Source organism: Haliotis cracherodii, unplaced genomic scaffold, assembly GCF_022045235.1.
Source record: "Haliotis cracherodii isolate W230 unplaced genomic scaffold, xgHalCrac1.p SCAF_8, whole genome shotgun sequence".
Lineage (NCBI taxonomy): Eukaryota > Metazoa > Mollusca > Gastropoda > Lepetellida > Haliotidae > Haliotis > Haliotis cracherodii.
In genome coordinates, this window is record NW_027266341.1 from 10432646 (window position 1) to 10567324 (window position 134679).

The window sequence follows — 134679 nt, forward strand, 5'->3', positions numbered from 1 at the left end:
TTTCTCAGTAACATCACTTCTTCCTGTGGAGCAGTCTGTCTACTATCATGCCGTCACAACTGTCAGTCCTCAATCTCATTAAAATCAGATCTTAGTTCTAGCTACCGCAACACAAACATCTGAGGACATTCCATGCAGGTTACATCAGAATGGCCGTTTGCGAACTTTGAACAAGTCAATATTAGCCAATCAGAAAGCAGCTTTCTCAAGCTTTACGGCACTAGTTTCAAACTTGCGACTTCCATTCCAGACTATGCTTTGAAAAATATTTTGAAGTTCTCGATTGCAAGTTTTAAAACTGAACAACAGAACATTTTGAGATGACGATTAGATACTTCCCAAGGGCTGTGGGAAGTCTCTTCCGTTTCAAATGTTTATCTCATAGAAGCGACAGATGGACGATGATTTTTTAATAAGTCATAGGACCCGTTACCATCATTAGGAATCAGTAACCACAAGACACACTTTCCAACTGCCATTTTTCTGATCTGGTAAGAGATGTTGTGTTTGATCGGATGAAAGGTCCTCCTGACGTGACCTGTAATGGGATGTCCTCAGAACCTTGTATAGGGGAAGCAAGAGGTGAGGTGAAATGGGGTGTAACTTCGCGTCCAAGATTATTGCACTTATATAGCGACGTGCATGTACGTGTGTGTGTGTGTGGCTGCTTGAACTAGTCCGGACTGATGCCGATTTATAGTGCTAGCCCACCGAGATACCATGCCGCAGTTTAACATGAATACCCCACTGAGACACAGTATACTGACTCCGAGCCGACCTGTCCTTGTTTTAGCCCCTGAATGTCGATCGCCAGACAGGGTAACAACAAGTACCATCTTTTAACGTCTTTTGATATGACGCGGTCGGGGATCGAACCCCGGACCTTCCGCTCTCCGGGCGGACGTTCTTCCACTAGACCACGGAGGTGGTCAGGGGAAGTAAGAACCCAGATCTGACATAAATGTGATTGGTCAGTTCTATGCAAGTAGGAGATTATTAATATGTTTGTTGTTTTACGCCGCACTCAGCAATATTCCAGCCATATGACAGCGGTCTGTAAATAAGTCTGGACCAGACAATCCAGTGATTGACATGATGAGCATCGATCCACGCAATTGGGATATGATGACATGCATCAACCAAGTCTGCGAGCCTGACCACACAATCCTGTTAGTTGCCTCTTAAGACAAACATAGTTGCCTTTTACGGCAAGCATGGGTTGCAGAAGACCTATTCTAAACCGGATCTACATGGGTCGGGATTATTAATAAGTACCTACCCATCCTTGGATGAATTGCTATTGTCTGTCTAGTGTCCTTGAACAAAGTTATCTATTGTCCTTGAACAATGTTGTCTATTGTTCTATTGCCTTTGATGTAATTTAGTTCTATTGGTAGCCCTTCTTTTGTTCCACAAAGACGTTGACACTATTGTTAATGTATCATGGTCCGACAACCTGTTAGTACCCTGTATATATACATTGTATTCAAATGTAACAAATGTTATATTTGGGATAACACTTTCTTTGTAAAGTACAGATTCTCGTACTTTTTGGGGTTGAGTCCCATTCAGACAACCCCAAAAATAGATCTACTAGATATACTAGAATCTGTGCTTCACAAAGGAAGTGTTATCCCAAACTTAACATTTGCTACATTTTACCACTTTCTAAAAGGCATTGTGTGTTCCTATATTCAAATTATTTTCAACAACTATCAAAGTTTGGACTTTACGAATTCAGGGAACGAAAACACTTACGTATGTGATTTGAAGGGTGCAATAGTTTTGAAAAGTGCATGTACTTGTCTATAAGACACCATCACAGAGAGGACTGTGAAAAGACCAGCTGGATGAAAGGATTAAGACCATGCGTCCACTCTGAAGTTCTTCCAGATGTAACACAGTCATCTGGTCAAGGCATTTTTTATAAAGAACATCTCTGTGATGGGTTGTCAATGGTCTTGATCCTTGAACACCTTTGTGTCCATCTTCAGGAGGCAAGGGAGTTAACTGACTATGAAAATCCAGTTTCCACCCTTGCCGAACTTGAGTGAAATTTCTGGGCTGGATCGTAGCACCATCAGTGGTTATTACAAGTTGTGTCCCTTCTATGCCTCTCCTATTGGCCAATCAGATTCCACATCTTGTATCACTTGCATTTGCTTCAAACAAAATGGCGGCGCCTAGTCAAGACGATCTGATGAATAATCAAGATCTATATTGTGACAGGTCTTACATTGCAAAGTGCATCAAATCACGTGAGTACCGTGATTAAAAATGTGAAAACATTTGGAAAATATCTGCTAATTCCAAGTTGGCGGTAAACATCCTTTGCAAATCTTGCAATTGACCGAAATCTGCACGACAGTTTACAAACCGGATTTTGATTTCGTTACGCGATTTTGATCGGACTATGCATAGACTCGTTAGTCCAGCCAAAATATAACTCTACCATATAATAATACCAGCCTAGTTTGGCAATGGTGGAAACTGGACTTTTAAAGCCAGTTAACTCACTTGCCTCGTTTAAATGCTTTGTGTCTTGAACAATAAAGGACATAATAGTCCAATGTTCCCGATGTGAAGGTATACACATCCCACTGGAGATGATACAAGGACTTCACCAACTACAAGAGAGACACATGGAAACTTCTCAATGCTGAGATTACTGCCACCCGTAAGCGAGAACGAAAACTATCTTGTATTCAAATAACACCAAACAGAACTGTTAGGAATCTATCAAGAGTAGACAAGCTTGAATGTCTCTGTCCAATGAAATGTCTCTGAAGATGGAGTTTCAAGATCCGAATGCACCTTGACGATTGGAAAAGAAATAGGGAAACGATACTCCATCGTGTTTTACAACGTGGTAACAGTGTCAGTAGCAGAGTTGAAGGACGCGTGTAGAAAACAGCAGTTTGAAACATTCAAGGTAATTCAAGTGTCTGTATCTCAACTGCCATTGGAAAAAAAAGAAGTCAAGATGAGAGAGAAATTGCACTGTGGCGAATTACCATCAAAGTTGACGATGATAAAACTAAAGCTCCACTAGCCTTAATATGTCCTGAAAGATGGGAATGTGATGCGCAAATGTGATTTTCTGTGGTCAGAAAAAAATCTCTAAAAGGGAGATAATATTATGAACTGTTATGGTTCATCTGTATCCCTTCATCTGAAGATGTTGTTGCGAATGAAGATGGAGGTGCTGATGGCGGTGTGATCTTTAAAGGTACCGATTTTCTGAATGCAGAAGAAGATGCCAGGAAGAAGTAAAAAGTCATCGGGAAGAGACAGGCGAATTCAAAGACATTGAGAAGAGAAGAAATACTCATGTGAAGAGGTCATGTTATCAACTAGGAAATGAAAAGATTTACATTCTGCTATGTAAGCAGTATATCCTCCTGTGTCTAGATTGTGAAACAGGACCAATCATTTTAAAATGATATTTCTAACAATGATATCACAATGTTGTCTGTCCAATCACATTACTTTACCTATTTCAACAAACAATGAATCAAAACATTATTTGTAGTTATCGTTTATCTTTCCATTCAACTGCTGACCAACAATCAGACTGGTGGGGAACGATTGTATATGTGTGAACTTCTTATCATCATGACCACAAAGATTACGGATAGGTTCGTACTGTTTTATCCAAGTTCTCTCCATTCAATAATCGCTACCATAATGTTAATTTCATAATATTGATAAAACATGTAATTATTCAGGTTGTTGAAACATCATTATTTAATCCGGATATTATATTCATTAAGTGAAGGGAACACTACTTTATTAATGAAAATATCAATGGAACGTGTATCTGAACATTATGTTTCTATTGAACTGCAAGTCTGATGGAAGAGCTGCGTTCTTCACATGGAAAAATGTGTTACGCGCAGCGGACTATTTGAATGAAACAGTCGTCGCACATTGTTGTCTCACTTGTTTCAAGACAAAGACCAGTGTGTGAACGATACCAGGATCAGAGTATAGGATAATGCTAAGGCGACAAAACAAGTGATAGTCAAGAATATTCGTCTGCAGAAAGAACTCGTGGACGAAGAAGAAGCTGTTCATATGATTCAATATATTGAATCCTTGCTGACATTGTTACTCTCTTGAACTATGTACAATCATCAGACGTCTCACTGTAGACTTCTGTTTCCGTTGCATGTTCAAATCAGAACAACTTCACACTTGTCAGAATTTGTCAGAGCGAGAGAAATACAAATAATTTTGCGCAATGGCTTTGTCCACGATAAGTGATGATCACGTGATTGAAAACCAGATTCAACTGATTCACGACAACCCAGCTGTGAATAATGTATCTTCCTTCACATTATATCAATATCATTGCAAAGACTACCACACCCTTGAAGATCTGAGAAAGGACAGGTCTTCAGCAACCCATGCTTGCCGTAAATGGCAACTAAGCTTGTCCTAGGAGTGACTAACAGAATCGGGTGGTCAGACTTGCTGGTGTGGATCAAAGCTCATGATGTCAATCACTGGATTATCTGGACTTGATTATTTACAGACCGCCATCATACAGCTGGAATATTGCTGAGAGTGGGGTTAAACAACAAACAATACAAAGCTAAGACTATCTGGATACACGTTTCTAAACCCCGCTGTGGGTCACAGAGTTAAGGAAATGTTGTGAAGATGCTACAATTAGAACGGGTGTTTCAATAAAATTCTAATATAGAATAGAATTCAATGTGTTTTCTTTTGTATATTTGCTCATGATTTAATTTATTTCTTCAATTATAAGAAAGATCAGCAGGTTTGGATAGTTTCAGTGTCGGGAAGGGAAACATTTTGGAACACTAATATTTCAAATCTTGTGCTTCAGGGGCATTTTATGGACCCGAGAAATTTCAAAATGCTCTCAATAAAAAGTCAGTCCTATTCTTTGAAGAAAGTGAAAGAATTCCTCTCAAAACACGATGCTTACAGCCTTCAAAAACTCACACGACACAAGTTTTCCAGACTGTGTGTACACATAAACAGCCATTATGAAATATAGGACATGGGCTTGGCCGATGTGAGTCGGTACGGAAAGGCTCACGATCGTGTACGATATTTGCTTATCGCTATCGACATAATATCTTACACCAAAGGCAATAGATCAATAGACAACAATGTTCAAGGACAATAGGTAGCTTTGTTGAAGGACAATCGACACAATAGCAATCCATCCATGGGTGTCAAGGTGCTTATTCATAATCTCCTACTTATGCACATAAATTACTACAGCATATCACAGATTCAGAAAAAAGATATAATATTTTGACTAGTGACAAAAAGTTAGCATATATCATCAGTGGCAGACAAAACCTTTGGGACTAGACATGTCTGATATAATGCTGAGTATATCAAGAACTAATTACGTTAATGTATAGAAAATTTTCACTGTTCATCTTTTGAAAATCCTATCCTAAAACACCCATTGAATCACATCATTTACTCCTAAGTGATATCTCTCTGCATGAAGATCTGACAAAACCTTGTCAGGGGAATGCTCAACGAACTCTAACCACTATATCTAGGTGAAGGATGCGTTGGTTCTTGAGCAAAACAAATGTCAGTTGATCAAAACAGTTTGGTTTCAATTTTTAACACCTCAATTTTGAAATCCACCAGACAAGAAATATTCCCTTGATAATTGGAACATATCCAGATAATATATAGCACAACTTTCATCCTTTGTATTCAGAACTGCCCATTTATGCTCATTTTCAAGTTACAGAAAACAGACATGTGACTGGGAGTGTTTGGCTCACTCATTGAAAATTTAGATGTCGTTGATTGGCTGATAAGAAAGTTCACCCATCATGACCTCCTACAAAAAGTTTGTCAGCTCTTCCCGAAGAGAGGCAGGGGCGGATCCAGGATCCACTTCGGCCATTTGCAATTTCAGGGGGAGTGAGAGTCCACCCCAAAGCCTACCAAAAAATCACAAACACTATATGTAAACCATTATTCATTTTGCTTTAGCAGCCAAATCAACATGTTATCATGGTAGGCAATGTGCATACAAAATGTAATCACAAGTGAAAAAAAATGGGGTGGCCGCACCCCAGAACCCCTCTGGATCCGCCACTGAGAGGTACTATATCACAGTAAAACATTCTATTTTGAAGAGATTCCCCATTAAACAAACACAGTTTCATGATGAAAAAGGAGAACAAAGTCATCCTCACCTAACTCGTTGAACAAAAAGCAAGAAAATACCAACATGAAATGTGACATGTAAACACAGTGAGACAGATGGTACAACAGACCGCGATGCAATATACAAAATAATATGCAATATCATACATTTATACACTGCCTCACTCTCCTTCACATTTATACAATATCTAGAATCTGTAACCATGGCATCAGCACATCAATAAATCAAGTGGTCCCTGATAACGTGAGATCTGAAATTAACACCACATAACATCATAAAACATCAATCAGGGTTTCTTGAAACGTAACCATGTGGGGATTCTGCGATAGACTTGGTCCCTAGCAACTTATGCTTGTGTTATGTGGTGACTAAATGTTTGTTTGTTTGTTGCTTAACGCCACACTCAACAATATTCCAGCTATATGACGGCGGTCTGTAAATAATCAGGTCTGGACCAGACAATCCAGTGATTGACATCACGAGCATCGATCCATGCAATTGGGAAACAATGACATGCACCAACCAAGTCAGCGAGCCTGAACACCCGATCCCATTAGTCACCTTTTACGACAAGCATAGTCACCTTTTATGGCAAGCATGGGTTGCTGAAGACCTATTCTACCCCAGATCTTCACGGGTTGGTGCCTAATGGCTGACTCAGGAGGGCAGGCTCTGCAACTTGGTATATTGCATGTCATCGTTCCCTAAATAGCCCGGATTGTTGCTCATGATATCACTCACTGTTTGTCTGGTGCAGACTTATTTATTCACATCGACCATCAGAGTTGGAATATCGCAGAGTGCAGCGTTAAACTAAAGACAAATCCTAATACAAAACAGTAAACAGGCAAGAAAAATGCCAACCACTTAAAATCTGCATGCCAAAATATTTAGTCTAATATCACATTATCAAGCAGATTTTAGTGTCAACATGCAGACTTTATTAATAAGCTAGTCATTTTCAAACCTTATAAGTCTGGACAAGATGACCTTGTCCACAGACACAGCTGGGAAGGCAACACAGAAGTCAAGATGTCCCCCATCCAAATTGACAACGGGCGATTTGCAAGTTTCGCTACTAAGGCAGGTAGTTGCGGAGGAGGGCATATTAGCATATTAGCATTCATGGACATACTAATGATGCTACTGCCATAAACTGCCTCTTACAATGAAGCAGTGAGGCTGATGCAGAGAATTTCAGATTGAAACACAAATTGTGATTGGACCCAGATGATATTATCATAAACTGTAACATTCTCTCTCATTGGCTGCTTTGACAACTTCCTTTTCCTTATTAATGGTGGACATCAGAAGTAATACCGTGTCCTTGGAGATTGTTTCAATGACCATCGGTCCACACATCTGAAAACGTGTGTCAGCTCATGTTTTTGTGAATAATCCCTTGTAAAAATTATACTGATAATGCATCAATCCAACACCTTATGTCACGTGTTACAACGTATATGTATTTACTAGAAACACTTCAAATGATTTATCAAAGTGGAAATCTGTTCATCAGGATGATTTCCAATCTCATTAAAATCAGATCTTAGTTCTCGCTATCGCTAAACAAAGATCTGAGGACATCCCATTACGGGTCTCGTCCGAACAACCTTTCGCGAATTTTGACCGACCAATGAAATGACTGACAAGAAATCAACATTGGCCAATCAGAAGGCAGCTTTCGAGCTTTATGATTATATCCATACAATCTAGGCCATCTATGAGCCATTCCAGAATGTTCTTCTAATCAGTTTTAAATTTTTAAATAAAAAAAATATGTCAAAATATGTTTCGGAGCGTAGTCGCCAGTTGGATACTAGTGTCGTAAAGCTCGAGAAAGCTGCCTTCTGATTGGCCAATGTTGATTTCTTGTCAGTCATTTCATTGGTCGGTCAAAATTCGCGAAAGGTGGTTCTGACGTGACCTGTAATGGGATGTCCTCAGATCTTTGTTTATCGGTAGCGAGAACTAAGATCTGATTTTAATGAGATTGGATGATTTCAGGTGGTACATCTGGGATTGCACTGTGATCTGCGAACTGATTGGTCGTTGATAATGAAATGCAGTTATAGGCGATGTATAAGGAGTTCTGGATTTATCAAATATCACACGGCTCAAGGATATCCTTCACGAATATTCCTGATATTACACACTACAAGCGATTGGTGGAGAACTTGTTTGTTGGCAGCTGGTTCAGAACTCCGACCAATCGGGATGAATGGAAGGTGGGCAGCACATTCAGGTTGTTGGGATGTCGGAGCTGGTTCCGGGACGAGGCCCCCTCCTCGAAGTCTTCGGGGTTGATGTTGGGAGCGATGTAGGGTTTATTTTCATACTTATCTTGAGCTAGTTTTTTGAGACGATGCATCTCAAACATGCCAAGTTCATCAGTAAATTTATAGAACCTGCTGTTTTTATTTTGTAGAAGAATATGAGGCGATTCCACCTCTTGTATTCTACCTTCAGAAATCACCTGTGGAAGAAAATACACCTTTGTTACATATTATCCAAACACTGTTGCCCTGGCAAAGTAAATGTTTCTAAATTAAAATCATGCACTGTTTTACACACTGGCAGGTTGTCACATAAGGATGGTACGCATCAAACTGCTTACAGCAAAGCTTTAATTTATCTGTATCAAGGTTCGTATCAGGCAGGGGAGCCATATGTATCAGCCAGGTGAGCTATAACTATCAGTGAGCTATATCAGGTGAGCTATATGTATGAGGCAGGTGATCTATATCAGGTGAGCTATATCTATCAGGCAGGTGAGCTATATCAGGTGAGCTATATGTATGTGGCAGTAAGCTATATACATAAGGTAGTAAGCAATATGTATCAGGCAGTAAGCAATGTATCAGGCAGTAAGCAATGTATCAGGCAGGTGAGCTATATCAGGTGAGCTATATGTATGAAGTAGGTGATCTATATCAGGTGAGCTATATCTATCAGGCAGGTGAGCTATATCAGGTAAGCTATATGTATGAAGCTGTAAGCAATATATCAGGCAGTAAGCAATGTATCAGGCAGGTGAGCTATATGTATAAGGCAGGTGATCTATATCAGGTGATCTATGTGTATCAGCATGGTGAGCTATATGTATCAGACAGGTGAGCTGTATGTATGAGGCAGGTGATCTATATCAGGTGGGCTATATGTATCAGGATGACTATATGTATTAAGGTACTCACCATGACCCTATCTGTATCTATTATTGTATCAGGCAGGTGAGCTATGTGTATCAAGGTACAACGCTCAAATTTAGTTCTCAGCAGCTTTTGTATAATTGTATTGCACCTGAAAAGGAACAAAATAATATTATTTTCATATCAGTTGGATATTCATAATGAAGAAAACACAGCTGCTAATTTCATTCTTAAAATATATTTTCAATTACCTTCAAACCAAAATGTTCTTTACTTAATGGTTCATTTAGAAAACAGAATTTAGCGCAATATTTCTCTATCTGTTCCATGCAATTATTTCAACCATAGCAAAAGACCTTTTTTGGTTTCTAACTGTGTCTTTATATCATTTGATTTCCTGGATTCAGACAAATAATAAGGGATTATTATATGTCAGTTTTCATATCATACCCCATATCAACCTGAGACCTCCATATCAACCCAAGAGGTATGATACGGAAACTGCCATATAAATAACCTTTTTATCATATACCATGACATAAAATTGACTTCAAAACCTTTTCACCTTGTTGGAAGTCATTGTGATAGGAAAGCTAGCTGATCAGATGACATCAAGCTCCTTCCCAGCACTTGACACCTTCGTTACACCCTCGGTAACATTGCTGCCACCAGTGTGGGCGCGGCCATTACAAGAATCTTGAAATTTGCCCTCTAACCCCATATGTAGTAATGTTTATACTTTTGTTAATGTCTTTGGGAATGCCATCATATTTCAATTTGAAAAGGTTTACGACTGACCATGTTTTCCAGATAGATTTACTTTGTTGTTTTGATAATCAAATTGGTTCGAGATTGCAGACTAACAGAAAATAAACCAACTTCTCCCTTACATTCTTACTATATCAATAATAGTTTTAATGAAACAGAAATTCAAACTGACAAACGAAGAAAGTAATTTAGCAGCGATAAGTGTATTCGGCGTCACGACAGCCGTCACTTGTTTTGTAAACATAACGGTCATTTGTTTGCGAGTTCAACTCCAAGCATGGTTGTGGCCACCTATTCACAGTGGGGAGTTTTGACTGGTGGCAGCGATAGTATAGAGAGCTCCGGGAACGTACTATCACTGTGAGGAGCTTGCAGATGACATATACTAAGGTAATTTCTTACCACCCGGGCTGATATCAATTGCCCTTTCAAAATGCATTGACAAGCAATATCAGCCCAGCAGGGCCTGTGATACGGGTCTGGTTATTACACCCCATGTGATATGTTGGCACTATTTTATCACCAATAGGTAAATGATAGCATGAATTCTTCACATGGTCATTCTAACCAACTCACTTGTAATCCAGACTGGTGGTAGGTTCTTCATACACGACAATCTTGGACTGGCGAAGCATAGCACGGGCCAGTCGCAGTAGTTGTCGATGTCCGGTGGAGAAGCTGTCGATGACGGTGCTGATGTCAGCGTATAGTCGCTGTGGCAGCGTTTCCACGAAGGAAGACAGATTCACCTGGCGGATGTGAAGGTAGATGTGGGTGTCTTGGTATGATGGGTCTCTCATGACTTGCTAGCATGGCACATATATTTGATCTTTGAATAATTTAAATCTAAAACAATAGCTTGTCTACATTGTGGTAATATGCAGATTTGCACAGTGTGAACATAATTGTTTACGGTGATACTTCGATAAATGTAAACAAATATTGAAATCAATTCATAATTAAACAGCGACCTCCTACCTCCTCCAGGACCCTCCACACCTGGGCATCCGTGTACCTCGAGATCGGGTCCAGATTCTGGCGCAGCGACCCCGTGAACAGAGTAGGATTCTGGGAAATACACAGATGACAACATAGGAACTCAAAGACACTTATACTGAAACATGACAAACAATGTTTCACAAACGTAAACAACTGATACATTATAATCTGACTGTTGAATTTTCAACACCATACTTCAGGATGTTTCCAAAGGTAAGGGGGCACGGGTGGCCCAGTCGTCTAAGGCGCCGCGATTCGCTGTGCAGAGTCGCCTCCCTTGGGCACGCCAGAAACCTATTATTGTGGGTTCAAATCCCGGTTCGCCTCGATTATGTTTCTAGGTTTGTCAGCACCATACCCATGCTCATGGGTTTCACCTAAGTGGTAAACGTCTGAGACCAGCATCACTTCGGGCTTTCCTCCCATATTAAGCTGACACGCCGCGATATAACTGGAATACTGTTAAAAGCGGCATTAAACCCAACTCACTCACTCACTCACTCCAAAGGAAAACTTCAATTATCTCCCCTTTCTTCTGCTCCATTAAGTTGACTACATACATTTGTGCATGGGTAGAATGACTCTCATATCAGGCCATTCATTTTCTGATGCTTATACAGATCAATTTTTTTTAAATTTAAATAAAATGTTACCACATGATCTCTTATTAGTATTGTGTTAGGTGGAATAAAGTAAACTTCCAAATGAAACAAGTCAGGGGTTACCTCCCTTACCCTATTCACAAACTTTCTTTTGAAATACTTGGTAAACAAATTTGGGTGAGACGGGAGAAGGGAGGGACAAACTGGTGGGATAGTGAAAGAATGATTGGGTTGGCCTAGTAATTGATTTTTTACTATAAAATCCCAGCACACCCCTCCTTTTAGCTGTTGCCTCTACCTGTTGTATAACAGCAATCTTGTCCCGGAGACGCTGCAGACTGACGTTGACAATGTCTATGCCGTCAATACGGACCACGCCTATGTAGTCATGGAGACGGAATAGAACAGACATGAAGGCTTTCTGCTCAGCTGCCGTCTTAAACATTATGCCCATCTGGAAGCAACAAAACATTATTATATAAATCAATCTTAAACACAATATGCATATTTGTTATATCCCTGTGTAATGGGTTTTCGGACGCTTAGAAACATTCATAGTTTTCCCTCTAATAACATGAACAACACTAGAACATCTTATTCACTTATAAAAGACAACTTTCTCGTAAAAACAAGCCATCATCTGAGTATTTACAATGTCTGTGGGATGCTTAACCCCCTGTTAGCGCGAGCAATTGCGATAAACTAGGATGTTCAAAAATGTATCATGTCCGTAAACCTATGTTCTGACAATAAGTCAAATATTTTCCAATATTCTATGTTAAACTTGTTCTCTTTTGAACACACCCAATCTTGTGACAAGCAAGTGTCACTGAGCACCTATTCAGACATGTTTTCCCCACAGGGGCATGGATTAAAATGTCAAACTGACCAGGAAATTCTGGCATGAATTATAGACATGAATCACTTTCCACAATTTGCTATGGAAAACACAGCAGGGTTCGAATTTAACATGTCTACCAGTCTGTGACAGTACTTCCTTGGCAGGACTATAGTGATCTCTCCATGTGGACTACTACCACCTTTACCATTAAGATCGTTCTTGCAGACTAGTGAACATAAATGGTCAGTATGTGATTGTCTGCTGTTAACGCCTCACTCCATATTCCAGCTATATGACGACGGTCTATAAATAATCGAGTCTAGACCAGACAATCTTGATCAACATCATGAGCATCGATCCACGCAATTGGGATACGATGACATGCATCAACCAAGTCAGCGACCTTGACCACCCGATCCTGTTAGTTGCCTCTTATGACAAGAGTAGTTGCCTCTTATGGCAAGCATGGGTTGCTGATGGTTGGTTGGTTGGTTGTTTAATGCCGCACTCAGCAATATTCCAGCTATATGACGGCGGTCTGTAAGTAATCAAGTCTGGACCCGACAATCCAGTGACTGACATCATGAGCATCGATCCAAGCAATTGGGATCGATGACATGCATCAACCAAGTCAGCGAGCCTGACCACCCGATCCTGTTAGTTGCCTCTTATGACAAGTGTAGTCGCTTCTTATGGCAAGCATGGGTTGCTGAAGACCAATTCTAATCAGGATCTTACAGGTGAGTGATCATTAACATGACCAGGGTATTACTATGAATGAACATCAGGTATGTACACTGAAGAATCTCTACCCACTTCTATTGTTAATACTGTTACACATCTCACCTTTTCCTCGGCCCGGATGCAGCACCACACCCCCTTGAGGGGTGACGGCCCTTTCCCTGGGTGTGACACGGACACACCCTCCAGGGTGATGATCCCGTACTGGGGCCACATCAGGGACGGCTTCACCTCCGTATCCACGGCAACGTCCAGCTCGGGAGACATCTGGTAATACTGAAGTAACCGCTCGGCCGACTTCATCTGAAACACGGACATTATGAAAGGGAGTGTTGTCAGTGGCTTTGTTGTCATGCTGGTAGGCCTTAATAGAGTCATTAAGAGATTTTAGGCAAAATATCATCAAAAAACATAAATTTCCTTCTTTTTTAAATGTCAGCATTTTCATTGAGTCCACATTTTGGAAGTCAAGTGATCAAAATTTAATCCCCATGTTTATTGTATACATATTTTGCCACAGATAACATTGAGTTGATGAATGCTCCCAAATACAACAGTCTCAGACAAACAAACCTTTAGCTGGCAACATGAGCAACACCCTCCACATCTACGGGGTATGATGACACATTATCAGTAAGGTGAGACATAGTCACCTTCTCATCCCTTTTTTGGTGAGTTTATGTTAAGATAAATATTGCATATCAGAGGATTATTCTGTCCTGCATATCCCAGGAGAGGGAGACAAGCATGGGGTACTGGGGAACTATTCTGCCCTGGAATCCCTACAGGGAGACAAGCATGGGGTACTGGGGAACTATTCTGACCTGAAATCCTCACAGGGAGACAAGCATTGGGTACTGAGGACCTATTCTGCCCTGGAATCTCCACAGGGAGACAAGCATGGGGTACTGAGGACCTACTCTGCCCTGGAATCCCCACAGGGAGACAAGCATGGGGTACTGAGGACCTATTCTGCCCTGGAATCTCCACAGAGAGACAAGCATGGGGTACTGGGGAACTATTCTGACCTGGTATCCTCACAGGGAGACAAGCATTGGGTACTGAGGACCTACTCTGCCCTGGAATCTCCACAGGGAGACAAGCATGGGGTACTGGGGAACTATTCTGACCTGGAATCTGTACAGGGAGACAAGCATTGGGTACTGATGACCTACTCTGCCCTGGAATCTCCACAGGGAGACAAGCATGGGGTACTGGGGAACTATTCTGACCTGGAATCCTCACAGGGAGACAAGCATTGGGTACTGAGGACCTACTCTGCCCTGGAATCTCCACAGGGAGACAAGCATGGGGTACTGGGGAACTATTCTGACCTGGAATCCTCACAGGGAGACAAGCATGGGGTACTGGGGAACTATTCTGACCTGGAATCCTCACACGGAGACAAGCATTGGGTACTGGGGACCTATTCTGACCTGGAATCTGTACAGGGAGACAAGCATGGGGTACTGGGGAACTATTCTGCCCTGGAATCTCCACAGGGAGACAAGTATGGGATACTGGGGAACTATTCTGACCTGGAATCCTCACAGGGAAACAAGCATGGGGTTCTGGGGACCTATTCTTCCCTGGAATCTGTACAGGGAGACAAGCATGGGGTACTGAGGACCTATTCTGCCCTGGAATCCCTACAGGGAGACAAGCATGGGGTACTGGGGACCTATTCTGCCCTGGAATCCCTACAGGGAGACAAGCATGGGGTACTGGGGAACTATTCTGACCTGGAATCCTCACAGGGAGACAAGCATTGGGTACTGAGGACCTATTCTGCCCTGGAATCTCCACAGGGAGACAAGCATGGGGTACTGAGGACCTACTCTGCCCTGGAATCCCCACAGGGAGACAAGCATGGGGTACTGAGGACCTATTCTGCCCTGGAATCTCCACAGAGAGACAAGCATGGGGTACTGGGGAACTATTCTGACCTGGTATCCTCACAGGGAGACAAGCATTGGGTACTGAGGACCTACTCTGCCCTGGAATCTCCACAGGGAGACAAGCATGGGGTACTGGGGAACTATTCTGACCTGGAATCCTAACAGGGAGACAAGCATTGGGTACTGATGACCTACTCTGCCCTGGAATCTCCACAGGGAGACAAGCATGGGGTACTGGGGAACTATTCTGACCTGGAATCCTCACAGGGAGACAAGCATTGGGTACTGAGGACCTACTCTGCCCTGGAATCTCCACAGGGAGACAAGCATGGGGTAGTGGGGAACTATTCTGACCTGGAATCCTCACAGGGAGACAAGCATGGGGTACTGGGGAACTATTCTGACCTGGAATCCTCACACAGAGACAAACATTGGGTACTGGGGACCTATTCTGACCTGGAATCTGTACAGGGAGACAAGCATGGGGTACTGGGGAACTATTCTGACCTGGAATCTCCACAGGGAGACAAGTATGGGATACTGGGGAACTATTCTGACCTGGAATCCTCACAGGGAAACAAGCATGGGGTTCTGGGGACCTATTCTTCCCTGGAATCCGTACAGGGAGACAAGCATGGGGTACTGGGGACCTATTCTGCCCTGGAATCCGTACAGGGAGACAAGCATGGGGTACTGGGGAACTGTTCTGCCCTGGAATCCTCACAGGAAGACAAGCATGGGGTACTGGGGACCTATTCTGCCCTGGAATCCGTACAGGGAGACAAGCATGGGGTACTGGGGACCTATTCTGAACTGGAATCCGTACAGGGAGACAAGCATGGGGTACTGGGGACCTATTCTGCCCTGGAATCCCCACAGGGTGACAAGAATGTGATACTGGGGACCTACTCTGCCCTGGAATCCACACAGGGTGACAAACATGGGATACTGGGGACCTATTCTGTCTTGGAATCCACACAGGGAGCAAACATGGGGCACTGGGGACTTATACTGCCCTGGAATCCCCACAGGGAGACAAGCATGGAGTACTGGGGGCCTATTCTGTCCTGGAATCAACACAGGGAGACAAACATGGGGTACTGGGGACCTATTCAGCCCTGGAATCCCCATGGTGTTTAGTCAACAGACTCACCTCAACCAGAGCAAGTTGCACACATGCAGGAGACGCTTCTCACCTTGAAGTGCACGGCTGCCGACTTCCTCATGGCAGGGTGCTGCACGTTGAGCAGGTTGAGGGCGTAGAAGAGAGACAGCCCCACCAGGCTACTTGGCATCCACACATCTGGGGAACAGACAGAATTGGTTCATCAAACTATCTATTGCTACTCTCCATGGCATAAGGACAAAAGGAAACATCAGTGAGGCCTCTCTTTCATAACTTAACTGTTTCTTAATGACAAATCATAAGGTAACTTAACTTTCAATAACAAATTTAACAGTTGTTGCAGGAAGAAAACATTTACACAAAATTTTAATATTACTACACAGCTAAAAAATTATAATGCACTATCAATGATTCAAAATTAATATCTACTAAAAATACTGCACTATCAAGAATTCAAAGTGGATACATACTGAAAATCATTAGCCTCACCATTTTTTTTTTATCCAAAACACATTCATAACTTTATGTCAGACTATAAGTAGTTGTACCACCGAAGCACTGACATTTGCTAAACACTTACCTTGATACTGAACAACCAATATGGCGCCAATGGTCACACTGACCACAACAAGGAAGGCGATGATGTCGACTCTCATCCCGAACCATCGATTGGCTGCAAGGTGAAGGTAACATGCTGCTGTACTACGGTCCTGGCTTACGTCGAAGTTGTGCAGGAAGCGCTGCTCCACACCGAAGGCCCGCAACGTCTGGATACCCTCCATACTGCTGATGATGTGGCCGCCCACTGCACTCTTGGCTGAAGGTCACAGAAATAGATATAACAGAGAGAAATGGCGTTTAATATCACATTCAAGATCATTGCACTTTCATTGCGACGTGCATGCACATGTTTGTGTGTGCCTGCTAGTACTAGTCTGGTGTAATGCCAGTTTTGTAGTGCCAGCCCACTGTGATACCATGTTGTAGTTTAACATGAATACCCCACTCATCCTCCTAGCTCGGCACTCAACAATATTCCAGCCATATGACAGTGGTCTGTAAATAAATGAGTCTGGACCAAACAATCCAGTTATTGACATCATGAGCATCAATTTAGGCAACTGAGATATGAGCCTGACCACCCAATCCTGTTAGTCACCTCTTACAATAGATTCCTGAAGATCAATTTCTAATTCCGGATCTTTAAGGGGTGTATTGAATACTTATTTGTGAAAAAGATACCCAGGTACTTTACACATGCAATATTCTCAGACAATAGGATCGGAAAAAATACTGGCGCAGTAGTCCTGACAATGAACCAAACTACACAATTAAGATTCAAGATTCCCAATTCAGCCTTTTTCCCAAATATTAGACTATTTTTCATGACAGATTATTGTATATCGTCCTATGCATCTTACATTTGTTTACAGCTGTTTCAGGTTCTTCTGGGGATGTCATAAAATGATTATAAAATGAAGTGAGTGAGTGAGTGAGTTGTGTTTAACGCCGCTTTGAACAGTATTCCAGTAATATTGCGGAGTGTCAGCTTAATGTGGGAGGAAAGCCTGAAGTGATGCAGGTCACAGACGTTTACCACTTTGGTGAAACCCACGAGCACGGGTATGGTGCTGACAAACCTAGAAACATAATCGGGGCGAACCGGGATTTGAACCCACAATAATAGGTTTCTGGCATGCCAAAGGGATGCAACTCTGCACTGCAAATTGTGGCGCCTTAGATGACTGGGCCACCCGCACCACCTCATAAAATGGACTCTGCATTAAGCAGACATTCCTTATGATTATCAATAGGGTTTTGTTGTTAAAATTTACACAAGAATATTCCTTACAATCTGCTCAGCCAACATTCCAGTATTCACAGAGTACTTACATGCCAGTTCGATCTTCTCCACGTCCTGTGTTGACTGGTGGAAGTAGTGTCGGGCCACGATGAAGGCAACGGTCAGCGGTGTGACCACCAGCAGCAGCCAGTAGTTAGTGGCCCCCACCACGACCACAGTGGCTATCAGCACACTGAACGACTGCAGCACAACATACAGGGATCAGGTGAAATGTGGTTTAATGTCACATCGAGGATTATTGCACTGAAGGCATGAGCAGTAATACACGTCATACGAGACGTAACAACACACCAACAGCCAACACTAGGAAGTCGACTGCCAGAGAAATCCAAGAAATACACATTGTAACTACAGCCAAATAACGAAGTCAGACATTGTAATACTTGTATCCCATGGTGAAGGTGAAATTGGGTTTAACGTCGCGTCCAAGATTATTGCACTTATATAGCGACGTGCATGCATGTGTGTGTGTGTGTGTGTGTGTGTGTGTGTGTGTGTGGCTGCTTGTACTAGTCTTGACTGATGCTGATTTATAGTGCAGGCCCACTGAGATACCATGCCGCAGTTTAACATGAATGCCCCACTCAGACACAGTATACTGTATACTGACCAGTCCTTGTTTTAGCCCCTTAATGCTGAGCGCCAGACAGGGTCACAACAAGTACCATCTTTTAACGTCTTTAGGTATGACGCGGCCGGGTATCGAACCCTGGACCTTCCGCTCTCCGGGCGGACGCTCTACCACTAGACCACGGAGGCGGTCTTGTATTCCATGGAGTATTACAACAGATACTGTACATGATCAGTATATGCCCAGTGCTAGTTGTGGTGGGTTAATCCCTCAAGAGTCCTAGCCAATCAGGTATCATATTTCCAGGCTAACCTAAATGTAGATATCTTTGAATTTTATGAGAGGAAAGGCCTATCAATAAACATAGAAGTGTAGGTTTGAAATTATTCTGTGTCAGAACTGAATACTTATTGCTGTCTATAGTACATATCTCACATTTTTATCAAATTATCAACGTTTAATTATATATGAAACATTAACTTAATCAACCCAAGGCGACACTTTTTTTATTTCTTGGTTTACGGATTTCAAACTCATTTCAAAAGTGAGGCAGGCCAATTAATAAAAAAAAAAAAAAAAGCCTCTCACATTTTTTTTACCTGAATTTTGTCCTAAAAAGTTAGGTAGGTATGAAAAAAAATATCCTGGCGTAATAAAAGTAAAATAACTCAATTTTTCAAGAACATTTTATTATATCCCTTGCACTCAGCTTGTGCAGGGATGACAACATAACAATATTCATGTCATGGGTGGAAATGCATGAAAGACGCTGCTATTTTGGCAGCAAATGCATGGGCAACGTTTAACTCTTTCAACACCAGCCAACCAGAAGATTACTGCTGTGACACCAAGTTCCCAGAGACTGTTGTGTGATAAATGAAACCAACATTTATCAATGAATTATCTGCTGAAATTAACATCTTTGCTACTACATGTTTGGCCATACACTATTTGAAAGGTCTAATTAATCCTATTGTTTATAAATATGAAAGTTATGTGTATTTCATTATTTAAATAATTCATGAACAACTAAATAAAGTTCGTTTTAAATATATAATAATGTAAGCTAAAACATTTATAACGTCCAAATTTAGCGCAAACCTAACGATTTTTTCGGCAAATATAAGAATTCATAAAATCCACTTCCCTATTTCTTTTTAATTTTCATTTGTTTACGTTGAACATTATTTGAAAAAGAATTACAAATAATATCTGTCATCACCCATTTCCCGATGATAGTGGCTGTCCGCTCACTAACATGAGGAAATACCTCGGTTTTCAAAGCTTTGTATGAATAACACATACGTCCTGCCATGTCAGTATACATTAAAAAAACTTATATTGTTTCACCGACAAAATCTGCTACAAGGTTCGTGATTAGTCAAATTTAAGCACGTGACCTAAGGCAGCTAATCAAATTACAGCAAAGATAATTTTCAGACTTTGGCGAAAGGATTGTGTTAAATCATGTTATTCTGAACGTTTTAGCATGAAATCGCGATCTATATTAAAAATATGGAACTTTATGGATGTATAGTGCTAGGTTACGAGCTGTGATATAGATTTCTTATGCATATATTTTGGCATTAAGACATCGTGTCCGAGCCGAGAAATCCAGGCGACGAAAGCCGAGATGTCATTTGACTTACGATATGCGATCGCATGAAAAGTTGGAAATAATAACTAAGATGTCAGTTTGGCAACTTTTATAGATACATTTTTGATGATTTTATTACTTTATAAATAAAGACGTTTCAGCCCGTGAGGACCCGTTGTCGAAGTGTGTCCGAGAATTTTATTTTCAATAACATTGTGGGAAATAGTGTCAAGTGAATATATTTTTAATCTATAGATAAAAAAATGATAAAATCAAATGGAATAGGTATTTCAGACATTGTGAAATGTGATAGATTTAATAAATGAATGATATGACAAGTAGGTTAATATAATTATAAACCATTTTGACGTGGCTTGGACGGTTTACCGTGCGGTGTGACTTGTGTCTTTGAACGGCCAACAGTGTTGAAATAGTTAAACTGGTCACCACTGCGCTTTGCGTTGACAAGCTTTGATGGTATAAAGAAGGATCCCAGCAAGAAATATCAGAGTGACTTCCCTTTGCTTTACGCTCGACGAGGAAAAGAAATCTTTTTTTGTTTGAACTTTTTGTCGAAAAGATCGGCGGTAATAAAAAAAAGGGTAATTTTCATTTTTATTTTTTTTTAACATTTGGACTTTGAAAGAGCGGCGCATCCGTAAACCAACAAATAAAAAAAATGTCGCCCAAAGAAGCTTATGTCAAATTTAATATACACTATCCATAGATACTTAAATTATTTGTAATATTATTCCTACCAACCCAAGTTTAAAAAGCATTTGTGAAAATAACACAAATATGTGAAAAGTGATTTTCGAACATACCTGTATACAGTCCAACAGTATTGGTGGCATCGTGTCCACAATTCCTACATCCCTCAGAAAGCGGCTGAGGACACCACCTGAATCCAGGAAAGACATGGTGGTGAGGTTAAATGGGGTTTAAATGGCACTTATATTGTGACGTGCATGCATGTGTGTGTGGCTGTTTGTACTAGTCCGGACTGATGCCGATTAATAGTGCTAGCTCACTGAGATACCAATACGCAGTTTAACATGAATACCCCACTCAGACACAGTATACAGACTCCGAACTGACCAGTCCTTGTTTTAGCCCCTTTATGCTGAGCGCCAAACAGGGTAACCACAATTACCACCTTTTAACTTTCCTTGGTAGGACGCGGCCCCGGACATCAAACCCCAGACCTTCTGCTCTCCGGGCAGACGCTCTACCACTAGACCACGGAGGCAGTCGGAAAGACATGGTACATCCAGAAATGACCCAATATGCACATCCACCATTTCCAAGTATGCAAAACATTGATGTGGGGACATTACCTAGACTGTTGATTGACAGAAGGCCATGGGGGTCTCTAGGACGGAGGTGAGGGGGAAGGGGGATGTGGGGGACATTACCTGGACTGTTGATGTCAAAGAAGGCCAGGGGGGCCTCCAGGACGGAGGTGAGGGGGGAGGGGATGTGGGGGACATTACCTGGACTGTTGATGTCAAAGAAGGCCATGGGGGCCTCCAGGACGGAGGTGAGGGCCAGGTTGTGGAGCACCTCAGCAGCTCGGTTGGCCAACCAGAAGAAGAATCCCGCCTGCACGAAGCTGAGGAGGACTGTGAAGAAGACGAGGCCCAGGTAGATATACACCTTCTCATCCAGTATCCAGATGGCCGGACCAAACATTGTCACGTTGATCACACTGCTCTCATTGTGGCTCTGGAAGTTCTCAGACCTACAGAGAGAAGTATCTGTTTAGTACTTTCAGTAAAAATCATGTGTGGATGGATGCAGAATAACATCAAACAGGTTCAGAATAACATGAGTGAGTGTATGAGAGAGTCTTGCCTTATGCCGCAATATTCCAGCAACTCACGGTGGGCACACCAGAAATGGGCTTCAGACATTGTAACCATGTGAGGAATTGACCTGGGTCTTCGGTGTGATGAGCAAACACTTTAACCACTAGGCTACCCAACCATCTCCAGAATAACATGAAACAGGCTCAGAATAATATGATGTTTGTTTGTTGTTTATCACTGCACTCAACAATATTCCAGCTATATGACGGTAGTGTATAGCAATGGAATCTGGACCAGACAACCAAATGATTGATATTGTGAGCAACAATCCAGATTTTGAGGAAAACAGAAAGATCTAAAGAATGTGAATATGTCCTTACCAGTAGGCTAGCCACCACTCACACAGGACAAATCCTCCCTGTAACAATCATGATACACACATTAACACTGCCACATCAAATACAGGCAATCAGCAATGACGATGTATTATTGTCTCAGAGAAACTAAGGGCTAATTTGATTGTTGTTATATTCCAGCTATATATTCTTTAAATAAACAAGTCTGAACCAGAAAATCCAGTGATTGACATCATGTGCATCAATCTACGCCATTGGGATACAATGACATGCATCAACCAAGTCAGCGAGTATGACCAGCCGATCCCTTTAGTTGCTTCTTGCGTCAAGCAGAGACAACTCTTGTGACAAGTATGGGTTGCTGAAGACCAATTCTAACCAGGTGAGGTGAGGTGAAATGGGGTTTAACGTCGTGTCCAAGATTATTGCACTTATATTGTGACTTGCATGTACGTGTGAGTGTGTTTGTGTGGCTGCTTGTACTAGTCCCGACTGATGCCGATATATAGTGTTTGCCCACTGAGATACCATGCCTCAGTTGAACATGAATACCCCACTCAGACACAGTATACTGACTCCGAGCTGACCATTCCTTGTTTTAGGCCCTTAATGCCGAGCGCCAGACAGGGTAACAACAAGTACCATCTTTTACCGTCTTTTGATATGACGCGACTGGGGATCGAACCCTGGACTTTCCGCTCTCCGGGAGGACGCTCTACCACTAGACCACGGAGGTGGTCAATTCTAACCAGGATCTTCATAGGACATAAACTGAGAGTATTTATATGTATTCAGGACAACAAAATTATGTTTAATTGTGGAGGAACAGGTTTCACTTGTTATTGTTTGAGTTCTCTTTTGATATTGAAGAACAAACCATTTCTGAAAAATATAAATTCGATTTTGAAAAGAATTGAGACAAAATATATGTCAACAATTATGATAGAATACCTATCAACACAATCCTACCTTCAGAAACAATGAGATATGTATCCCGACAAGAAGGGCCATTTAAATGTAATACCTGTTCAAAGATACACAGGACGAAGAAGGCGATGACTCCGAATATCCCGCCTCCCAGCAGGAAGTACCACTTGTAAGCACTACCCGTGGAGGAGATGCTGCGGAAGCTGGTGTCGCTGTCCCCGGTGATCAGAGTGTCCCCCGGGTCCTGCACAACGACACAGTGAGTGAGTGAGGGAGTTAGGTTGGACATACTGAAATATTTCAGGTATTTTTTGTATCACACATTTCCAGCTGAATGTTTGAGGAACACCTAAAGTGACACGGATTGAAGATGTTTAACATTTTGTTGAGACTAGAGCTGGGACAGGTAACTCTGGTACTCGGGTCGGGAGGGTACTGAGTAGGACCTGGTACCCACAGGACTACCCGGACCCATGGTTAGTCACCAAATATATTGTTTAATGACAAAAGCTATCTGAAACTCTATGTTTACACAACAAGTCACTAATATTCACGTTTCTTTCTGACTATGCACTCATTCCTTCTTATTCACATTTTTTGAGTAAAGATAACCTTTAGTTTGTTTAGATTGTATTATACATGTATGTACATACATTTGGCCAGGGCTAACATCAAACTTTTCCCAATTGGACAGTTTGTACCTATATCTTGAGACCTACAGCAGGTACTTGGGTAGTGTCGGAGGATATGAGGGTGGGTACGTGGTTGGGATTGAGTGATAGGTGGGTGGGTACCCGGGTAGGGTTGGGTGATAGGAGGGTAAGGGTACTCAGGTAGGGTTGGGTGATAGGCCGGTGGGTACCCGGGTAGGGTCGGGTGATAGGAGGGTGGGTACCGGGGTAGGGTCAGGTGACAGGTGGGTGGGTACCCGGTAGGGTCGGGTGACAGGTGGGTGGGTACCCGGTAGGGTCGGGTGACAGGTGGGTGGGTACCTGGGTAGGGTCGGGTGACAGGTGGGTGGGTACCCGGTAGGGTCGGGTGACAGGTGGGTGGGTACCCGGTAGGGTCGGGTGACAGTTGGGTGGGTACCCGGTAGGGTCGGGTGACAGTTGGGTGGGTACCCGGTAGGGTCGGGTGACAGGTGGGTGGGTACCCGGTAGGGTCGGGTGACAGGTGGGTGGGTACCTGGTAGGGTCGGGTGACAGGTGGGTGGGTACCCGGTAGGGTCAGGTGATAGGTGGGTGGGTACCCGGTAGTACATTTGGACTCATCCAGCACTAGTTGATCCTCACATGATGGGTACCCGGTAGGATCAGGTGACAGGTGGGATGGTACCCGGTAGTACATTTGGACTCATCCAGCACTAGTTGATCCTCACATGGTGGGTATGTAGGTTACAATACAAAGATTGTAATATGTCCTTGATTATCCCCACAATATCAAGCAACAGGTGGGATAACAAGAACCATCTGTTAACGTCATTAGTATGACGCAGTCAGCGAACTGAACCACCAACCCCTGAACACCAGATAGACACTATCCACTTCATCATGGAGATGAGAACACTCCGATATATTTAAAGCATTGAATTTCTGGCACGGTCAATTGTAGATATAAGCTATAACAGTCTCAGATGTTGATTCAAGTGGAGAGCAACTACAGACAGTAAGGAAGTGAACAGGTGTTCCTGACTTTGTATGGACTTCTACACAAGACATTCACAATGGTGTCAAGAGGGACACCCACAAGATTTCACTGCAATGTATTGGAACCTAGGACCCCCCAAATGTCTCCTTTCTAACATCTGGGTCATGAAAAGGATCCCTTGCTATCATGGTTCATTTAGAGGCATTGGTGGCACTCCAATTTGGTGTGAGAGTTGCATCCCTTAGTTGTTGCAGGATCCTGTGATTGTGGGTTTGAATTCTAGATTCACACTGACTGCCATTCTTGGTTTGTCCACATACATGCTTGTGGATTTCACCATGGTAGTGATGGGATAAGAACTGCATTAATTCAGCCTGTACTCACACATGACTTGAAACAACTCACACAACTTTATTTCAATGATGGAGATTATATTGACCTTATAGTCGTGTTGAAGCATCTCAAAGGAGCCCGTGACGCTGTCCTTGACGCTGTCTGGGGAGGAAGGGGGCAGCAGGGTGGATGACAGGTCCTGTATCAGGGGGGACGAGATGTCGGCCATCTTGTCCACGTCCATTTCTGGGTGTGTCCGGCTTGTCAGGAAGTGGCTGACTGTGATGCCCCAGCGGTGGATGTCGTCATATCGGCCGGAGAAGTGGACAGTGCCCTGGGTCGGACAAGATCAGTAACATTATTCATCAAGTCGTACCCATACACACCCAACATATTACATTGAGAAGGAATAGTCATTTCCCAAAACACTAATCCAACCCAGAAAATACCCGAGCAAAAACATCTGGCTCCAATTTTGTATGTAATAAATAAATTGCCACATGTGAGGCATTTTTGATGACCATCGTTGTTAAAATGATCGCGAATAACACAAATCATGAAATATATCGAAAATAATTCCGTGACCCTGAAAATTCTGACTTACAGTTTTCAACTCTACAATTACAGCACCACACAGCACTGATGAACACACTATTAAAAAACTGTATCGCACTGTCTCACTAATATCAGATCTGAAATTTCTGATGACGTAATGCCTTTTGGGGTGTAGATGCCATGGCACTCAGAAATGATGCAGCTTTTATCATTTACATTAAGAACTCACCATTTAACTTCATTTTCAAGATACAGAGATCTGAATGCTTTGCACAGAAGTAAAACAAAAATCTACTGAAAATCCTAAGAAGCCTCAAGGCTGATTGGTAGATTAGAAAGGCGCGACCTCGAATGGAGGGGCTGTCAGATCTTCATGCATGAGGCTTTCCACATGTTATCAGAGGAAAAGACTTGATCTTACTGAGAATACCCTGACTACCTGTATATAATCGTATCATACCTGTGACACCATGATGACGTTGTTAGCGACCTGGGTGTGCTGTGCATTATCCGTCACAAACAGTCGAGTCTTATTCTGAAGGAGCCCGCAGATGCATCTGAAATGACAAGCATGAAATACTCATATCCTTGCCAACTATGTTCTACTCAGTGCAAGACTGGAACTTGTTCTAAATGACACTGATTCATATTATATTATATATTGTACATTATATGCTGCAAGCTGACTTGTATCTCAGTAGGATGTACACTAGTACTTACCATCTTGGTAGGAAAAAAATATAAAATATAAAAATTGCAAAAACTCTTGATTGATTAGTGAGGAAATACAAATGGCTCATCAATGTTTCAATGATTGGAATTTGTTGCAGTGGAAACTGGAATTAATCAACAACAAAAAATCCTGAAAAACAAAGGCACATGTATCTTCATGGCTAGACTCAGATATCTGGTCAAATTTTCATCAACAAATATTTAACGGACATTAAGTTGTCAGTGTATTTATTCTGAAGTATACACTATCAAAGTAATGTGGAAAGACAGACTTTGTATAACTAACAAAAATAATAAATCTTCGCTTACATAACGCTCCCCACACTTTGCAGTCAACAACGTGTTATACATCATACTCGATAGTTCATTAATAGCTGTTGATTAAATAAATGCTTGGAAGAAGATGTATAAAATATTAATGTATTTTTCACAAATTATCATGAAACACGTATTTGTTTGCGAAAATTATAATGAAGTAATTACTTATGGTGAAAGCTGGGATTTATTTTTTAACAAAAGTAGTTGTGAGGAAATATGTACTAACTTCTTGAAGATGTGCATGGACGACTTGCCATCCATTCCTGACAGGATGTCGTCTATCAAGTAAATATCAGCATTCTGGTACACAGCCCTGTGGACAACAAGTCATTCTTACAGGTAAAACAGTTATGTACAGAGTGAACATTCTCTTACTTCATTCCAAACCTCGTTATTACTAAATGTATTATGCTAGACATAAGGCCTCTTTCATCACATTTAGCTCACCTGGCCAGGGTAATCTTAGCCTGTACACTGTTGTCTATGGTGACACCCCGTCTCCTACCAATGTCAGATCACATTTAGCTCACCTGGCCAAGGTAATCTTAGCCTGTACACTGTTGTCTATGGTGACACCTTGTCTCCTATCAATGTCAGATCACCTTTAGCTCACCTGGCCAGTGTAATCTTGGCCTGTACACTGTAGTCTATGGTGACAACCCTGTCTCCTACCAATGTCAGATCACATTTAGCTCACCTGCCCAGTGTAATCTGGGCCTGCACCCCTGCCTCCTACCAATGTCAGATCACATTTAGCTCATCTGGCCAGGGTAATTTTGGCCTGCACACTGTAGTCTATGGTGACACCCCTGTCTCCTGCCAAAGTCAGATCACATTTAGCTTAGTGGCCAGGGTAATCTGGGCTTGCACCCCTGTCTCCTACCAGTGTCAGATCACATTTAGCTCACCTTGCCAGGGTTATCTTGGCCTGTACACCGTTGTCTATGGTGACACCCCTGTCTCCTACCAATGTCAGATCACATTTAGCTCACCTTGCCAGGGTAATCTTGGCCTGTACACTGTTGTCTATGGTGACACCCCTGTCTCCTACCACGGTCAGATCCCCCTGTGGGAAGGCATCCAGCATCTGACGGGACAATAAAGACATGTACATATCAGCAACAATGGCCAATGCAACATGGGTGAGTGAGTGAGTTTTTGTTTTTTACGCCGCTTTTAGCAATATTCCAGCAATATCATGGCAGGGGACACCAGAAATGGGCTTCAAACATTGTACCCATGTTGGGATTCGAACCCGGGTCTTCGGCATGACGAGCGAACGCTTTTACCACTAGGCTACCCGACCGCCCCCAATGCAACATGGTGCCATTAGATGGCTAGTATTAGAACAAGCAAATGGATAATCGGAAATAAAACTGAATTCTGAAAAAAAATTCATCTGATTACATTTGCAGGTTTTATATAAATCTAAAAATGATACGTCTCTGAATAAAATCTTGGTCGATGACTATGTCTGAAGCAAAAGAAGACCTTGTCAGATAGCACATCAGTCTTGTGTTCAATATGAATGTCTATCATTATCTGCATCTTACTTATTCACTATGGACAGACCATATGGGCACAGATTCACAAATACATATTTTTTTAAATTTAGAAGTGACTAAATGCTGTTTAGTCATGGCAAAAGAGTGTTTGTGGAAGGCCCTTAGTAACACAGATAAAACCCATATTAACAGTTGGTGCCTATAGACCATAGATCAGAACTGAAGATATCTGGGATTCAATCCCTATCAAATGATGCTGGAAAAGCCAATCGACAGGACACTGTGCTGGGTTTACCTACTTTGTAAAGTACTTCAGTTATATCATGGCATGTCATTTGGATGTGGGAGGAAAGACTGAAAAGATGCAAGTCAACATTCACAACTTTGGTGAAACTTATGAGCACAGGTATGGCACTGACAAACCAAGGAAAATAATAAGAGAAGACTGGGATTCCAACCAATGATCATTATAGGTTTCTGGTGTGATCTACAACAAACACTATTTCTACAACACTAATATTAATAATAGTAACCAAGTCCTGTGAGTTTACCTGTGACAGGGCACATGACTGGAGCACCTGGTTGTACCGATGTCTCACGAACTCCGAGCCGAACACAACGTTCTCCCTGATGGTCCCTGGGAACAACCACGGCTGTCTCGGAATGTACGCCAGGCGGCCATGATGGAACAGCTGACCTTTGTGTCTCTCAAGTTCACCAATAACAGCCAGGAGCAGACAACTCTGTCAGGAAATGAGCAAACAATAATATAATATTGTGAAAGTAAAATACAGATATATAGAGTTAAGTGACAAACTAAAGATGCCCTGAGACACACCATGCTTGATGCAAAGTGTGCTGGTCATTTAAATAGGTGATAAATATAAGTTAGCACCCTCTCAAGGGTAATATGGACTTTATACACTACAGGCATCAGCCGAGAGTGTTCAAGTCCATAATACCTGCAGATGGTGTGGCGGATGCTAACCAACTAATGCCATGTGGGCCATGAAAGGCAATGAGCATTTCAAAACCATGAACCAAGGGTTCATCTCCATCAAATCATCCAACCTCATCACACTAAACACATGGTTTGTTTGTTGTTTAACACCACACTCAGCAATATTCCAGCTATATGACGGCGGTCTGTATAATTATTGAGTCTGGACCAGACAATCCAGTGATTGACATCATGAGCATCGATCACTTCCACTTTCTTAGTGGCTACATCAAGAGATGACTAGATTACAAGACATTAACCTCAACATTTCATATGTAATTGTAGACAAAAACCAGGAAAATTGTGAATGCAAATTAAAACTGTAAGAGGCTATTAACGCAAGCAATGCCTTATATTCAAAGACTGTTCTATGGACTCAGGAGAGGAGAGGAAAGAGTCTGAAATGACTATGGTTGTGGTATGACCTGTGACAACTCAGAATCTATATTGACTCTTATACTGCCATTTGTTGTGTTATACCATACCTTGCCTCCATCTGGTGGGCCAATCACAGCATACAGCTTACTCTAATGAAAAGATAAAAATACCATGTAACAAGATTTATCAGAAGAGCGAGACAACATGCCGAATCAATGGACAAAACACACCCCGAAGACACAGAAACAAACACCCCCTGAAGACACAGAAACAAACATACCCTGAAGACACAGAAACAAACACACCCTGAAGACACAGAAACAAACATACCCTGAAGACACAGAAACAAACACACCCTAGAGACACAGAAACAAACATACCCTGAAGACACAGAAACAAACACACCCTGAAGCCACAGAAACACCAGTCAGTTATGTTACAGCTATATCATTGAGGTCGTAAATAACTGGGTCTGCACCAAACAAACCAGAGGCTGACAGCATGAGCAGCGATCCACACTGATGGATTATGATGGCACACAATCAGCCAGGTCACACACTGGGTAACACAAGGGCACCTATTCTGCCCAAGTCGCTTGACCCATCCAGATCATGACTCAGCAAATGTTGTTTAAATGACTGATTCAAAATAACTGGGAGTGAATGTTTTCTTCTTTAAGTAAACAACATGATGAATCCTACCTTTTCTATGTCCAGTTCAATGTTCACCAATGCCATGGCAGCATCCAGGCTCTGTAACAAACAGAGGAATCGTGCAATCAATTCAAAAAGTTGGGAATTAGCAGAAATATATGACAATGTCTGATGCTGTAACTCGAGTTCAACAAGCTGTGTATAAGGCGAGTTTTTCGTACCTAGAATTAAGGGGCTTTGAAGGGGGGTCGTCTTATACACAGGGTTGAAGAGCCTTGAAGAGACATTACTGTGAGCATGTAACACCGGAAACACCATGTCAACAAATCTGTACTGGGTACTCCCATGGGTCCAGTCCACTGGGTATTTTTACACCAATAAGGTAGACAATATTTTCATAATTATTTTATATGCTGTTTGAGTGACCTCTGATTTCTATTCATTGAGTCATGCCCCAAGTGTGTAACATGTTGCATAAACTCACAACAGCCATACACATACCAAAATAACAATAAGAGTGAGTGAGTGTGGTTTTACGCCATTTTTAGCAATATTCCAGCAATATTCACCAGAAATGGGCTTCACACATTTGTCCATGTCGGGAATCGAACCCGGGTCTTTGGCGTGACGAGTGAACGCTTTAACAACTAGGCTACCCGACCGCCCCTTAACCATAAGAAGATGGTAGGAGTTCACGTAAAGGTATCACCTGCAGTCGATCAGTAAATAAAGATTTGTAAAGAAATATAGGTACGTAAGTTAAAAAAGATACATTGGTTAATTACTCAGTGTTGTACTAATGGTAAAGCAACTTTTCATGTGGATTTGTACGCAAACAACTCCAAATTAATTGTGTAATGGTGATTTATGTTGCATAGTTTACCAGTATGTAAATACACAGCCTAACTGAGGCTCAGTCTAGTAGTGTATAAGGCAATTCAACTCAGTAAATCCTGTAACCTGCCAGTGCAACATGGAAGATATATAACTTACCTTCTCCCGGCTGCCGAAGTAGTTGCTGAAGCGGATGACGACGTCGTTGTTGAGCATCTGGAAGCTGCCGCGACTCATGGACAACGTCCCCTTCTCTTCCATCATCAGGAAATGCTGCAACAAGAGATGTGACTACATAAGGCTTCGGGTTACCATCAACTCTACAGCACTGATATATACTCAATTCCAACAGAAACGCACATCCTACAGTGTGGACTATGCCGCCTGAGATTAGTGAGTGAGTGAGTGAGTATGGTTTTACGCCGCTTTTAGCAATATTCCAGCAATATCATGGCGGGGGGACACCAGAAATGGGCTTCACACATTGTACCCATGTCGGGAATCGAACCCAGGTCTTCGGCGTGACAGGCGAACGCTTTAACCACTAGGCTACCCGACCGCCCCCCCACCTGAGATTATGTTACAACATGAGAAGTAAGTTTCTTTTGAAACTTAGTATACATAAATCACTCTTTGGGTTTGAAATATTGCAAATACCAGTCTCCAGCAGTGTTCTAAAAACCGTTTCATTCCTACCTCACTTTGAAAGTAAATAACGCAATTGGGATACGATGACATGGTGATCCCGTTTGTCGCCTCTTATGACAAGCTTAACTGCCTTTTACGCCATGCATGGGTTGCTGAAGTTCTGGTCTAAACTTGATCTTCACATGTTTCCAGTGCAAGTAAGGGAATAGGCACCACACTAGCAGAGTAGTCCCCCTTTAAGTTTAAACCTCAAGAGCCTCACTGTTCAATAGGCTTCAATTGTGTCTCCTATAGTACTGGTTGTTGTACCGAGGGGCGAGTGAATGGGAATAGGCACCACACTAGCAGAGTAGTCCCCCTTTAAGTTTCCTATAGTAATGGTTGTTGTACCGAGGGGTGAGAGAATGAATGTTGTTTTATGTCAATTTGCAATATTCTAGCTCCATCATGGTGCGGGCCAGCAAAACATAGCATAAGCAACAATTCCTGCACCCCGACTACACACAATCAGTCTCCATACACTGTCGACACCTGATCCTCAATCATCAGCTCTATAAGCAGGAGGACCGGGAATATTCTGACCCATAGTCCCCATTGAGACTTTTTATGTAAGGCCATTAATATTTTCCTTGTTGGTTAACGGATATGCCAACTTCCCAAATGAAAATAACAGTATAATAAAAAAAAATATAGATTTTTTGCTGACTCTAATGGTATTTTAAATAACTTAAAAAATAAGTCATTCAAATTAGCTTGGGTTGATAAGAGGATTCATTGAAAAATACAGCTTTGTTTACCGCAAAGTTTGAAACGATGAAGACCGATAACAGTTACAGCCCTTTTTTGACATATCCAGTTGCACAGTTATTAGACAGAAAAATGGCTCCATTCATGTGGCTCAAGAGTGCAGTTGAGGAAATTCTGACATGTTCAATTGAAGATAATTTCATGTTTCCTTTTTTTGACATCCAACATTTTCGAAGAAAACAGAATTCCGTAAACCAACTGAAAACAATGTATGGACAACAATTCAAACTCTCTACATACCTGTATTTTCTTGAGAGTTTTCAGTGTGTCGTTGAGGAAGAGTATCCCAGCAGGCAGCAGGATACTCAGACTGATGCGCAGCGTCTCAAACAGCGCCATCGCCGTGAAGATCTGCATTGCGGTGATCGTCCTTCCAGTCACCAGCACCAACATGAACGTCACAAACATCACCAGCTTCCCCGCCGTCAACGTCAACGCACTGTTGAAACTAAGCAGCCGTGACAACTTCCTCATATGGACCAGTTCCTCGCTGAAACATCAACATAATGTTTGTTTGATTTGTCAGCTTCCTGACTGGGTTAAGCTCTTTGGTCATGTGGACAAGGCGTCCAACCTCAGATCAGAAGGTCTGTGGTTCCCATCCTGGGATTCGCGAATGTTTTGGCCACCACACAAGCCACAGGTTAGCATTGTTCTTCAAATTGTCTCAAGCATTCTGTATTCGGTAACCACTGCCGACAACAGATACCTAATTCTAGCTTGAGTGAGGACCTTCTCACGTGTCATCCTTCAGTGCACTCACTCTCTGCTAGTGACGACCTTCTCACACTATCATGACAGAACATCCTTCACTCATTATATACATTTTGAAACAACTTGTAATAGGTGAGGTGAGGTGAAATTGGGTTTAACGTCGCGTCCAAGATAATAGCACTTGTATAACGACATGCATGCACGTGTATGTGTGTGTGTGTGTGTGTGTGTGTGTGTGTGTGTGTGGCAGCTTGTACTAATCCGGACTGATGCTGATTTATAGTGCTAGCTCACTAAGATACCATGCTGCAGTTTAACATGAATACCCCACTCAGACACAGTATACTGACTCCGAGCCAACCATTCCTTGTTTTAGCTCCTTAATGCCGAACGCCAGACAGGGTAACAACAAGTACCATATTTTAACGTCTTTTGGTATGACACGGCTGGGGATCAAGCCTCGGACCTTCAGCTCTCCGGGCGGACGCTCTACCATTAGACCACGGAGGCTGTCCACAACTTGTAAGATAAATAGTACCCGACAGACGCTCATGTAGTAACCGCTATGTACTCACTCTCTGCTCGCAGTGAGGACCTTCTCACACAGCCTCTCCCAGCAGCCGGTCTTCAGTTCCTGGATCCCCCCAATGATGGACTGTAACTTCCTCAGCCGGTGGCCGGTGAACGTGTCAGTCTTCTGCCTGTAGGGAAACACCAGCATAACAGTGTCACAGCATCAGTGAGTGAGTTTGGATTTATTTCACATGAGCAGTATTGCAGCCATTACAGTCAGCATTAGTGAGAGGGATAAGGGCACCTACTTTACCTCCACGTCAGAATGTTGAGATCTGGTTGGTTCACATGATCTTGATGAAATACTACATATCCCTTCTGGGAAGGAAATAAATTTGTTTTACACTGTCACAAGAAAATTATCTTCCCGAGTCAAGGGAGTTAACCCTTATAAGTCCAGTTTCCACCCTTGCTGAACTAGGCTGGAATTTTAGAGTTATATTGTAACTGGACTAATGAGTCTATGCATAATCCGGTTCGTAAACTCTCGTGCAGATTTCGGTTGATTGAAGGATTTGCAAAGCATGTCTACCATCAACATGCCATCATTTTTTATCAAGGTGCTCATGTGATTGGATACACTTTGCAAAGTAAGACCCGTTTACAATATAGATCTTGATTCTGGATCAGATCGTCTTCACTGGGCGCCACCATTTTGTTCGAAGCAAATGTAAGTCATATGAGAGGTGGAATCTGATTGGTCAGTGGGAGTGACATGGAAGGGACATAACTCGTAATAGCCACTGGTGGCGCTACGATTGAGCCCAGAAATTCCAGCCTAGTTCGGCAAGGGTGGAAACTGGACTTTTACAATTAGTTAACTCCCTTACCTCGAGAAGATGAAGAAAATAGGCGTCATTACTTAGTGGGGGCAGTAAATCTCTTGTACCCCACTTTGAAGTAAAAAGTGGCTTCCATGAAAGTCATATGTTAACCCCAGATCAGTCGAACAGCTGTTTTCTATCAATTTTCAATTTTTAAAAATTCATTAACAATGTCAGAATGAAACATGTCAGCAGGATAATAAAACCACATATACCCCTCATGACACGTACTGCGGCAACTTATAGTGTTGATATACTATAGGCCTATGAGCTTGCAGTACATGTGTAAACACAGATTGATTGATATTTGTGAGAAATGTCTGCATCGCAAGGTTGGATCGTAGAGTATGTGATGGGATCCATTAAATAATGTAACATTCACCTGAGAATCCTGGACAACTTGCCCATGAGGATCTGGAGGGGAAACAGCAGGAACAGCACAAAGATGCCAGCCATACACACAGGTCCTAGCAACAGCCAATCCCAGAGCAGGTAACAAACTATACCCAGCTGGAGAGGACCAATCAGAATGTAGGTTGCTGGAAGTACTACCTGAACACAAAAATAGAAACTTTTTACAACTCTCTGAAACATATTTTGTACCAGTAAATGAGGAAATATTGTTTTATGTTACAGGCAACAATATTCTAGCTGTTTCATAATAGCCTGTAAATAAATGACAAACTGTTAGGTAGCATGAGTGAGTGAGTGAGTGAGTGAGTTGGGTTTAACGCCGCTTTTAACAGTATTCCAGTTACATCACAGCATGTCAGCTTCATGTGGGAGGAAAGCCCGAAGTGATGCAAGTCTCAGACGTTTACTACTTCGGTGAAACCCACAAGCACGGGTATGGAGCTGACAAACCTAGAAACATAATCGGGTCGAACCGGGATTCGAACCCACAATCATAGGTTTCTAGCTTGCCCAAGTGACACAACTCTGCACAGACGACCTTAGATGACCTTAGACGACCTGTGCCCCCTTGGTAGCATGAACACTGGACAAACTCTCAGAGAACAATGAGACAAACAACTCTATGCTATTTTAGTCCACTCTCACTGCTAGCTTGGCCATGGTGGCCCGGGTGCCTGCTCTACCTTAAATCACCACTCAAATTTGCAAGTTGTACTGATGTTACCAAAGACATACCATGGGGAAGACGTCCATCTCTCTGGTGACCAAGTTAATGATGTCCTCCATGACCTTAGGAGTCAGGGCAGAGTACGAGAGACGCATCACCTGAACATGTAAAAATGGAGACTCAAGTTTACAACATACACTGTAAACAAAATTCCATATATGAAAGGGTGAGAATAGTTTCATACCATGTTTAGTTACTTCCAGTTGTAACGGGGCAGGGAAAACTAGAAATAGACATTTGGGGATTCAAACTCAGGTCTTCAGATACCAAGCAACACGTTAACCTCTGGACTACCTCATCGTCTCCAGGAAAGTCCATCAACATGATACTGTCACAGAATTTTATGTCTTTTTTTATATAATAAGTCCCTTAACTTTGTAATTTTTCAAACATCACAGGCCTCTTTGTATTTTGCTTACTTGTCACTATGAAGCAGTTTTTGCAACAGACTCATATTTCTGTGGATATACCTCTATGACATCATGTAAAGTCCACAACAATAAATTTCACTAATATACAATTCCTTCTATGTGAGGCACGAAACTTATCAATCAACCCTCGTACAATGCTGTCCCTATAGACTGTGACCTTCACCTTTCTGTATATCAGCGATGTTGCTGCTACCCTCATCCTGTAGCCGTGGTGGAAGAAGTTGTGGTCCAAGAAGATGTTGACAAGGAAGACAACACAGAGGAAGGCTCCGAAGATGTACACATCGGGGTAGGGCAGAGTTGCTCCCCCTGCTCCGGTGGTGCGGAACATCTGGATGAAGTGCCCCATGAGTATTGCCTGGACCACCCTCAGAGTCTCCTGGAAACAAGGCATAGTAGACATTAGACATGGCCATCACTGCAGGGCTGAGGTAGGGGTAAACGATTTGCAAAACCTGAATCAGCCTTGTGTTACGAACATTCAACACAAGTAATATGTCTTTCCTATTTCGGCATACAGAGATTTCAGCCCTCTGCACAGGTGGCATTTTTTGTGACCAACTCGTGTTATTCTGGGACAAGCCAAATAGCGACTTGTGCCCCTCTCATGACCAGTTTTGCGACCGGTTTCCGTCTAAGCACAAAGGGGCATAACTAAAAGAATTGTCAACTCAGTGCGTAATGATTCACGGATATTTCCCTATATATTATATATGTTCAGATGCAATTTATAGCACATCAGGAGTTAAAGTATTATAAAGTATGATTGAACACATATAACTGTATCTTGGGTATATTTTTAGATGCAAGACACATGTAAAATAAAAAATTATTCCTGAGGGATTCTTTGACCAAAGAACTTAACGTCATACGCTCATTCTGATTGGTTTTTCGTATTTTTGTACATAACATTTTTCGATAGGGGGATGAGTCTTCTTGCAGGTTACGGTGGATGAATGGTGGGTACTGCTGTTTACAGCCCCGTGAAGATCCAGGGTAGAATAGGTATTCAGCAACACATGCTTGTCGTAAGAGGCGACTAACGGGATCGGGTGGTCAGGCTCGCTGACTTGGTTGATGCATGTCATCGATTCAGATTGCGTGGATCAATGCTCATGATATTAATCACTGGATTGTCTGGTCAAGACTCGATTATTTACAGATCGCTATCATACAGCTGTAATATTGCTGAGTGTGGCGTTATTAAACAAACAAACTACAATTGTCAGCAATATTCTAGCCATGTGATTGCACTCTGAGATAATCAAGACAGAACCGGACAAGTTAGTAACTGAACCGACACTTTTGGGAAGTGATGATGTGCAGGACACTCACCTCGACCAGCACCAAGAGTGAGAAGGCCAAGATCTGAGGCCTGTAGCATCTCCACACAGCACTGAGCAGGCTCGGGTGTCCCCCTGTCTTCCAGCGGTACAGCTCCTTCTCCCACTCCCTGTAACAACACCACATGCAGAAACAATAGGACATGTACCACTGATCTCCACAAGCCACGGAGCAGGCTGGGTTAGCCATCAGCTAGCTTCTCTCACAGTCACACAGTCACTCTGGACTAAATGTTGCCGTTGGCAGTTTTTCATAGTGTTTCACATCATGGCATTCAGACAATTTTAACAACGGAGGAAAACCGTTATCACAATCGTTGGTAGAGAGCTCCTAACCAAGGATCATAAGCAGGGGGAATTTCAGTTACAAATCCAAACACAACCAACTAAGATACAAAGCATCTGATTGTTGAGAAAATTCTATGAATTAATACATTTTTAACATCGATGGATAGAGCAAACGTCCCAACCCATAACATCCCAGCAACCTGTAGAGTGTCCCGGGCAGATAAACTGATGGATGATAGTGTGAGCAACAAGCTATGCTGTTGGAGTGTTATGACTCTGTATCAACCAGGTCATTGCCAAGAGGTCACCCATACAAGCACCACCACAGAAGCCATTATGACCATCTAATCCTCACTTTAGCTCTCTAATTCATGACAAGCATGGGAAACCAGGTGAGTACAACTGTTCGGCTCTGTGTATGTGTGTGTTTGTCGTTCAATGCTGCACAAGACCCGTGAAGATCCGGGGTACAATAGGTCTTCAGCAACCCATGCTTGCCATAAAAGGCGACTATGCTTGTCGTGAAAGGCGACTAACGGGATCAGGTGGTCAGGCTCGCTGACTTGGTTGATGCATGTCATCGATTCCAATTCCAATGTTCATGATGTAAATCACTGGATTGTCTGGTCCAGACTCGATTATTTTCAGACCGCCATCATATAGCTGGAATATTGCTGATTGCAATGTAAAACAACAAATCAAACAAAACCAATGCCGAACTCACCAATATTTCAGCTATATCATGAAGGCCCATAAATAATCAAGTCTGAACCAGACAATCCAGTGATTGGTACTGTGAGCAATGATCCACATCAGGGTATATTGACATGCATCAACCAATTCACCGAGCCTGACCATCTTACGACCAGCTAAGGTTGCTGGGGACTAATTCTAACCTGGCATTCCCACAGATTCCCAATTTAGTCACCTCCTATGACAAGCGAGCGAGTGAGTATGGTTTTACTCCGCTTTTAGCAATATTCCAGCAATATCACGGTAGCGGACACCAGAAACCTATGACAAGCAATGGGGTGCTAGGGACACATTCCTCCTGTGGCCATGTATGGAATGATTAAAGATTGTTCGATGGGATCTAGAGTGACTAACCTGCCCAGATTGTTGGAGAGCTTGACGGTGGAGTCTTGTGGCAAGACATCGTAGACATCGGCCTCGTCAAGGGTGTGGTGGTAGCCCTTCCAGAAGATACGCCCTGTCCACCTGCACACAGAGTGAGTGAGTGAGTTGAGTTTAATACCACTTTTAACAGTATATATTTGGTTTAATAACACCCAGCATGTGTAATGTTGGAGGCAGGGTCGAGGTGACACAGGTCATAATATTCATCACTTGAAAAAAACCTACAAGCATGGTTATAGTGCTGACAGACCAAGTACTAGAATCTGGCCAAATTTTGTTTGAACCGGATCCTGACACAGCAAAGGGACATAACTCTACAAGGTGATTTATGGCTGTAATCAATGGAGCCTGGAATTGCCATGGCACATTAAACATCTTCTCTTGAAACTTACATATAAGTAGTTATGTCTGAAAACTCTATCAACACCTTGAAAAGGAATTAAGATGTAATGTTTGTGGCATGGATCTCTGTATCTCACCTGGATATTGACTATGTTCTACATGTTTCAAATACTTTCAATGGAGAGGACACAACAGGGACAGACATGTATTTTCTTTCAAGTGTACCACAGGCCACTCATAACCATGTTTAGATATTACATAAATCCTTTAGAATTTAAGAGTGCCAACATGAAAACTTCATTTGATCCATCTTCGACCTCTGAGACTATCATTTCCCCATGAGCTAGTTTGATGCATTTCATTGAAATTGAAAACATTTACGCATTTCAAGTTCTGAGTCACAGGATTAATTTGTGAAGCATACCATCCATTAGGGTGAGATAGGTGAGTTTATTTTCCATGTGTTTGTCATTTTTAATTTTTTGAAAGTAGAGTTATCAGTGAGTGAGTAAGTATGGTTTTACACCGCTTTTAGCAGTATTCCAGCAATATCACGGCGGGGGACACCAGAAATGGGCTTCACACATTGTACCCATGTCGGGAATCAAACCCGGGTCTTCGGCGTGACAAGCGAACGCTTTAACCACTAGGCTACCCGACCGCCCTAAAAGTACAGTAATCATGGCTCCATATACATGATATAAGAAACATATTGCTCATACAATAGATGATTTCTAAGTGTACCCTTGAGGCAATAGGACCTTATCTGAACCTTCACAAGTATCCTTGATCAGGTCCCCGTTCCACAAACCGATCTCATGTCTATGACTATCGTAAGTTTGTCTTAAAGAACGGGTGTTCCAAGTGCTAAAATTAAACGAATGCAAATTGGCCACTAATTTTAGTTTGTTATAACCATAGTTCCTTAAAAGCTTATACCGTATTCAACGTAATAAGCGCCCCGCTCTAATAAGCGTTTAATGTTTATGTACGACAGATATATTTTTCCAGAATTAAATGCCCATATTTAAGGGTGCATATAACACACAGGTGCGTATTATATGCAAATAAATAAGTCTTGTGTACATTGATCAATCGGAAGGGGTGCTAATTGGGATTGTTCACTAACCAATATCTTAGCAAATGTCGCCGTGGGCGCTTTTTAGAGTGGGGTGCTTGTTACGTCGAATACGGTATGTCATATGATAGTTTGTTATAAGCGTGTTCATTAAAAACGTAGTTTACTGTAGTTTATCATATTTATGTATATCTCTTTTAATAACATACTAATAATTCCAGGCCCTAAATGTGGTTCATAAATATCAAAATATGTAAATAATTCCTTAATCCACTGACTAACTACACAATGGCATTAACTAGTTTCAGTACTCAAGATAATTTAGAATCCTAATTAGGATGAAAAGATGCACCAGCAAGTTCTGTCTTACAATCACTTTCAGAGTGAGTGAGTGAGTATGTTTTTATGCCGCTTTTAGCAATATTCCAGCAATATCACGGCGGGGGACACCAGAAATGGGCTTCACACATTGTACCCATGTCGGGAATCGAACCCGGGTCTTCTGCGTGACGAGCGAACGCTTTAACCACTAGGCTACCCGACCGCCCCTTCACTTTCAGAGGGTCACACAAGAAAATACATACATTTGGAGTGGGACATAATTCTTTTATAGTCATGGATGGAAAATGGCCAGTCAAAGCCCAGATAATGAATGACAAGTTCTAAATAATACATTATCACTGCATATGTCCTCAGCTCCATCAGTTTGTAAGTGTTGCTGGTTTAGTGTTGCATCAGGCATGGCGAGTCACCAGCCGCTGCTTCCCCAAGATATCTAACAAAATAAACAAACAGCCAAGCGGTACCTAACACTGGTACAATACCACAGAAAACACAAAAATCCTTTCAAAAAAGACATTATGAAAAACAAGCAAAATCACCTTGGCCCCACAACAATAGCCTTGACATAAACCTTGTCAATAGCAGGTGATCCCCTACCTACAGCACTGACAGATGACGCTTGTTTCGGCAATGACAAGCATATGTTCATAGTAAATGGCCAGTGCAAACACTGTGAAAAGGGCACCTGCTGAAGATTGGGTGGAGAGAAGGAGTAGCATTCTTTTGTAAATCAATGAGTTAGAGCAAACATGGTCTGAATAACTCACATGGGAAGTGAACACAATGTTGCCAACCTATCCTTGTTGTAGGTAGGTACTGTTGTGGGTGGTTTCGCTGACAATGCAAGCCCTTAAATGGGTGAGTGAGTTAAAATTTAACACCTCATCAGCATTATTTCGGTTTTAATGTCCGCAAGAGCTTCATATAGAAAGAAAATTATATCTAAAAGCAACCTTGTCAAACATACATTAACATAATAATATTTTCTTTGAAGTTAACAAAGAATCCTCTTAGTTTGGGTTCATTTTCTATACTTCTTTTTCTTCATCGTTTATTAAGAAACATCCATCTCAAACATCATCACAACAATATCATCACCTTATCATCCTTGCAAGTTTAATTGGTAGTTTCTGGTAAGTCTAATTAACGTTTAACAATTTTCTTTATCATTTATGAAACACATTTATGTTCCATATTCATTTTCAAAACAACTTGCAACTTACTAAAAGCGAAGTATCATAAACAATTCAGACCCTTTTTAAAATGTTGAACCTCTCTCAAGACATCTGTTTAAACCTACTTGAAGGCAGACATAGCTGTGCAGGAAGTTTCAGTGTGTGACACACTAATTTAATACACCACATGACATCACGCCCGATGTTCTGCTACAATTTATTTAAGACCAACAGCATGGACTTGTTTGTCGTGAAGAACAACCACATTATTTTTGCTTTAGATGTAACAGCATTACATCAAGAAATATCACTGTTTACTTATTTTCTCGTTTTTATTAAAAAAACTTTGCTGTCAATATAATCATAAGAATACTCACCTACTGAAATTGCAATGTAAATATACTGAAATATAAGACAACAAATAGCCACCGAATCTGGGTCATACATACAAACAATATGATTCGACTATACATCTACAAGGGACAATGACCCAGTATAACCCAATTCAAAATCAAGATGTCATTTATTTTTTTACAAAACATTCCAACCAGTGTTGATACCATAATCCTATCAAATAAACCCTACCTCACCAGATCCTCCATGTATTTGGTCACATGACCCCACGTCAAGAAATCAACGAGAAGCCATTGACAGCAGTACGCACTAACCGATTGCCTGGGAGCTCCTACTCAATGTTCCCTAAGAATCGATCAACAGCCAGGTAGTGTCCTGTGTCATTGAGAATACTACTATACCCTCAAATTGATAAACACTGACCAATCAGCTACAATTTACCAATTTAAAGGCATGCAATATATCATTTATTGACAGCTATCGACGATCAGTCCACTGCTATTAACATGACATGGACAATCTATGTACTGTGTTTCACCAATGAAAAATGTTACAATTTAAAGACATGCCATACATCATTTACTGACTGACTGACTATCGAAAATCAATCCAGTATAAACATGATATGTACAATCTATGTTAGAATTTAATGGCTTATAACGTCTTCCTTATTGACAACTTAAGCTGACTGTTGACACGCTATTAACATGATACTGACAATTTATATACAAGGTGTCGGTCAGTGCTTTAACATGATATTGACAATCTATATACAAGGTTTCGGACAGTGCTATTGATTAGCAAGGTATGTTACAGTACAAAGCAATCATCTATTTGAAGCCTGTCAAAATCTAAGATAAGGGCACCACTTGGACAACAAGGGGGGTTAAATGTATGCCCGGAGCACAAAGAGGTTAATACTGTCCTACATCAACACAAATGTATATTGGATGATATTGTTGTATCTGTTCTAGACACAGGCACTGAAGAGGGGTTTAAGGAGAAACACTTGTAGGAAAATTGATATACCATAAACAACATACTTAGAACCATTCCTAAAATACACGGGCGGTCGGGTAGCCTAGAGGTTAAAGTGTTCCCTCGTCACGCCGAAGACCCGGGTTCGATTCCCGACATGGGTACAATGTGTGAAGCCCATTTCAGGTGTTCCCCGCCATGATGTTGCCGGAATATTGCTAAAAGCGGCGTAAAACCATACTCACTCACTCACTCACTCACTCCTAAAATACACCCTTATCACCACCACACTATCAGTGCTCAGTTGCCACTGAACTTATACACATGTATTTTAAAAGATTCAAGTTTGTCTTTAAAATCTAACGACTAAAGATCATTTGATAAACATTATATCATTCTAAATGATTGGCGGTATTAAAGTAGACCAATATGTTTGTTTGTTGTTTAACGCGGCACTCAGCAATGTTCCAGCTATATGACGGCGGTCTGTAAATAATCGAGTCTGGACCAGACAATCCAGTGATTAAACCAATATGTAAAGGAAAGTGAGTGACCAATAACTAAGATAATTAATATTTGTTTGTTGTTTAATGCAACACTCAGCAATATTCTAGTGAAATGATGTCAGTATGTAAGTTATCGAGGCTCGACCAGACAATCCAGGGATTGACATAATGAGCATCAATCTATGCAATTGTGATAACCAAGTCAGCAAGGCTGACCATCTGATCCCATCAGTCGCCTCTTACGACAAGCATAGTCACCTATTACGGCAAGCATGGGTTGCTGAAGACCTTTTCTACCCCAGGTCTTCACAGGGACCGAAGATAAAAAGTCAGCAATATTTCTGTAAACCAGCAAGGAAAACAGTGTGGCCTGAGTTGTTTTACAGGTCTAGCTTGTACAGTCTACATCAATAAAACATTTGGTCAGGCAAAGGTTAACGCTTTCCCATGAACTTTTTCTTTGAGTTTTGTCCCTGTACATTCTGGGGACAACTCCCATCAATTTCAACATGGCTAATTTGACCTGGTCATGTCATGGGCCCTTGGAGTCTGTCTACCTGTTTTGTCATGACACTGATGATTGCTGGAGTCTTGCAGTAAGGAAGTACCGTATTCGACGTAATAAGCGCCCAGGGCGCTCTCAAAATTAGAAATAGGGGGGCTCTTATTAGAATATTATTTTGGTGGAAAAAAACCCAACAGAGTTGAAAGATAAATTTTGTGGTTTATTCTGACAGCCTGAAATGTTTATGTACGACAGATATATTTTTCCAGAATTTAATTGCCCATAATTAAGGGTGCATATAACACACGAGTGCGTATTATACGCAAATAAATGTCCTGTGTACATTGATCAATCAGAAGGGGTGCTAATTGGGATTGTTCACTGGCGAATATCTTAGCAAATGTCGCCGTGGGTGCTTATTACGTGTTTTACGGTATATTCCCTTACATTCAAGTTAGTTTCAACGTTTCTGATGGCTTTGATGTGGTCAGGCTGCTTCATGGTACAATACACCGGTCCCATGGAAAGCATTGAGTTGCCTGCTTTAAAGTTCACAATGAGTCAGTGTTGTGTTTTCCTGCATTCAGAAACAAATAGCAACATAGTGAACCTGCGAAGATCCGGGGTAGAATAGGTCTTCAGCAACCCATGCTTGAGGTAAAAGGCGACTATGCTCGTGGTAAGAGGCGAATAATGGGATCGGGATGTCAGGCTTGCTGACTTGGTTGATGCATGTCAATGTATCCCAATTGTGTGGGTCGATGCTCATGATGTCAATCACTGAATTTTCTGGTCCAGACTTGATTATTTATAGACCGCCGTCATATAGCTGGAATATTGCTGAGTGCGCCGTTAAACAAACAAACAAACAAACAAACATTAACCTGTATTGAAATTGCACAACTCCTGCACCACGCATGTCATCGTATCGCAATTGCATGGATTGATGTTCATTATGTCAATCACTGGATTGTCTGGTCCAGACTTGATTATTTACAGACCGCCGTCATATAGCTGGAATATTGCTGAGTGCGGCGTTAAACAACAAACAAACAAACATTAACCTGTATTGAAATTGCACAACTCCTGCACCACGTTAAAGTGCCAACCCTACCCTGATGTTCACATGTTATGAAGACAAAGACATGTCTACCATTTCAGACATACCAAATATAATAACCAAAATACCAAATATGCCACGCCCCCTTCCAGGTGGGTGTGGTCAAATGTCTGCATCAACAGGAACAGAGAGCAGACAAGCCAGCAAGGAGGCCTCATAGGGTGTTGACAGCATTATGAGACAGTGTATTTTAAATTATCTTTTATTAACATTTCATTTAATGATATGCCTTATACAGTCACCAAACTGCAAATGTAAACTTAGGTTCAATAAGATATACACATATTATTTATCATATCATATTGAAGGTTCCATTTATTAAAATAGACGTCCACAAACCCTCCCATAGAGAGCCTCAGTATCAAAGTGGTCGAAGTGTGTGGTTGGACAAGGCCTGGGCAAAGGATTCAGCCATGATAATAGAGTTGTACAATGGACAGAAAGCTGTATTCGATAAAATATTTGACATTTATTCAACTCCTTGTGAAAACTAACGACCCCAGATTTCTCAGCAAACAGTGTGACCTGTCAGACGGCCATTTGTATTGAAGTCAACACAGGCCACTCACACTTGACAAACAAACTTTAAAAGTGTCAAAGAAATATTTTGATTCTATTTTCACTCAAAGTAAAACTATCTATTATTGTACAAGACAAACTCTTGTCTTATCACATCTGTAATGTTATACTCTTGTACATAAGCCTATTCTGTTCTAAAATCTTGACTTAATGCACATTTCCGTATTTTTTATTTGCTAACACCACAACATAGGTTTGATTGTTTTCGTATTTGTTTCAACGACTCTAAAGCCTGACTTTCTTCGCTTTATACTTTAAGTAAACTTTTCTTATACTTAAAGTTTCAAATTAGCACAAATATTTTTCACATGTATGTCACAAGACTGTTTTAGGTTTCCATGTTAAACAATCACATCACATTCTCCAACTGTACAATTTAAACATGCAGGAATTCTGCTGTCACCTTGAAATTCAAATATCTCATTGTCTTTGGTAATTTCCAGTGAGTCAGTATTAAACAACACAGAACATAGAGCAGCCTTCATAATCCTCCAACCACGTGCTGCTGTTTAAATATGAAGCAGATCTTTGAAGCGACGGAGGATTTGAGAAAAATCTCACGTCAAACGGTCTCCTAAGATCAACACGACATTACCAGAAACTCGGAGGAGCTAAACGCTGTGTGACGCTGCTTTTTCTAGTTTGCCTGCGACTTACAAGCGAGACTTACCTCGGCTAGCTTTTTCTATGTTCTCTGAGGTAATGACTTGGTCATGTCTTGCTTGGCACTAGATAACCTCACAGCTGACGCCTGTATTCAATAGTGTCTCGAAAGTCGTATTTGAGTGTGCACATTCCAAAGTATCTATGAACCAAGTATTTATTTAAGTCTTTAAGGTGAAATGGGAAACTGCACCATGGAGGTGTCAAGCCTTCAACCAACATGCTGTCTATAACATCATATGAATCACTGACCTCTGTAGTGCTCTATACAGCAATGAAACATTCAATGCATCACAACACTCTGTAAACGTTTTCATTTCTGAGACCAGACAAATTTGTTTTCTTTAATTTTTCCTTGAAGTAACAAAATAAATTTAACATACTATCAAATTGGAACAATACTTATTTTTAAATATTGTATTTTATCCAAATAGTTTTCATTAAACGGGACAAGTACAAATGACCTACTTAACATTTACTCTTAAGGTTACTGACTATAAATTGCAAAGGTCAAGGAATTATAGACCTTGGTGCAGAGATACCTCAAAAATATAATTTCACAGACATGGCAATAAACACAGATAGACATTGTGTAAGGTGATAGAGTGACTTAAAATATTTTGAGTGAGTACTGTACACTCTAAGCAATGCACTGGACACAAGCCTACAGCCCTGTGGGGGCACCGAGTCAGAGTGAGTGAGTGAGTGAGTATGGTTTTCCGCCGCTTTTAGCAATATTCCAGCAATATCACGGCGGGGGACACCACAAATGGGCTTCACACATTGTACCCATGTCGGGAATCGAACCCGGGTCTTTGGCGTGACGAGCGAACGCTTTAACCACCAGGCTACCTGACCGCCCCCACCGAGTCAGAACAGGTAGCATCATGCTGGGTGTAAGGACTGACTAATTTGGATCAGATGGTCAGGTGCTTTGACTTGGCTGCTGTGTGTCATTGTACCCCAATGACATTGATTTTTGCTCATTCCATCAACCACTGGTTTGTCTGTCTCAGACTTAGTTATTTAACGGCCATCATGGTGTAGGTGGAATATTGCTGAATGCAGCATAACACAGCTAACAAAGAAACACAAAAAATGACACCAGCTGTGTTTGGACAGGACAACAGATATTATTATTATTCAAATTATGATACGATTATGGAATCTGCATGGTCACTAGGGGATGATTAAGAAGAAAAAAATGTTAACCACAGAATATCCAAGATGGCAACCAATTTCATTTCATTTTTTTTATATTTGGCCTATGACCTCCTAGTTATAAAGACTTTGACTGTTTTTGATGTGCTTGTTAGCTATGTTCCCAAATGTATTGGAAACCCAATACAAAATTGACTCAATTTCATATGGGTTAAGGATATGTGACAAAGAAGTATCTCTACATCAGATTATAGGAAGCAAACATATCTATCACTTAGGTACTACTTGAAAACACCAAAACTTAAGTTTCATGTTTGATGTTTGACATCATTTGATTGAAGTCAAGAAGACTGTCATATCCTCAAAGTTGGAGAAAACTGAACATGTGACTATTTCTCCCAAACATTAACAGCTCTGTAAAAATGTTGATTTACAGCAACTTAACTAAAAATATTAACTGAAAAAATAGATCTGAAATTAAAAACATAATTGGAAATTTCCTGGGAGACTCAACACTGTTGTCCCAAAATTTCAGACTTCCAGTTACGGAGGTTCCAAATTATTTATAAATTTTGCAGATACCGATTACAAGTGTTCTTCAAGGGAGACCCGCGTTGGATAAATTTACAGTTCCCGGAATATAAATATTAGAGAAAGGCCACAATTCATTCTCGCGCCTTTAAGCCATGACAAATCAAACCAAACAAACAGCGCTGTTCAAAAATAATCCGCTGTTGGAATACCATGCTGTGCTCACCATCGATTACAGAACGTATAGCATTAGAGGCATCGCATCATGAATTTCACCTCTTGTTTTGAAACCACACTAAACAAAGGCCAAGGAATTCATAAAACTTTCTAAAATACAAACCAATGTTCATAACGGAGACTTTCTTAAAAATGATATCGAGAACTACACTTGAAAAATGTTACACGAGAAATGAGGCCTTGTCGCAGTAGTGTGACATATGCTCATCAAAACAAGTTCAAGAACACCCACAATTGGAAGGCAGAGTACTGCAATACCCACCAGCCATGACAGTGAGTGAGTGAGTGAGTTGGGTTTAACGCCGTTTCTAACAGTATTCCAGTTATATCATGGCGTATCAGCTTAATGTGGGAGGAAAGCCCGAAGTGATGCAGGTCTCAGATGTTTACCACTTCGGTGAAAGCCACGAGCATGGGTATGGTGCTGACAAACCTAGAAACATAATCGTGGCGAACCGGGATTCGACCCTACAATCATCGGTTTCTGGCGAGCCCAAAGGACGCAACTCTGCAAAGCGAATCGCAGCGCCTTAGACGACTGGGCCACCCGTGCCCCCCAGCCATAACAGATCAACCATAGTCATATGAACAAACTCGTTGTTCTTCAGCTATTTTTGAGTTGTTTATGTTGTTTGGGAGACTCAATGTACACATTTATTTTTGAATTCACATTTATATTTCTGTATCACTTGTTACAGCAGACAGTACTGCAGAGGAAAGAAGTGTTGTTTGTTTGTTGTTAAACGCCACAATCAGCAATATTCCAGCTATATGACAGCAGTCTGTAAGTAATCGAGTCTAGACCATAAGTAATTGACATCATGAGCATTGATCTACACAATTGGGATACGATGACATGCATCAACCAAGTCAGCGAGTCTGACCACCCAATCCCATTAGTCGTTGTTTAAACAATCAACAAACAAACACATTTGTAATCCTACTGAGACATGTTTATATGTATTTTGGTAGATCTTTATCAAGATATAGTCAAGATTCTTGACTGCCCAGAGCTGCCTAATCTCCCTTTAATGTCCACAGATGCCTTGAAAGGTATGTTTGTTTTGGTTTATGTTTATGCTTATGTTTATGTTTGTTATGTTTATACCCTTATTCAGTCTGGAGCAGATAAACCAACCACTATTCAGGATCAACCGACACTGTTGGAGTATGATGACACCCCAGGGCAGCCAGCCCAACCATTGGGTCTTCATAAAAAGTCATTTAATCATGTGCTGTCCTTAAACTTTAATAACAAACTTCTCTTCTAAAAACATATCACTACTTGATGAAGAAAAACAAATCCTTCGACAACAACCTTTTGCCAAATAAAAACAATTCTAACTATGGGAGTTGGCTTAACAAATTATTTATTTTTCAAATCAAATAAAGATCTTAATGAAAACATATTGAAGGAAAAGCACCCACTAACTCTGACGCAATGTCAGTTTGTCGCCAACATTACATCAAGACAAAAAACAAACAGGTCTACATGTAATGACAGTTTTTCAAGTGAACAACTGAAGGCCAAACACTGAAGCAGGCCAGTAGTATCTTTAAATATGGGTATTTGTCAAACGTAGGCAGGTCGCTGGAGTGGAGGACAGTGCTGTGGTCTTACGAACTAAGTAAATCGGACGCTGACGTTTGTGTGCAGTGCGAGACCCCAACTAGTCATGGCGAGAGACCTGACACACAGGCTACACACACATCGCTACTTATGTAATGTCGCACTCGCTGACTTACACAAATACTACACTTCTACTGAGGCTGACTGAATTTGGGAAAGTTGTGCGTAACCTTTGATTAGTCAGTGTTTGGAGAAAGCTTTGTACAGAATATCAAGAAAGAACATTATGCCACTTGTATCATTTCAATGAGAAAATCACTTTTGATTAAAAATATTATGCTTACTGTTTTCAGAGGGTTTTTTAAAAGTATTTGAAAATCACTTTTGATTAAAAATATTATGCTTACTGTTTTCAGAGTTTTTTATAATTGAATAAAGTGAGTTGTTGGTTCATTGCTAAGAATTTGTTTTTTAATAACTGATTAAACTGTTGAAAAACTGCTGTTGTTTATGGACTCATCAATATATTGATGACAACCCAGCTAACACACAACGTTGTCACAACGTTGTGGTAAGGTTGTGGATTGGTAACGTCAGTTCACATCGTTGTGACAAAGTCCATGGTAGTACACAGAATAACGTTGCAGGGAGGCAATTTTATGACATTGCCACAACGTAAAATACAACATTACCACAACGTAAAATACAATGTTACCACAACGTAAACATATACCGTTCCTACAAGGTAAAATACAACATTATCACAACGTCGTGATGACGTGAATATGACATAACAAAACTTTAGGCCATGACGTTGTGACAACATAAATGGGAGTCCACAGAATAACGTTACATGGACGCAATATCCCCAACGTTACCACAACATAAACGTTGTGATAACGTTGTCACAATGTGAAACTGTTAGCTGGGAAGCTTGTTTTATTTAAGGTATTGAAATTACTAACATTTGATAATCAACATTTCTAGTAAAATTGTTTATATCCCATATATGCTCAGTTAAGAAGACATCATTCAGGGTATGTTCAGAACTTCATATGCAACAATACTTAGAACTACTTTCCTTACCCCATTACACCAAGAAATCTGTAGATTTACCATGCTCTAACATCGCACCAAATAAGCAGGAAACCCAGGCCAGGTACATGTATGGTGAGTGAGTATCGTTTTACATGCTTTTTAGCAATATTCCAGCAAAATCACTGCATGGCATACCCAAAATGGGCTTCACATATTGTACCCATGTGGAGAATCGAACCCAGGTCTGCAATTTGATGAGAGAACACTTTACCCACTAGGCTACCCCACCACCTCGGTTAATATACAGATACCGTATTTGACATAATAAGCACCCAGGGCACTCTCAAAATTAGAAATTGGGGGCTCTTATTAGAATATTATTTGGCTGAAAAAAATCAGAGTTGAAAGATATATTTCGTGGTTTATGCCGACAGCCTGAAATGTTTATATACGAGAGATACATTTTTCCAGAATTTAATTGCCCATAATTAAGGGTGCATTTAACACACGAGTGCGTATTATATGCGAGTAAATAAGTCTTGTGTACATTGATCAATCGGAAGGGGTGTGTAATGATAAGTGTTAATGTCAACAGAAGTCCATTAATCTATATTAAGTAGTCATACCCAAGCAGTATCTAGCAGCTAAGCCAACGAGAGTGCTCCCCCTTGAGTAGTAACAAGATGGCCGCCATGCTGACCACATGGTCTGAATAAAAGGGCTTTTTAACACGAAGTACCTTTCTTCAGTTATTGTTACAAACCACTACATGGTGTCAGAAGTAAGTCTACCCATCAAAGAAGTTACTGACAACAATAATGAATAACTTGGAGCCTCCCAAACCTTTGGAACTTGCTGGAAATGTGAGTGAAAACTGGCGCCGTTTCAAGCAAGCATGGGAATGCTACTACACCATTACTGTTGATGGTAAAAACAAACCTGATGTCTACAAGTCATCTTTATTGCTGCATTGCATTGGAGAAAATGCCAGAGAAGTATTTAATTCTTTTGAATGGGCTGAAGAGGAAGATAAACAGAAAGTTTCAAAAATCTTAGAAAAATTTGAGCAGTACTGTGTTCCCAGAAAAAATGTGACATTTGAGAGATACAAATTTTTTACATGTTCACAAAAGGCAGACCAGACAATAGATCAGTATGTTAGTGAATTGCAACAAAAAGCTAAATCTTGTGAATTTGGACAACTCAAAGACAGTTTGGTTAGAGACAGAATAGTGTGTGGCGTGTACAACAGTGCTTATCGAGAGAAATTACTGCGTGATGATAGATTAACTCTTTCAAAAGCAATAGACACATGTCGTGCTGCAGAAATGGCAAGTTGTCAAGCTAAAGAAGTAAGTGAAGATTGTGCAGTTCATTACATAAAATCCAAACCAAAGTCAAAACCAAAACAGAAAATGAACTACAAGCAAACAAGTAAACAAGAAACAGTAAAAAATGAGCTTTGTGGACGGTGTGGAAGAAATCATACCCCAAAACAGAAATGTCCAGCATCTGGTCAAAAGTGTTTGAAATGTGGTCTTCTCGGAGATTTTGCTACACAATGTAGATCTCATTCAGGTTGATCCCGACGTGTCTATGATATTGATGCAGAAGCATGTGATTATCCACCAGAAGATGCAGAATTCTTCGTTGATGTTGTGGATACAGACAGTCAGAGGGTCTCTAACTCAAAGGCTTGGATGATGTCACTTGACATAAATGGAACACAGGTACCCCTCAAACTTGACAGCGGCTCAGACATGAACCTCATCAGCTTGTCACAGTGGAATAAGCTAAAATACCAGCCACCATTAGAACCTCCTAAGATGAGCCTAAAAGCTTATGGTGGAATTGACATACCTGTTGAAGGACAGGCAGAGCTCACAGTCACCTATAAAGGTAAACCATACAAGACTGTATTCATGGTAACGCCAGACAACAATAGATGTATCCTTGGTGTGGAGGATTGTGAGAGACTTAACTTGGTTCGTAGAGTTTACGAAATCAATGTTGATGAGAAAAATTTGAACAGCCAGAATTCTACAAAGCCAGAAGATATTCTAAGTGAATATCAAGATGTATTCACAGGGCTTGGATGCTTGCCTGCTGAACATACCATAAAAGTGGACAAAGAAGTCACACCAGTCATAGAAGCTTGTAGAAAAGTGCCATTTGCTCTCCATGATCAACTTAAAGAAGAGTTGAACAGAATGAAATCACTTGGAGTGATCACAGAGGTTACAGAACCTACTGAATGGGTTAGTTCGATGGTGATTGTGCACAAGAAACAAGGGAAATTGAGAATATGCCTAGATCCTCGCAATTTGAATCTAGCAGTTCAGAGAGAACACTATAAACTCCCAACTCGTGAAGAAGTGATGTCGCAGTTTGCTGGTGCTAAAGTGTTTAGCAAGCTGGACGCCTCCTCAGGCTTTTGGCAAATGAAGCTAGATCATGCCAGCTCAATGCTGACAGCATTCAACACACCATTTGGGAGATACCGTTATCTCAGACTCCCATTTGGTATTTCAAGTGCGCCAGAAGTGTATCATCGAACCATACATCAACTCTTCAAGCACATTAGAGGTGTAGACACCAGTATGGATGACATGATCATCTTTGGTAAAGACACCAGAGAGCACAACGAGCGACTGAAAGCAGTACTTCAGAAGTGTAGAGACAGTGGTCTGAAATTGAATAGAGAGAAATGTGAAGTGGGTGTCACAGAGCTTACCTTCCTGGGAGATAGAATTTCTGTTGATGGACTCAAACCAGACCCTAACAAGGTGAAAGCCATCATGGATCTTCAGAAACCCATAGAAAAGAAGGAACTGCAACGGTTCCTTGGGATGGTTAATTACCTAGGAAGGTACATTCAAGACCTCTCAACAAAATCAGCACCACTTAGGCAGCTGTTGGAAAAAGACAGTCATTGGTCTTGGTCTCATGAACAGGACAAATCATGGGAAGAACTTCGAAACCTCATCTCACAAAGATCGGTATTTCAATTCTATGATACCAAGAAACCCATCAAAGTGTCTACAGATGCATCAAAACATGGACTTGGTGCCATACTGCTGCAACAACATGAAGATGCATGGATGCCAGTAGCATATGCGTCAAGGGCGATGACCACTGCAGAGACTCACTACACACAGATCGAGAAGGAAGCACTAGCAATGTGTTTTGGAGCTGAACGGTTCCATCAATATGTGTATGGGAGAAAGTTTCTCGCAGAAACTGACCATAAACCACTGATTCCCATCTTCAAGAAAGCTCTGAATGACTGTCCTCCACGTATTCAATGTTTCCGTCTTCGCATGCAGAAATATGACATGGAGGTAATGTACACTCCTGGTCGAGAGATGTATGCAGCAGATACCCTATCAAGGAACTTTCCTAGTGATCAATCACCCACCAGTACAACTGAAGCAGATGTACAAATGTATGTTGACAGTATCTTGTCAACAGTGCAGGTGTCAACCGACAGATTCGCACAGATCAGAGCAGAAAGCACCATAGATCCAGAAATGGCAGCTCTAAAAGCAATCATCTTGACAGGTTGGCCTAATGAACATTCACAGTGCCCACGAAACCTGGATGATTTCTGGAATTATCGAGATGAACTTTCATGTATTGACGGAGTAGTCTTCAAAGGCAACCGCATCGTCGTGCCCAAAGGTATGCGGAAACTGATGTTGCAGAAAATACATGCAGGACATCTGGGTCAAGAAAAATGCAAGCAGAGAGCTAGAGAAGTTCTATTCTGGCCTCGAATGAATCATGACGTAGATGTCATGGTAAGTGGATGTGAGACGTGCTTGAACTATCGTCATCGTCATCAACCTGAACCACTATCACCTCACCCAGTAGCTACTCAGCCATGGCACTATGTCTCCACTGATCTTTTTGAACTCTACTCAAAAGACTATCTTTTAGTTGTGGACGCATACTCTAACTTCCCAGAAGTCATTGCTTTGCCAAATCAGTCCAGCCAAGCCGTCATCAAAGCACTACGATCCATATTTGCCAGACATGGTTCACCAGTTGAACTGTTCAGTGATAACGGACCATGTTATGCGAGTGCAGAATTTGCAGATTTTGCTGTTGAATGGGACTTTAAACACACTACATCTAGTCCTAAATACCCCCAGTCAAACGGTCTTGCAGAACGCACAGTCCAGACTGTCAAAAACATCATGAAAAAGTGCATTGACAGTGGGGAAGATCCTCATCTAGGACTGCTCGCCTATCGTACCACACCTCTAGCTGTTAGTTTCTCTCCGTCACAGCTGTTAATGAATCGGACAATCAGGTCCAATCTCCCACTGAAGAAAGATCTCCTTCAGTCAAGTACACCTGATCCAGATCAAGTCATCAAACACAAGCTGGTTTCGAAAGAGGAACAAAAGTACTACTTCGACCAGAAAGCATCTCCTCTACCTTTACCCCAGTTAGAACCAGGTAGCAGTGTGAGAGTGTATCGAGACACAAATAATAAATGGAAAACAAAAGGTAAAATAGTGCAAAAGGTAGCACCAAGATCCTACCTTGTGCAAACAGAGGGAGGTGGAAGACTGAGACGAAATCGCCGTCATCTCCTCCTTACTCCTCATGACAACACACCTCGCATTACAACTAACCACCCTGCAACAACAACAACAACTACAACTTGCTTGACAACTCCCGAAGCACAGCACAGTGGTACTACAACACGATCTGGGCAAGTCATCAACAAGCCATCTCGTCTGATCGAAACCGAGTGATGTGTGAATTCTGAACTGTTAAAGTTTCATGTTTCGGAAGTTGATTTTCAGTAGACAAGGTTTTTGTCAGAGACTTTAATTGAGTTTAGTTTAAGTTCTAAAGTTAAGAGAATGGCAAGCCATCATAAAAGTGCAAACTGAATGACAAGAAGAGACACTCATCAGGAAGGAACTGGACATGATCAATTTGACATGATGTGTCATTTTAAGCACTCATTGAAAAAGAAAAGAAAAGAAGTTAAACTTATCTATTGTTGATGTGCTTAGCCAGTCTTTAAAGTGTTTACATTGTTACCAGTTTAATTCAGTTTTTATATAATGTTAATTTCAACTTAGAAAGGGAGATGTAATGATAAGTGTTAATGTCAACAGAAGTCCATTAATCTATATTAAGTAGTCATACCCAAGCAGTATCTAGCAGCTAAGCCAACGAGAGTGCTCCCCCTTGAGTAGTAACAAGATGGCCGCCATGCTGACCACATGGTCTGAATAAAAGGGCTTTTTAACACGAAGTACCTTTCTTCAGTTATTGTTACAAACCACTACAGGGTGCTAATTGGTATTGTTCACTAGCCAATATATTAGCAAATATCGCTGTGGGCACTTATTAGAGCAGGCCGCTTATTACATCGATTACTGTACTTTTTATATTATTGCAATAGTTTTGCAGTAGTAGTCAACATGTGGTAATAGTATTTCACCAGTTTTAAACTATTGCCATGACCAATGCAGTCACCCTGCATCTAACCTCATACCCAAATTCTTCATCACTTCCTGAAATAATTGTACACACAATTCAAAACCAAATGATACAAAGAGGTGAAGAGTGGAAATTATTGTTAATAAACATCTAATCCATGATCAGTACATACAATATATTTCGGTCAAAGTAGTCCACCAAGATTTCCCAGATTCCATCAAGTTCACACAACCAAGTTCAAAGGTAGCACATAAAGAAGACGAAGTTCAGCAATGTCCAATGACAGATGCTAAACCGGTGGCCAGCCGGACAGTGTACCGCATTCGACATAAGCGCCCAGGGCGCTCTCAAAGTTAGAAATAGTGGGCTCTTATTAGAATATTAATTTGGTGAAAAAAAACAGAGCTGAAAGATCGTAAATTTCGTAATTTATGCTGACAGCCTGAAATGTTTATATACATATATATTTTTTCCAGAATTTAATTTCCCATATTTATGTATTATACACAAATAAATAAGTCCTGTGTACATTGATCAATCGGATGGGGTGCTAATTGGGATTGTTCACTAGCCAATATATTAGAAAATATCGCCATGGGCGCTTATTAGAGCGGGGGCGCTTATTACGTCGAATACGGTATGACATGCCTCGGGACGCTCAGCCATCAGGTCCAGTGACGGGTCAGCAAGTAGACGATGTCAGTTTCAGGAAGTGAGTGGAGACAGGTATGGCCATCATGTCACTGGACACACCTGTCATTGTTAGCCAGTTGTACACGCCCTTGAACTATCACAACACAGATTGTAGCACATACACTGTACATCCTTCTCATTCTTTGTTCTATAACTGGCATGGTGGAGAGTGTTTCACTCCACTCCCGGGACTATTACCACACTGTCATGGCCAAGGACACAAAGATTTGGTTTTACATACTGTTCCCATGTGAGATCCAAACAGAGGCCTGTGCTGTGACAAGGAAACACTTTAACCACTAGGCTACCAACTGACATGAGTGAGTGAGTGAGTGAGTGAGTGAGTGAGGTTTAACACGAAAGACCGAAATCTCAAACCCTTTACCACTTTGGTGAAACCCATAAGCATAGTATGCTGCTGACAAACCTAGAAACAATCTGTGTGAACCGTGATGACTTTCTTTTGTGATCACTTTTAGCAGAACTCAAAGGCCATAAGTTATACCGGTCGTAGACATCTACCACTTTGTGAAACACATAAGTACAGTTATGGTCCAGACAAACCACATCTGGGATTCAAACACACAATCATAGGATCCTTGCATGCGAAGAATGTGCAACTCTGAACATTTCAAACATCTAAAATTGTAACATCAAATGTACCAAGACCTTCACTCATCTACAATGTAACCGGACTGTATTCCCTTACTTTAGTGTATTCCCTTACTTTAGTGTCTTTCAAACATGACCATATACAAAAACCAAACTGAGCCATACATATGGGTGTCTTCAAATTATAAATGAACCATTTGACCTACATAATAATGACAGATTTGTCAGGTCATTCAGATTAATGAAGGATTCACCACAAACCAAATTTAAACATCCATTTTCCTGCACCAAACATGCTGCATAGTAGAAACTTGTCTACAACCAGCCAGCAAATATCTACATTCATACAATACATTGTTATTAACAAACCACTTTATCTCAAATTCTCTTTGTACAAAGTACCATCCTTGTTTAAGACAAGTGACTGACTGAATGTCTTTGGCAATACTTCATCCATATTGGACATGAGACACCAAGAATGCCCCAACTCACTGTACCATGTTGGGAATTGAACCCAGGAAGTGACATAATCAAACATTTCAGCTGCTTGGCTACGCAACCACCCCTGAAGACATAACAATATGTTCCTTGACAACAAACTCAAGTTCTTACAGTTCTATCCAATCAATTAAACCACTTTCAACACTAAAAGACTAATTTTAATCCATCATATATGACATATTTTCAATAAACAAATGACAAATAACACTAATTAGGATGATTTGAGCAAAAAAAGAAATATCTTACAGAGTGAGTGAGTGAGTGAGTGAGTGAGTGAGTATGGTTTTATGCTGCTTTTAGCAATATTCCAGCAATATCACGGCGTGGGTCACCAGAAATGGGCTTCACACATTGTACCCATGTCAGGAATCGAACCCGGGTCTTCGGCGTGACGGGCGAACGCTTTAACCACTAGGCTACCCGACCGCCCCTACAGAAAGTAAGAAGTTCAGAACACAACATTCTACAAAGTGTGAAGGACTCATCTGTGTTTGCCGGGACGCACCAAGGGCTGGATACCGGGCTTATCCTGTGAATCTATTCACAGTGACTGCTGATGTAACACGGCTTAGCTGGGACAGTAACAGTAAAAACTTAAGCCAGTAAGTGATGCCAAAGCTGGAACAACTAACGTTTGTATTGAGTCACCCAACACATTGCCTAGCTGGTTCAGCCATGATACAACAACTACAGGGTAGAAAACACCTTTATATAAACAGCTTTTTAAAAAAAGGTGTCATGAACACAAAATGACTCTAGACTTAGTCAAATTTGATCACAGATTGGGGCACGGTGAGGATACAAGACAACAGCTCCCTTCTTCCTTGTCAAAGAGATCTGTCCTGTTTCTCCTAATATAACACCTAGCCAATTCATTTTTTCTTTCACTGATGAACCTGTCCTAAATTGTCAAAGGTAAACAAATTCAATGCTTTGATTGATAATAAATACGCAAACATATTATGGGTTTCTTTACTGTTAAACCTTTAGTTTCAATGTTTTCGGGGACATCACATCAACTCTGATATTTACGACATATAGGTTGACAATATGGAAAACTTTGTATGTTGATTATATGGAAAACCTTGCATGTCAACAATGTGGAAAACCTTGTACGTCAACAATGTGGAAAACTTTGTACGTTGGCAATATGGAAAACTTTGTAGGTTGACAATATGGAAAACTGTATGTTGGCAATATGGAAAACCTTGTATGTTGGCAATATGGAAAACTTTGTATGTTGGCAATATAAAAAACCTTTCATGTTGGCAATATGGAAAACCTTGTATGTTGGCAATATGGAAAACTTTGTATGTTGAATATATGGAAAACTTTGTATGTTGATAATATGGAAAACTTTGTATGTTGGCAATATGGAAAACTTTGTATGTTGGCAATATGGAAAACCTTGTATGTTGGCAATATGGAAAACATGTTATGTTGATGATATGGAAAACCTTGTATGTTGTCAATATGGAAAACTTTGTATGTTGGCAATATGGAAAACCTTGTATATTGACAATATGGAAAACTTTGTATGTTGGCAATATGGAAAACCTTTCATGTTGACAATATGGAAAACTTTGTATGTTGATAATATGGAAAACTTTGTATGTTGGCAATATGGAAAACCTTGTATGTTGGCAATATGGAAAGCTTTGTATGTTGGCAAAATGGAAAACTTTGTATGTTGACAATATGGAAAATCTTTCATGTTGACAATATGGAAACCTTTGTATGTTGTCAATATGGAAAACTTTGTATGTTGACAATATGGAAAACTTTGTATGTTGATAATATGGAAAACCTTGCATGTTGACAATATGGAAAACCTTGCATGTCGACAATGTGGAAAACTTTGTCTGTTGGCAATATGGAAAACCTTGCATGTCGACAATGTGGAAAAGCTTGTGTGTTGACACAAATATTCAAACCTTCAACACACGTTTATTTTATTGATGAGCAAACTAAAAAACAACTACCTTTCAGCCTTTACAAAACGTACATTGATTAAAATTAAGTTTAAACATTATTTCAATCACAAAAAATAAGTGGGCTCTGCATACAAGATCAAAGTCATCCCAAAGGGCACATATTTACCATACATTGTGGACAAAAACAAGGTTTGACCTTCATTTTGGCCCAGAAAATCTGCAGGACTGAACAGAAGAGCAAATCATTTAAAGATGGTGATGAAAGTTTTCAAATATGTTCACATAAATGTTGATTACCGGTAGTCTCTGCCTGTCAGTAATTGATGAGTTGACTTTTAATACAACAAGTATCAGAGGGAGTTTAGTAATACTTGAACATGATACATCTTTGACAGAAATTTTTTTTGGGCGGTTAGGTGGTGAAATGTGGTTTAATGTCGCGTCCAAGATTATTGCACTTATATAGCGACGTGCATGCATGTGTGTGTGTGTGTGGCTGCTTGTACTAGTCCGGACTGATGCCGATTTATAGTGCCAGCCCACTGAGATACCATGCCGCAGTTTAACATGAATACCCCACTCAGACACAGTATACTGACTCTGAGCCAACCAGTCCTTGTTTTAGCCCCTTAATGCCGAGCGCCAGACAGGGTAACAACAAGTACCATCTTTTAACGTCTTTTGGTATGACTCAGTGCTGGGGATTCGAACCCTAAACCTTCCGCTCTCCGGGCGGATGCTCTACCACTAGACCGCGGAGGTGTTGTCCAATTCTTTGGGGCATCTATAGGTAAATACCATACAAACAAATGGCTACATATTAAACCGTGGTCACACACTTGATCATACTTAAGACATAGTTATAAAATTCAGCCTTTTTTGTATTGTTGTTAAGCCTTGGACTTGTTTTGTTTGTTTGTTGTTTATCACCGCACTCAGCAATATTCCTGCTATATGACGGCGGTATGTAAATAATAGAGTCTGAATCAAACAATCCAGTGATTTACATCATGAGCATCGATCCATGCAATTGGGATACGATGACATGCATCAACCAAGTAAGCGAGTCTGACCACCTACCCGGTCCCGTTAGTTGCCTCATACGACAAACATAGTCGCCTTTAATGGCAAGCATGGGTTGCTGAACACCTGTTCTACCCCGGATCTTCACGGGTCCCTTGGATTTGTACTTGACCAAATCATAAACATGAAGTGTAAGAACGAAAAACATGTCACATTTTAATGACAATATTTTACCAAAACCTTTAAAAATGACATTGTTAGAGGGCCAAAAGATCCCTTATCCTACCTCATCCTATTAATAAAAACGTTTAAATTCAATTGTCCTTATTCATGTCATCAAACAATAAAATACGCGGACTCAAATCATCCCCTTGATGCAGACCTACTTCTGCCATTCCTTGTTTTCTCTCTTTACTCAGTAAGCTTTGTCAACAAACAATGCAAGAAATCAATCTTTTAGGGCTGTGCCAGTGTTAAACTTTACTTTTCTCTGTGTTTGGTTTAAAGACCCGGGCTGAGACGATATACCGGTCGAACAAGCAAATATTCACCTGCCACAAATCAAATCTTCTAACTGATCCAAACAGCTTTTTTCAATTGTTTGTATTCCACATTATTAAATTGACTTTTAATTAATCACAAGATTAGAAGATTGTTAAATATGGTCATACACATTTTTTCATTGTTATCTTAAGAACTCTATTGTCTTTTTGGCAAAATCATTAAATCCACATTTTTCAAAATTTGTTATTCACAAGAAAAAATATGTTACCTATATATGGAGATTACTTCTATGAGGGTTGACTTGTACACAAAATATCAGCCTCTACACCATATTACATACAACATAAGTACATAATTTTCTGAGAATCGAGGACTGACCTGACAGGAGGTCTTTGCTATCAAGTGGAGGGTGTCATATGTCAACAGTCAGAGATCCTTTCATCATGCATTGCATCTTCCAATTAATAACAGATAGATCCAGATAAACACCTCAACAGAAGGTCGCATAAGTTGAACCCAGAGTGACCTTTGACCGCCCAAACTAAATTAAGGATGTGTTCTTTAGCAAATCAGATGTCAGTTTTCTAAAATGATCCAGCTTTGTTTCTTTATCAAATTAATTTGAAATTTTCAATCTGACGGAAAGCAAAAGAAAACCCATTGGCAACAGATGTACCCTTGACAGTGCATCTTTATACGCCATGGCGTTAAGACTGACTGACTGACTGACTGACTGACTGACTGACTGACTGACTGACTGACTGATTTAGTATGGTTTTACAATGCTTTTAGCAATATTCCAGCAATATCACGTCAGGGCATACCAGAAGTTGGCTTCACACATTGTACCCATGTGGGCCTTCGCCATGACGAGCGAACACAACCACTAGGCTACCCCAACGCCCTCATGGAGCTAAGAAACAGCAGGATGAATAAAATATAAACATATAATTTTGCATTTGGAACTCGCATTTAATATTGGTTTTCGAGATACAGAAATCAGATATGCTTGTCGGAACACTTCACTCACTCGTACCAAGAATTTAGACGCCTTGACAGCGATTTGCTGACCAGAAAGCTTACCTGAGATGACCTATGCAGGTGTCATAAGATCTTCACTCGGAGACGTATTGAATGGGGGCGTGCGTGCGTGCGATCGTGCATGCGCACGCACATACAATGGTGAGTAGCCCTGATCCTAACCCCCCCCCCCCCCCACCCCCCCACCCAAACAGACGTGCAGCATCTGGACCCAAGCTAAAACAAAGTCTCCCTCATTGCAGTATATTTGTGTTGGCAGCAATATAATACTTGTCGTTTTTCAAAGATGTAGAGTTGGCTCATCTGTAAATCAAGTACATACATCGGTGTGTCCTTATGTTGACCGTATCTCCCTCAAACTATTTATTTGTGATGACACAACCTGCGTCTAATTCATAGACAATTCAAGTCAGCAATCAGCTGCCACATTAATCACATATCAAACAGCCCTTGTTTTATCACAGTGAAAATAGAACATCATGGTTGCCAAATTTCCAAACACAACTGGGAAATCACTCAAACTGAAAATTGCCTCAAAGAATATTCCTGTGTGTTCTAAATCTGATATTGTGCCTAAACTACCGTGTCAAGTGGCCTTCTGTCTCCACACAAAGCCATTGTACCCAGTGTTCTAACATTAGTTCTGTTACTTGATCTTGTTTAAATTCATTGCCAATTTTTTAATAACTATTTGTTTATTGCAAATACAAATATTTCCCTGGCTAAAGTCAGTGAGTGAGTGAGTTGGGTTTAATGCCGCTTTTAACAGTATTCCAGTCATATCACACAGCGTGTCAGCTTAATGTGGGAGGAAAGCCCGAAGTGATGTAGATCTCAGAGGTTTACCACTTCGGTGAAACCCATGAGCACGGGTATGGTGCTGACAAACCTAGAAACATAACCAGGTCGAACCAGGATTCGAACGCACAATCATAGGTTTCTGGCATGCCCAGGGGACGCAACTCTGCACAGCGAATCACGGCGCCTTAGACGACTAGGCCACCCGTGCCCCCTCCCTGGCTAAAACGATCCCAAAAGCCTGTGTACATAATATGAATAACTCAGCTGAAAACTGGATGATAATACTATGTCATCTGAGCTGTGATGATTCAGGGTAGAATAGGTAAAAGGCAACTATGCTTGCGGAAAGAGGCGACTAATGTGATCGGGTGGTCAGACTCGCTGACTTGGTTGATGCATGTCATTGTATCCCATTTGCGTAGATCAATGTTTATGATGTCTATCACTGGATTGTCTGGTCCACACTTAATTATTTACAGACCAGCCCTCATATAGCTGGGATAGCTGAGTGTGGCCTTAAACAACAAACAAACAAAAACTATGTGTATCATCTTGTGTATGATTTTGTCAGCAATCATTGTAGCTCAACCTATGGTTTGCCTTGTCTTTAGAGGCAAATGTGAGATAACTGTGAAATAGCATTGCCACAGGTGGGGCAGGATATGCTCACCTTTTTGCGAAAAACTATTTGATAGTGGTTCATAAACACATGCTCATCTCAGTCGGAATCGTACAATTGACTCTGTATTTAGCAGAGATTTCTTCTGAATATGGAAAAGGGTTTGTTGCTTTTCTTTATGGCTGTTCTGTTGATATATACAGATGTGATTGTATAAATGGGATAGAGGTGTAATTATTCATAGACTGCTGATTCAGCTTAAATATTGCTGACTAAGGCGTAAAGCACCATGCCCTTTCTATGCATCAACCTAGTCCCGGGTCTGACTACCTGATCTCCTTAGTCGCCCCTTACAACAATCATAGTCGCCTTTTGTGACAATCATAGTCGCCTTTTGTGACAAGCATAGTTGCCTTTTGTGACAAGCATAGTCACCTTTTGTGACAAGCATAGTCGCCTTTTGTGACAAGCATAGTCGCCTTTTGTGACAAGCATAGTCGCCTTTTGTGACAAGCATGGGTTGGGGAAGACCTATTCTAACCCGGATCTTCACGGGTCGAGACACACACTGAGGGGTGTCACATGCTGTACCCATGTCAGAATCAAACCCAGGCTTTTGGAGTGACGCTTTACCTACAAGGCCATGCCCCACGCGATATAACCATCACTCATGTCCCTAACTCCCTCTTCGTATCTCTGTGGCCTTAAGCATGCAACAAAGTCTGAAATGGTAGCTACAAATAAACCTCAACGAGAGAGTGCAGTAGTCTGGCTATATCAGCCTGTAGGAAATCAAATCTTGGCCAGGCAAATCAGTGGTTGATAGAATGAGCAATAATCCACACATCAGGGTACACTGACACTCTATCTGAACCAGGTCATGCATCAAGGTCACCCAATCCTCAATTAGTCAGTTCTGAAAAGCATGAGATGTGTGCGTACTTTTTGGACATTGTTTCTTTATTTGTTTGTTTGTTGTTTAACGCTGCACTCAGCAATATTCCAGCTATATGACGGCAGTCTGTAAAATAATCGAGTCTGGACCAGACAATCCAGTGATTGACATAATGAACATCGATCCACGCAATTGGGACCGATGACATGCATCAACCAAGTCAGCGAGCCTGACCACCCGATCGCTTTAGTCGCCTTTTACGACAAGCATAGTCGCCTTTTACAGCAAGTATGGGTTGCTGAAGACCTATTCTACCCCGGAATCTTCACGTGTATTTTTGGGCATTGAACCCTCACAGAAGCAAATACACCAGTATATTCATAACCATCTAGATTGCAGAGTCTCATGGTATAGCCACAAAAGACCTGGGTCTCAACAATGTTTTTACTGTACAAGTTAGGATTGTTTTTGAAAGAATCCATGCTAAAAACAGGTACAGTCAAGTCCTGTTAATCTGACATGGTTGGTTGCATATGATTATATCAGTTTAATGAAATTAAGTAGTATCAATGTTCGGGGCTGTGTACTCAAAGGCAGATGACCACAGAGTACGCTGATCACTGTCGGATTAACGAGACTGATTAATGAGTGATTTCAGCAATTTGTTGCAAATTAGGTGTGTCGGAATCAGAGTGCAAGACTGTAGGATTAACAGGTACTAAATAGCACTGATTTAATCTGTCCCCATCATCAATGTCGGATAAAGCCGATTGTCAGATTCACGAGTGTCAGATTAACAGGACTTGACTGTAAATTATTATCTTGAAGAAGTCCAAGGCAACTTTTGTATGGACATGTTTAATGCACCATGTCACATTCATTACAAAACATGAGCCATCATATCGCTGGAATATTGCTGGGTGCAGCGTTAAACAACAAACAAACAAAATATGACTTAAATAATTTCCTGGCCGAAACCTTTTGTATACATATATTTCTGTATTTGTCAAGGAAGATTGGGGAAAAATAAAGAAAACTTTCAGATTTTCTTTTGTTTCCAAAATATTATCTTCCTGTGTCACAATATTTGCAATGTTCAAGACACCAGTTTCATCAGTGTTTCAGATTAAAATCTTGGATGCAATTTATTTTTGTGGTAAGAAGATAATTTTGTAGAAGGGAAATGAAAGAAGAGTGCTATTTGGTTATATTTTGATGCTTTTCCCAGCTACATGGTCTGCTGATTTGTAAACCTAGTTCACAGGGAAATATCACTTTGGTAATAACACCTGCTTCTTTCAAATGTCCAGATATGATAAACACATTTTACTACCGGCTATTTTACCTAAAGTTAGTGAAGAAGAATGTAGAATGTGTTTTCTCATATCATCTCTTTATGATTCTAGAATCTTGCAGTTACATGTAACACTTGAAGAAACCTGATGGAGGAGTGAGTATATACTCCGAAACGTTGTGTTCCTCATAATAAAGACATTGACATCCATAAATTCTCTTCCTGATGTGTATCACTTCTAAATGTCTTTCAAAGACTTCAAGAAACACTTCATCAACATTGTACTTTAAACAACAGTTAAACAATAATAATTACAAATCCAATATCTATTCTAAGCACTTCCTGAAAATAATGAGCTGACAATGAAAACTTGCATACTGTACTTGAACATAAATACATAACCCTTAGCAGCTGGTTATTTTGTTAATTAAGTAGGATATATGTTTTCTGTAATACCTCAAGCATTCTCTGTCACTGTTTTTGAAGGCATTAAATTTAAACACATCTATGTTCTGGAAAATTTTAAAATCACATTCTTAATGTTACAGACTGATTCTGAACACAACTGTCCAACGACCACTACTCTCAACAGCTGCTTCCTGAAGATTTGACCTGTCCTAAAGAATATTTGTTTAACTGCTTGTGTTGAAAGTCCCAAATTAGGGTCAGTGCCACCTGTACCCTGGTACGTTATGTAACCTCGTTATAGTTACTTTCCTAATATGAATGGAGATAATCCACAACTAGTTACACATCCGTACATATAAAACAAGTAAGTAAATATGTAAGTAAATTCACACTTTATATCAGCTTGTTTTTCAGATTCAACTTTTGGAAACAAACACATTAACAGTTATGTGTAGATTACAATGAAAAAGGTGCCAATATCATAATCCAGTGTTTATAAGGGTTTCAGTCATTAAATAATCTACATTGTCTATTATTGTGAAATATCTGAATAAAGGAGTCATGTTAGAAAATCTCCTAGAAATATGACTGAGAAAGAAGACACAATAAATTGTGTCTGCTTTGTCATCCATCAACTTCTAAGTAATGCCTATCAAACAATTCAGAAATATGATTCATTTAATGTTTGTTGTTTTATTGATCATCCATCTAAACAAACAATTATTTCAAAATGAAGAAGTTTACAACTGAAAGAAATTAATAAACTAGATGACTCAAGATAACCGTTTCTCTTTTCCATATTCTGCATTATTTCTTCTATTCAATATTTCCATCTATCTCACACACAAGTAAACAATCTTATCTCAACATGTCTTTCGCCATTTTTCTCAGTATATGACTCTTAATTCTTTACTTAAAAGAGTTACCAAGCACCCCCAAATATGCAGATTTTCCCTCAGAATGTCACACCATCATGAGTAGTGTGAACAGTAGGGGCGTACAAGACGCATAGAATGCAGTGATTACATAAAATGACATGCGGAAGAAACAGCATGACACATGGCTCCAGTAAAGTACACAACAAATACAAGGAACTGAACATCTAAATAGTCAAGACACCTAGTTATCATCAAGAAACATTATTTAAGATTTTTATTTCTATGAAATCTCTTGAATTTCAGGTTGTGTTGGAAAAGCTGTTTTATAAGTTTCATATATTTTATCTTAATCACGCTGAATATAAAAAAGAAAATAATTAAATTGAACAGTAAAGATTTATATCTAATATTGAACTATATATCAGACAACAAATTTGTTATGTGTACAAACATCACATGGAACAACAAATTATTACCTTACGAGTCAATATTATCTCAAGAAAATACTTGTCTCCATCAAATTAAGTATCCTTAAACTCTTCAAACCTAAAATTTTATAATACATGTCTCTCCCAGTTATCCATGTCATAACTTGTGTTATTCCCAAATAGAAATGCAAGATCTAAGTACCTGTGCATCTGTTTGTCCTGCTATCCAACTTGGAGACGTTACGGCTGTTATATCCCATCCACTGGTCAACCAGGCAGTCAAGTGGTCGATCAAGTCCCTTGTAACCACTCAACTACTTTTTGTCATTTGACCGATGTTGGATGATGACCAAGACCTACACATCAGCTTCCCCAACCGGTCACACATACAAATCTGACAAAATGTGACTCAACGACAGCGATCATCGTAGCTTCCATCTGCCCTGCTGGCTCGTCAAGCAGACATTTGCGCCGAGGACTTGTGTTACGCTGGTAAAGACAAACACCTTGCTAAACACCCAAATCCTCGCATCCGACTGTGCCCTAAGCCTGGTTGTGCGTGTACAATGATGTGGCCTGCCTTCTCACAGCTGCACAACTCAGTGTTACTCCAAACTTCATTTTAACAAATTCATCTTCGGGATAAATATTTGAAAAAATAAATTAGGGATTTCAGTGAAATAATCCATGTTCTCACATACAGAGATCTGAGTAAATATTTAAATTTGGGGAAGTGGAGGCTGTTTAAATTTTAAATTTTCGTCCCAATTTGGGTGTTATACTGAAGAGAGAGTATATTTGTTCTGTTCTGAGCATGTGTCAATATGCTGTCCTCACCTACGATTTTCAAGATTATCTAATTATCTGAAAAAGTTTCCTATAATCTGTCTGAAGATTTCAAACTAAGACAAACATTTATAAAAGAAAATTGTTTCTTTTAAAAAAAAATATCCACAATATATACACATATAACACTATTGTGTGGTATATATAAGTGCTTTACATTTCCAAAAGAATTCAACATTGACAACAACTTTTACTTTCAATGGAATGTTTGAAATTTTAGAAATAAATCGTACAAAAGATTTCCTTTTCTTTACCTAAATATTAACTTTTTTAATCATAAACAAACTCAAACATTTTTAAGAAAACAAATACAACAAATTTATATACATTTGAAAAAATAAATATAAAAAAGAAACTTTAAAAAGAAAATAAAGTCTGACATGCATCCAGACATATTATATAAGTCTTATTACAGCAACAATATTTACCATTTTAAGTCATGAAGGAGATTTTCCTTTTACCCTCAAACTATCACAACTCAATAGATCTATATACAAACTAACTTCCAAATAAACTACTGCAAAATATGTATACAAATATCAGGAATATACTTCAACTCAAAATTAATTTACACATATTCTGAAGTAGTTTATTTTGATATTATGAAATTCTAGTCATATCTTGAGTTCAGCACATTGCAGTGTAAGAAGTAGTCGACAGGAAAATGTTACACTTAACATAAGCGTGCTCCGGAAGCTCTACTTGACTTTGATAACATTACTTTAAGCAAAGGACATTGTTCAGGGGGATCAGAAAAGTTAATGATTTTCTTGGTGAATTATGAAGATTAGAGAGCATCTTGAACTCTAGCTTATTACAAAATTAAATCTTGTTTATTGAAACTTCATTCTCTCTTGATTGTTTTGTGGACAAGATATTACGAAAAGACACAAATAGTTTTCCTTTACACAATGTTATTTTTATATCTGTTTGGGTTGAATGTTCTAAATTCACATGCACTCACACATATGCACACACACACATGCACTCACACACATGCACTTGTATGTCTCCACCCTCAGAGGCTAATATTCGGCCTGAAGTCTGTTGCAAATGACAGTAAAATTTCCCTTGGCAAGGGATTTAAGTGACTGCAAAAGTCAAGTTTCCACCCTTGCCGAACTACGCTGGAATTTCTTGGCTCTGATGTAGCGCCACCAGTGGCTATTACAAGTTATGTCCCTTCTGTCCCTCCTATTGACCAATCAGATTCCACCTCTCTCATATCACTTGCATTTCCTTCAAACAAAATGACGGCACCCGGTCAAGAGGATCTGATCATTATATTGTCATGACATGTGTCATACCTCGTGAAGTACATCAAATCATTTGTGCACCTTGATTAAAATCCTGAAAAGATTTGGAAAACATCTGTTCAGGCCCAGTTTATAGTATGTACACATGCTCTGCAAATCCTGCAATCAACTGAAATCTTCACAGCAGTTAACTTGTTATATATGAGCCGAAAGTTTATTTCAATGCGCAAGTTTGATTGGACTATGCTTAGCCTGGATAGTTAAGCCAATATGTAGGGAAAATCAAATAAATCCTTATGGCAAAGTGGAGGGATAGTATGCCTTCTTTTCATACTTGCTTTACGTATTCTGTTCTCAAAAACATAGGGTCAGCCATCACAGTAAAGATGAAACTTCAAAACAACACAGGATATAAAAACATAAAATACATAACAAGTTTTACGACTATTAAAGCATTACTTTCAAGAACCAGTAAGCAATGGTAGTAATTATCACACTCACTCACTCACTCACTTTGTATCAGTACATTACTGACCTTGACAATGACCCATGACCCACTTTTTCTTTTCTTTCAGTGACATATTTAACATATGTCAAAGGGAGAAGCAACGGGAAATATAATTCTTATTCCCCATTTACAAAAAGTATGGTCAAGAGATTCATAAAACAAGAAATCAAATAATGTCTATGGGTGCATCAAACTATCTTCAAACATAGGAAATGGTGGACAAGTCAAAGCCAGTAAACCTGCAATGACAGAGTGTAAAACAAAGACACGAGGAGACACAATACGAAATAGATCCAACTAGCCCACCACTGAATCCATGGGAGCCCAATGTTGAATTGTTCCCATTTAATGTCACTAAGTCAAAATGGTTTAATGTCTAATTTAGCAATATAGCAGTCATATCACGACTGGGGACATAAAAATTTGGCTCTCCACATATTACCAATCTGGAGAAGTAAACCTTGGTCTTCGGCTCAGTGATACGTTAATCACTGGGTACAAATACAAGTCACCCCTTGCGCCTTGAGGACATTGGAATCGGAACCACCAAAAATATTAAGCCAAAACCAAATATCGCACATGGAGAATTTCTCAAATTCTTAAATCACCAAAACAAAAACCCAACCAAATCACACATCTAAACTACAAATAAAAGACACAACTTGTAAGACATCTAAGTTAACACTTAACAACATCGCAACCCAATCTCGATGACATGTCGGCAAGTTACACAACTCAACATTTTCCCCCTGCCAGATTAAGGAAGCAGGCAGTGTGTGGGTAACATGCAATTACTGCCGGGCGACATGGCTACGGAAGTGGATTTAGGCCACTTTGATGTTAGGCGGGGAAGATGACTGTGAGGACTAGACTGTCACAGAAGGTAAAGATCACAGATACACTCACAGACTCTGCAACCAATCACGCCAAATTCTACGTTTTGTGGAAATTGTGGAAAGCTGGTTTTGCTCTGTAACGTCACCTTGGTGTGGTGGTTTTAGGCACCATGATAGGAAGTGATGGGTAGGGGAGGTTTCCTGTCTTCAAGTGCAGAGTAAATCCAAGAAGAGAAAGTTCGATAAACTTTTATTGTCTTTTTCTAAGACTAGGAAAACATAAATTGTATATCATCACAACAAAGTGAAAAGTTTTGGGGGTTTTAAGGTTCTTTTAAAAATTTGCAATCTTACTACTACCACTACCTAAGCAGATCATAAGAGGCGACCTAATGTATTGGGTTATCAGGCTGAGACCTGGATTGAGAAGACTTGGTTGAGAGCATACCCCAACTCAATGGATTGTTGCTCACAATATCAATCACTGGATTGTCTGATCCAGATTTTATTGCTTACAGGCTGGAATAAAGCTTTTTGTGGCATTAAACTAGAAACAAACAAACAAACAACTATAATTACTACAACAACTACCACTGCTACTACTCCTACAACAACAACTACTACCACTACTACAATCTGTGTCTGAACTAACTGCTACCCGCTATCCTGTATCGGGACAGGTGAGATAGGTCACCTGCCAGGCCTGATTCGTAAACTTAAGAAGCATACATCCCATTGGAATATCTCAGTAAATCAGACCAATCATAGTAGTGGTTACAACCGATGAATTCCCCACCCAAAATAATTTCTATTCTCCCCAGGGAGCAGAGAATGAAAATCCAGTGTACACTGATCCATTGACCAGGGTAATAATACTGTAGCACCATGAGTATGTGAAAACTGTTAACCATTCAATCAGAAAGATATAATTCGTGAAGCAAGAAATAAATTCAACACAATTTAACTGTGTTAAACATTTCCCAGCCAGAGCACACAATCTCTCTAAAAAATGTCAAGCGAAAATCAATTTCATCCCTCAAGGTCAAGTATCTGAGTCGGTGACTGTAACAAAGATGAAGGCATATCTGGTGCCACGCCATTGTTTAGAGGGCTTTGTAATCAAAGGAGTCCAGACAGTGGGCTCATTATCATTGACTCAGGAGGCTGTGTGATCTTCATTAGACAACAGATCAACATCTGGACCACTTTTGTTGAGATGATACCAATTGTCTTTATACTGTTTGTGTGTGTTAAGAGAAGCGCAGGGCTTTACCTTGACTTACAATAGTGGGGTCCAGGGACCCCCAATGATACATTTTAAGGGTCCTTGCAGGCAGTATGAGGATCCTGTAAAGTAATGAAATGGTGTCGTGTACTGTACGTGTTGATAATTAATTTAGAGCCGGAATGAATCAGTAATCATGTGGACAGTGGTCATGATTGATGGTTGAAATAACAGTCACCCATAACTGCTCTTGATGAGGTGTAGTTACAATGAATGTCATTGTCAGAGCTCCAGATAATCTTTTGGTGTTGTGGGTATTTTACCCATGCATTTTAAAATCATTGGGTATCAGTAGTTCTATCTGGGTATTCAAATTTCTGTTACCCGCTAGTTTTAACACATGTGGGTATTTAAGTTAAATATTTAAAAACACTATTCATCTAGTCCCTGCAAACTGGTGTCGTGTGGGTTGGAGAGCTTTATAGGACTCAAAAATACCACGATACTTCCACAAGAAAGTGTGATGGCAAATGATCATGATGTAACTGTCATCATGGAGTTGGGCAAGGTTGACGGAATGTCCATTTATAATTTCCAAATAAGTTGCTGATTTGCTAATCGAATACGCAGGGTTACTTCACAATATTTTGATGATACGCACAAGTTTTATTTTTGTAGCGAATCTGTAATGTTCGTTGCGTATTTGATACGCTTGGATTATATTTTACTGCATATTTCTGAATTTTTTATGCATATTTTACGCAGATACGCAGCTTATCTGGAGCTCTGTATTGTGCATCCTTTGAGACGCAGTATATTCTTTTCTGCATACATTCTCTATGTTTGTGCATACTGGACACACAGTTATGCATCACGTAAAAACCTGTAAGATCAACCTTGGTGTCAGTATGATTTCTTGTATGAAGCAGAAAGTTACCAAACCAATTAAATATCAAAGCACCTAAAATCCTGTTGAGAACACTTTACTTATCATTATTTTTTTACCTACAAACCATGTTTTTCACAAATGTAATCCATACTATTCCCCAAAGTTTCCAATACTGTCTGATCATTTATTTGCACAAAACAAGAGCCCTGTAAGTTGAAACACGTCAGGAAATATGAAAATATATAGTCTGTCTCACTATCTTCATCAAATATTTTCATAAACTAATTTCTACTTCTTTGCGGTTACAATCTCATTTTTATGATTTTCATAATTATGATGTTACCATATCAATTGTCATATGTTTTACGAAAAATTTATGAATATATTCCAAATAACTGTCAACACTTGGATAATTCTATTCCTTATTGTCCTCTTTACTTGTGGTACAGTGTGTATTTAACCACCAGTAACCCCTTGCCAGGTGTCCCCCTCCCCAGGTCGAGGGGGTCAACAGCCAGCCCTGGACAGTAGTGACCCATGTGGCAGATGAGTGTGGCTCCAGGCATTGTGTTGTTTGGGTCCAGGACATCTTTGTACTAAGTGTTTAGCTAAAGAGGTTCAACATCTCTCTTAGTAAACAACACTTTGGGGCTCTGTATGGGGTGCCGTGATGGACGACTTCTTTAATTCATCACTTAGAGCACACTATTTCAGACAAAGCATGGATAAGACCATTTTGAGAGAACCATCAAGATTTGAAGTATGAGACTTTGAGGTTTTGACAATCTTAAGTTAATGAAAATCTGCATAAATGAATTCATCACAATAAAACATTACTATACTTTCTTTTTCTTTCCTTGTTGTTTAACGCCACACTCAGCAATATTCCAGCTATATGATGACGGTCTTACATAACTGAGTCTAGACCAGACAATCCAGTGATTGACATCATGAGCATCAATCTATGCAATTGGGATAGAATAACATGCATCAACCCAGTCACCGAGTCTAACCACTCAATCCCATTAGTCGCCTCTTACGACAAGAATAGTTGCCTTTTTTCGGCACGGATGGGTTGCTGAAGACCTATTCTAACCTGGTGTCTCAATCATCCGCCAAAAGAGATTCCATTGTCAAAAAGTCAAAATAGTGGTGAAAAATTATGTGAATGGATCACTAAAAATCAGCGATGACACAAGGCGTTCGCAAACAGAGAGACAATGCGCAAACAGAGAAACAAACAAAACTGTATGAAATGTCAACCCTACAAGGAACTGCTCTGAAATCTACCTATTGTGAGACTGCCTCCTTGGTCTAGTGGTAGAGCGTCCGCCCAGAGAGTGGAAGGTCCCGGGTTCGATCCCCGGCCATGTCATACCAAAAGACAGTAAAAGATGGTACTTGTTGTTACCCTGTCTGGCGCTCGGCATCAGGGGGCTAAAACAAGGACTGGTCGGCCCAGAGTCAGTTTACTGTGTCTGAGTGGGATATTCATGTTAAACTGCGGCATGGTATCTCAGTGAGCTAGCACTATAAATCGGCATCAGTCCGGACTAGTACAAGGAGCCACACAAACACACACACGTACATGCACGTCGCTATGTAAGTGCAATAATCTTGGACGCGACGTTAAACCCCATTTCACCTCACCTCACCTCACCTATTGTGATGTCAATGTAAGATAATCAGCTGTTCACTTCCTGTACAGTGAGTGAGTGAGTGAGTAATCTTTGCTTAACGCTGAATCGGCAGTTTTAAAGGTATCCATGGTGACCTGTACAATGAATGATGTCATGTATTGTTCTCAACAATGGAGCAATGGGACATCCATCACTTCTACTAACTAATCACCAATGAGAATCACAGCCAAAAATATGTGCAAATATGGATAGTTGTTACACTTAACACTTTGGGTAACATCATAATTAGATGAGGTCTGTTCAGTACTTGTTTTGACCCGTGAAGCTCCAGGGTAGAATAGGTCTACAGCAACCCATGCTTGCCGTAAAAGGCTGCTATGCTTATAGTAAGAGGTGATTAACGGGATCGGTTGGTCAGGCTCCCTGACTTAGTTGATGCATGTCATCATATCCCAATTGTGTGGATAGATGCTCATGATGTCAATCACTGGACTGTCTGGTCCAGACACAATTATTTACAGACCGCTGTCATATAGCAGGAATATTGCTGAGTGTGGCGTTAAACAACAAACAAACAAACAATCCTAGCTTTAATAATGAGCATAACATAAATTTAGCAAACACATTCTTCAAATATTCTGTTGGTCTGGTAGACTTATAGAAAAAAATTGTAATTTTACCCACCCCCTTCTTGAACCCCACTCACCATGCTGACAGACCTGTTGCCTGTCCAAGGCCTTGAATGTTACAGCGTTTCTGATTGGTTGATACTGACTTGCCCATCATTGTTTGAGAGGCGTCCATGCACTCATTAACCTCATCGTGACACCTCACTAGGCTCATTACAATATCCTGATGTCAAGTGATTCCGCACACAGATGGGAACTTCTGGAATGACAAAAAAATGCATTTAGCCAAACTGAGAAATGTCTTTTTTTCTCAGAACACATGTCTCTGTATAGACATGCAACGTTTTACAATGGGATGGGTTCGGGTGTTGCTTGTAATTCCAATGTGGTATTTTACTTGTTAGCCAAATTGCCATTCAGCTGCCTTTTATGAAGTTTTGCCTGGGTGAAAAGGAAATTGTGACAAATTGTTGATGTAAAAGGTGACCTTAATGTTTGTAAAGCTGCACTTTTCTTATCTGATTTCATTTTGATACAACAGGGATACATGTATTATGACCTTTAGAAACATTGTATATTGAATATTTTTTTACATCAAAGAATTGTCATGTTTGGTTATCAATCTAACAACACAATTATTTCAACTTATTTTACATGAGTGAGTGACTGACTGACTGACTGACTGTGAGAGTGAGTGAGTGAGTGAGTAAGTGGTGAGTGAATGATTGAGCGAGTGAGTGACTGACTGACTGTGTGAGTGAGTGACTGACTGTGTGAGTGAGTGACTGAGTGAGTGAGTGAGTGAGTGTGAGTGATGAGTGAGTGAGTGAGTGACTGTGTGAGTGAGTGAGTGAGTGAGTGAGTGAGTGAGTGAGTGAGTGAGTGAGCGAGGTTTAACACCGCTTTTAACAATATTCCAGTTATATCATGGCGTGTCAGCTTGATGTAGGAGGCAAGACCGAAATCTCAAACCGTTTCCCCCTTTGGTGAAACCCATAAGCATAGTACGGTGCTGACAAACCTAGAAACAATCTGTGTGAACTGGGAGGACTTTCTTTTGTGATCACTTTGAGCAGAACTTCACATCAATCAAGTGTCAGTCATGGGAGGACAACCCATAGTCACACATGTCCTAGATATTTACCACTTTGGTGAAACACCAGGGATTAATTCTAAGGATGGTAAATTAAATTCAACATGATTAGGGTGAAAATGTTTTGCTTCATGCAAGCCATACAAACATTTAGTCACAGAAGGTTTGTTTGTTACTATTATTAGTTGCATGGCCTCACATCCCAAACCAGAAATCATATCAACGCAAATCTGGACATGGGTAGCCTGACAAATAGTCACAGAAACAAAGCTATCTTATCTAAAAATACGTACCTACAAAATAAAATAATAAAATCTAAATGGAGCCCAGGATGGTTAATTTCAGACTTGATAAATCTAGACTTGAGTTGGACTCCTTTTTAATAAATTCTCAAGGATCTGGGAGACAGACTCCATTCAAGCCAGTGGACTAATATATACCATATTCGACGTAATAAGCGCCCACTGCGATAATTACTAACATATTGACTTGTGAACAGTCCCAATTAGCACCCCTTCCGATTGATCAATGTACACAAGACTTATTTATTCGCGTATAATATGCACTCGTGTGTAATATGCACCCTTAATTATGGGCAATTAAATTCTGGAAAAATATATCTGTCTCATATGAACATTTCAGGCTGTCAGCATAAACCACGAAATTTATCTTTCAACTCTGTTTTTTCCACCAAAATAATATTCTAATAAGAGCCCCCTATTTCTAATTTTGAGAGCGCCCTGGGCGCTTATTACGTCGAATACGGTATGTAAACTGGACCTATGACTATTTATGTTATGATATTACCACTACTGCGCTCTCTGAAAATATATGTGTACGGCAGCTGAACCAGTGGTCGACATCATGAGCAACTATTGATGACACACAGGAAGTCAAGTCACACATTATAATATGTAACCATCTGATCCACATTGAGCCCTTAAAAGAAGTATAGATCCCTGAACTTTTTAAGTTTTGTGGTGACCCCGGAAATGTCTGCTGTCAATATGGACACCAATACAAAACATCGCCATCTTCTGAAACGGCTTCAACACTCACCAATGGTTAGTCCTTGAGGAGGCAACTTCCCAGATAACATATTCCAAACAACTGACAACTTTCGTAAGCGTGAGTTTTCCATTTTGTCATCTTCGCAACCATCATCAAACAGTATATGACAATGATAGTGACAAAAAATACCTTATTGAGCCGCAGAGTCCTGATTTGCACGATCTGGTTTAACAATCAGCACACTTCTGCACGTGTTGATCATGCAGCGACCGTGTCTTTTTCGCTATATTCCGTAATTGACGAGTGAAGCAGTTTTCCGGACCAAACCTTATATAAAATAGTTTGGGGATTAACCTGTTTCAACTGTAAAAGCCTCTTCGGCTTAATTACTCGCCCACCGCTGAATAACAAAACAGGATTCTTCCATTTATAGTTGTGTAGCATTTTGCTGCATTTACACAGTTAATGTAAACTTTAGTGTAGTCTTCCGAACAATTAGATATTAGAAACGTGTTACTTTACCTATAGCAGAGACCATAAAATATATTTATTGTATCGTCTGTGCCTGTAGTATTGCTGACCACTGATCACAACCGTAGAAAGTATGAGGCGTCGTTCTGCTTTATAATCCGTATTCATTCTTAAAAGTTTGAATAAATAGAGATTTTGATATTAATAAATTAATTATTGATATTACGGAACACAGAGTAAATGCCAAAACGGCGCTAGAGAACTATGTCTGCTGAGTTTAGAACCATATATGCGTCTAACCTAAAGTCAGGTACATACATTTTGTAATGCAAAGGACTAAATACTATTTATCATATTTTAGTGGACTTTCCATTAAACAACAATTATTTGTATAAGTAACAAGCACCCAAATAATTACCCAAATTACAATTAGCAAGTCCGTTTGTTTGTTGTTGTGCTTGTTGTTTAACGCAGCACTGAGCAATATTCCAGCTATATGACGGCGGTCTGTAAATAATCGTGTGTGGACGGCACAATCCAGTGATTGACATCATGAACATTTATATATGCAAATGAGATGCGATGACATGCATCAATCGAGTTACAGAGCCCGACCACCCGATCCCGTTAGTGGGCTCTTTCGATAAGCAGGTTGCTGAAGACCTATTCCAACCTAGATCTTCACGGGTTACAATTAGCTAGTGTGTCCTTGTCGTGAATGTTGCCATGTTGGAACCGATGTCTTGAACTGTCTTGGAGCTTGCTTGGTTTGTTCCAAACCATAACAAATCCTATAAACCCTATTTACAACGAACATTTCCAAATAATTGCGTGTTTTCTGTTTCGAGCTAAATATATCTGGTTATTCGCAGCAATTGGTATGAGTGAACGAGTGAGTTTGGTTTTACGCCGCTTTTAGCAATATTCCAGCAATATCACGGCGGGGGACACCAGAAATGGGCTTCACACATTGTACCGATGTGGGGATTCGAACCCGGGTCTTCGGCGTGACGAGCGAACGCTTTAACAACAAGGCTACCCGACCGCCCCAATTGTTATGAGGGTAATTATGATGAGCGAGTGATCTGAACAGTTATCCAGTTATACCACGGCATGTCAGCTTAATGTGGAAGACCGCCTCCTTGGTCTAGTGGTAGAGCGTCCGCCCGGAGAGCGGAAGGTCCGGGGTTCGTTCCCCGGCCGCGTCATACCAAAAGACGTTATAAAAGATGGTACTTGTTGTGACCCAGTCTGGCGGTTGACATCAGGGGGCCAAAACTAGGACTGGTCGGCTCGGAGTCAGTATACTGTGTCTCAGTGGGGTATTCATGTTAAACTGCGGCATGGTATCTCAGTGAGCTAGCACTATAAATCGGCATCAGTCCGGACTAGTACAAGCAGCCACACACACACACGTTCATGCACGTCGCTATATAAGTGCAATAATCTTGGACGCGACGTTAAACCCAATTTCACCTCACCTTAGTGTGGAAAAATAAAAATTATACATATCTCAAGCGTTTACCACTTTGGTGGAACCTACCAGTACAGGTATGATGCTGACAAACCTTGACACATAATCGGGTTGAACCGAGATTCGAACCCAAGATCTCAGGTTTCCGGCGTGCCCAAGGGACGCAACTCTGCACAGCGAATTGCGCCTTAGACGACTGGGCCACCCATGTCCCCTGTAATTATGCTAAAGGTAATCGCGTTAAGGGTAATTATGAATAGGGCAACTTTCCTAAAGAATCAATCTACCTCCATAGAATAAAAGATGAGACTGTAATAACATGAAAGAGGTTTCCTGAGAATTTATAATATAACATTTTGTAATTTGTGAGAAAGATTTTGCGTCTCGAATTAGTGTAATATTCTAGAAACTTGATTTCGGCTCTTCGCACATTGTGCCTATATTGTGAATCGAACATACATCTTCAGAAATGCAAAATACATCTTCAGAAATGCAAAAAGCTGTATCCACTTGGCCATAGCTATGACACCAAAATATAAAACGTCACCGTCAGAGAACAGCCAGTCTCGAATAGCCTATCCGCGGAAACAGATTTCAGTGGGTGTTTAAGACAGAATAGGGGTGAAAATTATATGAATGGCTCACTGAAACTCAGTGATGACGCCACATCTTCTAAAACGTTGTGTAGTAGCCAAATAGACCCGCGACAGCAACCCATGTTTGACGCAAAGGGAGACTAGGCTTGTCGTAAGAGGCGACTAACGGGATCGGACGCTTTAACCTTTAGGCTACCCCAAACGCCATATACTCATAGGGCTTCTGAATGGGCATACGTCACGAATAATGGGCAATATACCAAACAATTCCGTGACTGAATATGGTTTACGAAGGCTATCATACTCTCACAATCTGTAGGCTGTTGTATTTAAGACGTATTTCGCTCCTGAGTCAACTACAATCAAGAGACATGATACAAATTGTGCCTTCTGTAGAAAGGAAATGGAAGAATATGTAGCAAAGCTTTCAGACTTGTTTTCAAGAACCGACGATTGATATTGATAAGGAATAATGTTGTAACAGGTTCTACACCCTCACAAATTACGTCATAGGGTATTGTGACGTGATTGTAAACTTTGAGGCACAGGGCCCCGTTCAACAAGACGATCGTTGGGCAACGACATGCCGTCAGTAAGGTTTCTCCGTAGGGTTGACATTTCACACGTTTTTCCTTCCTTTTCTCTCATTGAATGTCAACGAGTAAGAAATAGAATAACATACTGGAAACTCGGAATTACAGATTATCTGTGTCCCGGGTGAATAAATGGTGTCGAGTGCCGAGTATTTGCTCAGGTTAGTCCGTCATGCGCTGTAATCTGATTGCTTTTCGTTGTACGAGGATTGATCATTGCTCCCGCTTTCAGTCACTAGATTGTGTGGTCCCATCTTCCCGAGGCCAGGGTGTTAACTGACTACAAAAGTCCACTTTCCACCCTTGCCGAACAAGGCTGGAATTTCCTTCTATGTCCCTCCTATTGGCCAATCAGATTACACCTCTCATATTACTTGCATTTGCTTCAAACAAAATGGCGGCGCCCAGTGGACTATGCATAAACTCGTTAGTCCAGTCAACGTATAAGTCCATAATTCCAGACTAGTTCGGCAAGGGTGGAAACTGGACTTTTATAGTCAGTTAACTCCCTTGCCTCGGGAAGATGGTATTGCCCTATTATGACAGCGGCGTTGAACAATATGCACTTCGTCACTTATCCGAGAGGATCCCTGTTATGGGTTCGAGACCCCGGACCGCCAATACTGATCCTTAACATGCCAGCACCATACCAATTATACGAACCAGATTTCATTAGCTGTTTGCATTGGTTTCGTTTCATTATTGCGTTCTCATTTCCTGGATAACTAACCAATTACATTACTTTTACTCAGAAGCAAGGAATTGTATGTAAATTTAAACACTTATGCATGTGTCGTGTTATCGTAAGCCCAACCCGTAAACAAACCAGCGTTTAGGAGGATTTCCTTCTTTGCAATTTTCCAAATCTCAAGTTTACAGTGCGACTTCATCTTAGGCCCCAGACGCCAGTGACGTCACCATGCACGCGCGCACGCGAATACAAATTAGGAGACAAAGCCCCACGTCAACCCCAAGGCCGCGGGATGTTTGCATGAAGGCGAAGACGGTGATAATGTTGTCTTTGGATTCGGTTTGTGAAAATGTTAACTTAATTTGTAAAGAAAACCATTATACACGGCAACAAAAAACTCTAATTCTTGTATAAATTCCCGTCTCTCATTGTAAATGTTAATTTGATTGTTATTGTGTCCAGCAAATAATTTAATGGTCACTTTTTTGCACAATCATTCTACTTACCGCTGACATTGTAGAATCAAAGACACGTTTTATTCAGGAAGGTGCATGCGTGTGTGTCTGGGGGTTCATTTAAAGACATTCATTTATCTTTTAACCACGTGACTGGCATACCAAACTAAATGCATTGCAACTTTTCGCAGTACAATAAACTATGGTTATAACGAACTCAAAGGGACCACAAATTTCAGTTCGTTATAACCATAGTTCGCTATAAGCATATATATAGCATATATACAGCAAATGGCCGGGACCAAAAACAGTTCGTTATAAACGTAGTTTACTGTACTTCTTGGTAAAATGGTCTTTGCTGGGTTTTTTATCTGATCATGAGTGTCTTTCGCTTTTTCTTCTACTTCGGTGTTTTTTGTGCTTGTTACTTTTATCATTTAAAAACTGCCGGACGAAAGAACGTTAACACTTGCAAACTGGATTGACCAGAAACTTACAAACGTTATCAGAACGTTATTATGTTGAAAATACGCCGAAACACCGCAAGTGTAACATAAGGTTAAAAAAGACCACTTTGATACCCGTATCAAATACATCGCCATCGAATAGCCATTTGTTGTTTGCCTCATTTTAGCCCATAAAACGTGGCTGTACTCTCTTTTGTCCGATTTTCTTTTCTTTTTTTTTCAATTTAAAGGAGAATTATTTATCAACTATCAAAAACTTTGTTGTTAAGCTTCCGAAACTCGGATTGTTCAGTTGAGTGAGTGAGTATGGTTTTACGCCGCTTTTAGCAATATTCCAGCAATATCACGGCGGGGGACACCAGAAGTGGGCTTGTACCCATGTCGGGAATCGAACCCGGGTCTTCGGCATCACGAGCGAACGCTTAAACCACTAAGCTGCCTGACCGCCATTTGTTCAGTTGAGTGAGTGCGCTAGTTTTAACACCACTTCGAACAGTATTCCTGTTATATCACGGCGTGTCATCTTGATGTGGGAGGAAATACCGACTTGATGCAGGTCTATAAGTCTACCATTTTGGTGAAACCCACGAGCACGGGTATGATGCTGACAAACCTAGAAACATAAACGCAGGCATTGTTCAAAAGTCAACTCGTAGCTAAACCAAACTTTCGACCATTCTTAATCCTGACCCACCCTGGCAGAAGTTACAGTATATGGATTTGACCCTAAAACACCCAGAAAACAAACGACGGGAAACGTAAAATCAACGGTTATCTATATCTTGTAATTGATACACTTTGCATTCCAGACCGCCTCCGTGGTCTAGTGGATAGAGCGTCTACCCCGAGAGCGAAAGGTCGGTGGCTCGATCCCCAGCCGTCATAGCAAAATACGTTAAGATGGTACTTGTTGTTAACATGCCCGGCGCTCGGCATCAAGAACATAAAACAAGGACTGGTCGGCTCGAAGTCAGTATACTGTGTCTGAGTGGGGTTTTCATGTTAAACTGGGGCATGGTATCTCAGTGGGCTCGCACTATAAAACTGGCATCAGCCCGGACTAGTACAAGCAGCTTCACACACACACACACACACACACACACACACACACACACACATGCATGGACGTCATTGTATAAGTGCAATAATCTTGACCGCACCATACCCGTGCTCGTGGGTTTCACCGAAGTGGTAAACGTATGAGACCTGCAGCACTGCGGGCTTTATGACTGGAATACTGTTAAACGCGGCGTTAAACCAAACTCACTCATTCACTCACTTATCCGGCGTTCCCGGCCCATAAGCATCACTTCGGGCTTTCCTCCCACATTAAGCTGAGACGCCGTGATATGACTGGAATACTGTTAAAAGCGGCGTTAAACCAAACTCACTCACTCACTCACTTATCCGGCGTTCCCGGCCCATAAGCACTGCTCTACCCGAAAGCAAGAGTGCATAGCAGGACACCTGATGCCGGATCTTTCGTGGTTACGCATCAACACTTGTGACCCACACACAATCTCTCGCATTTTATCTGCAGTCCGTGATTGAATCACTCACCACAGTCGGTGCTGGGGCGAGGATGTGTGGCAGGGGGAACACCGGGGCTGCGGTGATAGCTTTAGATGTTTGTAAATTATGTCTGTTTGTCCTGCCTATTGTCAAGGGAGGTCGGCTCGACCGGAAACTGTTCTGGAAATGGTTTGGCGGAACCCAATGAAGGTAGGTGTCCAAATTTTGGTGTTTGTCAGCACCATACCCGTGCTCGTGGGTTTCACCGAAGTGGTAAACGTCTGAGACCTGCATCACGTCGGGCTTTCATCCCACATGAAGCTGACACGCCGTGTTATAACTGGAATACTGTTAAAAGCGGCGTTAAACCCAACTCACTCACTCACTCAAAGTTTGATAGTTGAGTCTCGGATCTAGTTCCAGTTAGGACTGAACTGCAGTCGACCTAAACTGCCGGGCAAAAGAAAGTACACACTTGAACATTGGATTTGACGAAAAAACGTCATCAGAAAGTTGCTAAGCTGACACTAGCTGCAAGCTAAGGTCCAAAATAAAACTATGATACCCGTATGAAATGCGTCACCAGCGGATAACCATTTCTTGTTTGTTTTATATTTAGCCACCATTTCTTTATGTCCGGCAGAGTATTTACACATCCCTGACAAATGTACTTCAAGACCACAAGACCCCTAGAGACGTAGTAATTATAAGATTTTGTTATTGGCAAGATAAGAGAGACACCTGTCCGCTCGGAGATCAGATCACAGATGGAAGCAAACAAGATACTGATTTCCTTCTTGGTCTCGCCCCAATATCATATACAGGATAACCCGGAGGTAAGAACACTGGCCCTACATCACAACACCGCGGTGCCAACTCAAACAGCAGCACCAGGAAGAGATTATGAGGAAACCATAAATGACTTGAACCTTCACCAACACGTGAACGGTCTTGCCAGGCTTGTTAGAGTACATTACAAAAAGGACTTAATTTTTTTTGGCGGACATCGTCAAGTTTAGACATTAATCAGTATATAAATTCTCTTAAAACATTATTTTCCGAACAGTGATAACTTTGATATAAGGTGACAGTGCAGGGTCGAGACTTATACTCAATGTGTGACGTGTATGTTTGACGAAGAGTTGAACTCCGATGTTGTTGTACAATGTGTGACGTGTATGTTTGACGAAGAGTTGAACTCCGACGTTGTTGTACAATGTGTGACGTGTATGTTTGACCGTGTGTCGTCACATCCGACATTGCTTATAATGTTAACGAGTGCATGGTTTGTCTGGTCCCGACTCGACTACTTACAGGACGTCGTGATATTGTTTAATCTCATTAAAATCAGACCTTAGTTCTCGCTACCGCTAAACAAAGATCTGAAGACATCCCCTTAGGGGTCACGTCAGAACGACAGATCCGACCAATCAGTGCGTCGCTTACCAGATTATGAAAGTGACAGTCGGAATGTCATTTCTAATCATGCAATCTCGAAAACTTTAACATGGGGTATTCCGAACGATAGTTACGGGTTTAACGACTGAATCCTTACAATCTAGACCATCTATTAGCCATTCCAGAATGTTTTTTTGTTCAGGTTTCAAATTTGTAATCGAGAATTTGTCAAAATATGTTTCGAAGCGTAGTCGCCAATTTGAAGTTTGTGCCGTAAAGCACGAGAAAGCTGCCTTCTCGTTGGTCATTCCATTGGTCGTTCAAAGTTCACGCAAGGTCGGTCTGACGTGACCCGTAATGGAATGTCCTCAGATCTTTGTTTAGCGGTAGCGAGAACTAAGATCTGATTTTAATGAGGTTGGATATTGCTGAACCACAACTGACTGTGTCATGGTAACCATATCCCCCGTATACATGCCTTAGAATTGTACGAAATTCATGTCATAGAAAAACACTCACTATAAACGACTAAATTACCAGAGTATCAATGTCATAAAGTGTGACAGTCTGTTAAATTACTGTATATGATCTAGAATGACGAACTTCCTGTCATAAAGTGTATTTTTTCAGTATAAGATAGAAACTTGCGAACTTCAAGTCATAACATATCCCCGTTCAGTATCTATGATCTGGAATTACGATGTTAATGTCATAATATTTTATCCTAAATTGTATTCGATCTAGAATGACGTAGTGAAAGATACCATTCTTCACAATAAATGCAGGATCTGGACTTACGATGTTAATGTCATAACATATCAACCTTTAGTACACGTGCAAGACTTAGAATTACGCAGTTAAAGACAGAAAATACCATCCTTACTCATATATGTATATGTGTGATTTGAAATTACGAAATACTTCACTATATACGATCTAGAATTATGCTGTTAATGTCAGCAGATATCACCCTTACTTATATATGCACGCTCTAGAATTACGAAATTAATGTCATAATAGATCCGCCTTGACCGTAGGATTTAGAATTACGAAATCAATGTCATAAAAGATCTCCCCTTGACTATAAAGGATTTAGAATTACGAAGTTAATGTCATAAAATACCATCCTTGACTATATTGTGTTTAGAATTTCTAACTTCATGTTGGGGAATCAGTATTTTCAATTGGAGATTATTCGGTTTGACGCTGCTCTATATGTTATCTTCTGTCTTTTGGTTCAAATTCTACGATCGCTGAAAACATTTAAACACCGCATTTTCTTTGAACAATTATGTATATATCTCATCACGGGTAGGTAGTTCAAATATAAACTAGCGTTATAATCTTAACACCGCACTTTCCAAAGCCTTCGTGTAAATTCTGCCCGCTCGTGGCCCTGGCCAAGATCCAGCTTGAGTGTGCAACCCTGAATGAATGAGCCTCTGCATAGCCATGCTGTAGGCACAGATCACAGGTCTTACCACATTCCTATACTATCAACATATGTCAGCATATCTACACCAGATAGTAGGTACATTATGGAGTCTAGACCAACTTAATCTGGGATTTAAACCACAATGAACTCATCACTATGGGCAAGATATCGTGTCCAGCTACCTGACGTGGGGAGCTAAATACTCACAGGCAAAAGTAACTGTACATGTTCTTATTATCATATTATCATTTCTGGTACAAGATTACAAAATTTATGTTTTTTCTTAGAAGATGGAACCCACAGGCTTGAAAGGCTTTTAAAGTTTCAAATAAGTTTCAATGTTTGTTTCCTTGGCGCAAGTTATGGTAAGGTTTGCCTGTTATTCCACTTTTAAGATGTACAGACATGTGAAAGAGAAACCGAATTAAGGAAGAAGAAGATGAAGAATATTTTATTATAGTGTCACCCGCTGTACATATAAAAAGACAAGGCAAGAATGTAAAAATTCAGACTCATGGAAACAATATTTTATATGTGTACACACCACATTGAATAGCAATTATGAAAATAACATCCATAATATTATCCCCCATACAAACATCATATTCACACAACCACATCCATTCCCACATCCAGGCCTTCACTCACAGCAGCTTACGCAAACCACGCAAACACACCCGCTCATCCAGACACATCCAAACCCTCATTGACACCCGTTCAATCACATCCGAACCCTCGCCCGAACCCTCACGCACACCCTATTTCGTTAACACACCCTCACCTGTATCCATTCCCGCATCCACACCAACTCCCTCATCCGCACCATCAACCACGTCCTCACTCGCATCCACAGGTATGCCATATCCCAATATACATTAAAACAACATTCAGCTAATCAGGAGTGTCGTGACCAGTGCTTGTTGTGTACACGCTCAGAAGAATGACCAATCGTTACAGCTGAGGATATTGTCATAATCACTATCATCTTCTAGTTAACAGTACGGTTAAATCTAATGTTACATGTTTACATGTTGTACATTGCGCTAGCTGATAATGGGAAGTTTCACTGAACGCAAAAACAGTTACTTATTTCAAATTATTTGCATTCTTGAGAAAGGATACGATATTGTTATGAACCTCTCCACAAGATTGAAAGCGACGTAAGTTAACACTTCATTTTATATCAGATCTTGGGCTTCTTAACCTAACCGTCCACATGGACGCCTTTACATGTGTAAAAAACTAATGATGAATTTAATGATTGTGGTGTTTTCATGCATGATTTATATATATGAATTATATACACAGGAGAGGCAATTTCTTCTAAGCCATAAATCGTGTTCAATCATAGGAATTGATTTTCTGATTAAAAAATAAATGTCTAAAAACGATATCACAACATAACCCTTGCAGTACTCTCGCGGGACTCTTTCACACCGACGAGTGACTAAAGGCCGCACGGGTTATCTCCCCTTCCTAACCACGATCGCTTTGATGAACATAATGCGTTATAACATTTTATTGCTAGATGTTAATCTGATAAGGCGATAACTCGAACAAAGACTAACTCATGTAATGTGATTATTTTGTACTGTTACAATACAACCGGCGCGAATACAAGTTAATTTGCCCGTGTTTCTCAGACATGGACAATAGGGTTTACAGGCAGCTTGTTTAATAACAAGTCGGTGTCTAAATGTAAATCATATCTGCTGAAAAGGTAGGTATAGTATATACGGGTGCGTCTTTTGAAGACAATTAAGTTGTCTTCCTTTAGCGACTTGACACTGCCTTGTATAGACTGTATATATACCTTGCCAATTATTAACGTAAGCTGGCTAAGGCTTGTGCTATACAGGTAATACTTGACCTAGAGATATGTGTCATTCCGGTCCAACGAAATCTGCTTCCTTTTCACTATGAATACAAAGGGTATTTTATGATTATTGAAAGAACTCTTTGTGTAAAATGTGTATGTATGTTTGATTTAACGTTTTGCGCCAACGTTGTCGGTTATATTTCAGTATATTTCATACATAGGAATATCTGCTAAGTGACTAACTCGAATTTCGCTTATCTCGATGTTTGCTCATCATTACCTCGACATATTCCTGGGGTTGGTGACTCAGTATTGTTTGCTTGTTGTTTAACGCCGCTCTCAGATATATGGCGGTTGTCTGTAAACAATCGAGTCTGGACCACACAATCCAGTGAATAACATCATGAGCATCGATCCACGCAATTTGGATACGATGCTATGCATGTACCAAGTCAGCGAGCCTGACTACCCGATCCTATTAGTCGCCTCTTACGACAAACCTAGTCGCCTTTTACAGCAAGCATGGGTTGCTGAAGACCTGTTCTACCCCGAATCTTCACGGGTCTAGGTGAATTAGTAGCCTAGCGCAATATGACTCTGCTGATTCTGAGTTTGAATCTGAGATTCGTTTCGATTATGGTGCTTCGTGTTGGGTTGAATTTAATGCTCTTGGTTTCACCAAAGTAGTGATTGTGTAGATCAATGCTCCTGATAACAGTGCAACGTTAGAGTGAGTGAGTGAGTGAGTTGTGTTTAACGCCACTTTTAACAGCATTTCAGTTACATCGCGGCGTGTCAGTTTAATGTGGGAGGAAAGCCCGAAGTGATGCAGATCTCAGACGTTTACCACTTCGGTGAAACCCACGAGCACGGGTATGGTGCTGACAAACCTAGAAACATAATTGGGGCGAACCGGGATTCGAACCCACAATCATAGGTTTCTGGCAGCGTTAGAAATCAAACAAACGACACCACGGGGACTGTATTAATCGACTTTGGACCTAACGAGTGGTGTAGGAAAAGCAGCGTTCCAAGCTGTCAGGTGGGAGGTCAAATAATCAGGCTCGATCAAACAGTTACCCGATGCGACTAGGGCACACTGACAGACTGTGTTTGATAACACCTTATTCGACAGAGTAATTTGCATTCTGTGCATTAAAGAACTATCGAGGTTATATCATTTTTTCAAAAGCGACGATAGACAGAATACAAACACATGCATAAAAGTAATTACTGTAGTGATAATCTATAATTTGCCACTCTAACTCCCCGAAAAGCATGTGTTCTACGCATCGGGTTGAATTAGTCCAAGAGGACTAAATACACCAAACCTTACCATAGTTACTTAGCAAGATATTTTTTATAAAATCATCACAGAAAACACACATTGAAATGCCCAGATGACATACTATGCAAGTATGTAAAACATCATGTACATTTTAAAAACTAAAGAAACAAACGCATTTTGTTTAAACAATAATATCTACTCACAACATCAGCCTTGCTTGATCAGTCTCACCGACCCATGAACATAAGCGAATGATGTGATACACTCGAGAGCAGCATCCACTTTGTTAAATGCAACCGAAACTGCCGTCAAAGATGTTGTGTGATATACCTTTCCGATGTTAGGTGAGCCAGATGTGAAAAACTCTCCAGGGTGCCAACGGGCCGTATGTCGGGGCGTTTTCGATTAGATACCCCGGTTTCGTGGATGCGCTTCAGGCGACGTAGAAAGTTCCGTGATCTGATCGGTCATGGGTTACAATCGCATTAACACTGTAACCGAATAATGAATTGACCAATGGACAGCTTTACGTTTCATGATAACCCACCAAATAACAAAGCGTAAATTAAATTATTGTTTGGACTGTGTGTTTATAGTTTTGTACAGAAGTCATAAGGAAACATAGATAAGTTGGTGAGGAAATATAGCACAATTACCTATTGTACCCAGAATAGAGTCTGCGTATTTTCCTCCCTATGACCTCTGGAGAGATAATATTGTTTAGTTCCGGAAGAAGAATTTAGTTAATGGTTTGTGTTTGTTGATTGTGGAGCAAGTTTTTGTTTCTGGTCCCCGCGCAAATGTGTGTGTGGGGGGGGGGGGGGGGGGGGGGGGGGGGGGGGGGGGGGGGGGGTTTTGGGTGTGTGGGTGTGGGGGTGGTAGTTGGTGTTTGTTTCTGGTCTCTGCGCAAGTGTGTGGGTGGGTTGGGTGTGGGTGGATGGGTGGGTGTGGGTGAGAGAATGTGTGTGTGTGTGTGTGCGTGTGTTGGTTTCAACTATATGGTGGCGGGCTGTAAGTATTCGAAATTTCAGTGATTGATATCATGAGCAACAATCCACGCGAAAAAATCAAACACCTAGCCAAGACACCGAACCTGACCACCTGATCTACTGAGTCGCCCATCGCGACCAACAATGGCTGCTGGGGACCTCTTCTAACCCGGAATCTCCAGGGTGTTTTGGTTTTAGTAGCAGAATGCAATATCACGTTATATCACGTCGGCCTGTGAATAAATAATCGAGTCTAGGACAATTATACCAGTGGCTAACAGCATGATCAACATGCCGATGAGTAAGTGAGTGAGTGATATCTGTTAATGTTATACATGTAATCAGGGCGTAATTTAAACCGACAACAAATAGTTCCATTGTTCATTTATTATAATCAAAAAGTAAATAATTCCGGTTGTTGTTTTAACTACTCGCCACAATAAACAGTAGGAACGGAGTCTTAACAAATCATTACCAGAAGTAATTGTCCATTATATATCGAATCAGAGACCGGCAAAGTGTCTCTGAAAGAACGCACATACAGTCGACAAAATTAGAATGTTTTGTCTTAAACTTACCCCGTCAAAATCACGTATTTTAGACCCGTGAAGATCCGGGGTAGAATAAGTCTTCAGCAACCCATGCTTGACGAAAAAGGCGACTATACTTGTCGTAAGGGGCGACTAACGGATCGGGTAGTCAGGCTTGTTAACTTGGCTAATGCATATAATCGTATCCCAATTGCGTGGATCGATGTTCATGATGTCACTAATTGGATTGTGTGGTCCAGACTCGATTATTTACAGACCGCCGTCATATACTGGAATATTGTTGAGTGCGGAGTAAAACAACAAATAAACAAACAAACAACGTGGAAGTGTTCCGCTTAACCAACAGTAAATGGCGTGAACAAAATGTGCCCAACGCCCGCGAACCTCCTCTCCGGTGCTATAATGCATTTATTACACACAAGACTGTTTAGGCGCAATAATCATCGGTGACCGCGCGGCGTTGATGTGAAAATACATGCATACCTAACGCACGTGCAGACTTACGCATATGGTTTTTTTTAATTTTGTGCTATAGATATAGTCTTCAAATAAGAGACGTTTTAACTTAACAGCTTCATGCTTGTCAAGCCAGGGACTTTTATTACCCCTAACCTCTAACTTGTTTCACCATCTCGTGATAACGAAAGGATAGGTCGATGGTTGTACGAGTATTCGACCCCATTTAAACTGCCGGGAAAATGAAAGTACAGTAAACTACGTTTATAACGAACACGCTTATAACGAACTGACGAATACAACAAACTGTTTTTTTTCGTCCCGGCCATGTGCTGTATGTACGTTGCACATATGCTTATAACGATCAACGGTTATAACGACTAAAGGTAGTGGTCCCTTTGAGTTCGCTATAACCGTAGTTTACTCTATACAGCCATGTTTTATGATGGCTAAAATAACACAAACATTCGACGGTGATGTATTTGACACGGGTGTCATATTTGTGTTTTAGACTTGAAGTTTCCAGTGTTTCAGCGACTGTTTTCAGCCTTATGTTTGTCCTTTTTTGGGGTCAAATCAACAGTCTTATTCTTCGTGTTCATGACATCAGCGGAACCCGGTGATTATCATGCGGAGATGTATATTTACCAGAACCGAATCATATATCACTGTCACATACGGTTACAAATATACCAACTGCGCATGCGGAAATGAAACAAGCTGATAAAAGTCAACAATACAGAAATAACGCTTTGTTGTAATTAATTTTAAAAATTGTATATGGTAACAAGTTGGCCTTGACAACCCATATCAGCTGTTAAACAGTCAAACGGTAAATGAGAATGACTCACGCGATCACTCCATCTTATCCTAGCCATGCAACAAAACACCGTTATAACCACCACGCTCTCACATGCAATAACACACCGAAGTTGCGCATAGCATATCGTTTTTTCTCTAATAAACGTCTGGGATATTATTAATTTTAGCCCTTAAAATTACTTTTTATTTCAGTATTTTGTTGTCGCCCGAATAAATTAAGCGATATCTGGATATCGCCTATTTAAGGAAATGGCGTTACCAAATAAAATAGAAATTTGATAAATCAAAGAAACAATTACATTCCGGACTTTCAGAAATTGCACCATGTCAAATAGACTATTTCTGTGTTAAAATCCCTTATAAGTGGAAATACGGTATTTCAGACTTAACCCCGCGCATTTTGTGTTTGTTTATGTTCTTCTGTATTTCAGTGTAAAATGGGTTAACTTATTCGTCATGCCTAGCTATACTATATAGTATATCATGCAGTATTCCTATTCTACAAGAAACATTATAGCTAAAATCCAGTCTTGTCTCAAATAGTCACGCTCAAATCTTTCTGATTGCAGTATTGATTAGGCCTTGCTGTTATTTATGTTGTTTGTAGTGTGCCTCGTCACAGGTATTGACTTTCAAGAGACATTTAATCAAGAAGTGAATCGTAACGCACAAACATTCTCTTATGTACGGATACAAGCGACACTCGTGCCTAGTAGTAGTAGTAGTAGTAATAGTAGTAGTAGTAGTGGCAGTAGTGGTTATCACAATTGTCATGATTATTATAACTATAGTAGTAGTAGTAGTAGTAGTAGTAGTAGTAGTAGTAGTAGTGGCAGTAGTAGTTATAACAATTGTCATTATTATCATTACTATTTTAGTAGTAGTAGTAGTGGCAGTAGTAGTTTTCACAATTGTCATTATTATTACTATTTTAGTAGTAGTAGTAGTAGTAGTAATAGTAGTAGTAGTGGTAGTAGTAGCAGTAGTAGGAGTTATCCCCATTGCCATTAGTAGTAGTAGTAGTAGTAGTAGTAGTAGGAGTGGCATTAGTAATCACAATTGTCATTATTATTATTATTACTATTTTAGTAGTAGTAGTAGTAGTAGTAGTAGTAGTAGTAGTAGTAGTGGCAGTAGTAGTTATAACAATTGTCATTATTATTATTACTATTTTAGTAGTAGTAGTAGTAGTAGTAGTAGTAGTATAGTATGTTCATGATAACATTACTAATCTTGTGTGGACACAAACTTGGAAATGATTTCAAAATATTAAAATACGATAATACTACTGTATGTATGTAGCGTGGACGTGTTATGTATCCTATATTACCAACATCGTTAGTAAGACTAAGAGACGGGTCTCCAGATGACATTTTCCTCTGCGACTTCAACCCCTTCTTACAGAATAAGCAGATCATGATCACCAATGCACACAGGTAACAAAGCAAGCCAGGTAATCGCTTCTCGCAGCTTCAGGTTCAAAAGATCAGCAATGCCTACAGCCATAATCGATACCTGGCTCCCGTCACCTGTATAAGATGAATATTAAACACATAAATCAACAGACTTACCTGTGCTCAAGTGAGACAACGATTGTACATGTCCAGCGTTCACACATTACCGTTGTCCACCTGCATTAACGCGAGTTGAAGTGCATGATCGGCCAAGGGGAAGTCCACGTTGCTGTAATGTTAAGAAGAATAACGGCTCTAGTTTTAACCCCAAGAATAGCTTCGATTACCTCGGGTATGTTGTTGTGGGGCACGTAAGCTTAATCTGACGCTCACGTGACAAATCCATTAAGTGCATTATGAGGAATACACAGTGGCTAGGCCTACTCTTCCGTTCAGTATGCCGATGCTGAAAGTCTACAGGGAAAACGTATCAGCTGTATCGTATATTGCATGGACTTAATTAAAACTGTTTTAGTCATTGAACCGTTTTTAATTATATATGGTTGGCGCGTTTCCTTTACTGTTTGTCTTTCCAGTGGAAGCGTACATAAAGAACAGGATATGAGTCTCTTTACAAATAGCTGCGAAATTGTATCTTAGAACTGATCTGCTTTATGGTCAGCCGAATGCTCCACACAGTGACGTCCGAATAGAGTCCGATGTTCATTTCACAACAGCCTTCAGAAGCACCGTGTACACTGCACTGTCGTTGCTATTTTGATAACCACCAAACTGCCTTACATCGACTTATGGTCTGACGTATATTAAATGCACTTTGCATATTTTTTTATTTCTGAAAGTGCATTATTGTAAACGTTATCCGACTAAGTTGCCAAGTTATTGGTAATTTCTGGTTTGGCATTAATTGTCAGTTCTTCTTTAGGAAGCAGAATCAAGTACAGCGACCAAGTCGCGTCACTGGTGACAGGCACTCAAGACCACAGTATGTACAACGTTTTCAATTCAGATCTGAGGAAGTTACCTAATTTTAAAGCTAAATTTATGAGAACATCTATCTGATGAAAAGTCCGATTTGTCGGCCAATAAATGACATTTTCGAACAGCGTTAGATCATCGCTTGATGTAGGACCATATACAGAACATGTTGATGTATTTCATCGGGTAATTTCAGTGGAGAATGTTGCGGAAGACATGTTGCCTACATAATAACATAAATAGCACACTCATAAAGTTGAATCCAAAATGGCTGCCAAACTGCATGACCTATGACCTTAGTCAAAGTGTGACTGGCATGTGATGATACTACAAACTTGCAAATCCGATTGTTATTGGACGAGCGGTTGAGGAGCCATAGTTTAACACATGTTGTTTTCAATTGATTTTGTCTTATTTTCTGAGATACACACTCTTCAAAACGAAAGCGATATAGAGCGAGAAAGCGGACTAGGACCTAGGCATACACACGCATAGATGCGTTGCACCTGGTATTATCAGAGAAGATTTTGGAAGACATGTACCCTAAAAGAACTTAACACGAACTTGAAAAACCTTAACTCCAATATGGCTGCCAAAGTTTGTTTGTTTGTTGTTTAACGCCGCACTCAGCAATATTCCAGCTACATGACGGCGGTCTGTAAATAATCGTGTCTGGACTAGACAATCCAGTGATTGACACCATGAGCATTAATCTACGCAATCCCGTTAGTCGTCTCGTATGACAATCATGGGTCGCTGAAGACCAGTTCTAACCCGGAATCTTCACGGGTGGCTGGCAAAGTACATAACATATCACATAATCAAACAATAAAAAAATAAAAACGAACAGCCATCAAGTTATTGGGTTCGGCTGCTGAGGAGCAGCTCGGGTCGCATGGGGGGGGGGGGGGGGGGGGGGAGGGGAGAGGGACCAGAAATCTATGGTTGTGGGTTCGAATCCCGGTTCGCCCCGATTATGTTTCTAGGTTTGTCGGCTCCATACCCGTGCTCGTGGGTTTCGCCGAAGTGGTAAACGTCTGAGACCTGCATCACTTCGGGTTTTCCTCCGACATTAAGCTGACACGCCGAGATATAACTGGAATACTGTCAAAAGCGGCATTACACCATACTCACTCTCTCACTAGTGTATATTTTTGATCACATTTTCCATGTCAACACTTGACTGTAAACATCTGCTCACCTTTTTCATGCAGCGGATAGTGGTGGTTTAAATTTTGCAGATATTATTTGTTGTCAGTTTGACCTTAAAAGGGACCATGGTCCACTGGGTAGCTGATATTTCATTTTAGACAATGGCCGCATGTAGGAGATATCAATCATTAAAAAGTTTCTTATTTTCTTTCGGAATGACCAGCTCCATGTTAATTTGAGACATGTCTGATGAATTTGATAAAACCATTTCTCTTTTTACGATTTTGTGAACACATATTTCACGTGGATCTGCTCAAATTCTCTATTAATTGTATCATAACTCAATGTTTAATCATGTTTAGAAATAAAAAATACTTCATAGCAGGAGAGGTGTAATGGCGTTTCATCTCCGGGGCACTGCACGTACATCAACAGCTTGGTTCTCGATAACTCGTATTATTTCTGCGCCGCTTTCAGCAATATTCCAGCAATATCATGGGACACCATAAATGGGCTTCACACGTTGTACCCATGTCGGGAATCAAACCCGGGTCTTCGGCGTCACGAGCGAACGCTTTAACCACTAGGCTACCCGACCGTCCGTTATTTCTGAAGGAGATATAGCACAAGCTCTTGCATACACAACTTGGAGTATTCGGAGCATCACTCTAAGCTTGTGTATTTGACATAAGGTTTCAAGAAATAATGGTGCATTATACCCTTCAACTTATACCAACATTTAGTCCCTGAAATGAACATATTTAAAAAAAAAAAGTTGTTAAGTTACAGTTATAGCCCAGAGATTCTCTTCATGTTCAGTACTCAGTAATCTAGACTTGCCAAACATGATAGACTGTATTGGATTGGATATATGTCTCGTGGTCTGTGGTTGGGGCCGATCAAGGGGTCGTCTCTTCTCATAATGACCTCGCCAAGACTAATCAATTGTTTTCTTACACCGTAATTTATTTATTAAGTTTATTTCTTCTTTTACTGCAATTACAAAATCCGTCGAGATCTTCCGTAGAGATATCGCCGAACCGTGAATTGCCACTCACGGGCGCCATCTTGTTTTAAGGCAGACGAAGTCAATATTGATCACGTGATAAATATTGTTGCGTCACGTGAGGTGGATTAACCTATGGAATTAAAAGAATTATAAGTGAGATGAAACAATAAATACTCATATATCACTGAATGTCAAGTTTCAGGCAACTCTACCGTGCGAAGTTTGGAGGCAGAATGTACGCAGTGAGGCGGTAATGCGGGATCCTGCTGTTTGGATGAGGTAAGGTATATTGGATTTCACCTCGAAAGAATGCAATGTCACGCCACAGGAGTCCGTATCTAAAAATAGATACCCTCATGCATATTCATGACCATCTCCTTCGGGCTCGCGTGTGGAGATGGTCATGAATATGCATGAGGGCGTCTATTATTAGATACGGACTCCTATGGTCACACACCCGGATTGCGTCCCAGATACAGCTGGCATGTAGGCATGTACAGCTGCTGTCAGCCATTGTCTGGAAGGGACGAACTATTTAAAAATTTTATACGGGGTGCAGTTACTCGTTTTACTTGTTTCAGTGTAAACTGTCGAGCAAAAGAAAGTATACACAGACAATATCTGTGAACTCATACGCATCGTGAGTATAGACTCACCGCCTCTAAGTTGAGAATCTCGAGATCTGTTTAAATTAATTGCATTTGGGTTTTATTCATTTTATGTATTTGTACATATTTGTATTCAAAAAGCGTATGATACTAATGGATTTCGATATGCCTCGTGTATATCACAAAACGGTAGGCATTCACGGCTAATCCATCCAGCGTTCGCGGTACCAACAGCAGAATCGGTGTTCGTCTTTCCCGGGACTGATATACTTATCTGGCGTGGGGCACGGGTGGCCCAGTCGTCTAAGGCAAAGCGATTCGCTGTGCAGAGTTGCGTCCCTTGGGCACGCCAGAAACCTATGATTGTGGGTCCGAATCCCGGTTCGCCCCGATTATGTTTCTAGGTTAGTCAGCACCATACCCGTGCTCGTGGGTTTCACCGAAGTGGTAAACGTCTGAGACCTGCATCACTGCGGGCTTTATGACTGGAATACTGTTAAAAGCGGCGTTAAACCAAACTCACTCACTCACTCACTTATCCGGCGTTCCCGGCCCATAAGCACTGCTCTACCCGAAAGCAAGAGTGCAAAGCAGGACACCTGATGCCGGATCTTTCGTGGTTACGCCTCAACACTTGTGACCCACAAACAATCTCGCGCATTTTATCTGCAGTCCGGGATTGAATCACTCACCACAGTCGGTGCTGGGGCGAGGATGTGTGGCAGGGGGAACACCGGGCCTGCGGCGATAGCTTTAGATGTTTGTAAATTATGTCTGTTTGTCCTGCCTGTAGTGTTGTCAAGCGAGGTCGGCTCGACTGGAAACTGTTCTGGAAATGGTTTGACGGAACCCTTGGTCATATGGGGAACGAAGGTAGGTGACCAAACTTTAGTGTTTGTTTACTGATATAAAAGTGGGGTATCTTACTCCCTTAACTGTGTAGAATGGCACCACGTGTTCAAGTGAGAACAACTGCAGCGCTGAGTCAAATGAGAGAGGGGCGATCGGGTAGCCTAGTGGTAAAAGCGTTCGCTCGTAACGCCGAAGACCCGGGGTTGATTCCCGACATGGGTACAATGTGTGAAGCCGATTTCTGGTGTTCCCCGCCATGATATTACTGGAATATTGTTAAAAGCGACCTATAATCATAATCACTCGCTCTATCACCAATGAGAGATCGCCATTGGATCAAGTGGCGTCAAATGCATGTTCGATGCGCTGCAAACACTGTGTGCTCCAATATTTTCAGTTTTCCCCGTACACAATTTGAAAAAACAAATTTAGAAATGCTATGGCTGGCATGCATGTCGATAACCTACAATAACCCCTATCTTGATGTAGGTTTACCGAAATGCGTGCCCTGGAGATATAGAGTATAAAAGACAACTAGGGATATGAACGAAATTGGTTAACACGAAGTGTCGTTTGAAGAACCGTCTAACTTAACCGACCTCCTCCATGGTCTAGCGGATAGAGCGTCTGCCAGGAGACCGGAAGGTCCGGGGTTCGATCCGCGGCTGCGTCATACCAAAAGACGTTAAAAGATGGTACTTTTTGTTCCCATGTCTGGCGTTCGGCATTAAGGGGCTAAAACAAGGACTGGTCAGCTCGGAGTCAGTATCCTGAGTTGGGTATTCATGTTAAATCGGTATCAGTCCGGACTAGTACAAGCAGTCACACACACACACACACACGCACGCACGCACGCCGATTTCACCTCACCTGCTTCACAGAAACTGGGTCAACGTTTTCCACCTGCCACCACGACAGAGCTTTGCTCCCTTTGATTATTGAGGCCGTCTATACATGCTTCACAGACCCAAATAATGAAAATCATTCACTGCATAATGTGGGAATTACTTTGACTAGCATGTTCCATGTGCAGGGCACAACAGCACACGGCAGCTGGGTGGGGGTGATTGGTGGCTGTAGTGGAATGAGGCTGATGACGGCGAGATGCATTTAAGACAGGAGTTGGAAAGCGCGTAGGCGAGTGGCATAGACGGTAAAAAAAGTGCTTGAAATACACAGCTATATATATTATCTTCATGAATGGGAAAGTCAGACAACTGACATGGCGAGGTAACTAAGAACTGCGTACTGCTACCTCAAGCAGCACGACAGATGGGAGGGTGTCTGTTATGTTGATTCGTTCCCTTGTTCAACTCACAAAATAGAAAGCCTCTGTTTGACAGGATCTTTAATGGTACAGCATAGCGAATATTTGAGGTGCAGCTTAGGCTGAGATTCTAAACTTCCTATTTGATATATTTCAACTCTGGGAAATATTATTTACTGAATACAACGTAGACAAGCAGGATGTTTAACACAAAAACTCAGAATTTCGTTGTTTTAATTTGAGATCCCGAGGTAAAACGCTCGACGTTAATCAGTTAATAGAGAATAAATTTAAAAACATGAATCCAACTCAAGTCGAGAATAATTTGGCAAGTCTAGATGCCCCAGCATTGTTTTGACTCCATTTTGATTTAACGTTTACCTTTTTAGATATATATTTTAAAAATATGTTTTCTGGAACTAAATGTTAATTCTAGGCCGTTGCCATGGATATGAGTTCTCTGCAGCGACCATGTGTGTGGCCTGTATGCATGTAATCAAACAAACCTGAGCCTGGACAAGAGAACCCAGTGCATGGCGTACATTGCCGAGCAAAAGAAAGTATACACTTGAACATTCACACTTCACTCTGCTCATTACTGTGTACCTTGAAGGTGTTCCTTGAGGCGTCACGTGTGAGATACGCATTGATATGATGCATGTAATATCGCCTATTATACTCGTACCCAATACATCACCATCGAATAGCCATTTCTTGTTTGTTTCATATTTAGACCTGGGTGTATTCATTCTGGGGCCCTTCTGTATAAAAGGGCTACATTTGAGATAGACGATACAATTATTGCATAGTTCTTCTTATGGAATGGAATACATGTAGGTACATTTATTTTGATATATTTCTTTTCAAGTCACATACGGTGTTATCAAAAAGAGGGATTTATGAAAATCGGAATCGAAACAATCTCATTAAAATCAGACCTCTGTTCTCTCTACCGCTAAACTAAGATCTGAGGACATCTAATTAGGGGTTACGTCAGAACGACCCTTCATCCGACCAATCAGAGCATCGCTTACCAGATTGTGAAAGTGACAGTCGGAATGTGATTTCTAATCATGCAACCTCGAAAACTTTAACTCCGAACTATAGTTACGGGTTTGACGACTGAATGCTAACAATCTAGACCATCTATTAGCCATTCAAAAATGTTCTTTTGTTCAGGTTTCAAATTTGTAATCGAGAATTTCGCAAAATATGTTTCGAAGCGTAGTCGGTCAAAGTTCGCACAAGGTCGGTCTGACGTGACCCGTAATGGGATGTCCTCAGATCTTTGTTTAGTTGTAGCGAGAACTAAGATCTGATTTTATTGATATTGGAATCGAAATGAAGTATCCCATAAACAAATTGTGTTTAATGTATAGTGTAGTCCTGTTGACTCCACCCCAAATTACACCCCACATGAGGTGAGGTGAAATGGGACTTATATTATTATCAAGATTATTGCACCTATATAACGACATGCATACACGTGTGTGTGTGTGTGTGTGTGTGTGTGTGTGTGTGTGTGTGTGTGTGGTTGCTTATAGTGCTAGCCCACGGAGATACCATGCCGCAGTTTGACAGAGTAACAACAAGTACCATCTTTAAACGTCTTTTGGTAGGACGCGGCCGCCGATCGAACCGCGGCCCTCCGCTCTCTGGGCGGACGCTCTACCACTGGACCACGGAGGCGGTCGACACCCCACATGAACAAGCCGTCCGCAAGTTGAGGTACCCAGATTGCTGACACCAAGTATCATCTAGATACAGTTCTGATGCGAACTCTAACCAAGAATGGGACCTGTTTAAATCACTTTGATCGAGTGTTAAAACGTCACAGCAAACAGCGGAAACATTTGGCCTCACCCATGTCCTCACCATCAAAGACATGCAAGACGCTGAGTTTGGCTTTCCGATTCACGATAGTACGAGGAAAATCCTGACTGACTATCTGGAGCGAGGTCACATTATCAGTTTGCCGCAGGACAACGAGATGTGAGACAGGCTATCCAGACGAACGTTGAGGAAATCCCCGTTCAGGATTTGGTACTGACTCAGGACAATCCGCCTGTTCACGCGTCACAAAACGCCGTGGCTGCAGCGGTAGATTGTGGCTTTGGGTTACCTCCCCTTGCCTCTTAATCTGACCTACCACCATCTGGCTTTCTTCTCTTCCCTCATTTCAAATCGCACCAGCGTGGTAGAGTTGTTGCTAGTAAAGGGGGCGGTGGGGTAGCCCAAGTGTTAAAGCGTTCCGTCCTCACGACGAACAGTTCGATTCCCGTCATGGATACAATATGTGAAGCCCATTTCTGGTGTCCCTCGTCTTGATGTTCATGAAATATTCCTAAAAGCGGCGTAGACCATACTCCGTCACTCACTCTTAAGGACGCGGCAACTGACACCGTAGGGGCTTTTGGGGGAGACAAGGGCCCCGTTCCACAAAGCGATCTTAGCGCTAAGTCGATCGTAACTCCCATTCTTTACCACTGACTTACGACAATCATAGCGCTAAGATCGCTTTGTGGAACGGGGCCCAGGCTATAGATACCTGTAGAGAAGAAATAACAAAACTGGAGCCTCGCTGGACCAAGTTGTTGTCAAAGGGGATTATGTTGCATACATTGGTTGGTTGGTTGGTTGGTTGGTTGGTTGTTTAACGCCGCACTCCAGCTATTCCAGCTATATGACGGCGGTCTGTAAATAATCGAGTCTGGACCAGACAAATGTATGAAATGTTTTTATTTTGAACAATGAGACCACAAACTTTCTCTTTACCCTCTTGCGCGTCTTTAACAGTATGTGTAAAATCATGTTTAGAAAGATCTGGTGTCCGTTCAGACCTTGCCTTTGCCCCGTCTGAAGCAGCCTCTAACACATGATGCCAGCTTGTGGGTGAGGGAGTGAGTTGGATTTAACGCCGTTTTTGACAATATATCAGTCAAATCACGGCGTATCAGCTTCATGGGGATTAACGTCGCGTCCAAGATTATTGTACTTATATAGCGACGTGCATGCACGTGTGTGTGTGTGTGTGTGTGTGTGTGTGTGTGTGTGTGTGTGTGTGTGTGTTTCGCTGCTTGTACTTGTCCGGACTGATGCCGATTTATAGTGCTAGCACACTGATATACCATGCCGCAGTTTAACATGAATTGCCCATTCTGACACAGTATACTGACTCCGAGCCGACCAGTCCTTGTTTAAGCCCCTTAATGCCGAGCACCAGACAGGGTAACAACAAGTATCATCTTTTAACGTCTTTTGGTATGACGCGGTCGGGGATCGAATCCCGGACCTTCCGCTCTCCGGGCGGACGCTCTACCACTAGACCACGGAGGCTGTCATGTGCGAGAAAGGCCGAGTGAAGCAGGTTTAACACGTTTCCAATGCACTAAGGTGAAATCCACGAGCACGACACAAACCAAGTAACGTTATCGGGGTGAATCTGGGAGTGGAGGGTTTCAGGGAAGGGGAGCAACTCTGCACTTTGATGTCCCGACGCCTTGATAATGCTGTAGTGCTTAAACTCAGACTAAAGGAAGGTAATAGGATGTTTACCAAAGAGGTCACGCACCTGGAAACAAACATATAAATAAAATATAGATTTCCATCCTTTGTTACTGATGACACACCATTGCCACATAGGATTTAATGTTATTCGCTCCACAGGAGCGTCAAGTGAGTGAGTGAGTATGGGCAGGTGGGTCTATAAGTGGATGGGTGCTTGAGTGGGTAAGTATAGTGAGTGGATGAGTGAGTCATGTAGTGGATAATTGGGTGGGTGAGTAAGTGACTGAATAAGTGAGTGAGTAGGTATGAGCAGGTGGGTGTATGAGTGAGTGAGTGAGTGAGTAGGCATGTGCAGGTGGGTGTATGAGTGAGTGAGTAGGTGTGGACAGGTGGGTGTATGAGTGAGTGAGTAGGTGTGGGCAGGTGGATGTATGAGTGAGTGAGTAGGTGTGGGCAGGTGGGTGTATGAGTGAGAGAGTAGGTGTGGGCAGGTGGGTGTATGAGTGAGTGAGTAGGTGTGGGCAGGTGGGTGTATGAGTGAGTGAGTAGGTGTGGGCAGGTGGGTGTATGAGTGAGAGAGTAGGTGTGGGCAGGAGGGTGTATGAGTGAGTAGGTGTGGGCAGGTGGGTGTATGAGTGAGAGAGTAGGTATGGGCAGGAGGGTGTATGAGTGAGTGAGTAGGTGTGGGCAGGAGGGTGTATGAGTGAGTGAGTAGGTGTGGACAGGTGGGTGTATGAGTGAGTGAGTAGGTGTGGGCAGGTGGGTGTATGAGTGAGTAGGTGTGGGCAGGTGGGTGTATGAGTGAGAGAGTAGGTGTGGGCAGGTGGGTGTATGAGTGAGTGAGTAGGTGTGGGCAGGTGGGTGTATGAATGAGTGAGTAGGTGTTGGTTGGTGGGTGTATGAATGAGTGAGTAGGTGTGGACAGGTGGGTGTATGAGTGAGTGAGTAGGTGTGGCCAGGTGGGTGTATGAGTGAGTAGGTATGTGCAGGTGGGTGTATGAGTGAGTGAGTAGGTGTGGGCAGGTGGGTGTATGAGTGAGTGAGTAGGTGTGGGCAGGTGGGTGTATGAGTGAGTGAGTAGGTGTGGGCAGGTGGGTGTATGAGTGAGTGAGTAGGTGTGGGCATGAGGGTGTATGAGTGAGTGAGTAGGTGTGGACAGGTGGGTGTATGAGTGAGTGAGTAGGTGTGGGCAGGTGGGTGTATGAGTGAGTGAGTAGGTGTGGGCAGGTGGGTGTATGAGTGAGTGAGTAGGTGTGGGCAGGTGGGTGTATGAGTGAGTGAGTAGGTGTGGGCATGAGGGTGTATGAGTGAGTGAGTAGGTGTGGACAGGTGGGTGTATGAGTGAGTGAGTAGGTGTGGGCAGGTGGGTGTATGAGTGAGTGAGTAGGTGTGGGCAGGTGGGTGTATGAGTGAGTGAGTAGGTGTGGGCAGGTGGGTGTATGAGTGAGTGAGTAGGTGTGGGCGGGTGGGTGTATGAGTGAGTGAGTAGGTGTGGGCAGGTGGGTGTATGAGTGAGTAGGTGTGGGCAGGTGGGTGTATGAGTGAGTGAGTAGGTGTGGGCAGGTGGGTGTATGAGTGAGTGAGTAGGTGTGGGCAGGAGGGTGTATGAGTGAGTGAGTAGGTGTGGGCGGGTGGGTGTATGAGTGAGTGAGTAGGTGTGGGCAGGTGGGTGTATGAGTGAGTGAGTAGGTGTGGGCAGGAGGGTGTATGAGTGAGTGAGTAGGTGTGGGCGGGTGGGTGTATGAGTGAGTGAGTAGGTGTGGGCAGGTGGGTGTATGAGTGAGTAGGTGTGGGCAGGTGGGTGTATGAGTGAGTAGGTGTGGGCGGGTGGGTGTATCAGTGAGTAGGTGTGGGCAGGTTGGTTTATGAGTGAATGAGTAAGGTGTGGGCAGGTGGGTGTATGAGTGAGTGAGTGAGTAGGTATGTGAGTACGGGTAGGTTGGTTTATGAATGAGACGGTAGGTGAGAGCGTTGGTGATGTTTTACGCGACAATCAGCAGTATTTCAGCGACATCCATGCAGTGGGCCTCACACATTACGCACACTGTGAACCAGAGCATGAGACTTGGTGTTGCGAGCGCCCACACTGAACCTCATATTATACGTATTGATGCGAATTATACAGCTCCTCGTGACTTGAGGACACTGCACATCTGCCTACTGTTAACGTGTGACGTCAGCACTCCATTGAGCTCATTGTTATCGTGAAGATACTACCTCATCGTTATGTCCGGCGCGCATCCGGAACGCGACAGTTCCGGACACCTGCCTGGCATGTATCGTCTCATCCTGGTGTTGATTGGACGCCGTGAAGAGATGCGTCACATGCTAAACGAGAAAGCGATAGGTTGTCTCTCAACTGATAAGAGCAAATTGCCAGGATAAAATGAAATCAATGTTGTACATGTCACACCATACATGCATTGGCCTTGTTGAAAAGACCTACTTGAAATTGTTATGCTTGAACAGAATCAGACGGCTTGATTACATTAGACCGCCTCCGTGGTCTAGTGGTAGAGCGTCCGCCCGGAGAGCGGAAGGTCCGGGTCTCGATCCCCGACCGCGTCATACCAAAAGACGTTAAAGGATGATCTTGTTGTTACCCTGTCTGGCGCTCGGCATTAAGGGGCTAAAACAAAGACTGGTCGGCTCGGAGTCAGTATACTGTGTCTGAACGGGGTATTCATGTTAAACTGCGGATAATGTTGTGATGATCTTCGAAATCATGTTTTGTTCATAGCGTATTTGTTCGCGAGGCCTGCGATTGATCCCAGGCAACCTTAAACAACTCACGGATTTTGACAACCCAATAAAACATGTCAATAAGACGTACAGTTTTGAGATACATATATAGTGTGTCCATCCATATCTGGTCTTTTGTGACCGCCTCCGTGGTCTAGTGGTAGAGCGTCCGCCCGGAGAGCGGAAGGTCTTGGATTCGATCCCCGACCGCGTCATACCAAAAGACGTTAAAAGATGGTATGTTGTTACCCTGTCTGGCGCTCGGCATTAAGGGGCTAAAACAAAGACTGGTCGGCTCGGAGTCACTATACTGTGTCTGAGTGGGGTATTCATGTTAAACTGCGGCATGGTATCTCAGTGAGCTAGCACTATAAATCGGCATCAGTCCGGACTAGTACAAGCAGCCACACAAACACACACACGTACATGCACGTCGCTATATAAGTGCAATAATCTTGGACGCGACGTTAAACCCCATTTCACCTCACCTCACCTTGATTGCATTAAAACGTTTTTTAATACAAACTTCAAGTCGTTTTTCTTTCAACAGAAGCGTCAACAAAGTGTATGAACCAACTGCAAATTAACAACTAGAGATCAAAATATAATCGACATTATTTACATAATCATATGACATCTCTACTATTTTAAAGACGAGTCCATTGTACAATTCCGACTACATCTATATCATAAGCATGTATTTATGAATCATTGCGGAAAGATGGGCATGTCATGCCGGTTATCTTATAGGTATTATCATCTCCAAAGTAATCATCTGCAAACAATCACCGCTACTCAATTCGCGTTCAGCCTCTGTTCAGTAATATAATTTAAAAACAAAGAAAAATCAACTTCTGTTATGTGTTATTCCAGAGACCATATACCGATATCGGTATATACTCTCTGGTTCTTCTTTTCTGCTTATGCAAAGACAAGATATCCATTTTATCAATACCGTTTTTGAGAGACCATATTATATATATATATATTAATTTCAACTTTTTAAGTTCGTTATAACAAATTCTCTATGCAGCTTGCAAATCATTCTTCATAATCTGAGGCACGGGTTGTCCAGTCGTCTATGGCGCCGCAATTCGCTCTGCAGAGTTGCGTCCCTTGGGCACGCACGAAATCTATGATCGTGGGTTCGAATCCTTGTTCCCTCCTAGTATGTTTCTAGGTTTGTCAGCATCATACCCGTGCTCATGGGTTTCTCGAAAGTTTTGAAAGTCTTAGACTTGAATCACTTCGGGCTTTCCTCCCACATTAAGCTGACACGCTGTGACATAACTTGAAAAACGTTCAAAGCGGCGTTAAACCCAACTCTCTCCCTCTCTCACTCGATGATCCTGTTTATTATATCTCCATTCTGTAATGATAAATATCCTTGACCCATTTGCCATCATGATTTGCCATTCATTTTGAGTCTGATCTGAATGACGCGACAATATTACTTATGCCTGTCAAATCATATACGACAGAAATTAAATGTTACGAAATATGGAATGGTGACGTCACTTCCAAACAAAGTCATGGTAGACAGGAGATTTATTACACTGATGGTCGAGAATGCTTGCAAATTCGCCATTACAAAGCTGTTGTTGACAATATTCGCAGTTACATAGATACCGGAATGCCATTATACTTTTGGGAATAAGGATTTGAAGTTGTAAAATGATCCCACTTATCTGTCTGTGGGGCGGTCGGGTAGCCTAGTGGTTAAAGAGTTCGCTCGTCACGCCGAAGACCCGGTTTCGATTCCCGACATGGGTACAATGTGTGAAGCCCATTTCTGGTGTCCCCCGCCGTGATATTGCTGGAATATTGCTAAAAGCGGCGTAAAACCATACTCACTCACTCACTTATCTGTCTGTATCATCATCCTACTGCCCTCAGCCCCCTGCAGTTATCCAACCATCCGTGCCAAGACTATCCCCACAATAAGCCGTACGATTACTGTTAACCCGTGAAGATCCAGGGTAGAATAGGTCCCCAGCAACCCATGCTTGTCGTAAAAGGAGACTATGCTTGTCGTAAGAGTAGACTGAGGATATCGGGTGGTCAGGCTTGCTGACTTGGTTGATTCATGTCATCGATCCCAATTGCGTGGATCGATGCTCATTATATCAATCCAGACTCCAGGTCTGGTCCAGAATATTTATAGACCGCCGTCATCTAGCTGGAATATTACTCAGTGTCGCTTTAAACAACAAACAAACAAACAAAACAAACTGTTAACTGATGAGCAAAGGGAAGGTCCCATCTATCCAGCTTTCTTGTGCCTAGCATATTGAGAATGAGTTACCTTGCTGTGGCTTAAAACATTTTTGAACAATGTAGCAAACTTAGATATGTTAACAGCAAATATAACTCGTTTTATGTCATTTTTATCCTACTTATGTTGGAGATACTATCAAAATAAATCAAAGTTTCTTTTGAGCTGGCATGAATATTATAAGTAACTTAGCAAGTCTATGCTCTTAATTCCCTCTACTCTTGCTGCAGTCTCTGATTTTGGCTTGGGTACATTTCAGTGTATGGACACATACCTGGGGTATATATCTGTAGTACCCTTGACGACAACGACCCCTTCAGTTCTTCTCTCCCATGTGGTTGATCATACATTAAATATTCTTCACGAATACTGTAGAACATGAAACTTAAATTAAATGCGAGCTGGTCGAAAATGCGTTATGCAATTAATGAGATTTGACCAGTAAAAGCTAATCAACAAACGAAAACACCAAGACTGCACACTTAGAGTGAGTGAGTTGGGTTTAACGCCGCTTTTAACAGTATTCCAGTCATATCGCGGCGTGTCAGCTTAATGTGGGAGGGAAGCCCGAAGTGATGCAGGTCTAAGACGTTTACAACTTCGGTGAAACCCACGAGCACGGGTATGGTGCTGACAAACCTAGAAACATAATCGGGGCGAACCGGGATTCGAACCCACAATCATAGGTTTCTGGTGTGCTCAAGGGACGCAACTCTGCACAGCGAATCGCGGCGCCTTAGACGACTGGGCCACCCGTGCCCCCTGCACACTTAGAATTCCATGAAGCAGTATAGGCTGATCTTTAAAAAACTTAACTTCAACTGTTGATCTAACTTTTTGAAATCAAAAGCAAGAAAGTTTATCCTCATATTTCAGGAAATAAAACATGAAAGGGCAACATCTACATGCATTAAATAAAAATGTGCTTGTCTATGTGATAATTCTACTTGTCATTAAAGTGATTAGTCTCTCTACTGGAAGTAGTGATAAGTGTTCTTATTTTGGTTGTGTATAGTGTCCACAGACGATATTATTGTGATGTACTTGATGCACTCCACATGTCTCCTGAATCGGTTGCACAATATTGACAAGAATACTTTTGATGCGATGCATCTCCTCGGCAGCAAACTCTTTCATAGTCAAATTACATTCACAAAAAATATTTTCCCCAAATATTTAATCAAGATAAACCCTTGACTCTAGCAGAGAGTACACTAAAAGGGATCGAGCTGTCATGTACATTTCAGCATACTTACAGAAATTGTTCTATGTTAATTGTTAATGGAAAATTAAGGTAATAAATATTAGGGGTCTTAAACAACCTAAATGGGTGGCGTACTGAAGGACATATTCAGTCATGACCACTAAGAGTTGGCCAATATGTGTCCTTTCAAAACTATAGAATCTATATTTATATCGGAAAGTTTGACAATAGGAATAAGCAAGCGCTGCTATAACGCCTACATTTTACTGTAAGACGCTGGTAGAATAGGACGTCTCGTATCCTTCTTGTTTGAAGTAGTTCTAGTGTTCAAATCATCGAGATGCGCACGTCTTGTCTCTGGAATGTTACAGCTGGTCACGATTAAGTCAACAAAGTCGTGGCGAATGCCGAAAACAGACGAACATCTATCGAACACGACCCAAGATCATAAAAGAGGCGATTTGAAGTTGAATAACTTACAAAATACAGAAAATATAGAAAGGAATGTGTTACGTACAACATGGTTTTTTAGCATTTTGCATCTGCTTACCGCGTCCAGGGTACCACACTGCTGAGTCCCAAATACCTCCTACATATACTCCGAATCCCGCGTAGCGAAAGGGGATTGGCAGTCTCACTATCTCCTTCTCATTATGGCGATTAACCTTCTGACAAATGTCATGCATTTCAGGTTTTGAATAAACTAGAACTAAACAACTAACAAAATATCGTAAATTTCAAGACCAAGATGTTATGTTTCTGTACTGAATGTATAGTGTGGAGGACAACTTCAGTCTAGAATTAGTAATATACTTTTAATTATGATATTATTACACCTTCCGATCATTACAAGTAAAAGTTTCATCTTAAACATAGAGAGAGGTAAGGAGTTTATGGAGATTAGTTGTAACATTGGAATTGCTCATACATCATAACATGCACAAAATTACAGTGGAATGCTTCCTGCTTAGTTCAAAGAAAACCAGCCAGCTCACTTTTGAGTAGAATGTTTACCTTTTTCCCCATAGTAATTAGATATGCTTGCCTTATTTCGCACTTTTACCTCTTAACATTTGATTGGCGCATTGGCAGATCCCACATGTGATATGTCTGTCATTTGGATCCGTGATCGGACACGTTAGGACTTGAATACAACAACAGGAAGGTCGCGGACGTGTGTTGTGCCACGTGATATTGACATGACTTTAAAATGTCGGGATAGAAATTCCACGAGGTTAACAAAGGTTTCATTGTGTATCAAGTTTCTATATCTAATCATCCATAGGTACGGATTGCCAAGTCGTCGTCTGTAAAGCGCTGTGCAGAGTTGCGTCCCTTGGGCATACCAAAAACCTATCATCATGGGTTCCGATCCCGGTTCGCCCCGATTATGTTTCTAGGTTTGTCAGCACCATACCCGTGCTCGTGGGTTTCACCGAAGTGGTAAACGTCCGAGACCTGCATCACTTCGAGCTTTCCTCCCACATTAAGCTGACACGCCGCGATGTAACTGGAATAATATTAAAAGCGGCATTACACCATACTTACTCTCTCACTAGTGTATATTTTTGGTCACATTTTCCATGTCAACACTTGACTGTAAACATCTGCTCACCTTTTTCGTGCGGCGGATAGTGGTGGTTAAAACTTTGCAGATATTATTTGTTGTCAGTTTGACCTTAATAGTGGTAAACGTCTAAGACCTTCATCACTTTGGGCTTTCCTCCCACATTAAGCTGACCCATGCTTACATATATGTAACCTATGTTCTATTTATAAGAATTATTATTAAGCGTCAAGAAAGTTACATTGAGATTGGGTTTAACGTAGCTCTGAAAAGTGTATCAGTTATTTCACAGCGTGTCAGCTTAACGTGGGAAGACACTTGCTATTAAAATCAACAGAAGGCCTGCTCAACCTTTAAGTTTCAAAGATAATATCATAGTGTATTTTTATTTATAGTTATACATCTTCCAGGAATAAGCCTGTTTGCTTGCCATGTATAATTGTATTCAATGTTGTTTTAGTCTATTTGCAATACAGTACTTATAAATTTATAAAGGGAATTTAACAATGTAATTGGACGCCAAATTTTAAATAATTGTCTGTCTTTATTTGGTTTGGGAAGAGTGATAATTCCTATGTTCATTGTTATAGATAATATTTTAATTTTAAAGGTTTCCTTCATAAATCTATGAATCCATGGGCCTAACTCTCTCCAAAAGAACAATCGGATATCCATCAATACCTGGGCTCTTATGATGTTTCATAGACAGAACTGCTTTTTCAAATTCTTCACTGCTAATTCTACCTCATCTTTTCTTAGTTTCGGTGTTTTTAGATTGTTCATTTTACTATCATAGGCTTGCTAAGAAATGTTTGTTTTATTGTTCAGACTGGTATAGAAATAGTTTCACTCTTCTAGGATAGATTTGCGTCTGTCACTGTGTCTCCATGTTCATTTAGGATACTATTGATAAACTTACTTGTGTAATTTCAATTTTCTAAATGACAAAAATAACTGGTTTGTTTTTCTCTTTACATCTTATTCTATTTTTAACTTGAATTCCTCTTTTTTCTTCTTCATGTCGTTGTAATTGCTTTTTAGTAGTTGATAAATCAGCTGATATTGATTCGTTTAAGTTTTGAAAGAACTTTCTGATATTTGTTCTGTGAGTTCTTTAATCTTTTTATCCTTATTAATGACAAAAAGAGAAATGGTTTTACCCCTTAAATCCACTATGAAGGTTGAGACACAGGCTATCATCCTCGTTTATCCAATGTATAATATCCCCATTCTATTTAGAAACTCGGAACGTATTTATATGTGGGTTGTAATATCAATGTCACTCACTACTTCCAGATGTGATTTAAGCATATTTTTATTTAATAAATGAATTTGGATTGGTAAACAAGTCATAGGTTATTACATGTGTGCAAATCTACCAGAACGCAGGATGTACATATGGACCGAATTCAAAATATCTAAATTGAGAGATTTGGTTTCATTTCCATTCCCATAAAGAACTGAATTTAAACTGTAACCTTTCAAAAAGAAAAACGAATCGTTTCTTAAAGTATTATAGTGAGTGAGTGAGTATGGTTTTACGCCGCTTTTAGCAATATTCCAGCAATATCACGGCGGGGGACACCAGAAATGGGCTTCACACATTGTACCCATGTCGGGAATCGAACCCGGGTCTTCGGCGTGACGAGCGAACGCTTTAACCACTAGGCTACCCGACCGCCCCGACCGTATTATAGTTAAGGCATGTGAAAAAGTAATGCAGTTTTTCTTCAAAGGGATACTTCCAGATACTTTATACCGCTTTGTTAAATCGACGCCTGCGACAGGACCAGAACAAGCCGGTAACTCTCGCTCAGTCCATTTTAGTGTGCCCCAGTATGATATTACTAGAAGTACTAAAAGCAAGCGGCATTAACCTACACTCACTCACTCACACAAACTGTGTTTGCAGAGAGACGCCTTGTCCTGTACGCTGTGGGGGACGGAAAGTAAGTATAGACATAAGTACATGGCCAGCCTTTGAAGTTCACGCTAGTCCGTTAGCCCGAGACTACTAAATTGTGCTGAGGACAAGTATAATTCCACTGATGGTAGTCTCATTGACTAGTAGTAATTTTGAACCAGTTGCCAACGCTTCAGTTTTACTGCTAATTGTAACTGGATGGGTGAGTGAGTTAGAATTTAACGTCGCATCTGCATTATTTCAGCCATAAAGCAAGAACTGAATGAATCAGACAATGTAAACAGTAAATCCGTTTGTCTTGTTTAGACAATTTACAAATTCTGAGGACTGGTTTTTTTAAAAACGAACTTCCAAACCTCCATGTGCAGTGTTACATACTTCAGCCCAGAAGCATACATATTTACTACCAGTTCGCTTGTTGCAAGGGGTGAATGACCTACCTACCTACCTACCTACCTACCTACCTACATACATACATACATACATATCTACCTACCTACCTACCTACCTACCTACATACCTACCTACCTACCTACCTACATACATACATACATACATACATACATACATACATACATACATACATACATACATAACTACCTAACTACCTACCTACATACCGACCGACCGACCTACCTACATACCTACATACCTACATACGTACGTACGTACGTACGTACACACATACATACATACATCACTGCACGTTTTTCAGGCTTGGTCATTTTCCAAATGCTAAAGACCCCTGCTTATTTAACGGACAGGAAGAATTTGCTCAATGTAAGTTTTTGTGGATATACCTCCACGACACCATTTAATTTCCACAACAAAAGATTTCACTTTACGCAGTTCCTTCAACGTGAGGCGCAGATCGTATCAATCGACCTTCTTACCTGGTGAGCTTCAATACCATGATAAATTACTGATTGTCTCACACCGACAACAAAATTTTGACATACTGATTCGGTTTTAATCTATTTGGTGGTGCATAAAACGCAATAGGTTTTGTTTCCTGAATTTGATCTGTACGTTTGAACAGTAATTCAGTTATATCAAGGTCGGATCCCACACGTTTCCCACTTTGGCGAAACCCACATGCACAGATATAGTTGTGTTTGTTTGTTTGTCGTTTAGCGCCGAACTCAGCAATATTCCAGCTAAATGACGGTGGTCTGTAAATAATCGAATCTGAACCAGACAATCCTGTGACTGAAATCTTGAGTGTCGATCCACGCAATCGGGATACGATGACATGCATCAACCAAGTACGCGATGTGTGACGAAACACCAAGAATCACAATCACAGTCAATCTGGGAATCGTATCAAAGGATCCTTGCGCGCGTAAGGGACGCAACTCTGCACAGCGAATAGCGTCGACTTTGATGACTACACCTACCATGTTCCAGTGAATTGCCGTTTGTAAAGGCCGGGCAGCTGTAAATGATTTGATAGCAGTACGAGGTAACAACCGAGGATTTTTCTATATTAGTTAGGGGTTAAATCATTCGCTAATCACGCGAAATACCCGGGTTTGATTCCTCACATGGGTACACTGTGTAAGTCCATTTCCGGTTTCACTAACTTTGATTTGATTTTATACACCGCTATGTGTTGATGATTCATTATATTTTTCTATTTTTTCAAGGATGTAGAAATGGAACTCTACCCCCTCAAGTTGGGGGGGATTTCATGGGCGCTCCACAGTCACTGGAGGTGGAGGGGGAATTATTTAAAGATAACTCGGGCAATCTCCACCCCCAAGTCGTGGTTACATGGGAACCACCTGCACAAGGTAACGGCTTGTACAATGTAAATATGATATATCTATATCCGACGGGTAAATACGTAACGACTTGTACAATATATATATATATATATATATATATATATATATATATATATATATATATATATATCCGACGGGTAACGACTTGCACAATGTAAATATGAGATATATATATATATATATCCGACGGGTGAATACGTAACGACTTGTACAATATATATAACTGACGGGTAACGACTTGTACAATATATATATATATATCCGACGGGTAACGACTTGCACAATGTTAATATGATATATATATATATATATATCCGACGGGTTAATACGTAACGACTTGTACACTGTATATAACCAACGGGTAACGGCTTGCACAATGTAAATATTATATATATATATATATATATATATATATATATATATATATATATATATATATATCCGGACGGATTAATACGTAACGACTTGTATAATATATATATCCGACGGGTAACGACTTGCACAATGTAAATATGATTAGTATGATAATATACATTTATATGGCATCAGCTGTTTATTCGAATGGGGGCGTCGGTAGTACTCTGCAACTGTACACTGTCTACTCTACTCTCAGACGAATAATCTACTACCGATAGACATCACTATTTTTCACGAAACATCAGAGGTGAGATGGGGTGAAATGGGGTTTAACGTCGCGTCCAATATTATTCCGTTTATATAGCGAGGTACATGCACATGTGTGTGTGTGTTTGTGTGGCTGCTTGTACTTGTCCGGACTGATGCCGATTTATAGTGCTAGCTCACTGAGATACCATGCCGCAGTTTAACATGAATACCCCATTCAGACACAGTATACTGACTCCGAGCCGACCAGTCTTTGTTTTAGCCCCTTAATGCCGAGCGCCAGACAGGGTAACAACATACCATCTTTTAACGTCTTTTGGTATGACGCGGTCGGGGATCGAATCCAAGACCTTCCGCTCTCCGGGTAGACGCTCTACCACTAGACCACGGAGGCGGTCACAAAAGACCAGAGATGGATGGACACACTATATATGTATCTCAAAACTGTACGTCTTATTGACATGTTTTATTGGGTTGTCAAAATCCGTGAGTTGTTTAAGGTTGCCTGGGATCAATCGCAGGCCTCGCGAACAAATACGTTGTGAACAAAACATGATTTCGAAGATCATCACAACATTATTCGCCGCGTCTACGCACGACCTTGAACTTCGTGTTGTAAATGAGAGTAGCGCCCCTTGAACCAAGTGGATATAGTTCTTACAAAATTACGTTCTCATGTTAAGAGATGCAGTCTCGTTTCTTGAATCTTTCCTGCTCCGCAATTGAACACATTGTGTAGCTAAACGGTAATTAAAAGTTAAAGGTGTTCTGTACAGTGGTGTCCGTCCCAATTAAATGCCTTCATAATCAACTTCATCGTTCACAAAACCTGCCAAGCATTGTCTGTTTGTTTTGTGAGTATAATTTCAAAACATTCATGTTTTAGAAAAATTTTGCCAAACCTCTGTCTATAACAAACAACATTTTGGCCAACAATTACAACTCCGTTTTGAATCTTTATCCAAAAATGGAGAATAGATTCCCGTGCCGACAGTAGTTTTATCAACCTAGAAATGTGAGCTTCAGAACTTTCTCTATCTGTTATTGCAGGTGCTGGGTTTCACAGCCTTAAAGGATTCTACGTGAAAATCTACAAAATCCCAGGGAACTCTGTGTTCCGTTGCTATGTTTTCGATTTCTCTCAAAGCAACTTTACATTAAGTGATCATAAGGTAAGACAGACGTGTATAAGGGATCTGTTGTCATAGTCTGGGTTGTCCCATTCGCTTCTGGCGTGTCTGTAGCTATACACCTCATTGTAATGGGTCCGACTTGTGTCCTCCAATCCTTCCCTGTCACACACACTTCCTCCTGTTACACGTGCAGGTTATCAATAAACACATACTTCCTCCTGTCACACGCAAGTTATCAATAAACACACACTTCCTCCTGTCACACATGCAAGTTATCAATAAACACACACTTCCTCCTGTCACACGTGCAAGTTATCAATAAACACACACTTCCTCCTGTCACACGTGCAAGTAACCATTAAACACACACTTCCTCCTGTCACACGTGCAAGTTATCAATAAACACACACTTCCTCCTGTCACACGTGCAAGTTATCAATAAACACACGCTTCCTCCTGTCACACGTGCAAGTTATCAATAAACACACACTTCCTCCTGTCACACGTGCAAGTTATCAATAAACACACACTTCCTCCTGTCACACGTGCAAGTTATCAATAAACACACACTTCCTCCTGTCACACGTGCAAGTTATCAATAAACACACACTTCCTCCTGTCACACGTGCAAGTTATCAATAAACACACACTTCCTCCTGTCACACGTGCAAGTTATCAATAAACACACACTTCCTCCTGTCACACGTGCAAGTTATCAATAAACACACACTTCCTCCTGTCACACGTGCAAGTTACCATTAAACACACACTTCCTCCTGTCACACGTGCAAGTTATCAATAAACACACTCTTCCTCCCGTCACACGTGCAGGTTATCAATAAACACACACTTCCTCCTGTCACATATGTAGTTTATCAATACTCAAATACTTCCTCACGTCAAACGTGCAAATTATCAATAATCAAATACTTCCTCCCGTCACACATGCAGGTTATCAATAAACCCACAATTCCTCCCGTAACACGTGCAGGTTATCAAGAAACACACGCTTCCTCCCATCACACATGCAGGTTATCAAGAAACCCACGCTTCCTCCCGTCACACGTACATGTTATCAATAAACCCACACTTCCTCCCGTCACACGTGCAGGTTATCAAGAAACACATACTTCCTCCCGTCACACATGCATGTTATCAATAAAACCACAATTCCTCCCGTCATACGTGTAGGTTAAAAATAAACAGATACTTCCTCCCGTTACACGTGCTGATTGTCAATAAACACCCTGCCATTACGATCTATGTGACCATGTTATTGTTTTCAGTAATGCACTCGTATACTTTCACTTCCTATCTTCAAGGAAAGCGAGACGACGTGTTTTCCCCCGTCTGTGTTTTTGTTTGTTGTGTTGTTTAATGCCGCACACAATATTCCAGCAATATGACGGCGGTCCGTAAATAATCGAGTCTGGACGAGACAATCCTGTGATTGACATCATGAGCATCGATCCACGCAATAGGGATACGATGACATGCATCAAACACGTCAGCGAACCTGACCGTCCGATCCCGTTAGTCGCCTCTGAAGACAAGCATGTTTTGCTGTGTTGTAATGAAGTGTAGTTAGTGAGTGAGTGAGTGAGTGAGTATGGTTTTACGCCGCTTTTAGCAATATTCTAGCAATATCACGGCGGGGGACACCAGAAATGGGCTTCACACATTGTACCCATGTCGGGAATCGAACCCGGGTCTTCGGAATGACGAGCGAACGCTTAAGGACTGAGTTCTATGGAGTTATATCTCAGCATAATGTATTTTACACAATTTTTGAAATTCAGCTTAAGTTCAAAAAGAAGATCCTGGGAATAGATGGTGGATCAGATCATTTATATCTCCTGGAGATGTACACACTACCCATGTCAGCAGGATCCAAGTCAAAAGGCCGGTACTTCACACTTCAGCCGTTTCAAGGTAAACTGGGGCACAAGACGTTAAAGGGGGAGAGGAAACGTTTATCGCAGAAAGCCGAAGCTTCATTTAAAAAATAAGCAAATGTAATGATTAGCTTTTCTACACAGAACGGGGTTTGACAATTCAATAAATTGGCATAGCAAGACGGATTCCCGTGTTTCGTTTATCAGCTACAGTGAAACCTCGTTTGTAGGGACCATAGTCACCGTTTATCGCAGATACTCCATTCAAAAGTCCTTGTTTTTCAGGCAGGGTAACAACAAATACCATCTTTAAAAATCTTTTGGTAGAGCGCGACTCGGTTTCGAAGCATCAACCTGCCGCTCACAGGGTAGACGCTCTATCCACTACACCACAGAGGCGGTCTATCTCTTGATAGAAACGTTACCCAATAGCCATGACTCGCTTATCCGAACGTCCTTTAATCCTCACGATCTGACGGGCGACGTTACCGCCCGGATTAACGGGGTTCCACTGAATCTCAATCCAGCGGTCAATGATTACCCCCAGTATATAAGAACATACCCGACCTTCGTGGTCCTTTTTCCAAAAAAATAGTTCTTATTAAAATGGTCCTCGAAAAGTCGAGATCATCGCTTCAACAACGTACATGTGGATGTTCTGTAGATCAAGTCTCGTCAATCACGTGCACGTCTATGTACTATAGATGCCAAGTCTCGTCAATCACGTGCATGTCTATGTACTATAGATGCCAAGTCTCGTCAATCACGTGCATGTCTGTGTAATGTAGATGTCAAGTCTCGTCAATCACGTTCACGTCAATGTACTTTAGAAGCCAAGTCTCGTCAATCACGTGCATGTCTGTGTAATGTAGATGTCAAGTCTCGTCAATCACGTGCATGTCTATGTACTATAGATGTCAAGTCTCGTCAATCACGTGCACGTCAGTGTACTATAGATGCCAAGTCTCGTCAATCACGTGCATGTCTGTGTACTTTAGATGCCAAGTCTCGTCAATCACGTGCATGTCTATGTACTATAGATGCCAAGTCTCGTCAATCACGTGCATGTCTGTGTAATGTAGATGTCAATTCTCGTCAATCACGTGCATGTCTATGTACTATAGATGTCAAGTCTCGTCAATCACGTGCACGTCAGTGTACTATAGATGCCAAGTCTCGTCAATCACGTGCATGTCTGTGTACTTTAGATGCCAAGTCTCGTCAATCACGTGCATGTCTATGTACTATAGATGCCAAGTCTCGTCAATCACGTGCATGTCCACGTAATGTAGATGTCAAGTCTCGTCAATCACGTTCACGTCGATGTACTTTAGAAGCCAAGTCTCGTCAATCACGTGCATGTCTGTGTAATGTAGATGTCAAGTCTCGTCAATCACGTTCACGTCGATGTACTTTAGATGCCAAGTCTCGTCAATCACGTGCATGTCTGTGTAATGTAGATGCCAAGTCTCGTCAATCACGTGCATGTCTATGTAATGTAGATGTCAAGTCTCGTCAATCACGTGCATGTCTGTGTAATGTAGATGTCAAGTCTCGTCAATCACGTGCACGTCAATGTACTATAGGTGCCAAGTATCGTCAATCACGTTCATGTCTATGTACTTTAGATGTCAAGTCTCCTCAATCACGTGCACGTCGATGTACTATAGATGTCAAGTCTCGTCAATCACGTGCATGTCTATGTAATGTAAATGTCAAGTCTCATCAAGCACGTGCATGTGGATATGTTGTAGATGGCAAGTCCCCCGGAGATTGGTCAGCTGCCCTTACCTACAAGGGAGACAACCGCATGGCCCCTGCCGACATCACCGTGAGATTTAGCCTGGCTCCAAAGGAATACAAGTTTTCCAGATATGTCGTGAAGCTTGTCGGAGCCCGAAATAGTCTCAATGCTGTCAACAAGTGTGAAATCGACATCAATCACGATTCCTCGTGCGAAGGCGTGGTGAGTACAGTTTTATCAGACTCTGTTCTGGTGTTTGTTCACCGAATACCTCGCATTTCATTATACACACACAAGCATTCCTGAACTAAGGATAAATTAGTTTGAAGATTTGTTGGACGTGCCAGGATCCGCTCGTCGTGGGTTCAAATCTCAATTTGTCCTGATTGTGTTTCTAGGTTTGTCAGAGCAATGCTCTTGTTTGTGGGTTTAGCCAAAGTGACAAGTCGATGACTGTCGTTATCTGGGTCTTTTCCCCCACACGCCGTGAAATGAAAGCTGAAAAAGTGTTCAAAACGGCGTTAGAACCCCACTCATTCACTAACTTGGCTGACCTAATCATGTGATTTATTTTATTTAAAGATAATCCACCAACCTACCGAGAATGCTAGTTCCATCGCGCTCACGTTCTTTGAGCTTCAGGCAGATAGGTACAAAATTCGGGTGAGTTCTTTTCTTGAAGTGTAATGTAAAAGTGATATTTATATGCCATTGTATGAGTTGGAGGAGCCTCCCGCATTAAGCTGACACGCCGTGATATCACTGGAATAATGTCCAAAGCCGCCTTAATCCCAACTCACTCACTGTTGGTTATATCGTTGGCTCATTACCGGGTTCGATTCCTGATATGGGTACAATATGTGAAGCCCATTTCTGGAATACTGCGACAAGCGGTACAAAACCCTATTCATTGAAAGCGGCGTAGGGTAGTCTAGTGGTTAAAGCTTTTGCTCGTCACACCGAAGACCCGGGTTTGATTCCCGATATGGGTACAATGAGTGAAGCCCATTTCTGGTGTCCCTGCCGTGATATTGCTGGAATATTGCTAAAAGCGGCGTAAAACCACACTCACTTACTCACTCACAGCCACTTTATCAATTATCTGAGGCGCATGTAAAATCTCTTGGTCGACTTCCCTTTCCTTGAAAACAGCCACCCACCACTTTCGTTTTATTAAACGTTTCACAGCCTGTAAACTAAACACCGTACGTTTGTTTGTTTGTTGTTTAACGCCACACTCTGCAATATTCCAGCTATATGAAAGCGGTCTGTAAGTACTCGAGTCTGGACCAGACAATTCAGTGATTGATATTATGAGCATCGAACCACGCAATTTGGGATACGATGTCATGTATCAACCAAGTCAGCGAGCCTGACCACCCGATCCCGTTCGTCGGCTCTTACGACAAGCATAGTCGCCTTTTATGGCGAGCATGGGTTGCTGAAGACCCGCGTCTTCACGGGTGGTGAACCTAAGAGGGATTGTGGGGTGACCCAGTGGCCAAAGCAGTGGCGCGTCTCGACGAAGACCCTACTTCAATTCCCAAAATGGGAACAAAATCTGAAGCCCGTTCTTGGTGTCCACTGCCGTAACGTGTCTCAAAAAATGCTAGAAGCGGCATAAAAGTCCACTGTCTCACTCCTACCAAGATTAAGTGGCCTTTTTCCTGAAAACTTGACACGTTCTGCAGATACAGCCGAAAGACTCCTACGGGTGGATGCGTGGTCGATGCCTGTGTTATCAGAAGACATCAAACACGTCCAGGCACTGCGTCTCCTGTCTGACCACGCTGACTGACTGGATTAATGTAACGCAACATGGTAGGTAGAAACCCTTATATCAGCTGGCGTAAGAGGTGAGGTGAAATGGGGTTTAACGTCGCGTCCAAGATTATTGCACTTATATAGCGACGTGCATGCACGTGTATATGTGTGTGTGTGGCTGTTTGTACTAGTCCGGACTGATGCCGATTTATAGTGCTAGCACACTGAGATACCATGCCGCAGTTTAACATGAATACCCCACTCAGACACAGTACACTGACTCCGAGCCGACCAGTCCTTGTTTTAGCCCCTTAATGCCGAGCGCCAGACAGGGTAACAACAAGTACCATCTTTTAACGTATTTTGGTATGACGCGGCCGGGGATCGAACCCCGGACCTTCCGCTCTCCGGTCGGACGCTCTACCATTAGACCACGGAGGCGGCCCAGTTGGCGTATGAAGCTACTAATGCATGATTTCATCTGATTTGTGACTTTCTTCAAAACAGTAGGTTCGGTGATGGAAACCAAACATACACATTTACTTCCCTTCTTTTATAAACCTCTATGTTGGCACTGCCATTGGACCAAACTATTCTCAGTAAGACCTGGGATAAAGTTTTACTTTTTCCCCTTTTCCACGTAAGACCTCATCCCTGCTGAAGTTTTGGACTTCAAATGTTTCAAACGTGCAATGTTCTAAAATCGAAGACAAGAATGGAAACACTTTCATAAAGGATGCTGGGAATCGAAACCACAACCTCCTGGTCAGTCAGTGAGTTGGATTAACGCCGCTTATAACAGTATTCAAATTATATCACGGCGTGTCAGCTTCATGTGGATAGAAAGCCCGAAGTGGTGCAGGTTTCAGACGTTTACAACCTTGGCGAAACCCACGAGCACTCCTGATTTGTTGTCAGGCACTCTAACCATTAGACCATGGAACTGGTTGAAAACTGGTGGTTCACGAGAAGGTACAATGTTCAGCTTATAAATCTTTACTGGACAGATATATATTACGATCGTTTCTTTGGACTGCCGTAACACACACGTTTATACGTCATTTTAAAAAAATATTATTAAATGTTGTTTCGACGGTATAACAACGGTATGGGTAGGGTCGTCAATTCTATGAAATGAGGATATCCCTCATATGCACTTCTCACTATCCCCATCCATCCTTCTCACTATCCCCATTCATCCATCTGACTATCCCCCTCCATCCTTCTGACTAACCCAATGTATCCCTGTTCATCCTTCTCTCCATCCCGGTTCACCCTTCTCACTATCCCTGTTCATCCTTCTCTCCATCCCGGTTCATCCTTCTCACTATCCCTGTTCATCCTTCTCACTATCCCTGTTCATCCTTCTCTCCATCCCGGTTCATCCTTCTCACTATCCCTGATCATCCTTCTCTCCATCCCGGTTCATCCTTCTCACTATCCCTGTTCATCCTTCTCTCCAGACCTGTTCATCTTTCTCACTATCCCTGTCCATCTTTCTCACTATCCCTATCAATCCTTCTCACTATCCCTGTCTATCCTCACTTTCCCCGTTCATCTTCTATCCCTGTTCATCCTTCTCACTATTCCTGTTCATCTTCTCACTATCCCTGTCCATCCTTCTCACTATCCCTGTTGATCCTCTCACTATCCCTGTCCATCCTTCTCTCCATCCCGGTTCATCCTTCTCACTATCCCTGTTCATCCTTCTCACTGTCCCTGTTCATCCTTCTCTCCAGACCTGTTCATCTTTCTCACTATCCCTGTTCATCCATCTCACTATCCCTGTTTATCTTTTCACTATCCTGTCCATCCTTCTCACTATCCCTGTCCATCCTTCTCACCGTCCCTGTTCATCCCTCTCACTGTCCCTGTTCATCCTTCTCACTATCCCTGTTCATCCTTCTCACTATCCCTGTCCATCCTTCTCTCCATCCCGGTTCATCCTTCTCACTATCCCTGTCCATCCTTCTCTCCAGACCTGTTCATCTTTCTCACTATCCCTGTTCATCCATCTCACTATCCCTGTTTATCTTTTCACTATCCTGTCCATCCTTCTCACTATCCCTGTCCATCCTTCTCACCGTCCCTGTTCATCCTTCTCACTGTCCCTGTTCATCCTTCTCACCGTCCCTGTTCATCCTTCTCACTGTCCCTGTTCGTCCTTCTCACTATCCCTGTTCATCCTTCTCACTATCCCTGTCCATCCTTCTCACTATCCCTGTTCATCCTTTTAACTACCCCTGTTCATCCTTATCACCCACCCTGTTCATACTTTCCATCCATCCTTCTCGCTAGTCCCTGTTCATCTTCTCACTATCCTTGTTGATCCTTCTCACTATCCCAGTTTATACTTTTCACTGTCCCTGTTCATCCATCTCACTCCCAGTATCAATCTTTCTCACTATTCCAATCAATCTTTCTCACTATCCCCATACATCCCTGTTCTGTGTTCAACAGAGGATGCCTCATCCGCACCATCGACGTCTCCAGTAGCGACAGACACCTACGCCACCTCACAAGATCCTGGGGTGGTGGAGTCAAGTTAGTATTCCTGGTTGAGTATTGATTACGAACCGAGGCTACCTTACGAAGTTGATGGACTTGTGTTGAAAATAATTAAACCGCATCTTCTAAGTATGGGTCCTTCTAAAACTTTTTTTACATTAGAAAATACCTGCATTAACAAAAAATAATCTAGATGACTGGGCGTCTTTGTCAGTAAACTACCCCTTTAACTGTCCATTCTTCTCACTACTCCATCCATCTCACTATCACTGTCTATCCATCTCACCACGCCTGCCCATACTCCTCACTATGCCAATACATAATCCCTGTTCTATGTTCAACAGAGGATGCCTCATCCGTACCATCGATATCTCCAGTAGCGAGAGACATCCTCGCCACCTCACAAGATCCTGGGGTGGTGGAGACAAGTTAGTATTCCTGACATAGATCATAAACATGTGAAATAATTCATCCGCATCTTCCTGGAAGGTGAGGTGAAATGGGGTTTAATGTCGCGTCCACTTGCACTTATATAGCGACGTGCACGTACGTATGTGTGTTTGTGTGGCTGCTTGTACTAGTCCGGACTGATGCCGATTTATAGTGCTTGCCCACTGAGATACCATGCCGCAGTTTAACATGAATACCCCAGTATACTATATACTGACTCCGAGCCGACCAGTCCTTGTTTTAGCCCCTTAATGCCGAGCGCCAGACAGGGTAACAACAAGTACCATCTTTTAACGTCTTTTGGTATGACGCAGTCGGGGATCGAGCCCCGGACCTTCCGCTCTCCGGGCGGACGCTCTACCACTGGACCACGGAGGCGGTCCTTCCTGGAAGGGTTATTCCAAGACTCATAAATTTTCACAATTGAAAATAGCTGCTTTAAGGAGAAAATAATAATTTGGTGTTTCAGAGACACACAAGTAATTTAGCCCGGGGATGGGTTTCTTTGACTCTACTGTTAGGTTAACTATCCCTTTATATTTTGTTCAGCTGTGTCACAGAGACTTATTACAGTAGTAGCGGGAACGGTTGGCGTCCTTATCGGGTGCGGCTTGGTGTGCATGGTGGTAGTTACGCAGTGGGGCAAGAAGTTGTCCAGGGGTAAGTTGAATCGTTGACCATTTTTTACTTATCATGAGGGGTCACGGGTGGCCCAGTCGTCTAAGGCGCCGCGATTTCCTGTGCAGAGTTGCGTCCCTTGGGTACGACAGAAACCTATGATTGTGGGTTCGAATCCCAGTTCGCCCCGATTTTGTTTCTAGGTTTGTCAGCACCATACCTGTGTTCGTGGATTTCACCGAAGTGGTAAACGTCTAAGACCTGCATCACTTCGGGCTTTCCTCCCACATTAAGCTGACACGCCGCGATATGGACTACTGCTAAACGCGGCGTTAAACCCAACTCACTCACTCACTACTTATCATGATTGTTTATTGCGCGTGTTTTTACACTGCTTTTAGGAATATTTCAGCAGTATCACAGGGGGGACATGGTGAGGTGAAATGGGGTTTAACGTCGCGTCCAAGATTATTGCACTTATATAGCGACGTGCATATGTATGTGTGTGTGTTTGCGTGTGTGTTTGTCTGCTTGTACTAGACGAACTAATGCTGATTTAGAGCGCTAGACGCAGTTGAATATGAATACCCCACTTAGACAGTATGCTGACTCCGAGCCGACCAGTCCTTGTTTTAGCCCTTAATGTCGAGCGCCAGACAGGATAACAAGTACCAACTTTTAACGTCTTTTGGTAGGCGAGCGGCCAGGGATTGAACGCAGGACACCAGGAATGGGCTAGAACCCGGGTGTTCGGCATGATGAGCTAACGCTTTAACCACTAGGCTCCCCCACCGCATCTACTTGTCATGATGACACAGCACTAGTGTCAAGTTGGTGTTTGTGGTGTAGACCATCCTTACACGTGACCGTCGCTTCAATGTAGATCCTGCTGTACTTGACAATGGTGTTAGAATCTACTTGTGATAGAGGTTGATGTGATATGAAATGGACTGTAACATCGTGTTCAAGATTATTGCATAGTTGGTTGGTTTGTTGTTTAACGCCGCACTCAGCAATATTCCAGCTATATGACGGCGGTCTGTAAATAATTGAGTCTGGACCAGACAATCCAGTGATTAATGTCATGAGCATTGATCGATGCAATTGGGATACGATGACATGCATCAACCAAGTCAGCGAGCGTGACCACCTGATCCCGTTAGTCGCCTTTAACGACAAGCATAGTCACCTCTTATGGCAAGCAGGGGTTGCTGAAGACCTATTCTTCCCCGGAATCTTTACGGGTCTATTGCACAGATATTGCAATGCGCATGCATGTGTTTGTGTGTGTGGCTGCTTGTTCTAGCCAAAACGAATGCCGGTTTTATAGTTCAATCCTACTGAGACACCAAACCTAAGTTTAACATGGATCCCCCATTCAGACACAGTATGCCAACTGCAACTTGTCGCAAGCCACAGTATGGTGCTGACAAACCACAGACCCCTGTGAATCCCTGCAAATTTGAAAAACAAGAACAACTATAAATAAATATCCTGCTTTGCAAACTCAACCCGATTCTTTTTATTTTATTTCTAGCAACACAGCGTTTCATGTATAACAGCATCCCAACCCGTGACCTTGGCCACGGCACACACAGTCGACCTGGTATGAACAGTTTTAACATGTAATAGTTCCCAATGTGCCAATCTCATTCAAATCAGATCTAAGTTCTCCTGCCGCTAAACAAAGGTCTGAGAACATCCCATTACGGGTCACGTCAGAACGACCTTTCGCGAACTTTGACCGACCACTGAAATGAATAACAAGAAGTCGACATCAGCGTTTAGAAAGCAGCTTTCTCGAGCTTTCGGCACTCGTTTCAACCTGGCGACTTCCATTTCAGACTACGCTTAAAATCATGTTGACACAGTTCTCGATTAATATTTTGAAAACTGAACAAACGAACATTCCGAAATGTCTAATATATGGTTGAGATTGTATGGCAGTGCTTCCCACGTACTGTGCAACGCCTCCTCTATTCAAATGTTTATTCCACGGGAGCGAGAGATAGACCATAATTTTGACGGAATCAGTCGTACGGGTCGTAACTGTCATTCGGAATACCCTGTGTTAACGTTTTCGAGTTTGCATGATTAGAAAACACACTGTCACTTTCAGGATCTGATAAGCGACGCTTTGATTGGTTGGATGAAAGGTCGTTCTGACGTGACCCATAATGTGTCTTCAGATTTGCTTAGCGATAGCGAGAGCTAAGATCTGATTTTAATGAGATTGCCAATCTGCAAAAGTAACGTCTTATGATCTTTTTAGGGACAATGTATGTTTTGTGGCAGACCAAAAACATTTCAACAGAATCAAATTTTCTTTATCAAGCATTTTCTGGGACCAATTAAGTTTATTCCATAAAACCCAGCCCCTGTCCCCTCAGAGTATCAAATGGTCAGACCATGTCTTTTCTAGTTAGACATTACATAATCTCCTCGCTTCTTCTTGAAAGAGTCAAGTGTACTGGTGATCAATATATAATGTCATATAGCCCACGTTGTCAAAATAATATAAATACTAGTGAAGATGCGAGTTAGAATATATCTTCAGCAACCTATGCTTGCCGTAAAAGGCAACTATGCAGTCAAAAGAGCCGACTAAAGGGTTCGGGTGGTCAGGCTGGCTGACTTGGTTAATGGATGTCATGGTATCCTAAAATCATGCTCATGATGTCAATCACTGGATTGTCTGGTCCTGACTCGATTATTTACAGGCCACCGTCTTATAGCTGAAATATTGCTGAGTGTGGCGTTAAACAAAAAAATAAACCAAAGATTGTGCCTGATGAAGATATTAATGTAACAGTGTTATGATTTCTCCAATGGGAATGAACACAAACTATTTATTTATTAGTTCAAGAACCGTTATCCATGCAACGCTTTCTAACTGAATGTGTTTATGTTGCAGCTCTTTATGTGAGGAAGGTTTACTTGATGTATGCGGAAGATCACAAGGACCACATGAATGTGATCACTAATTTGGCCAGCCATCTCAAGAACCATTGCTGCTGTGAGGTCTTCTTTCTTCGCTGGTTCCCACGAGCAGTCCAGACAATGGGAGTCTACCAATGGATTCTCACACACATCGATCAGGCTGACTTCGTGATCATCATCAACTCGGAGGCAGCGTTCAAACTTTTTGAAACTCGCAACACCAACGCATCTCTGAGAAGATTGGACGAGGGCCCAGAGGGCGACATCTTCTCTCCGGCCCTCACGCATGTCATGGCGAAGTCATCGGAGCCAGGGTTCTTCAAGAAGACCATCCTAGCCCACTTTGACTACACGGATGAGGACTTCATCTTGAAGGAGGTCAGTCCCGGTGTTCAGTACATGTTGCCGAAACACTTCAAGGAGTTCCTGTGTCACATCCATGAGATGAGTGGACAGTCTGATCTTGATGACATGGTTAACCTACATGCAACTTCAAGCGGGCGACAGTTACTGGAGGCCATAAGAAAAGCCAAACATTTCCAAAAGTCGGACCCACAATGGTTTGATAAGAGGTTCTATCGTCAAGAGGATTCAGCCTATGACTCCCTCAGCGAGTCCAAATGTGACAGTCCAGTGGGAGTGGATGACTCTGTCTCCATAGCAACAAGACCTCTTAGAGGAATATACACACGTCCTTCCAAATCTGACAATGCTGATGCGGACGACCTCAAAAGCACTGTGACATACAACACTGATTATGCCAGGGCTCATGGGGACTATGTTTTTGATGTGATCCCCCCGAGTGAAGTCTCAGTTGGGGCTACAACAGAGTTCTTATACAGACAGTTGGACAGCATCAATAAGCAGAATGAAAATAACTCTATCGGCTTTATCCCTGTTCGTACAGTGCGAACAGAAATGGATGAAACTTCACTGTCTACTTACATGGTTGACCCTCCAGATGCTGCTGGCCAAGGAGACTCCCAGCCTGACAGTCCTATCTCTGTGGAGGGCAGAGACGTGTAGATTTTCATAAATGTGGAAGATTGAGAGAGCAGGTAGAATGAACACTGTATTGGACAGTGTTTAGTACATAATGATTTTTTCTACATTGGTGAAACTGACGAAACAATGGAATTCATTTCTTAACATTCTATCGTTGAAATATATTTCAACACAATGACCTCTTTTTATAAATTTTAGGGATGTTTGCCTTTAGTTCCCTCAAACTATTTCATATGCAATCTGCGTTCAGATCACAGATTGCCCCAAAACACATCTCTGCACACTGTTACCTCCAAATCATCCTCCCAAGGCAAGGGAGTTAACTGACTAGAACAGTCCAGATTCCACCCTTGCTGAACTAGGCTGGAATTTCGTGGCTCGATCGTAGCACTATCAATGGCTATTCTGTCTTTCTGTGTTCCTCCTATCGACGATATACCCTATCGATTCCACCGCTCATATCACTTGCATTTGCTTAAAACAAAATGGCAGCACCCAGTCAAGACAATCTGATTGATCATCAACATTTATTTTGTCATCTTTCCTCACGAAGTGCATCAAATCACTTGAGCGCCTTCATTAAAAACATGAAAAGATTTGGAAAATATCTGTTGTCACTTAGTATACATAATACATGCTTTGCAAATCCTGCAGTCGACCAAAAGCTGGATTGAAATCATTCAAATACACTCTTACCTCCAAATTTCCACTTATCAAAATCAAACTTTGTAATGCACCTCTCCTATTGGTATAGAAACTGTGCCCCCAATTGGTTGGATTATGTAAAAACAAATCTAATTAAAAAATGAAAAAAGCTTTATATTTTCAGAAAATCTAAACATTGAAATCAGACTTTGCAATGTACCTCACCATATAGGTAAAATAAAATTCACCAAGTTTAAAATGAATCTATGTAGTAGTTTCAAGTTATAGGTTGCACAAATGTTGATAAAAAACATCATCTAGAGTGAGATGGATTTCATGCTACTTTGAACTGTATTCCAGGTATATCACATCATGTCAGCTTGATGTGTGATGAGACAACCGAAGTGATGCAGGTCTCGGACATTGAATCTACTAGAGTGAGTCAGTGAATAAGGGAGGTTTTACGCCGCTTTTTGCAATATTCCAGCAATATCACGACATGGGACATAGACACAGGCTTCACACATTGTACCCATGTGAGGAATCCAACCCGGACCTTTGGCATGAAGAGCGAACACTTTAACCACAAGGCTACCCCACTATCCCTGAATCTATTGAATCAACTCAAACTAACTTTAAACATTAATGAATCCACCATCTTTAATAACACAAAACCAATGTAGAAGGCAGAGAATGAAATGATTTGATATGTTAATCGAAGGCTGATTAGGAGATAAACATACTGTGTTTTCAATGTAGAGCTAGGTTACCTGTGGATTTAACCACGCTAAATTGAATTTGGAACTGAACGCGCAGCATGAGGTTCAAATGTTAAATGTTGGACACAAAGTTTCAAGTAGGGTCTGGGGCATGCTTGAGTAGGGTGTTTTTTTTTTTATAACTTGACAACATGAGTGTTAATTGCTCTTGTTTGTTTGTTTGTTCTTTAAAGCCGCACTCAGCAATATTCCAGCTCTATGACGGTGGTCTGTAAATAATCAAGTCTGGACCAGACAATCCAGTTATTGACATCATGAGCATCGATCCACATAATTGGGATACGATGACATGCATCAACCAAGTCAGCGAGCCTGACCACCCGCTCCCGTTAGTCGCCTCTTACGACAAGCATAGTCGCCTTTTACGGGTTGCTAAAGACCTATTCTACCCTGGATCTTCATGGGTCGCGGTGTTAATTGCAAAGGTTCTGCTGTCCTACACCATCCAGTCTGTCGTGTCACGTTTCATCCATGTAAAATTTGTCCACTCACTCACATATGTGAAACCTGTAGTAAAACGACCAAGGTTATGCAATCAAACTTGGTTGGCAGGTGTGTATAAACCTGGGTCAGATAGATGCAGATTTGAAAGTTTGACAAGCTATTCACAAATGTGATTACTGGAGGGCTCTGGAGTAATAAATAGTAATTCATTCACTCAGTCATGTATAAAATTAAAAAATAAATTGATTTTGTTTTGATTTTATAGGCATAATATGTGAATTTATTTGTGTACACAACTACATATGTAATAGACAGCTGTGCAACTGAGACAGCAGGGCTTGATTTAAGGATGCCATCTTCCCGAGGCAAGGGAATTAACTGACTATAAAAGTCCAGTTTCCACCCTTGCCGAACTAGGCTGGTATTATGAAGTTACATTTTGGCTGGACTAACGAGTCTATGCATAGTCCAATCAAAATCGCGCACCGAAATCAAAATCCGGTTCGTAAACTGTCATGCAGATTTCAGTCGACTGCAGGACTTGCAAAGCATGTGCACCGCTAACTTGTTGTCAACAGATATTTTCTAAATCTTTTCATGCTTTTAATCAAGGTGCTCACATGATTTGATGCACTTCACAATGTAAGACTCGTTTTATCACAATATAGATCTTGATTATCAATCAGATCGTCTTGACTGGGCGCCACCGTTTTGTTTGAAGCAAATGCAAGTGATACGAGAGGTGGAATCTGATTGGTCAATAGGAGAGGCATAGAAAGGACATAACTCGTAATAGCCACTGGTGGCGCTACGATCGAGCCCAGGAATTCCAGCCTAGTTCGGCAAGGGTGGAAACTGGACTTTTAAAGTCAGTTAACTCTCTTGCCTCGGGAAGATGCCAGGTGCATGTTGACATGCAAACCAAGGTTGCATCCTGGTCCTAAAGTTAAAAACATAGGTAGATCAGTTGCTGGGGTCACAAAAACTACTGATGTATGGTGTGAAGTACCCACAATGTGAGTGAGTGAATGGTGTTTAACGCCGCTTTTAGCAATATTCCAGCAATATCACATCGGGGGACACCAGAAATAGGCTTCACACATTGTACCTATGTGGGGAATCAAACCCAGGTCTTCGACGTGACGAGCGAACGCTTTAACCACTAGGCTACCCGACCGCCCTACTCACAGTGTGAAGACCTCAAGCCTAAGAAAGCATGACATGACAAGATGTTGTATGGTAAATAAACTTTAGAGGTATTGAGTGTGTTCAAAGAACAATTTTGTGTTGTCAAAAGTAATGGTAAGAAGGACACAAATGTTTTTGATATGCACTTTGTGCATGTAGACATAAATATTAGGTTGCATTTTTCAATAATAAGTTGCACTTGTGCATGCTTTGTATAGCTAAAATAGAGCCCTGGATAGTGAACACAAATTTCATATGACAGTTCATGTACTTAGAACAGGGATTTTCAAACTAGGACTAGAGGTTGATTTTAACTTAAACTAGAAAGTGTTTTTACTCGTAAAAACATATGTCTCCCCCCCCACTCCCCTAACCCCCATTCATTCGTTTACTTCACGTTAAACCCCATCTCTTCATTCCCACCCTCCATTACTAAATAACAGAGACAAAAATAGAACTCCTAGAAATTTCAAACAACTAATGGGCACCACTTCAGGACTTGGTTAATATGTTACAACTTCATGAAATAATATTGAACAGTTTTTGAGTTATGGTCCGGAAACAAAGCTTACCCCCATTCAGAGTCTATGTTCAAGTTATCTCCATGGAAACGAGAAAAAATAAAAATGTCAAAAATCTCTAAATAGCAAAAGGCACCACTTCAGTGCTGGGTTAATGTGTATACAAAGTTTCGCGAAAAAATATTAAGCGGTTTCCGAGTTAAGGTCCGGAAACCAAGCTTACCCCCATTCAGAGTCTATGTTCAAGTTATCTCCATGGAAACGAGAAAAAATAAAAATGTCAAAAATCTCTAAATAGCAAAAGGCACCACTTCAGTGCTGAGTTAATGTGTATACAAAGTTTCGCGAAAAAATATTAAACGGTTTCTGAGTTATGGTCTGGAAACGGTGGGAACGCCGACGCCAACGGGAACCATTCTGGGGGAGACATAATGATCACTTGACTTGTGCATCATTTTCCGCCAGCTAGTTCCACTGCTTGGGAAATATACAATGACATACAGGTTCAACATAGTTCCTAGGGTTATATACATTTCAAATAATAACCTAATGTAATATACTTCTACATATATACAGTGACTTTTTTTCTGTTGTATTGACTAAAACTTCCTCCTTGGTGCAGCTC

General features: G+C 41.3%; 2 protein-coding genes across 5 annotated transcripts; one reads left to right on the forward strand and one right to left on the reverse strand.

Annotated features, from left to right (window-relative positions):
• Window positions 1-8139: 8139 nt before the first annotated feature.
• LOC139449811 (ATP-binding cassette sub-family C member 4-like) lies at window positions 8140-76605 on the reverse strand. 2 transcript variants are annotated; one of them, XM_071231348.1, is made up of 29 exons: window positions 76469-76605; window positions 39257-39367; window positions 37854-37971; window positions 36682-36897; window positions 36096-36185; window positions 35329-35498; window positions 34125-34250; window positions 33076-33325; window positions 31540-31653; window positions 30595-30645; window positions 30001-30042; window positions 29067-29258; window positions 28003-28097; window positions 27237-27323; window positions 26421-26517; window positions 25512-25739; window positions 23523-23669; window positions 22523-22560; window positions 21828-22075; window positions 21159-21235; window positions 18196-18346; window positions 16883-17119; window positions 16373-16479; window positions 13384-13581; window positions 11995-12150; window positions 11074-11163; window positions 10672-10844; window positions 9373-9478; window positions 8140-8654 (listed from the first exon to the last, which is right to left on the reverse strand). In XM_071231348.1, the coding sequence occupies exons 1-29, from the start codon at window positions 76603-76605 to the stop codon at window positions 8334-8336; spliced, it is 4173 nt and encodes a 1390-aa protein (XP_071087449.1). In that variant the 3' UTR covers window positions 8140-8333. The 2 variants fall into 2 exon arrangements, with proteins under 2 accessions (XP_071087449.1, XP_071087450.1); XM_071231349.1 differs by lacking the exon at window positions 76469-76605 and adding an exon at window positions 68765-69083.
• A 22769-nt stretch (window positions 76606-99374) lies between these two features.
• LOC139449378 (interleukin cytokine receptor-related protein 1-like) lies at window positions 99375-130720 on the forward strand. Of its 3 annotated transcripts, XM_071230734.1 has the most exons (13): window positions 99375-99544; window positions 113998-114034; window positions 115656-115802; window positions 117471-117592; window positions 119353-119485; window positions 121203-121414; window positions 121775-121855; window positions 122884-123013; window positions 125417-125500; window positions 125809-125892; window positions 126464-126574; window positions 128070-128138; window positions 129447-130720. In XM_071230734.1, the coding sequence occupies exons 1-13, from the start codon at window positions 99386-99388 to the stop codon at window positions 130496-130498; spliced, it is 2421 nt and encodes an 806-aa protein (XP_071086835.1). In that variant the 5' UTR covers window positions 99375-99385; the 3' UTR covers window positions 130499-130720. The 3 variants fall into 3 exon arrangements, with proteins under 3 accessions (XP_071086835.1, XP_071086837.1, XP_071086836.1); XM_071230736.1 differs by lacking the exon at window positions 126464-126574; XM_071230735.1 differs by lacking the exon at window positions 113998-114034.
• Window positions 130721-134679: the final 3959 nt, after the last annotated feature.

Coding starts and splice junctions, on each gene's coding strand:
- LOC139449811 (XM_071231348.1), bottom strand. CDS start 76,605: ATGAGCCTAGTGAGGTGTCACGATGAGGTTAATGAGTGCATGGACGCC. Junction 39,368..76,468: donor GCAACAGGTCTGTCAGCATG/GTGAGTGGGGTT, acceptor CTCTGTGTGCAG/GTGGACAGGGCGTATCTTCT. Junction 12,151..13,383: donor GCATCCGGGCCGAGGAAAAG/GTGAGATGTGTA, acceptor TGTTGCTTCCAG/ATGGGCATAATGTTTAAGAC.
- LOC139449378 (XM_071230734.1), top strand. CDS start 99,386: ATGTGTGGCAGGGGGAACACCGGGCCTGCGGCGATAGCTTTAGATGTT. Junction 114,035..115,655: donor TACGCTGTGGGGGACGGAAA/GTAAGTATAGAC, acceptor TATTTTTTCAAG/GATGTAGAAATGGAACTCTA. Junction 121,856..122,883: donor CAGATAGGTACAAAATTCGG/GTGAGTTCTTTT, acceptor CACGTTCTGCAG/ATACAGCCGAAAGACTCCTA.